At 38.2% G+C, this 144,179-nt stretch overlaps 1 protein-coding gene across 1 annotated transcript; it reads left to right on the forward strand.

Annotated features, from left to right (window-relative positions):
- The first annotated feature begins 1,916 nt into the window (after positions 1 to 1,916).
- Positions 1,917 to 96,462, forward strand: LOC131038528 (CBS domain-containing protein CBSCBSPB3). The gene is made up of 14 exons (XM_057970981.2): positions 1,917 to 2,638; positions 63,489 to 63,657; positions 63,764 to 63,896; positions 64,001 to 64,171; positions 64,281 to 64,359; positions 64,493 to 64,606; positions 64,759 to 64,825; positions 86,645 to 86,750; positions 86,826 to 86,884; positions 87,908 to 88,017; positions 88,127 to 88,257; positions 88,370 to 88,455; positions 88,610 to 88,699; positions 96,031 to 96,462. The coding sequence occupies exons 1-14, from the start codon at positions 2,466 to 2,468 to the stop codon at positions 96,223 to 96,225; spliced, it is 1,683 nt and encodes a 560-aa protein (XP_057826964.2). The 5' UTR covers positions 1,917 to 2,465; the 3' UTR covers positions 96,226 to 96,462.
- The last annotated feature ends 47,717 nt before the right edge of the window (positions 96,463 to 144,179 follow it).

Raw genomic sequence — 144,179 nt, forward strand, 5'->3', positions numbered from 1 at the left:
TCTCAAAACCACCAATCTTTGGATACACATGCTTTTATATAGATTTATAATAACTCAAACAATGTTGATTTTATTTTTAAAGTTGCATTTTGATTATTGGTTATAATCTAGTTTAGAATCTCAACCATTGACTTTCCATGAGTAACTAATAGAGCTAAGGTCAAGACCTTTCTTTATCATTTACATTTATTAATCTTCGTATTTATACAATTTAAGCTTGATTATATTTAGTGTTGGGCTTGCCCTTTATGTTATAAAAGTTTTCAAGCGGCATATTCTTGTGTGAAATTTGACTCGTGACATATCTCGACCTCTCATCGTCATCACTCATCCTTAGAATCTAGTTGTAATACTTAGATCCTCTTATTTGCCACCTTGGATTATACCTATGAATGTAGAATTGGCTACAACCATTTCCTCAATCACATACACAAAATTCACACTTTTAAATCTAGAATTCAAATTAAGCCTCATTGACTACCTCTTACAACATATTTGTGTTAAATCTATGTGCTATGTTGTTGATAAGATATTCCTCACTCATTTGAAATGATGTTGAAATGTGTGAGATCTAGGTTAAGAGCATTAAAGGAGTATCAATTATGCAGTGCTTGCTTGCATAATCATCCTAGGCATATTACATGCTTTCTTACTATCTTTGACGTTTGTTCATTGTTACTAAATTTTTCACTTAGGGACATGACCAAAGGATATTAAAGATTTCCCTAGCACGTTAGTCCACTTTAGGTGAAGGTAGAACACGTTGAGATACATTTGCTATCATTAATTCCCTACCAATACACTTCCCTAGGTCTAAGTTGAATTTTGCACCCCAGATTAATTTTTTAGGCACATATTTGAATTCAAGTGAAGTACAACCGATTCATAGATTCAAAGACATTCATCTAAACAAAGATCCTTTTTTTTAATATAGTGACAAATCATTTTTTAATGCCTTCTATAATATAATCTTTTATCCAAAATTAAATTGAATATCATATTTAATTTATTCAGATGCTACAAATTTAATTTCACATTTATTCTTCAAATCCAACTCTAGGGGAAGAGGCCAAGTTACAATCCATGTTTCAGTTAATGTTCATTGGATTTCACTAATTAAAAGCCCACTAAAAAATCATCTAGTGGGTCAATACTAGCCCATTGGTATTACTGAATAGCTAGAAAACAAGTTAGTAATTAGACCAATTGTGCAACTTTATTGGCACCAATAACACATGATTATTGGGACTTTGTGTATAAGTATTGGATCAATTGTGCAAATATTGTGGTGGTCAAAGTGAATGATTAATCGGGCAATATGGAATATGTATGGGATGTCAACTCAAAATGACCACTTTTGAACCTTGCATGCATGATGAATCCCACAACGTTCGTCATAACTATCCAAAAGCCAAAATAATAACTATAAGAACTTAAATCACATATAAAAGACAACAAAAAAAAATCAAGTCAAAATTCAATATTCCATTTAAAAACTTAAGATATACAAAATTAACTATACCTGATATACCCTTCCCCTACATCCTAAATTTTTATCATTACTTAACAAGTTACTTCCAAAAATGTACATATCCATTTATTAGTGGAGGGTTGATTTATTTCCTCACATTTTTGTTGGTTGTTGGATAGAGTTATCTTCATGACAAAGAAAGAGACAGCGAGTGGATCTCATTGCTGGAGAACAGCAATTATCACCTTTTATTCTTCGCCATACAATCAACTATTTCAAAATAAAACTCCACATTTTATAAGAGTACAAGGCAGGGTGGTGTCCATAAAAAAGGAACCTACATATTAAAAGAGAAAAATAAGTAAAATTGAAGGCATCGGAATTTCTCAGGGGAAAGCAGAAACATAAACGTGTCAAATTTGGCGGGCGGGAAAGGCTCAAAATGGACATTGCCAATTTTTGGCCCCACATCTTTTGTTTGACGGTTTCCCATTGTCCAGTGAATTAGCTTATATGAGGTAGTCGTCGTTAAATCGCGCATTTTCCACTTGTCTTTATAAAATTCTGTTTGCCAACAGGGCGTCTCTTCACGACGAAGAGATTCCTCCATTTTGACTTTCCAATTAATGCAAACTAGAAAAAATGGGAGGAAACATGCAGTTCGGCCTCCAAAAGATATGGATATTAAAATAATTATTTACTGATTGAGGATCAATAAATAGCTAGGGTTGAATTTCCCTTCGTCGGAGGATTTGGGCACAATTTCCTTCCCAGGAGGAGACAAATCTATCATAACTCTATCATAGATTTATAAGTATCTACAAAAGAATTAACTTTTGGAAGTTATACAGAATATTTGTTTTGAGTTTTTTCAATTGAGCGAGGGAATCGCTTCCTTGAAGCGTTATACGTACGAAATTGGAATCAAGATTGTTCGCAGTTTGAGGAGATTAAATCTGTAACTTATTATTGATTGTCAAATTGAATTGAGGAGATGAAGAATAATGAGGCAACAGGCATATCTCCGTCGCTGCCAAACAGGAGGCAGAGTTTGCATCAGAAACGGCCTCCTGGGGCTCCGGAGTCAAACAAGAAGAAGCCTTCATCATTATCTGACAACGGAAAACACGAGCCATCGCGAAAGTCTTTGGGGACGCCTCGTCAACCGTATGTAGTTATTCCTTTCACTTATTTTGAGACATGTATGTTATCAAATGCTTCACTCATAATCTTCTCTATAATTTGCCAGCAATTACAAAGAGGAATGCTTGAGCACAGCATATAACATTTAATCCATTTCAGGGCCTATAGCTATTATAAACATTCACTAAGCCTTAACAAGCTGAGAAAGTTTAGGACTTTTTCTATGTAGTTCTGGATTTCCCTGAAAGTCCAGGTACTTCATGCATGCGAGCATCATAGTAGTTTAATAGATAGGTTCTTCTGAGCCACCACTTAATAAATATAGGTCAATATGATTAATTTGAAAGTTGAATCTCAATAAATCATTACATAAACTTAGATTTGTTCTATGTCGTCGATTTAAATACATGAAAATTAATCTCAAAGCAAGTATCTTGTTTTGTATGTATTCTAATCCAAATCTTTTCAAGCAATTTCACAATATTTTTTATAATCATTTCTTTTCCAATGTGAGACAGACCGACAAAACAAGGGAATCCTCTAAGGCTAACTCAAGCTCACCATGAATTGCCTCAACCAAGGCTGAACCGAACTGCTAGAGATAGAAAAATACTAGCTTAAAATCTTTATCATCAATCCATATCCTTGACCCCCACCTTCAGACAATGAGGATTTTAGCTAAGGCCGGAAACCTGCTTTATTCCATGTCTCATTCTTAAATTTAATTTCGGCTCATGAGGATTTTAGCGAAGGCTGGAAACCCTTATCTTTTCCATGTCTCATTCTAAAATTTGAATCCAACTTTCTCATTATTTGGTCTCATTGTGAAGAGGCTTTTGGCATAGGCAAATGTTTACTCATCTGCACAGCTTAAAATTTGAAGCTCAGTTATTCAGATTTTAAAAACATTCTTAAAAGCAACCTATTCCTCACACAGAACCCAAAGAATTTCTTAATTTTTGCCATTTTCTTAAACTTCACCTGCATAAAGTAGAAAACGCACAGGTCAATTCATAAGACATTTTCCTTCAGCCATGCTTAAGCCATCCTATAATTACTTTCACTCCATTTCACTTTGCACTATGCACTCAGAGGTGCTTTCCTGACCCTTGCAAGGTCTCATGTTCTACCCACAAAGGCTAGAAACAGATATTCCAAGTTACGCACTACAACTATCTTTGAAAATATCTATTTGTCTCCTTTGTCCTCATCAAAAAATTTCACCTTATCTCTGACATCCTTGCGCTGAACATTGCATATTCTCACAAGTCCATGTTGTCATGATGGAGCATGTAAATGCCCGCTGCATTTGGGAGAATCCCACCATAAGATATGTTTTCTACCACACATTTGACTTCATGCTTATGTATGTCCAACATTAAATTGTTCACAGCTGACTGTAGATTACTACCCTTAAGATTTTCGACATCTCTGGCTCCACTAAACATATGGTGGATGCAAGTTTGAGTTCAGGGGTTTTGAATTTTGTCATTGACGAAAGGATGAGATATCGAGGTCCATATCTTCACCATAGACCCTGTCAGACCTTTCCTGCTTAGGATTTCACAACTTCATTAATGTTCTTCTTAATTTGGTAATAACTAAACAGAAAGAGCTGAAATCTTAAATTATCTTTTGAAAACTGACATTTAAAATTTCTGTGAAAAGGATGTAATGTATTTGTACAGTGAAGGAAATCAACACCGAAATCTGAAAAGAATTCAAACAGAAATTGTTTGTAATGGAGATGGCATTTCTACATAATTCATAGGGTTGAACAAACTTTCATGAGAAGTTATCGAGGGAAGTTTTAGTTCTAGGATACTCCTAGAGGATGCAAAGCACTACACTTGGAAAGACTAGTCTCCATAGATTCCTTGCGTTTGATCATATGTAAGGATTTTCTTAAATCATGTCCCACACAAAGGATTTTGGCCTTTTTATATTTATTTTACTCTATATTATTTAAATTCTAAGACTAACATATACCTTCTAATGCTTCCAAGTCCCCATGCTAATCCTTTTAATTTTTTTTTTGTGTTTTGCTCATCTTCTTTTTTTTCATTTGGTATTTCTTCCCCACTGGAAACAGACTGTAATCTTCAGAGGCAATTCAATTGTTGGATCCTATAATAAATCCAGACCTTCTAATGTAGCATCGTGTTAGAATGTAAAACTCGTTTTGGTGTTCTGGCTAACTTAAAAGGTCAAGTCAGTCAAATCAAGTCCATGGTTTTTGTGTCATAGATAATGAATTTACATGTCATGGTTGTGGTATTATGTATCACTATCTTGAGCTAATTTTTATAGAAAATAATCAATATTATTTTTGTTGTTTCTGTGTCTTGTTCATTATGTTGTGCTCTGGCTTTGTTATTGAGATGTTTATTGACTTCACCATGGTATTAGATTGATTAGTTTTTTGCCGTGTGGCATAAGGAGATTAGTGAGTGTTTTGAATTTACAGAATTAACAATTTCATCATTTTGTTCAGAAGATTAAAAGTCTAATCTAGAAGAGGAGTCTGAGAAATAGATTTCAGTCCACTTGATTAAAGCACTTTGTGTCAGAGTTTTTTTTGGAATCTGGTTGTCAATATTGTTAAGAAAAAAGAGAAGAGGAAAATATAATCGTGTGTGTGCAAGGATGGACACATTAAAGATTGTTTGCAAGTGATGCTTTTGCAATAAGTTACTGAGACAGCTACAATGTTTTGTCCCGGGAGGCCATGTTTTCCTCAGGAAACACCTAGGGTGTTGAAGATGCAGACCAAAATTTAGTTTGCAATATATATGTTGTCTTTTGGTGCTTCTTGCAGATGAGGCTAAGGATGTAGCAGGGTGTTGGGACTGTGCAGCTACAATTTGAAGCATACTTTGCTACATAAGTGTTGTGTGATATACAGTGGTACACACCAGTATCTTTGCTAAAAAGGTGCTATCTTGAGCACACATATTTTTCTGCATGTGTTCTGGTTGAGAATGTTTTCCCTTCTTGAATCTATTGCAAGTCAACTTCTGTGTGCAAGGATGGACATGTTGATGTGCGTTTTATGACTATGCCTAACACACAATAAAGTTGCCCAACGGTCACTTTACTCTCTCTTGATCAAAGTTCAATTGTATGCTAAGATTGCAATAAGTTCAGACAATTGACTCCAAGGCTCTGATTTGCAATGGACGTGACTCAGTTTGCTTGATGTGATTTGCCGGTAATCCAAGGGGACTTACGCACACTTAAAGAAGATTTTGCAATTTGAAACTTCAAGGATATTTTTTGAATGATTTAGCTATTAAAGGCTCTTTTTTGGGACTTTTTCGGATTAAAAATGCTGAAAGTAAATAGGAGAGGGTTTAGAAAAGCTATGCTAAAATCTAAGAACAAAGGAGACAATGATTGCTTGAGTGAAACCAACCACTCTTTGTTTCGCCAACTTCGTACAACTACGCAAAGGGGGTGCAATCTTCAAAGGTTGTGCAGGAGATTTTCAGAACACCAATGAACACCATCAAAAGAACAATGTCCACCCGATGATTGAAGTTAAATTTCCACATAAAAAGGCTCAGACTAACCTTGCACTGTTAATAACAATCAACTATTAACAAAAGGTATGAGTAGGGATTTCACTACAAACAATATCATCAATCCCGTTCATCTAAATGCTGAAAACAAATCTACTCTAAGTGAGGAAAGCAAGACCATGCAAGCTACAAAACAAGACAAGTATACACCTTCAAAAAGAACAATGTATTACAGTTTACTGCTTCAATAGCTTATCGCAACAATCTTAGATAATCTCTCCTCCCTTTACAATTGAGGGGATCACCTCTTTATATAGGCCTCAAGCCTTGATTACATGCAAAACCTTAATTAGGGTTTGACCCCAAAAGATTCCACGCACAAGATGCAACAAGGTGGGAATAAACAATAGATGCCCATCATGCCCATTAACAATAAATTCCTGCATGCCCAAAATGGCGTCCACTTGTGTATTAAATGCACCATTTTCATTAAATCTGCCCAATTCATCATAAATGGAATAAATATTATTCCATGCAAAATCGCCCATGATGCCATAACGACATGCAAAAAACGCTACACTACATTGGCATGCATTGACCCAGCCGCCAGTTGGTCAAATATTCCAGCCATGCATGCGCCATTATGTCAAAAGATTCTTGTCTAGGAATGGACGACCATTATCTTGCTCATTAATGGCATATGCAATGAGCTTGGCGATGACGACCTCCAATTTTCCTACAGAGACACTTGGCATGCTTTCCATCTTGAATTCCATCAAGGCAATTTCTTCCTCGCTCTTGGAGAAAAACTTCTCCCAATCCGCTGCCAACTCCTGTGTCTTTCGCATGGTATTGGAGAACAAAGAAACATTTTCCAAGTGTGTCGTGGAAAATGAATCCACAAAGAAAAATTCATGCAATCCATCCCTAAGAAAGTCCACTGTCATTTCCTCCTGAGTCAATCCTCTGGCAAATAGTGCCTCAACTGCATTGAAGATTTCTCTTTGTAATTTCCTGAGTGAGTCTTTCAAAGAAGCAGACTTCCTACTGAATCTCTCAAAAGATTCCTTTCCAGTGCAGACGGCATAAAACCACCGCGGGAAATCATAAACATCATTTTCTTGAACAACTTTCCCGTCAATCAACGTCTGCCTAGAAACTTTCATTAACTCTTCGAGTCGCGGAATAGTTAAGTCTTGGTAAATGTGCACGTTCTCCCATGAACTATCTGCGACTTCTAGCCTATCCAGGATTGTATGGCTTTTGGAGTGAAGACGGGCCAAGTTCTCAATGAATCCACCTGTTGAAGTGAAAACACCTTCCACCCACTCCTTAGAGCATTGAGCTCTCTTCCTTACTTCTTCAATGCCATCAATGGATTATTTAGGAAGAGAGGAAGGAAGAACAAAGAACGGGTCTTCCTCTTTGAGTGGTTGTTTGAAACTTTGCACATATTCGCATAATGCTCGGTTTTCACTCTTCAACCTCTTGCACTTCTCTTTCATTTTTTTCATTTTTTCCTTCATGGCCAAGGAAGATTCTTCAAAATCTTCCACTACCTATTTTGTGGATGCACGCCCCAAATTAACTTCTCTAATCACGTATTCATCAGGCGTGATTTCATTTCTATCTTTGTCTACCGTAGGCTCGACCAAGTGCAACGTTCTGGATCTAGATTCATCCCTTGTGATCTTGGAAAATTTCCTGGCTGCCTTTTTCTCTACTGGCTTGTCCATTCTTCTCAGAAGTCTTTCTAATTCTTGTGTTGGATCTATCTCTTCTTCCAAATCCCTTCTCATCATTTCTCTGAGTCAATCAAGAGCAACGATTGATTGATCATGAATTTCTGTGTGCCCTTGATCCTGCGAAACTTCCTCCATGTCTCCAAGAATTGTATCAATGAAAACATCTTGCTCTTGCTGTTCCGTGCTGGGAGGAATTTCTTGCCTTTGAATTTCCGGTGGAACAGGTCTGTGAGAAGTGCCAGCGTGTTGACGTGTGTTTTGTACACGATCATACACAGAATAAAATACCGACAGGCATCTTATCCTCTCTTGAGAAAATAGTCTCTAACTGCTGAAGATCTGCAAAAAGGATCAGTTAGATAGACTCCAAGGTTCTTTTGGTGGGGTCTCCACGTGTGGACAAGCTTTTAGTGGTATGATGTGATTTGCTGTTTCCTTCAAGGCTTCTTACGGATTCAATAGTTCGAAGATTTCACTAATCTAAAAAGAACTTTCAAAAAATGGAAAAAAGATAGGGCTTAAGAGGTCTAATCTAGCCTAACCCTATGAACGACTTAGCATGAATGAGATTTGGCAAGACTCAACCAACTTCAATTTTGCCATAAGATAACAACTTAATTGAAATTAGTGCGATCTTCTAAGGTAATAATGGTGTTCAATGCATCAAAGATCAAGGACACTACTACGAAGGTACATATCCTAGATGCGAAAATGCTTGAAGGTTAAGGACTCAAAATGTTTTCCAGTCGACCACGCAAGGCGTTCCTACAATCAGCAAGAAGCTAGTGGTTTGGATTGCGAATCCTACCAAATATCAAATCTCACACTTAGCCTTTCAAATTAACAAACTACTTTGATTGAGCGTGATTCAAGTACATCCAACAACCATGAAGATAACTTAAGAAATTTGCAACAAAACACCATAACTTCAATATTTTATTGATTTCCAAGTCATCATATACAACAATTGCTTGAACTTCTCTCTTCAAGACTCAATCTTGCTACAAAATAAAAATTGCTTACAACTCTATTCTCTATTTCTCTATTGACTATTCTGTTACAAATGAAATGAAAAATGGGGGTATAAATAGCATCCCCAGTTACAATGAAAGGTCCAGATTGAAAGTAAATCAATGGACAAGATCATGACACCTAAACCCTAATTAGGGTTTGTTACAAATGACCTCCCTTTTACTGAACAATATTAAATACATAGCCAAATATTAAATTTGGCACAAAAATCTAGGAGGTATCAGCCAATGAGAAATAAGATGTCATGTCATCTGTAACAACCTTTCATCTAGAATCTTATTCCCTTTCCAATTCTCTTTCTTAGCATATGCAATGAATTTTGTCACGATTCCTTCGATTTCTGTGCTTGGAATCTCGGGAAGATTCTTGATACTCTCTTCTAAGTGGATAACCTGATCAAATGCATCTAGAAGAGCTGTGTCCCAAGTAGGTTCAAGTTCCTTTGTTCTATCAATCAGGAGCATGGTGGCATACATTTGATCATACTGCTCATCTGTAACATCTGCGTCCTTGCGGAAGATGATCTTGATTCTATCTTCAAATTCTTGTAAATCCACATCTGTCTCGACCTCGATCCTTCTGCCAAGAATGGTACGAAGTACCTCAAATACTCTGTCCTGGATCGGATTGATCACCTCCTCAACTTGACCACATCTAATACTGATGTCCTCAAAGAGAACACTCTTTATATGGAGTAAGGTTGACCACTGAAACAAACTGTGAGAATCGCCTTCCAAGATCTTCTCTTGTGCTAAAATTCTTCTGGATGTATGTCTTATAACTTTCAAGACAGGAATGACAACGTCCTTGGTATGGGCAAATGCAGCTACTGTTGCCATCAATCTGTGGATTATCTCAAGAACTTGGATAGCCTGGTGGGTGATCTTCGACATCCTTGTAATAAACTCAATGGCCACCGTGTGAGATCTATCCATCCAATTACATGTACGCTGGACCATATTCCTGAATCTTTCTGCTTCATTGATTGATTGAAGGGGCAATGCCTGCAATGGTGATCTAACTGGATCCTGACGTCCCAAAGGTTCATTGATGTGACTGAAATATGTTCTCCATGCACCGACCTCTTTCTCAAGCTTTCTATTCTTCTCTACTTCTTCTCTAAATTTATCCTTCAATGCCTCAAATGTGTCGGTGGCATCATCTAAAGTCTGCTCTGCTGTGGATGGTCCTAACTCAATAGTCTGTATATGATAGTCTTCTGCTAGGATCTCACCCTCATATTTGTCTGCCGCCGGTGTAGCTATCTGCAGTTTTCTAGATCCAGTCTCATCTCGAATCATCTTGGACATCTTTGTAGCCTTCTTCTTCTCTGTTGTCATATGTGATCGTCCAACAAGGCTCTCTAGATCGATTGCACTGTCCTCGTCCTCAATTACGATCACCTTAGTCAATCTTTCCTTCAACCAATCTGGGATATTTGATCTTGTCTCTTGAACTTGAATTTCTTTGTGTACTACTTCTTCTTGTCTGGGAGGAGATGTTACTTCATTATCATTATCTAAATCATAGTCTTGGAGAGATCCATCGGATGAAACATGCTGTGCCTGTTCTTCCTCCTGTCTATCATTCTGTACCATCGATTCCATGGATTCTTCCACTCGAACTGTTCTATCTTCTGGCTTGGAAGAAGTACCTGGTGTTTGATCTTTGTTAGCACCTTGCTTTTTCTTGGAAGGCTCTTTCTTTTCTGATCTTTCCTTTCTCTTTGAACCTCTCGGATGGAGATTGCCCTCACTGGCACATCGAAGGTTACCTTCTCCTGAATTCCTAGGATTAGGATTGCCTTCACTAACACTGGCTCCACCTTCGGCTGGCTTTTCTTCCAAAGTAAAAGACATGGCTATGCCTTGTTCTCTCAACTTCTGATGTTGAATGTCTACCCATCTGCGAGTACAAGACAAGACTGGTGCCATCAAATCATCTAAATCCACGGCTTCGGGCTCATTCCAATTCAAACTTATTGTTTTGCTCTCCCTATCATATGAAGATTGGATGTGCCTGCCGTTGTCCTGAGCTTGGTCGGCTACTCTGTAAATCTTACATTTCCTGATGAAATCCAAAGGCAATCTAGAATGTATCTTACGTTTCACTTCAAGATCATCTAGGAGATTCATCATAAAATCTTCAATTTGGTACTCATGTCTAAATCTTCTACCGACTGTCTCCTCTAAATGTCCATGTGGATCAAAACTATTCCTCCAAGCAAAAGATGAAAAAGGATACAAGGCTAACTCCCTCTCTGCGTCATCCATGGCTGAGACATTGGGACATACCTCAACTGAATTACCCAAAATAATAGGTACCTGAACTCCATTCTGATGTCTGTGTCTGAATGCCTTCACATATGCTGCCAACTGCCTTGTTACTTCAAGTAACACAATCCTGTCTGTCGGGTATCTCGGCAACATATATGGAGGTAAAGGACATCCATACACTCTAATGTAAGTGAACTTAGGAAACTGAATGAACCAAGCACCGTACCTCTTGATTAACTCCTGAGCATCCTGAGATAATCTGTTGTGAATCCCTCCTTGCAACGTCCTTGTGATGTTCATCGTGAAAGTATCATTGATTAACTTGTAGTTCTTCCCTGGTGGATGATGCAAGTGGGTATAGGATTCACAAACTCTGACCTCGCCGGGTCCTCTTCCAATCACTCCTCTGTGAGGTAGTCCTGCGTACTCAACGCTCCTGATTAAGGCATAGATGACATATGAACTCATGTGGAAGGACTTAGTAGCCCTGAGTCTTCTCAACTGTACGTCTAAGCAATGGCTAATTATCCTAGCCCAATGTATTGTACCCTTTCCTTGAACAATCGCCTGGATGAAATAAAACATCCATTTCTCAAAATAGAAGGCATGAGGTACTCCTGTAACTCTGTTGAGCATGGTAATCAAATCTCTGTACTCCTCTTGGAAATCGATCCGGTGTGGTGTGTTCGGTACTTTGCTCAGACGGGGACGACTCTTGAGTAGCCAGTTCTTGTTGATTATGCTCAGACAAGCATCTGGATCATCATCGTACACTGATCTGGCTCCTTCAATGCTCTTGTATATCATGTCCCTGTGCTCTGGAAGATGGAAGGCTTCACTTATGGCTTCCTCTGAAAGGTACGCCAAAACGTTTCCCTCATTGGACACAATTGTCCTGGACTGTGGATTGTAATGACGGGCACACTCGATCATCAACTCGTGGCACTGAATAGCTGGAGGAAAACCGGCCGCCTTGATAATGCCACTCTCTATTATTCTCCGGGCGACAGGTGATGGCTTGCCGATGTAAGGGACCTCTCGGAACTTCTTCGTGCTAAAGTTCCCCAAGTTTGTATCTCCAATGTTGCTCCACTTGGACACGATCTTGGTCTCCACTTCTTCAGTCTTCTGATCTTCTTTCATGAGAGCCGAGCGACTGGTGGATGCTCCCGCCTTTGGGGTTGCCATACCTACACAACATTTCATTATAAGAAATAGATTTTGCAATAAATAACGTAGATAAGAGAGATAGATTTTAGGAAACCTCATGATAAGTCCCTAGAGTTATCATTTCCTAAAATACAACGATTGAGCTAAGAGATTTAAAATTCAAAATTTGAAATATGACGATGAATGAATAAAACAATAATAATTAAATCGCCATACCTCGATAGAGAGCTAACTCTAGAATGCAAAAACAAAATTTGCCTAAGCAAAATTGAGGTATAAAGATAATCTTCAATATGATCCCCTCAAATTTGATTTCGCCACCTCTGGAGAGAATGTGATCTTCAATTTCGCACAAATAAATCACCAAGTCCTTAGCAAATTCGCCTTAGGCGTGGTCTTGGATGGATCTTCAAATTCGCTCTACCTTTGATCTTCAATGCAATTCGCACCTCTTCCAACACACTTCGCACGCCTCACACCACCTTGGGAATGTCTACGCCACCTTTGGTTTGAAGTCGCACCACCTTTGGAATGTCTAAGCGCGCCACCCTTGGTCTTCAATGCAATTCGCACCACCTTTGGAGTGTCTTTGCCACCTTGGATAAATAAAACTCGCACTATATTCGCCTCTTGTCAACTCGCATAAAGGAAGGTAAAAATAATGATGTAGAAAATGATAATTCTACCCCCCTTATATAGCGCTTGCATCCTTTACCCCTTAGGCCGACTTAATAAAAACAAAACCATTTTTTAAATGATTTGCAATGAAATAACAAGGCCGACCTCCATATATGAGCGCTCAAATCGATTTTTTATTAATTAATTAATTAATTACTAATGCCTTGCGTTTTTTAATTGCAAATTTCGATTTTTAAATAAGGCAAAAATAATTAATAAATGTTAACGCCACATTAAATGCCAATAAAAATGGATTTTTTTATTTTTAAATTGATTTAGCATTTAAAGTAAATTCGAATTGTTTAATTTGGCGCCCAAAAATATGTAAATAGAGGGACGTACCTCATCGCTCTGGTCCCTTGATGAGGGACAGGAGCGATTCACCATCTTTGGCATGATTCTTGCGTTTTCGACGTTTAATTCCTTCATTTCCACGTCCCAAATCGATCATCTGGTGGTCTTTCGAACTTGAATTTCTTCCTTGTGCGAGCAAGTGCATCCTATGACCATTATCGCCCTGGTCCCTTGGAGAGGGACAGGAGCGATCTCCATGTTTTTATGTTCATCTTGTATCTTTGACCTTCGAAAAATCATTGCTTGTGTCCTTTGCGCTTATTCCTATTCGCTTCATTATGTGTTTGGACGTATTTAAAGGGACCATCGCCCTTGTCCCTTGGAGAGGGACAGGAGCGATCCATGTTTTCTCCTTGACCTTGGCAACTTTACACTTTGATCTCCTTTGCAATGTCCTCCAAATGTCGTCCCTCGCATTTCCTATCCTCATGTCGCCTTGATCTTTGAAGGAACGTGAGTGTTTTTAATGATATCGCCCTGGTCCTTGTCCAAAGGACAGGAGCGATGGGAGACTTTTACCTCGATTAGCAATGTTTGGACGTTAAAAACTCTTGCAAATTGTCTTCAAACGATGCCTTGGACCATATGCTATCTTAAGACGTCTTGACTTAGCTTGATCTTGAAGCAAAACAAGGAATCCAAAGCAAATCGCCCTGGTCCCTTGGAGAGGGACAGGAGCGATCTATTCTCCATGCTCAAAATGATGATCATTTCACGTTCAAAACTCTTGTTTATCATCTTTTTACCATACCATGGACCTTCCAAAACATTGCAATGTCTTGTCCTTACGTAAATTTTGCATGGATTAATCTAATATATCAATATCGCTCTAGTCCCTTCCTGAGGGACAGGAGCGAAGTTCATCATAACATGCTTGTTCTTGTTTGTACCGACTTGCAATCATCTTCATTGCGTGGAATGATGTCCTTTCGACCCTCTTGGTAGCTTGAAACTTGCTTGTCTTTTGAAATTGATGCTTTAATAGAAATATCGCTCTGGTCCCTTGGAGAGGGACAGGAGCGATCCAGGTCTTTATAGTGCAAATCCTTCCATGTGATGACCTTTGCAACGTTGCGCTTGATGGAAATGCCTTGAAATGTCCTCGCCACCCTTCGTCCTAACTTGGATCGACCTTGAACTCTGGAGGGACGCATCATCACCATTGTATCGCCCTGGTGAGCTTGGAGAGGGACAGGAGCGATCCTTCCTTTGTGGCCTTCATCTTACTTTGCCAGGTTCCAAGTTTATATTCAACGGAGTCGTCCTTCTTCACTCTATCCGCCCATGCCTTGACATTGTTTGTAATTTTGCAACAAAGGCAATTATATCAAAAATCGCTCTGGTCCCTTGGAGAGGGACAGGAGCGAACTAGGCATTTAATGCTGGTATGGACGTCCCAAAAATCTTCAATTTATATTCAATGCATTCATCTCATGTTCTCCTTCGTTTTTGAACGTAAACTTGCCTTGACCCTTGTCTGGATTTTGCAAAATGGAGGAAATCGCTCTGGTCCCTGGGAGAGGGACGAGAGCTACAAGGTACCTCGCCCTGGTCCCTTGGAGAGGGACAGGAGCGATTTAGTGAATATAGGTCATTTTCCTTCGTTTTTTGCATCTCAAATTATATTCATTTGGCAAAGTATCTTCCTTCGGACGTCCTCAAATCATTAAGTTTTCAAAATCTTGCAAGGACAAGGCGAAATTTGAATTGTAGCTCCGGTCCTTCACTGAGGGACAGGGGCGATTTTCCTCCTGGAGGCATTTCTGTGCTCATGAAAATCTTCAATTTATATTCAAATGAAAGATCTTGTCGTTCTCTATCATTTCAAACGTAAAATTTGTCTGGACTCTATAGGGACGATGAGATATTTGAAATTGAGCTCCCGTCCTTCACTGAGGGACAGGAGCGATTTTGCTCCTACAGGCCAAAATAACAAGATTTTTCACATTTTAACACTTCACGAGGCAAAAACAAATCAATTCCGATGCCCAGGATCAAACTTCAAAAAAGTCAAAATTTGGTCAAAATATTCAGTCAGACAAAAATTCATATTGACGGTCAACACTTAGACAAGTTTAAGCTCTGCATGAACATTCCAATTGAAAATTAGACCATTTTGGCGAAATCATTGCATTCAAAATTTGCATTCTAGAAAAGAAGCTCAAAAAAAACTCTTAAAAGTGACTGGATTTTGGCTTGAAAAGGCAATATTTAAAACCCTAAGGCTTAGCCCTAAATCCAGACAACTAACGGACTAACAAAACCCTAAAAACGAAAGCGAAAACAAGCGAAAAACAATCAAAAAGAGGGGGTCCCCATTTGCGATGGGGCGATGTGTGAAATGGTCACAACATCTGGCGACACCACTAAGAAATGTTGCAAAACATTTGGGAATCAATCTTTCTCAAGGAAGACTCAGAAAACCTCCCTCAACAAAACCAGGAGTTAAGAAACACTTACAAGAAGAGACCATTATATTGAGACAAAGTATCAAGTCCACAGTTACCCATGTGTGTGCAAATGTGTTAATTCCCCTCAACAAGACAATCATGATCTCCAGGTTCCCCTGTGATAAGCTACATAGTTCGTCTAAACTCCAAAAGCATCCTGGATAGAGCCTCGCTGCCAGTCAGACGTCCATAGTCCCGACGAGGTTATCGCCGCAAGCTCACGAACATTGCTCCATTGCCAGCCAGGCGTCTATAGCCCCGATGGAGTTACTCGCATATTCCCTTTAGCCAATTTGATATTTCCTCTTAGCTCATTTCTTTTCTTTTGATTTTTCTCATTTTTTCATCTTTTCATTTGATACTGCTTTTCAGTTCTGTCAATTCTTTGGCTCGTGAGTAGTGAAACCCACTAGGGTTTGAGGATTGCGGTGGCGCTGAAGCTAGACTTTAGATTTTTCACTGATCACAGCTTCGCCTGTAAACCATAATGACTCGGAGATTATAAGTGTGTGAAAATATAATAACTGAAGGACAAAAATACGTGAGTTCAATAAGCTAATCTACTTCAATGCAAATATGTCCTGACTCAAAGCTTCATTAAAAGAAACTCCCTTAGTAATTCCAAAAGACCTCATGATTTTCCAAATGCATCCAACAATCCGGCAGGAAGTCAGAGCGTTATATAACAGAATCACCCAATGTCAAATGGATACCCCTCAGGACAAAAACAACTAACCTAAAAAAACAAAAGCACCTAAACTAAGAAAAACAAAAGGCAAACCAACGCGAGAAAAACAAACAAACGAAAACGACGAAAGCAAACTAAACTAGCTATGTACAAGGGAAGGCCTTGGCATTTTAGGATTGGAAATAGTGTTTGAGATATCTCCCATTGACAGGCAACGGAATGTCCTCTCCAGTTAAAGTCTGCAACCTAAATGCATTTTCTCCCAATATCTCTGAAATTTGATAAGGACCTTTCCAAAGCTTATCAAACTTATCATGTTCTCCTCTTTTCTCATGCGCTTTGTCCCAATACAGGACGAGATCCGAAATTCGGAACGCCTTGACTCTTGCTTGTCGATCAAACCATCTCTTCACCACTCCTTGGTGTTTAGCAAAGGTCTCTAGTGCTTGATCTCGTTTCTCTTCTAAATTCATCAACTGTGTCAACCTGGCTTGCACTGCATCTGTGTCTTCCACGTACTCCTGAATGAATCTCAAGGTTGGAATCCTGAGTTGCATGGGGAAGACTGGGTCTTGGCCATAGACTAGAAAATAAGGCGAAATGCCTAATGCGTTCTTTGTTCTGATTCTGTCTGCCCATAAAGCAAATCTCAACTGGGTGTGCCATTCTCTTGGACTTCTCTCTAATAATTTCTTGATAACACTGAGCAAATTTTTGTTTGTGGATTCTGCTAATCCATTACCCTGAGGATAATAATTTGATGAAAACTTGAGAGTTATCCCGTACTCAAAAGCCCAATTTGAGAATCTCAATGATGTGAATGCCGATCCATTGTCGCAAACCAACGCATAAGGGCATCCGAACCTTGTGATTATGTTCTCCTCTAGAAACTTGATTACAACTTCAGTAGAACAAACCTTAAGTGCCTGTGCCTCTGACCATCTGGTACAATAATCTGTAGCTGTAATGATGTACTTGTGTTGTGCTGAGGATGCGGGGTTAATAACCCCAATAAAGTCCATTCCCCATTTAGCAAATGGTCTGGCTTCAATCACTGGATTTAGTGGCATGGCAGGATTTCTTTCTCTAATAGCTGCGACTTGACATGTGTGGCAAGTCTTAATGTGATTGAATGTATCTTTAAAAAGCGTAGGCCAGTAATATCCTGCTCTTAGGATCTGGTGAGCTGTGGCGAGGTTGGCTCCATGTCCGGTTCCAAACTTGGAATGGAAATGTTCAATTATCTGCTTTGCTTCGTCTTTGCCAACACATCTCAGGTACACTCCCTCATAATTTTTCCGGTATAGGACGGATCCTTGAAGCACGTAATGTTGACACTTTAGTCTTAATGCTCTCTTATGTGTGGGTGCCATATGAGCGGGACATCTGTGATTAAGCAAATATGTCACAATGTCTTTGTACCATTCATCAGGCGTGACATCTTCTAATTCATAAATTTGTTGGACTAATCCTGGCCCATCTATTGCTAATGTCTGTGCCAAAGCTTGTCCTCGAACAAGTTTCATGGGCTGAATCTCAATGTCAAATTCTTGGATAATGGCGACCCACTTTCCTCTTCTTTCACCTAATTCATTTTGCATGAGAAGAGTCTTGACTGCCGCATCAGGCACTATTGCATAAATCTTGGCTCTCAGGAGGTAATGTCTGAACTTCTTTACTGCCTTTACTAATGCGTATGCTTGCTTTTCAATGTTTGGATATCTCAATTCTGCATCCTTCAATGGGGTACTCATGAAAGCAATGGGATTTTCATCCCTCTCTTCACTTCTTTGGGTGAGAATGGCGGCACAAGTGTAATCAGAAGCGAAGGAATATAAATAAAATGGTTTGAGATAATCAGGACTAATCAAAACTGGCGCCTCCATGATTGCGGTCTTTATTTCTTCAAATGCCCTTTTGGCTTGTGGAGTCCACTCAACCTTTGCATCTTTCTTTAACATTTCATTCAATGGTCTGACAATCTCGGCAAATCCGGTAATGAATTTTCGGACAAAGTTGATTTTGCCGAAAAATGATTTGAGCTCTTTCTTGCTTGCTGGCAAATTGATAGTAGATATGGCCTTCACCCTTTCAGGATCAATAGATATTCCTTTCTCTGAGATGACATGTCCTAAAAGCTTTCCTTCTGTGACTCCAAATATGCATTTCTTCGGATTAAGGGAGACACCGTATCTTCTACATCTTTGGAAGACTCTTCTCAAATCGTCCACATGATCTTCTCTCTGCCTAGAGAAAACTGTGATATCATCCATATATATAATAATGCTTTTACCAATTAAATCTCTGAAAGCGATATCCATAGCTCTCTGGAATGTGGCCCCGGCGTTTATGAGTCCAAAAGGCATTCTCTTATAGGCAAATGTTCCCCATTTGGTGGTGAAAGCAGTCTTTATTCGATCTTCAGGTTCGACTAGGACTTGATTGTATCCTGAATATCCGTCTAGGAAGGACATCATCTGCGATCCATTGACGATCTGCAATACTTCATCTAATGATGGGAGCGGATAGTTATCTTTCTCTGACGCTCTATTAAGATTTCTGAAATCCACACACAATCTGATCTCTCCGTTTTTCTTTCTAACAGGCACCAGGTTGGCGACCCACGTCGAATGTCTTACTGGGAAGATGATTTTAGCAGTGAGTAACTTCTTCACTTCTTGGTATATCAGCGGTTCTAACAAAGGATTGACGGGTCTTTGTCTTTGCCTGAATGGCTTGCTTCCTGGTTTCAACGGGATTGTGTGAGTGATAATCGTAGTGTCGTAGGTCTTGAGATCTTCATAGCTCCATGCAATGACATCTGGGAAGTCCCTCATGTTTTTTAGGATTCCTTCTTTTTCAATTGCTGTGCAGGACTTTCCAATGAAAACATTTTTAACTTGTGTCTCATCACCTAGATTGATCGCGTCACACATATTGCCTTCTACACTGTGATTCTTCTTTTCTTTCAACTTGTCAGGATCAAAAATCCTTTCTAATTCAACCATTCCTTTTGGAATAGTGTTTGTCTTTAAGTTCAGAACTCCTTCGGCATCGAACTCAGCTTCACCTACTTCATCTTCGTCTATGATCTGTGTTAAGAAGACGTCCGTGCTGGATAGGAAGTCTAAAATGTGCTTGTCGTCTTCGAAAACTTGGAAATTGGTAATGTTATCTGGGACTGAAGGAACTGATATTAACTCGATTGTAAACTTCTTTAATCCTTCCATTGCTAATGGAATCAATGAGCTCGCGGCCTGTGCAAGTGAATTGGTCACTTGATTCTGATGTCTATAAATTGAATTGATATTGAAAGCATCAAAACTTTCAATTAGATCCCAGACTCGATTTCTATACTTGGTTAGCCTTTTGTCATGGCAAACATATTGCTTCCTGATTTGCCTTATTGCGATTTCTGAGTCTCCGTATACTTGCAGTATCTTTGCCCCTTTTTGGATGGCTAACAGTAATCCATGGACCAAAGATTCATATTCTGCTACGTTGTTGGTGCAAGGGAACTGTAATCTGTGAGCGGCAAGGTATGTTTCTCCTTTAGGACTAATTAATTCATATCCGGCTCCGGATCCTTGTTTGGACTTAGATCCGTCGAACCTTAGTGTCCATATCTGATTTTCTTGATTGTCTGTTTCTGGACTTTCATGACTTTCATCTGTTGTATCGGACGAAACTTCATCTTCTACAGAACTCTCGGTGTCTGTAGAGCTTTCATTCTCTGAATCTTGAGCTTCCTCTACAATTAGTGTCTGCGGGATTCTTTTGTTTACTTGCTCCAATGCGGTCTGGCATAAAGCACAAGATAATTCTGAGTGGACGGCATTGTGAATTCTACACCAATTCGGAAGGAGCAACTCTCGAACAGATGCTAGATTGCCAAGTTGCACACTTTGCTGGATGTTTCTTTGTACAAATCTTCTGAAGTTTTCAAACATCCCTTCGTCCTCTTGGTCGGATCCTTGATCGCTTTCAATGACGATCTCAGTTGACTCCATGACCTCTTGTTGGGTATTCTCATCTTGTATATCTTGTATCATCAAGATCTCCTCTACTTTTGGTTTATATGTTCCTAGGTCGGACTCTAAAAATAGGACTTCATTGTCCTCTCCATATTCAGTTATCATCAATCTCAACCTTGGGGTGCTATCAATTTTAATCTGGTTTGGAACTCCTCTCCATGGTAGCCACATGTGTGCGAAATCGGTCGATACATATCCATTCAACTTTCGGGACCAATCTCGACTCAGGAGCATTCCATATGAATCTGGAATATCCACTACTGATATATCTATAAAATTCTGGACTCTTGGGTCTGCGGCCAATTGCATGTGAATGTTGTTCAATTCCCCCATGACTGGAACTTCTGTCTTGTCAAGCTGAGTGACTTTTCTCTTGGTAGGTGCAGGAGTTATTCCAAGTCTTTGACAAACGGCTAGGGGCATGACATTGCTTGAGGCTCCGGAATCATAAAGGCAATTGTGCAATAATTTTCCAAATATTCTGACTGATAGCAGGAACGGGGCCGGTTCGTCCTTTCCTTGAGAAGGTACTGAATTCTCTTCACTTGGTTCTTGATGTTTAATTTGATTGATCTTTGAGTGATCTTCCTTCGCTGGGCTCTCCTCTTTTGATTGACTGGCTTGGCTTGCAGATTTTCCTTTTTTAACCACCTCTTTCTTGATTGTAACTTCCTTCTCGGGTAGAACCAAGTTAGTGGTGAGGTTCTCTTTGACTGTAGGCTGAGCTTTCTTGGTTTCGCCTCTTTTGAGTAATACTTTTCCTTCCAACATATCTTCCTTTTTAGCTGGGAAGGTTATAGTTTGAACCATGCACTCATTTTGCTCGGGTTGTTCTTGAGAATCGGCTTCCTCTTGAGTCACATTGATAGTGGCTTGAACATTTGACCTCGTTGCACTAGGTTCATTCAAACTATTGATCACTGCCTCTTTAATTTCAGACACTTTGAGCAACTCATAGAGTGGTAAACTTACCTTGACTTTCTTGAGTTCATCTAACACCAAGGCGGCCAATCTTTTCATTTCATTTCCCGCAGGAGGTGAAATATTTCTTTGTCTGTATTCTTGAGTGTTTTGTGGATATTCAGGGACGTTGCTGGCTTGGGGATCCGGCGGAGTTGAAAAATTGTTTGGAGGAATCGATGTTGTTAATGGTTCGGGATTTCTCTGATTCCTGTGATAAACTCTTTGGTTTGCACCTCCTGACGATTGGTGGAATACTTCCTTGATTCCTTCTACTAAAACACTGTCGTTCAATGGTGGGAAATAGTATTCTGAATCCTCTACAGGTCCATTTGCAGACGCTGGCGGAAACTGAGATCCTGGTGGCACCATTGGTCCATTGGCCGATTCTGGAGGAAATCTCCCATTTTGTTCTTGACTAGTTTCTTCTTGTGAATACCTGCAGGTTTCAACGATCATGGCTTGACCATACTGCGTGGTTGGAACAATTTCGTACCCTGTGGTGGGAGGGTTTTCAGGCGGATTGGTAGTACGCATCTCTTGTTGGAAAATGTCGGCCGCAATCTTGAACTCAGGACACTGCAACTCGGAATGTTGGTTCGTGTTGTGGAGTCTGCACCAACTGGACAAGGCCGCTTCGGCTAAAAACACTTTGCCCGAAGAGGGGTTCTCTTGGCTTTGCGCATTTGGTGGATTGTCCAAAGGCGTCACCACATTTCCATTGTTCGGAGCTGTATTCCATGGTCTTCTTTGGAAGCCTTGATTGTTATTTCCTTGATAATTGTTTCTGAATCCTTGATTATTATTGCCTTGGAAATTCTGGTTGTTCGCGTGTTGGCCGTGGTTGGCCCTCTGCATGCTCTGGAGTTGATTATTCTGGTTCCTCAGGTGGGTGACCTCAGTTGATAACTTCTTGACTTGCTCAATCAGCTCTTTCATTTCATCTTTCTCTTCTTGTGTCCTTGACGAATTTGTAGCATTTTGCAGGTACACAGGTTGAGCGGGTGGGGCTTGAGAAATTGGAGCTCCTGGGTGAAGGACCAACTGATTCGCTGGCTGTACGTTGGGATATGTCGCTTGCGGAATTGGATTCATGACTGGAGTTTGGTTGGCCAAAGCGGTGCCAACTGCCTGCATCTGGTTAGGTGCTGCGACGGGTCCCATATGTAGTAGTGGTCCAGTGATGTTTTGTCCCATGTGCTTACTCACTTCAATGGCTCTTGTATATGCCGCATTTAGATCATTCGGAGTTGGATGTGTCCTTACGAACATGGCTGTGAGATGATCTAAGGCTCCATAGTAAATTTCCCTTGGATCTGCAATAAGATAAGGAGGACGTAGCATTGTGTATGCTCGGTGAAATCTGTCGTTGAAGGAAGTAATAGGTTCATGTTCTCTCCTTCGAACCTCAACAAATTGTCTATATAACTCTGCTGGCGTAGTTGGGATGCCAAATTTAGCAATGAACGCGTCTTTCATCGCGTCCCAAGTCCTGATGGATCCTGTAGGCAAATGAATAAACCAAAAGTATGCCTCTTCTCCCAATGAGTAGGGAAAAAGCCTACATGCCACATCTCCATATTCAATTTGTCTGTTACGAAGAAGGTCCTCGAACATCTTGATGTGATCTTCTGCCGTGCGATGGAAATCACTAACATTGAACTTGGAACAAAAGTGTTCTGGATTCTTCGGCATATCATGATAAACTGCAAATTCCAACGGTGATGGATTGTTGACTAGCCACGTCGCACCATTAAGTACATGAGGAGGAGGAGGTGGTGGTGGAGCACGATGAGCCATTGTATTCCTTGAAACTGAACTTGATGAACTAGCTTGGCTCTTTGTTTGTGAAATTGCTTGGATACTAGATTGGATCGCTGCTTGGACTTGTTCTTGGAGAACTTGTGATGACTCAGGAGATCCTTCCAATCTTAGTTCGAACTCTTTGGGGGTGTCCTCTCTCTTAACTCGCTTTGCTTTGGAAGTGAACTGAAGTTCACTTAGATCTTTGATGCCTGGTGTAGACCTCAACAACCTCTGATGTTTCTCGGGCGAGAATGAACCAATGCGATCCAGCGTGAAGTCTCTGCAGGGATTATTGTGGATTCCTTTGATTGCGAAGATTCCTAGCTATGACCCTTTGATGTTCTTCGGCTATATCTTCCTCTTGCTCTAAGATGATTCTGACTCTGTTATATCCGACTTGACTTCTCCTTGCGTTCCAAGCTACTTGATTCAATTCGGAAATGATGTCTTCTTGGGTATTGCCTATTTGCAAATTGGGTTGCACCACTTGATTCCGTCCTTCATCTGGCAACACCATCGTACTTCATGATCATGTTCGCAATGTTTTTCTCTTTTCAAAATCTTCGGACTTCGAACTTTGAAACTAAAGAAAGCCCTCCTTCTAGCGCCAATTCTTCTGACGTGTGTTTTGTACACGATCATACACAGAATAAAATACCGACAGGCATCTTATCCTCTCTTGAGAAAATAGTCTCTAACTGCTGAAGATCTGCAAAAAGGATCAGTTAGATAGACTCCAAGGTTCTTTTGGTGGGGTCTCCACGTGTGGACAAGCTTTTAGTGGTATGATGTGATTTGCTGTTTCCTTCAAGGCTTCTTACGGATTCAATAGTTCGAAGATTTCACTAATCTAAAAAGAACTTTCAAAAAATGGAAAAAAGATAGGGCTTAAGAGGTCTAATCTAGCCTAACCCTATGAACGACTTAGCATGAATGAGATTTGGCAAGACTCAACCAACTTCAATTTTGCCATAAGATAACAACTTAATTGAAATTAGTGCGATCTTCTAAGGTAATAATGGTGTTCAATGCATCAAAGATCAAGGACACTACTACGAAGGTACATATCCTAGATGCGAAAATGCTTGAAGGTTAAGGACTCAAAATGTTTTCCAGTCGACCACGCAAGGCGTTCCTACAATCAGCAAGAAGCTAGTGGTTTGGATTGCGAATCCTACCAAATATCAAATCTCACACTTAGCCTTTCAAATTAACAAACTACTTTGATTGAGCGTGATTCAAGTACATCCAACAACCATGAAGATAACTTAAGAAATTTGCAACAAAACACCATAACTTCAATATTTTATTGATTTCCAAGTCATCATATACAACAATTGCTTGAACTTCTCTCTTCAAGACTCAATCTTGCTACAAAATAAAAATTGCTTACAACTCTATTCTCTATTTCTCTATTGACTATTCTGTTACAAATGAAATGAAAAATGGGGGTATAAATAGCATCCCCAGTTACAATGAAAGGTCCAGATTGAAAGTAAATCAATGGACAAGATCATGACACCTAAACCCTAATTAGGGTTTGTTACAAATGACCTCCCTTTTACTGAACAATATTAAATACATAGCCAAATATTAAATTTGGCACAAAAATCTAGGAGGTATCAGCCAATGAGAAATAAGATGTCATGTCATCTGTAACAACCTTTCATCTAGAATCTTATTCCCTTTCCAATTCTCTTTCTTAGCATATGCAATGAATTTTGTCACGATTCCTTCGATTTCTGTGCTTGGAATCTCGGGAAGATTCTTGATACTCTCTTCTAAGTGGATAACCTGATCAAATGCATCTAGAAGAGCTGTGTCCCAAGTAGGTTCAAGTTCCTTTGTTCTATCAATCAGGAGCATGGTGGCATACATTTGATCATACTGCTCATCTGTAACATCTGCGTCCTTGCGGAAGATGATCTTGATTCTATCTTCAAATTCTTGTAAATCCACATCTGTCTCGACCTCGATCCTTCTGCCAAGAATGGTACGAAGTACCTCAAATACTCTGTCCTGGATCGGATTGATCACCTCCTCAACTTGACCACATCTAATACTGATGTCCTCAAAGAGAACACTCTTTATATGGAGTAAGGTTGACCACTGAAACAAACTGTGAGAATCGCCTTCCAAGATCTTCTCTTGTGCTAAAATTCTTCTGGATGTATGTCTTATAACTTTCAAGACAGGAATGACAACGTCCTTGGTATGGGCAAATGCAGCTACTGTTGCCATCAATCTGTGGATTATCTCAAGAACTTGGATAGCCTGGTGGGTGATCTTCGACATCCTTGTAATAAACTCAATGGCCACCGTGTGAGATCTATCCATCCAATTACATGTACGCTGGACCATATTCCTGAATCTTTCTGCTTCATTGATTGATTGAAGGGGCAATGCCTGCAATGGTGATCTAACTGGATCCTGACGTCCCAAAGGTTCATTGATGTGACTGAAATATGTTCTCCATGCACCGACCTCTTTCTCAAGCTTTCTATTCTTCTCTACTTCTTCTCTAAATTTATCCTTCAATGCCTCAAATGTGTCGGTGGCATCATCTAAAGTCTGCTCTGCTGTGGATGGTCCTAACTCAATAGTCTGTATATGATAGTCTTCTGCTAGGATCTCACCCTCATATTTGTCTGCCGCCGGTGTAGCTATCTGCAGTTTTCTAGATCCAGTCTCATCTCGAATCATCTTGGACATCTTTGTAGCCTTCTTCTTCTCTGTTGTCATATGTGATCGTCCAACAAGGCTCTCTAGATCGATTGCACTGTCCTCGTCCTCAATTACGATCACCTTAGTCAATCTTTCCTTCAACCAATCTGGGATATTTGATCTTGTCTCTTGAACTTGAATTTCTTTGTGTACTACTTCTTCTTGTCTGGGAGGAGATGTTACTTCATTATCATTATCTAAATCATAGTCTTGGAGAGATCCATCGGATGAAACATGCTGTGCCTGTTCTTCCTCCTGTCTATCATTCTGTACCATCGATTCCATGGATTCTTCCACTCGAACTGTTCTATCTTCTGGCTTGGAAGAAGTACCTGGTGTTTGATCTTTGTTAGCACCTTGCTTTTTCTTGGAAGGCTCTTTCTTTTCTGATCTTTCCTTTCTCTTTGAACCTCTCGGATGGAGATTGCCCTCACTGGCACATCGAAGGTTACCTTCTCCTGAATTCCTAGGATTAGGATTGCCTTCACTAACACTGGCTCCACCTTCGGCTGGCTTTTCTTCCAAAGTAAAAGACATGGCTATGCCTTGTTCTCTCAACTTCTGATGTTGAATGTCTACCCATCTGCGAGTACAAGACAAGACTGGTGCCATCAAATCATCTAAATCCACGGCTTCGGGCTCATTCCAATTCAAACTTATTGTTTTGCTCTCCCTATCATATGAAGATTGGATGTGCCTGCCGTTGTCCTGAGCTTGGTCGGCTACTCTGTAAATCTTACATTTCCTGATGAAATCCAAAGGCAATCTAGAATGTATCTTACGTTTCACTTCAAGATCATCTAGGAGATTCATCTTAAAATCTTCAATTTGGTACTCATGTCTAAATCTTCTACCGACTGTCTCCTCTAAATGTCCATGTGGATCAAAACTATTCCTCCAAGCAAAAGATGAAAAAGGATACAAGGCTAACTCCCTCTCTGCGTCATCCATGGCTGAGACATTGGGACATACCTCAACTGAATTACCCAAAATAATAGGTACCTGAACTCCATTCTGATGTCTGTGTCTGAATGCCTTCACATATGCTGCCAACTGCCTTGTTACTTCAAGTAACACAATCCTGTCTGTCGGGTATCTCGGCAACATATATGGAGGTAAAGGACATCCATACACTCTAATGTAAGTGAACTTAGGAAACTGAATGAACCAAGCACCGTACCTCTTGATTAACTCCTGAGCATCCTGAGATAATCTGTTGTGAATCCCTCCTTGCAACGTCCTTGTGATGTTCATCGTGAAAGTATCATTGATTAACTTGTAGTTCTTCCCTGGTGGATGATGCAAGTGGGTATAGGATTCACAAACTCTGACCTCGCCGGGTCCTCTTCCAATCACTCCTCTGTGAGGTAGTCCTGCGTACTCAACGCTCCTGATTAAGGCATAGATGACATATGAACTCATGTGGAAGGACTTAGTAGCCCTGAGTCTTCTCAACTGTACGTCTAAGCAATGGCTAATTATCCTAGCCCAATGTATTGTACCCTTTCCTTGAACAATCGCCTGGATGAAATAAAACATCCATTTCTCAAAATAGAAGGCATGAGGTACTCCTGTAACTCTGTTGAGCATGGTAATCAAATCTCTGTACTCCTCTTGGAAATCGATCCGGTGTGGTGTGTTCGGTACTTTGCTCAGACGGGGACGACTCTTGAGTAGCCAGTTCTTGTTGATTATGCTCAGACAAGCATCTGGATCATCATCGTACACTGATCTGGCTCCTTCAATGCTCTTGTATATCATGTCCCTGTGCTCTGGAAGATGGAAGGCTTCACTTATGGCTTCCTCTGAAAGGTACGCCAAAACGTTTCCCTCATTGGACACAATTGTCCTGGACTGTGGATTGTAATGACGGGCACACTCGATCATCAACTCGTGGCACTGAATAGCTGGAGGAAAACCGGCCGCCTTGATAATGCCACTCTCTATTATTCTCCGGGCGACAGGTGATGGCTTGCCGATGTAAGGGACCTCTCGGAACTTCTTCGTGCTAAAGTTCCCCAAGTTTGTATCTCCAATGTTGCTCCACTTGGACACGATCTTGGTCTCCACTTCTTCAGTCTTCTGATCTTCTTTCATGAGAGCCGAGCGACTGGTGGATGCTCCCGCCTTTGGGGTTGCCATACCTACACAACATTTCATTATAAGAAATAGATTTTGCAATAAATAACGTAGATAAGAGAGATAGATTTTAGGAAACCTCATGATAAGTCCCTAGAGTTATCATTTCCTAAAATACAACGATTGAGCTAAGAGATTTAAAATTCAAAATTTGAAATATGACGATGAATGAATAAAACAATAATAATTAAATCGCCATACCTCGATAGAGAGCTAACTCTAGAATGCAAAAACAAAATTTGCCTAAGCAAAATTGAGGTATAAAGATAATCTTCAATATGATCCCCTCAAATTTGATTTCGCCACCTCTGGAGAGAATGTGATCTTCAATTTCGCACAAATAAATCACCAAGTCCTTAGCAAATTCGCCTTAGGCGTGGTCTTGGATGGATCTTCAAATTCGCTCTACCTTTGATCTTCAATGCAATTCGCACCTCTTCCAACACACTTCGCACGCCTCACACCACCTTGGGAATGTCTACGCCACCTTTGGTTTGAAGTCGCACCACCTTTGGAATGTCTAAGCGCGCCACCCTTGGTCTTCAATGCAATTCGCACCACCTTTGGAGTGTCTTTGCCACCTTGGATAAATAAAACTCGCACTATATTCGCCTCTTGTCAACTCGCATAAAGGAAGGTAAAAATAATGATGTAGAAAATGATAATTCTACCCCCCTTATATAGCGCTTGCATCCTTTACCCCTTAGGCCGACTTAATAAAAACAAAACCATTTTTTAAATGATTTGCAATGAAATAACAAGGCCGACCTCCATATATGAGCGCTCAAATCGATTTTTTATTAATTAATTAATTAATTACTAATGCCTTGCGTTTTTTAATTGCAAATTTCGATTTTTAAATAAGGCAAAAATAATTAATAAATGTTAACGCCACATTAAATGCCAATAAAAATGGATTTTTTTATTTTTAAATTGATTTAGCATTTAAAGTAAATTCGAATTGTTTAATTTGGCGCCCAAAAATATGTAAATAGAGGGACGTACCTCATCGCTCTGGTCCCTTGATGAGGGACAGGAGCGATTCACCATCTTTGGCATGATTCTTGCGTTTTCGACGTTTAATTCCTTCATTTCCACGTCCCAAATCGATCATCTGGTGGTCTTTCGAACTTGAATTTCTTCCTTGTGCGAGCAAGTGCATCCTATGACCATTATCGCCCTGGTCCCTTGGAGAGGGACAGGAGCGATCTCCATGTTTTTATGTTCATCTTGTATCTTTGACCTTCGAAAAATCATTGCTTGTGTCCTTTGCGCTTATTCCTATTCGCTTCATTATGTGTTTGGACGTATTTAAAGGGACCATCGCCCTTGTCCCTTGGAGAGGGACAGGAGCGATCCATGTTTTCTCCTTGACCTTGGCAACTTTACACTTTGATCTCCTTTGCAATGTCCTCCAAATGTCGTCCCTCGCATTTCCTATCCTCATGTCGCCTTGATCTTTGAAGGAACGTGAGTGTTTTTAATGATATCGCCCTGGTCCTTGTCCAAAGGACAGGAGCGATGGGAGACTTTTACCTCGATTAGCAATGTTTGGACGTTAAAAACTCTTGCAAATTGTCTTCAAACGATGCCTTGGACCATATGCTATCTTAAGACGTCTTGACTTAGCTTGATCTTGAAGCAAAACAAGGAATCCAAAGCAAATCGCCCTGGTCCCTTGGAGAGGGACAGGAGCGATCTATTCTCCATGCTCAAAATGATGATCATTTCACGTTCAAAACTCTTGTTTATCATCTTTTTACCATACCATGGACCTTCCAAAACATTGCAATGTCTTGTCCTTACGTAAATTTTGCATGGATTAATCTAATATATCAATATCGCTCTAGTCCCTTCCTGAGGGACAGGAGCGAAGTTCATCATAACATGCTTGTTCTTGTTTGTACCGACTTGCAATCATCTTCATTGCGTGGAATGATGTCCTTTCGACCCTCTTGGTAGCTTGAAACTTGCTTGTCTTTTGAAATTGATGCTTTAATAGAAATATCGCTCTGGTCCCTTGGAGAGGGACAGGAGCGATCCAGGTCTTTATAGTGCAAATCCTTCCATGTGATGACCTTTGCAACGTTGCGCTTGATGGAAATGCCTTGAAATGTCCTCGCCACCCTTCGTCCTAACTTGGATCGACCTTGAACTCTGGAGGGACGCATCATCACCATTGTATCGCCCTGGTGAGCTTGGAGAGGGACAGGAGCGATCCTTCCTTTGTGGCCTTCATCTTACTTTGCCAGGTTCCAAGTTTATATTCAACGGAGTCGTCCTTCTTCACTCTATCCGCCCATGCCTTGACATTGTTTGTAATTTTGCAACAAAGGCAATTATATCAAAAATCGCTCTGGTCCCTTGGAGAGGGACAGGAGCGAACTAGGCATTTAATGCTGGTATGGACGTCCCAAAAATCTTCAATTTATATTCAATGCATTCATCTCATGTTCTCCTTCGTTTTTGAACGTAAACTTGCCTTGACCCTTGTCTGGATTTTGCAAAATGGAGGAAATCGCTCTGGTCCCTGGGAGAGGGACGAGAGCTACAAGGTACCTCGCCCTGGTCCCTTGGAGAGGGACAGGAGCGATTTAGTGAATATAGGTCATTTTCCTTCGTTTTTTGCATCTCAAATTATATTCATTTGGCAAAGTATCTTCCTTCGGACGTCCTCAAATCATTAAGTTTTCAAAATCTTGCAAGGACAAGGCGAAATTTGAATTGTAGCTCCGGTCCTTCACTGAGGGACAGGGGCGATTTTCCTCCTGGAGGCATTTCTGTGCTCATGAAAATCTTCAATTTATATTCAAATGAAAGATCTTGTCGTTCTCTATCATTTCAAACGTAAAATTTGTCTGGACTCTATAGGGACGATGAGATATTTGAAATTGAGCTCCCGTCCTTCACTGAGGGACAGGAGCGATTTTGCTCCTACAGGCCAAAATAACAAGATTTTTCACATTTTAACACTTCACGAGGCAAAAACAAATCAATTCCGATGCCCAGGATCAAACTTCAAAAAAGTCAAAATTTGGTCAAAATATTCAGTCAGACAAAAATTCATATTGACGGTCAACACTTAGACAAGTTTAAGCTCTGCATGAACATTCCAATTGAAAATTAGACCATTTTGGCGAAATCATTGCATTCAAAATTTGCATTCTAGAAAAGAAGCTCAAAAAAAACTCTTAAAAAGTGACTGGATTTTGGCTTGAAAAGGCAATATTTAAAACCCTAAGGCTTAGCCCTAAATCCAGACAACTAACGGACTAACAAAACCCTAAAAACGAAAGCGAAAACAAGCGAAAAACAATCAAAAAGAGGGGGTCCCCATTTGCGATGGGGCGATGTGTGAAATGGTCACAACACAGCGCTAAGCAAATCCTGTGCTGGAACACTGCCAAGAACATTATCTCGAGGTTGTCTTCGTGGAATCTCCTATGCAAACATCTCCACTTCCTGCACACTAGAGGAACTGGCTGGCGATTGTGCCTCTTCCACCCTTGGCCTTTTCTGCTGAGGTTCTTTCGGCTGAGTTTCTGGCTAGATTTCCGGCTGGGCATCTTTCCTCTTCCTGGTTATGGACTTCTTAGGAACATTTGTTTCTTTACTATGTCCAACTCCTTCCTATTGAACTTCTCCTTCTTCAACTTGGTTTTGCGATGATCCTTTAGTAGTGTCACTATGGGAGTCCATATTCCCCATCAATTGGTAAGGCACACATTTCCTTCCTTCAATGCCTTGATGTGCAGATCCACCCAATGCCTGGTAAATTTCAGAACTGGTCTAGTCAAAACTTCCAAGTCATCAGTTTGAGGTTCTGACCAATCTGGAGCCTGGATATGTGTATACTTCACCTTTTCAAATTCTGGTTGTGTCACATTTTGAACTTCTTTCACTTGATCTGGCACTTGAATAATTTCACCAGTTTGGATCATGTCAAGGGGCAATCTGGAAAACATTATTTTCTTGATCTCAAGATCATCCTTGGCATTTGCCCAAAAATCTTCCAAGTGAAATTTATGCCCGAACTTCATTTTGGCAACCATCCGAATTCTGTTATATGGATTATAGAAGGATCTTGATGTATGTAATGTCAAGTGGTAGAATGCCAATTCCTCCAAGGACTTTTCAGCCGCTGCCAATGAAGGGCATAATTCTACATAGTCGCCTAGGACAATAGGAAATTCAATGGACAACTTTATTTTCTTTTTCTGAATCATATCATAAGCAATCAATTGCTTGGTGAGTTCTAGTAACACCATTTTGTCTGTAGGATACCTTGGAAGTTTGTGCAGCTGAAAGGAAATTCCTTGAGCCCGGATATAAGTAAATTTCGGAAACTGAATGTACAAGGCTATGAATTTCTGTACCCATGCTCTAGCCTCCGGTGAAACCCTCGTGTGAAGTTCCCCCTACAATAGTCTGGTTAAGTACATGGTGAAAGTATCATTCACCAACTTGGAAGAATGTGTGTCGTATAGATGCAACTGGGGATAACATTTATGGACCTTCAGCTGTCCTGGCTGACATCCCATGGGCCCTTTTCTTGGTAAGCCGTCGAAGCTGCCCATCCTTGCTAGAGAATAAATCACATACGAGCTCATGTAAAAGGATTGGGTATGCTTCTCCTTCAGATTCTTCAATTGTTCATGCACATAATGGCTTTTCAATCTCGCCCAATCCACTATCCCATTGGCATTCATAACTTCGCCAATAAAGAACATCCAGGTTTCAAAAGTGAAGGCATGCAAACATCCCATTATCCTGCTCAACATCATTACGAGGTCCGCGTACTCTTGCTTGAAGTCAAGACTAGTAATCTGTTTAGGCATTTTGGAAATATGTGGTCTTGACTTCTGCATCCAGGTCTTGTTGATCATCTCAACACACCTTTCCACACCAACCTCATACACTGTTGCTGCTCTTTCCTTAAGTCTGTAAGTCATGGAATGATACGCTGGAATTCCAAAAGTTTCTCCAGTAGCTTTGGCGGTCAAGTTAGCCATGAGCTTACCCTTTGATGTCAAAACCACTCTTCTTTAATCATCATAGTGCTTTGCACATTCCAAAATCAATTCTGGACATTGAATGGTTGAAGGGAAGCCTGCAGCTGAGACAATTCCGCTCTTGACAAATTTAACAACAGTAGGTGATGGATTGCATCCAGCTGTTCGAAAAATCCTGTGCCTGAAAGCTCCTAGTTGGAAAGTTCCCAAGTTGGTGTCACTGATTTCCTTCCACTTGGAAATAATCTTGGACTCTGGAAGGAATTCCTTTATCTTGTTCTTAATCTGTGCCTTCCTGGAAGTAATCGCAGCCTTGTTTGATTCTGCCATTCCTCCGCGATCAAGAACTTCTTGAAAAGAAATGAAATTCTTTGCCTCTGAATCTTTATCACTTCTCTCCAATCTCAACTTTCTCCAAAATCGCACGTGAGAAATGAATTGTGTTTCATTGTTTATATAGAATTCCTCACCAAGCTGCCCAATTGGCAAGAATTTAATCTTAGTAGTTGCATTAAGAATGCGTCATACTTTCCTTAATAATTCGCCATGCATATGGTTCCCGCAGTTATCATCTAGTTCAAAAATGGAAATTTCCATGATTTCTTAAGTTATGCATCATAGGCCCGGAATATTCTTCTTTGCATGTTGCCAACTTGCCTAAGGAGGATTTTTTATTTTCATTCTTGAGGGGATTTTTCTTTTCTGAACTTCTTCCTTGGGTGTGATTCTCATGTCATGGAGGAATTTTCACTTTTATCAACTTTTACTTGATGCCTTGGGTTTAGCGCTCTTCACCTTGTCTGGGCGCCAAAGTCACCTTGAGGAGGAATTTGGCTATGGAGAGGAATTCCTTGACACCCCCCTTCTAGCGCTCTCTCTCTAATTTGGACATTGAAACCATATGATGAAGGAAAATTGGTCAAGGAGGAAAATTCCTCTTGACTCTCAGTTTGGCGCTCAACTGCTTGACTTGGGCGCTGAATCCATATAGTGTAGGAAACAGTGGTGTGGAGGAATTTCCTCCACCACCTAGTTCTAGCGCTCCCCTTGATGCTTGGGTGCTAAAAGGACATGGAGAAGGAAATTTGGTCATGGAGGAAAATTCCTCCATGACCCCAATCTAGCACCCAATCCTTGACAGGAGCACCAAAACTACCTAGTCATGGAATTTTGGGGGTGGAGGAAAAATCCTCCATGACCCCAATCTGGCACCCACCTACTTTTGAAAGCCATTCATTGCCAAGGTAAGGATTCTCTTGGATTTTCCTAGACTTAGCCAATTTTGCCCTTTTCCAAACATGGGATGCCACAATTGGAATTGAAGTGATTTTCACGTCTTAGGAGGATTTTTCGATGCCTTTCCACTTCTAGAATGAATTCCACACTTAGTCATTTTTTTTTATCAATTGTTTGCTTTTCAAACTTTTCGGATATAGACAAATGTTCAGAAAAACTCATTCTTTAGTGTCGGGACCCCTGCCTATGTTGAACTTGCCAAAAATAGTAAGTATTTGAAAACATCAAAATTTGGGCAAATTGGGGTAGGATGACACTAAAAAATAGAAACTTACCAAAAATAGAAACTCCTAAAAATAGTTAGCTTGATTTTTGGCAAAATAAAGACAATCCAGGAGGCAGTGAAATCCCTAAAAAAATAGGAACTTTCTAAAAATAGAAAGTTGCTCAAAATTCGCTCAAATTTCACTGGTAGTTTCCTTGAAGGGTCCTAATTCCAATGCAATGCACAGTTTTTTCAAAACCCTAAAGAAAAGGCCTCAAATATAAGTTTGAAGGGCAAAACCCTAAAAATAGGCAAAACAAGTTCCAGACTTAGCCAAATTCGCTCAAATGACTTGCAGACCTGATCAAATTCATCCCAAAACACTTGCAAACCAAGGAGACCGAAGTGACTACTGCGAAAAGACCCAACAAACCAAAACCAAAAGGCCAAGAGAACCTAAAAAGTAGGGGGTCCCCATTTGGAATGGGGTGTTGTGTGATTAGGTCACAATAGGACAGATTGTTGGGACTGTGCAGCTACAATTTGAAGCATACATTGCGCCATAAGTGTTGTGTGATATACAATGGTACACATCAGTATCTTTGCTGAAAAGGTGCTATCTCGGGCACACATATTTTTTTGCATGTGTTCTGATTGAGAATGTTTTCCCTTCCTGAATCTATTGCAAGTCAACTTTTGTACCTTGCAAACTACTTCAAATGGACCATTGTGGAAATTAGACGAATAGTTAAAGTCAACTTTTACCAATTCGGGGGGATGCTTACATGGCATGGAGGTGCTTGTATGGTGTGGGGCCTTAGCCTTTGGTACACACAACCACTTCTTTTTAATTTATTTGTGGATCAAAGCAGTCAATTTAAAATTGTGGCATCTTTCTCCTAGTGAGGAAGCAAATGATGGATACTGCAAGAGGATTCTGTTAGGTGGGAAGAGGCTTGAGTTTGATTCCCATCCTCTTTGCCTTTGGTGATATCCTTTTCTTGAGGCTTGATGTATGGTAATTGGAGTATTAGAGCTTAAGACATAATGGGCTAGCCAATGCCATAAGGTAATAAACCAGTTGAAATCGGTTTGCACACTACACCCATAATCAAGTTTGAAACCCTTAAAGTTTAAAAAATTGATGTAGGAGTTGTATGTGTTATAAATTCTAATTGAGTTAATAGATTGAGCTATAGTGCAGGAAAGAGCATGAGATAAAGATTGTTTGGGTTGGAATGAGTTTTCGAGATAAGGTTATATTTAAGAACCAATAAATTGAAAAGGGATTTACCTAGGCATAATAATCCTTAAAAGTAGGGACCAATAGTTGAAGTCCACGGAAAATAGCTAGTAACTATACCCAAGACCTATAGGAAGACTATAAGTGGTGTCACTATTGCAGTTTAAAAAAGATATAGTTTTCTTAATAAATCACCCCGGTTTTCCAAAAGAATATATAATCTTCTTATAAGATAGCTTAACTGCCACTTAGGTAGATGATCTTTGGTAGTTAGTACCATAGTTGAAAAATTCGGACTCGGTGAAAACTCAACAACTTAAAAAAATGTTTAAATTTTATTAAAAAACACATTTTTTTTGCAAAATTCAATGAGGAGATGCATCCAATGAGTCAATAAATCAGTACATAAAAGAAACAAGATAAATCTAGTTATATTGATTGATTTAAATGCAAATTGGGTACAAAATGGCATTCTCATGTGGAATGTTGATGGCTGATAGTTTGAAACAAAACGAAAATAGCAAATGGTTTTTGTAAAACTAAAAGTAAATATTACATCAAAACATTTTACCTCTTCCTCTTCCTAGCTCTAGTGAAAACTAGGGGAGAGTTAGAACTAGATGGTCTAGTTCTAGGAGTCTACTGTGGCTCCACATCACCAAAACGAGGTTGTGAGAGAGAGAGGACTAGATATTGGGGGAGATAGAGGAGAGAGTGAGATAGAGAGTGATAGAGAGAGGGGATAGAGGAAGAGAGATACAAAGAGATATAGGTCTAAACTCTAAAGTTTAGGGGAGATAAAGTGAGTGAGATAGAGAGAAAGAGAATGCTGGTAGGAGCCTATTGATTACTGAAAATTGACTAAGTTTGGAAATTTAGAAGATCTTCTAAAACCTAGAATTTTTCATTATAACTTCAAGAGATCTGAAACCTCTCTCAAACATCCTGCCAATATATACATGAAATATAACTTAAAGTATAAGAAAGGAAAAAGACATTGAAATGTGATATTTCATGTATATATTCAGATGAAGAGAATGAGATTGACTTGAAGAAAAAAAAATTAGATAATTGTTTTACGAATCTAGGCCTCTTTTTTTATGCATTTGAGTTTTTGCTAGAGATTTGTCGAGTTCTAGTGAAAAACTAGCCAAAAAATCGGTGAGTTTTCTTTGCGAGTTTTTTGCTGAAAAACTCGTAGAGCCAAAAAACGTTTTTGAAAACTAACCGAGTTCTCTGCAAGTCTTGCATCTATGGTTAGTACATAAGTAAAATAGGCATTACAAACTTGGACATGATCAATACTAATGGTTTTCATGAGTAAACCTAGGACTTGCTGCCAATTATAGAGACTTTTTAGAAGACAATATTTTATTTTTTGGAGGTTTTGAATGTTTAATAACCATGCAAAAACTGCAGCCAGAGTAGAGCATTGTCAAAGGAACTAATTGTTGAATTGACAAGTTTAAGATTCAAGTAGATTCAATGATCATTACTTCATTCTTACAAAATACCAAACAAGTGCCTATGCATGGGCATCTGTAATATCCCTTGGTAATCTGACCCTGTTTTACTGATTTGAGCTCCAAGGAATATTGTCAAACACTTCTTATGCAACCTCTATGTACGCTGGTCTGTAGTTTTCAGTCTGATTTGTTTACTTAAATGGACATTGAAAATAATTTGAATGCTTGCAATTAGCACTACAATGACTAAGCAATGAACTAGATGCAAAAGCAACTTCTCATAAACTTTTCAAATGCATGTAAATGGATTTTACAAGTAAAATGGACACCTACAGCCAATGGACATTTTGTCAAACAATTGGCATGCATACTATCATTCTATTCAACATGAAAATTTCATCAAACATTGGGCATGTAGATTATAGATCCTAAAGAATGACAATATGAGTTGAACCACAAAGTGAAACTTCTTCTTTATGAATGACTAAAAAGCAATAACGATGGTGACTTAGGAACCTGATTAAACTGTCGCAGCATACAGATATCACTTTCAATCTTCTTCAACAATTTCCCAATGTCCAAATAAAGGGTGTGTTTCTCCTCTTTGAGTCCCTCCAAAACTTTGCACAATGTTTACTGATTTTTGAATGCCTCCTTAATAGAAATCGCACCAGCCCTAGCTGTGATCAGCATGTGTAGGTACGGCAGGTAATGGTAGCTGCTGTATGGCCTGATTAGATGAGATAATGATTGGAAAATTGTCACCAAAACTCTGCCATTTGATCCGCACCTTCAATCTGCTTGGGACCCTTATGAATTCATCCAAATGGCCAAAGTACTGTATGTAATTACTGTAGCGTTTTACTGTTCACGCCACTGTAGCAGCCAACATGAATTTAGATTTGCAAATGATTAACTCTTAATCTTCCACAATCTTCAAATCTGCAAACTTATTATCTTGAAACCCTTGAATAATCTTTGTATTTCTTTTTCCAATTTAGCTCAATTAGAACCTCTGTATGGAGCTCTCTTGGATGCCAAATTCAATGGATATTTCACCACCTCAAATGGCTGCAACACTGAAGAATTGAGGCTCTCCAATGGCCGACTGAATTCAGAAACCCTTGTCTTTTTTCCCAAATTCATAAAATGAAGAAATTGCTCAATAGAATAAAATCCATTTTGGCTTGAAGACTTATACACTCCTCATAAGTTCGATTTCCAAGGAAAAACATTTAAATAACATTTAAAATGTTATTTCATTTCATACCTAGGAAATCTTTTAACATTTAATTATATTGGACCCCCATACTTAATTGAATAAATGGCCCCCCTTTTAATGATGAACATGACCCTTTCTTTATGAAATAATAATAACCTATAATATAACATTAAATGGATTCATAATAAAATTTATTAATAAAGTTATCACTTCATTAATAATCAAATAAGCATAACTCCATGATTAATCAATATTTCTTCATTTTGTCTGCACCGGGGAGTTGACCATTTTATCCTTTGTCCAACCCTCTGGCTTACTAAAAATAGAAAGGGTCCCTCTTGATCGTCTCCTGACTTACTATTAATAGTAAGTATACGAAATTGAGCCCAAACAAAGTCCAATCTGAGCCATACGAAGACCAAAGTGGAACATACTGAATTTTGGAGAAGATAAGAACCTCCATTAACCAAGCCTCTGCCTCAGAAGACCCTCTATCCACAATTGTTAACTTACGAGGGTCAGAATGATAGGCTAATCACTCAAGAATAGGAACAAGCTAAAAAGGGGACATTATAGTCTGCCCCTCCTAAAATTGATTGTCCCCAAGCAATCTCGACTGCAAATAAACTCCTCCACCTAGATCCCAAGTGAAGACCTATGCAATGTCCCTATTGTCACCAAACAGCTCCTGTAACACCTGCACCCATGGCACTGATAATACCTGCCGAACCAAATTGAACCCAACGATGGGTGACATTGGAGCAAAAAACTCATGAGGAAGCAACTCAAAGTGCTGACAAAGTTTGCTTCCCAACTCTGTGCAAAGCAAGCTATTATCCACATTGTCAAGCACATGCGCCACTGTACTGTGCATCTGAAATAGGTCATGTACACCTCGGAAAACTCCTCCGCGAGCCCTGTCTATAATTCCGATGCACATAAAGGATCCCTCAACATACTGGCGCGTGTCCAACGTAATGAACCAGGATCCCAAATCCAGGAAAGAAGTCTGCCATGTAAACCTCCCTCAGACTTCTGCTGCTCAACACTGATTCCCACTTCACCATGACTAAAGTGGTGAAGCCAACCAACGAAACCCATCCAAACTATAGTGCCACCCTTGTCAACACCTGGGTCCCAATGCAACCGATACCCACACCCGTTTGCTCTACGAAGATAGGAATAACTGAAAGTATTTGCAATGCCACAACTATCTCCATACTCTACTATACTCCCATGGATGTGACATCCAACTAAACCATCATGCCCACTGACACCATAATCACTCTGAACCCACATATCCACACAAAATCCCTGTGAAATAGGAGTAGAAAATTCTGTCGGATACATGTCAACATGATGGGAAACTGAACACTGACCGCACAAGTACTCACCCACAAACAACTGAGTCAAGTACTTCCAGCTACTAATTCCATCTGTTGAAGATGGTAACTTTCCATCCCACAATGGAAGGTATAATCTTAGAACCAATCCATACCAATGCATCATCAAGCCCTCCACGTGTGGATAAAAAGAAAAACGATGAGCACTCCTCATTGTGTAGTTGTGATAAAACACTCCAACCTCGGACAGTGGCTCATCACATGCAACACTGGATTCAGGAGATGGCTCCAGTCTTTGATCCCGAAACACTGATTGTGTAGGGCCTCTGGCAACCTGCTCTGCAAACCCAACCACAAAATCTCTATGAGGAAACATTGTAGTCAGAGTATCTACAATGACTCCCACAAAACGTTTGATAGCGCATGAACCATGAATGAGAGTGTCCCTAGTGACCCCAAACGGACCCTCCTGAAACTCCGATTTCTCAAACAGGTACTCAGCAGATGTATCGACGCAGTAAAAATGAAATAAGGCTGTATCAACCTTATCCTCTGAAACCTGCAGCTGATCACTCTGACTCTGCAACACAACAAGTTGTCTATCACCATCAGTAGCATGAGATGAAGTAACATATTTGCTACCAGGAGAGGGAAACAAATCAATATGAGAGCCGTACCCCCAACTAGATGGCACTCTATAAACCTCCTGTGAAGATGATGGAGTAGCGTCGTGTACCAACACACAACTCTCTGGAGAATCCACCACAGCCACACAAGAGCTATCAACAATTTGACACGCATCATTTGTCATAGTACTCGCCTCAAGAGAACCTGATGCAACATGTGGTTCTCTACTGCTCTCAATCAAAGTACTCATCTCAATTGAGTCAACTGCCCTTGTATCCGGGATGGATGTAACTACATCGTCAACTTTCTCGCAACAATAATCTGTGGATATATGCTCCTCACCAACAGCTGCCATAGAACCCTGAACTGTATTTGTGGATGGTGAAGACTGTGCCAAACTTAACTCCATGTTCAACTCTTCAATCTGATTTTCTGCGATACGAAGAGCCACTTGAGTGTCTTCCAAAGATTTTCTAGTCTTCACTAGCTCCATATTGAGTCGATCAACCTCTTCCTCTTTCCTCCTCAATGCATCAGAATATATAACTCCCAATTCAAGTAGGTGATCTCTATCGGAATGAAGAGTTAAATAGTTAATTTTTCTAGTCTCCATGGCTGTCTTAAATGCTTGCAAATCAGAGATAGATAAAAGCCTCTTCAATGCCACTATGTCTCCCCTCAAGCTGGACCTTCCATAGATGAGTTTCCACCATCTTGTGGGAATGATCAAAATGGGACAGTGCTCTAACAATCTTATCTTCACCAACCTTTAGTTGGTTCTCCAAATCAGACTTAGGGACCAAGGAAAATTCATTAGTAGAAGTTGCGGGCTGCCAATGGAGAGCTTGACTCTCATCAAAATATTCCTCTAAAGTGTCCTCATGCTGGTTTGGAACTAGAGCAGCAGTAGTTCCCAACCCAAACTCCTCATCAACACTCCAAAAAGTAGACTCAATGGATGGTGAATTGCCAACCTCTTGCAGAGAGGTAAGATCACTCGTAGGACTATCAAAAGAGTCCCCAATCATAACCTCCATGTCACCAACTAGGACACTTGTGCAACCCTGTCCAGTAGGATCCACTGTTTCTTCCTTTCTACCTTCTGTAACATCAACTGGGTGAAGATCGAGTGAAATAGACCCGGTCCCAATACTGCTGGTCCACACTTCACTTGTTACTCTTCCCGCTGGATTTCCGTGAGTGCATTTAACATCAGCCCCAAAGGAATCATTAAGGGACTCATCATCACCCACTTCAAATTTTACCCTCTTTTCTTGTTCTTGCTCCTCTTCCAACAAATAGGGTCTTAACTTGTCTTCGCATTGTTCGAAGACACTATGCACCGAATCATATGCAGTTGGAGACAAAACCTCTTCTTGCTTGATATCTTCATGTCTACCAATTAGTGTAGGGCTGCCATCATTGGGTGATATCATATCATTGGCTTTCTCGTGATCACAAGCTCCTATCTCATGAGAATGATGGGACATAATGCTGCTGTCCTCAAACAAATCATGCCATTGTAAAATGTCCCCTTCATCATGTGTAGTCAAAACACTAGTAGCTGCTCCACTAAGTAAAGGGTCAACTTCCACATCCACCTTTATATCTTGGGCCTTTAATGGACTTTCATAAGTATGAATAACATTCATAGAACCACAATCTGATTCTTTGCTATGATAGGATGAAGCAATGCTAGACTCACCTAATGAAGTATCACAAAAAACCTTATCTTCATGTAGCTTCTTTAATGTAACTGGTTTGTCTTCACCCATTATTTGCTTTTCTTCACTCTTGGAGTCATCATGTGCCCAACATCTTTCTCTATGTAGGTCTGATTTTTGCTCGCCATAGATTCAGCTGTATGCTGGTCATTGGTTGCTAAAAAATCATTATAGAGGTTTCTAGATACTTCCCCTGTAGAGACCTCTTGTTTCTCCTTCCCCTTAAAAATTGATGTCATATACCGAGCAAATTTATCAATATTTGCAGGGTGTGAAATCAATTCATCCGGCTTCTTCTAGATTTGTTTTAACTTTTCCAATGAGGAATACACCTGCTTCATATTCTTGTCCCACTGATTCTGGGTACCCGAAGTAACCATGATTAACTAGCTGAATCAATCTACCCAATAGGTTGGCAGGAAACCGCTCTGATACCACTATAATATCCCTTGGTAATCTGACCCTGTTTTGCTGATTTGAGCTCCAAGGAATATTGTCAAACACTTCTTATGCAAACTCAGTGTACGCTGGTCTGTAGTTTTCAGTCTGATTTGTTTACTTAAATGGATATTGAAAATAATTTGAATGCTTGCAATTAGCACTACAATGACTAAGCAATGAACTAGATGCAAAAGCAACTTCTCTTAAACTTTTCAAATGCATGTAAATGGATTTTACAAGTAAAATGCACACCTACAGCCAATAGACATTTTGTCGAACAATTGGCATGCATACTATCATTCTATTCAACATGGAAATTTCATCAAACATTGGGCATGTAGATTATAGATTCTAAAAAATGACGATATGAGTTGAACCACAAACTGAAAATTCTTCTTAATGAATGACTAAAAAGCAATAACGATGGTGACTTATGAACCTGATTAGACTATCGCAGCATACAGATATCACTTTCAATCTTCTTCAACAATTTCCCAATGTCCAAATAAAGGGTGCGTTTCTCCTCTTTGAGTCCCTTCAAAACTTTGCACAATGTTTACTTATTTTTGAATGCCTCCTTAATAGAAATCGCACCAGCCCTAGCTGTGATCAGCATTTGTAGGTACGGCAGGCAATGGTAGCTGCTGTATGGCTTGATTAGATGAGCTAATGATTGAAAAATTGTCACCAAAACTCTGCCATTTGATCCGCACCTTCAATCTGCTTGGGGCCCTTATGAATTCATCCAAATGGCCAAAGTACTGTATGTAATTACTGTTCACGCCATTGTAGCAGCCAACATAAATTTAGATTTGCAAATGATTAACTCTTAATCTTCCACAATCTTCAGATCTGCAAACTTATTATCTTGAAACCCTTGAATAACCTTTGTATTTCTTTTCCAATTTAGCACAATTAGAACCTCTGTATGAAGCTCCCCTGGATGCCAAATTCAATTGATATTTCACCACCTCAAATGGCTGCAACACTGAAGAATTGACGCTCTCCAATGGCTGACTGAAATCAGAAACCCTTGGCTTCTTCTCCCAAATTCATAAAATGAAGAAATTGCTCAATAGAATAGAATCCATTTTGGCTTGAAGACTTATACACTCCTCATAAGTTCGATTTCCAAGGAAAAGCATTTAAATAACATTTAAAATGTTATTTCATTTCATACTTAATCTTTTAACATTTAATTAATATTGGATCCCCATACTTAATTGAGTAAATGGCTCCCTTTTAATGCTGAACATGACCCTTTCTTTATGAAATAATAATAACTTATAATATAACATTAAATGGCCTCATAATAAAATTTATTAATAAAGTTATCACTTTTTTAATAATCAAATAAGCATAACTCCATGATTAATCAATATTTCTTCATTCTATCTGCACCGGGGAGTTGACCATTTTATCCTTTGTCCAACCCATTGACTTACTAAAAATAGAAAGGGTCCCTCTTAATTGTCTCCTGACTCACTATTAATAGTAAGTATATGAAACTAAGCCCAAACGAAGTCCAATCTGAGCTAAACAAAGACCAAACTGGAACATACCGAATTCTGGAGAAGACAAGAACCTCCATTAACCAAGCCTCTGCCTCAGAAGACCCTCTATCCACAATTATTAGCCTATGAGGGTCAGAATGATAGGCTAATCACTCAAGAATAGGAATGAGCTAAAAAGGGGACATTACAACATCCTGCAAACATTCTATGTGATGTTCAAATATATTTAGCCAGTTTTAGACAATATATATTATACTTAATAAAAGAGAATGCTATTAAGTGGCATAGTTTAACCAAGTAGGCCTCCTTTCTACCAAACCACATTGTATAGTACAACTACAGACATAGAATGCGGTATAGAGCATTTAAAGATGAAATTCATTTTGAAGAGTTAGTTTTACACCATGGTGTCCAAGAAGATAAGAATGGATTGATTGCTTCAATATGATTGTTATTCTAATTGCTATTGTGTATACTCCCAATTTTCATGATTCATATGTACATTTGGTCAAAATTCGGGGCTAGGGTCACAAAGACGCAAATGGGTCATAATATGTCCACGACAATTGGAGACGAGGCATTTTTGACCGAAAACAAATGGTAAGTAATAGGTCATCATAATTACCAATACAACTTAAAAATATAAAACATTGATTTGTGGTTGGATCCTTTTAGATGAAAACTAGAATTGATGGTTAAAAGGAGATTTGTTAGCTTGGAAACCAGTAATGAAACTCTAACAAAGCATCAAGTCAAAAACCTCTTTCAAGGTGACTTCACAGTGACATTTTGTATTCAAAATGAAAAAATATACATGCATATCTTATGTTTATATTGTGAGGTTCTTGTCAAAAGTTCCATCTTTAAATCCTTTCCTATTTTTAGTCTATTTTCATCTGTGTGATTCAAGAGGATCTATGAATTTGAACAAATTGTCCTTAAATGTTCTAACTTCGTACCATATGCTGTCTTCACTATTAGTTTTGTTAGCTTCAGTAGAATACATGGGCACAACACCACATGCTAACTCATCTCCAATCGTGTCACACAGTTTTGACAATGTTAGCCATGTTCCGCACAACTATTTCGTAACATTTCTAGAAAACAATATAACCAAAAAAGGAGATGAAGGAAGATGAATGGTTGTGTTTCTCATAACTACTAAGACTTCACTTCGTCTTTCATAATTGTATATTAATGTACTATGATTATTCTATCATAGATTGATAAGGATTAAATTTTAATAGGTTGATAACAATATAGCATAAGATAGAAATCTTGTAGCACATCTGATCTTGAATATTTACGAATCTATTTGCATAATACAATCTCACAATTGATAGTTTTAACATGGCATCTTTTCCCTCTTGAATTTCTCTTTTTGTTTGAGCACATTGACTAATAACCAGCTCTCTATCATTTCTGTATTTCTATTGCATTCTTAACACAACTGAATCAGTTTAAGTGAGCTGTTCCTTGGCCACTCTTGGACTATAGATCAGTGGTTTCAGCGCACAAATATGTGAATCCTTATGCAGTTTCTATGAGAGTTGAGTACAAGAAGCTTGATCTTGAAACTGACAATCCTTCTTTGCACCTCTTACCACAATCTCAATGGATGGCTGTCAAATCTATGGTAGAGAAAGTAACTTCAAAAATGTTTCAGACAATCATAGAGTGCACTTGGCAGCAATGAAAATATGAGTTAGAGAAACATGATGTATGAGAAAGAGTGGGAATCATCGAGCATTTCACTCAATTTTTGTAGGATGTTCAAGTTTCCTATATACTCATCTACATTGGCACCAAATAGATTGTTTGGATGCCTAATGCCATGTAAGATACAAGTCAATCTAGACATCGCTATTGTTGGGCAAAATAGATGCAAATGCTCTATATAACTGGCTTAGGCTCACTTGCATATGATATGTGTAATCGATTTTCTGATCAATAAAAGGCTTTCTTTGCACTTGTGAAAGTTTCCTTGTCTGCCATAAAATGACGGAATAATTATTGTACTATCCACGAGGATGACATTACACTTGTAGATACCTAGAATGGTTTTGTGGAAGCATTGTAAGAAGCTTGTTATACCTTGTTGGAAACTATGAGGATCAATACTTCAAGTATCCCTGATTTTGCCTTGGTTGTGACCCATCCGTTCAAGAATATGGTGATATATTCCACATTGAGTAGCAAGTTGAAAGTTCAATAGTCCAAAAAAAATCTCATTTTGAAGTATAGGACGAGCTCGAGACATGATCTTCAGGTTAACATGACTTTGTTTCCTCAAGAGAAGCATACAAAAATGCATGCAAATTTGAACTGAAAGCCAATCATAAGACTTAAAGTGAAGATTCCAAGTCTGAAAATTAGTTGTAGAATAAGAATCTTAAGTCAAGATCTAGACATATTCAAACAAGGAAAAGTACCTTCATCTCAATCTTAGAAAAATAACACATCATTTGAAGAACAAAAGAAACAATTACAAAAAAAAACAAGCAAGTGGTGCACACTGCACAATACACGACAATGGATAACAACATAGGATAATAGTAAACTGATCATGGATTTTGAGCTAAGTTGTATGGTACTGATTGCCAACATTGACTCATCTTCTAGCTCAGAAATAAAAGTAGATCATTTGCTCCATTCTCAAATGTGGTTCATTAGACAACCTAGTCACTTCATTGTTAACAATTCTAGCTAGAAGAACTTAATTTCTGTATAGACAGTTTGAAGACTGAATCTGCAAATGATTCCTCACCCACAACCATATACCATTGGATGGTTCAGCTCAAATGTAATCATAGATGTTGGGTAGAATAGATGCAACATAGTGAAAGCAATCCATAAGTTCTCACACATCAGCACTAAGTAATGCAAAAAGTTGATTAGTTCTAATAAGAAATTTGAGCTTTTAATGGTATGACCTAAATGTGAGAAACATATCCTTGCAGGACAAGCTAATCCCACTGGTTTAGCAGAACGACAGTTGAACAACATTTTAGATAGATACAATGATATCTTTTAGTCACTTGTTCAAGTATCTAAGCAATATGTGATGAGTCAGACTATTTTTTATTCTAGTATTATCCCTTCTTAATGCTTCTCTCACCGTTCATTCCTAGAGAATGAAAAGGTCAAATAGCAGATCCATGAATACGAGGAGAAAGGACACACTAGATCTAAATCTTCCCCTTTGTATCAGTCAATTTTTCTTGTGTTTGAGAAATATGGTACATGGAAGTTTTGCATTGACTCTAGAGTTCTCCACAAAATCATTGTGAAGAATTGGTATCCTCCTCTCAATACTAGATCTCTTGGACAAGATCTATGGTATAAAACAATGCACTAAAATGGATCTTAAATTAGGATATTGTTGGATGACTATTGAACCCTTCGACACTTGGAAGATGGTTTTCAAAGCCAAGGAAGGTTTGATTGAACTGTTGGTTATGCCACTTGTTTTAACTAAAGCTCCCACGATATTCACAAGGATGATGAATGACTTTTTTCCCCTTCACTCCTTTTCGTTTTTGGTTATCTTGATGATTTCCTCATGTTCAGTAATTCATGGGAGGTACATTTCATCATATTCAACAAGCGCCTAAGATTCATGCCATATGAGAATGGGCAATACCAAAGACCCTTATAAATGTTTGCAATTTTTTAGGCTTGAAATATTTTTGTAGTTACTTGCAATAGTGATTGGTCATGATTGCAACTCTCTACCTAAAGTGAATCATGTAATTGACACCAAAGTCGAATGCACCACAAATCAATAAATAACTCTTTGTTAGATCCTTGGGTCAAATATGTTTTCAGGCTTAGATACCGGTTCTTGGGGAAAATGGCCAGGTCCGGGTCCTGGTTCTTGCCTGGTCCTGGTCTGAGCCTGGTTCGTCCTGCCCAGGTGGACCTGGGTGAACCCAAGCCCGTGGGTTCCCAAAAACGGGGCCCACAGGTCATAAAACAAAAAGAAAGCAAATAAAAAACAGTTTTTTTAATGGTTTTTTAACTTGAATCAGTTGAAACTTGAAACTTGAATATTATCTTTTTGGCAAATTATGAATATGATATTACATTTACGATATATGATTATTAGAATATTTATTGGCATTGGCAATTATGGATTTATGATTTATGATTTATCTGTTATCATTTATGTATCATTGTATGGGAAAGTTACATTGTATGTTTCATATTTGTATGTTTGAACTGTGAACATATATAACTTTGATGTTTGAACATATATATAATATATGACATATATATATATGTACGGACGAACCCATACCCGTACCCAAGAATGTTTTTTTGCCGAATCCGCGAATCCATACCCAAATCTGAACCTGAATCCGAACCCGAACCGGTAACTTAGTTTCAGGGAAGATGGTTTCAAATATGTTTCCACATCTTCTTTTGTAGCTTGACACAATGGAACCATTGCCTTCAAGTAATGGCAACTTACCTGGGAGGATATGTGAGTTTAATCAACCTATGGTGCAATGGTGTCCGTGTAACATTGTGGCATCATGTTATATGCTTTTTATAGAATCACTTTAATGATCTCCCCAAGAATGTGTGGGCATATTGCACATCCTAACTCATCTCCATTCATTCTGAACAACTCTGACAATGTCAGCCCTGTTTTCCACAGCTGTTCTACAGTGTTTTGAGAAAATAATAATACAAAAAGAATGAGCTAGGTAAAGACAGCATACTCCACCTATGGATTGGACGAAAGTGGGAATGGTTGTGTTTCTTGTAACTTCCAAGATATCCCTTTGTCTTTGAAACATTGGACATTAATGTACTGTGATTATTCTTTCATAGATTGATGAAATTTCATAGGTTGATAACAAGATAGTAGCAGATGGACATCTTGTAACAAATCTGACCTCTCAAGTCTTGTACAAGTTTTTTTGCATGATACAATTTTGCAGTTTTCAGTTCTAAACTTCCTCTTAAACTTCTCTTCTTGTTTAAGCTCTCTAAACAATATTTGCACTGTCATTTCAGAATTTTGATCTTGTTGATAGCACATTTGAATCAGTTTGAGTGCGTTGTTCCCAGGCACCCTTGGGCCCCAAATCAGTGTGTCAACTTGATGTCCTTCTTTGTGTCTAGTTTTTAGTCCAAAAAAAATAAAAAAGGCCTAGAGGCTTGAGCTTAAAAAGCTCTAAAACAAAACAACAGTGGCAGTTTGAAAACACAAGGGCAGTTTTTAAAGTGCCACTAGTGGGTTGAAAATGCTAGTGCAGTTTTGAATGTGCTGGGGTGTTTTCAAAATCTCCTCTTTGCTGAAAGTGGGGGTTCCGACCTGTTGTGACGTATTCACACATCGCCTTGTTGCAAATGGGGACCCCTACTTTTTTTTCTTTCTGGGGTTGCTTTCTAGGTGTTTAGGGTTTGTCTGTTAGCCTTTGCATTTTGAGTGTCGCCAGGGGATCAATAGGATGGTAGGCTTTGCTTGAGCCAGGGGAGTCAGCAAGTGCTCCAGGTTAGGGTTTCTTTGAGAGTCTTCCTTAGGGCCTGGTTTTGCTCTTGTTGCTAAGTGTGTCTTGCTTTGTGAGTGGGTATCATTCTTGAAGGTCCGAGCTAGGTCAAGTTGGTGAGTGATGAAGTCTGGAATGTCATCCTAATCTTCAAATGCCCTGAAATTTGGCTAAGTCTGGAATGCCCTGATCCTGAAATTTGGCTAAGTCTGGAATGCCCTGATCCTGAAATTTGACTAAGTCTGGAAAACTAAAGAATCCTCCAAAAACTAGATTTTGCAATATAACTCCTGGAGGTCCGAAACCACTCTCAAACATCCTGGAAGTATATATGGAATATAACTTAAAGTATAAGAAAGAAGAAATTATACTTAAATTTTATATTCCATAAAATGATCTTGACGGAGAGTCCAAAATGTCAAATTTCGCTCCTGACCCTTCCAAAGGGTCCAAAGCGAATTTCGCTCTTGACCCTTCCAAAGGGTCCAGAGCGAAATTCTCCATAAGACATTCTACTTTGACCAAAACCTAGAACTAACGCATTCCCAGGCTTGAATGAAGGCAAAAGCACTTGTTTGAATGAAGGAATGCGAAAAAATGAAGTCAGGATCATGGCCTGAGGTGAATTTCGCCCCTGACCCTTCCAAAGGGTCCAGAGCAAAATTCATATTTCCTCTATTTTTCTCCTTAGCTTGACCAAGTTTGTAGACTTTTGAGGCATAATTGAGAAGGTTTGATGCAACTTTGCCTTGGAGAGGAGATTTTAGACCTTGGGATGATGGATTCTAGCCAGGGAGAGGAATTTCGCTCCTGACCCTTCCAAAGGGTCCAGAGCGAAAATCCTTATAACCCTCATTTTCCTTCCTTGTTTTGGATGGGCGTTGGTTTATTAGGCATTGTGTGTGAGTCTTGATGTGTTCTTGCCTTGAGAAGTGTTTTGAAAAGTGAGGATCTTGTCCAAAAATAGGAATTTCGCTCCTGACCCTTCCGAAGGGTCCAAAGCGAAATTCTTCATAAGCCTCATTTGCTCCCTTGTTTTGGATACCAACCTTGTTCCATGGGCGAATTTGGGAAGGAAATAACATGTCTCTGCCTTTTGAGGTGATGGAACGTAGAAATGTGAAGGATTTTGGCCAAGATTAGGAATTTCGCTCTTGACCCTTCCAAAGGGTCCAGAGCGAAAATCCTTATGCACCTCAATTTATCACTTGTCAAGGTTTGGGGGATTTTTGACATGTTCTGACCTTAGGAGGTGAGTAAAGGTGGATGAGATGAAGATTTTAGCCAAGAATAGGAATTTCGCTCCAGACCCTTCCAAAGGGTCCAGAGCGACATTCACTATAATCCTCATTTGCTACCTTGAATGGGCTTAAAACCTGGTTCCTCAAGTGGAAAACAATCTATATTTGCCTCCAGGAGAAGATTGAAGTTTGAAAAATGAGCAATTAAAGCCTAAATCAAGATTTTTGCTCCTGACCCTTCCAAAGGGTCCAGAGCGAAAATCAACGTAAGACTCATTTCTTGCCTTATTTGACCAAATTTTGATTTGCAAGGCATTTCGAAGGGAAGAGTAGACATGTTTGGACGTTGGAAATGTTTGAAAGCTTTGAAAAAATGAAGGATTCTAGCCAAGAAGGTGAATTTCGCTCCTGACCCTTCCAAAGGGTCCAGAGCGAAATTCCTTGCAAGCCTATTTTTTTTGACCTTGCTTAGACCACAAACCTTGTCTCCTGGGTGAAGAATGATGTTTTGTTACCTTCCAAAGAAGATTGGAGTTGAAAAGATGAAGGATCAAGTCAAGAATGAGATTTTCGCTCCTGACCCTTCCAAAGGGTCCAGAGCGAAAATCCTCCTAGACCTCATTTCTTTCCTTATTTGGCCAAGTTTTGATGTCCAGGGCATGTTGAAAGAGAGAATGGGCATATTGAAACCCTTAAGGACGTTTGAAGGAGTTAAGGAATGAGTGTTCTGGCCAAGGAAGGAAATTTCGCTCCTGACCCTTCCAAAGGGTCCAGAGCAAAATTCCTTACAAGCATACCTTTTGACCTTTCTCAGGCTTAAAGCCTTGTTCCTAGGGCAAAGGGAGATGAGATTTTACCTTGCAATGAAGTTTCAAGTTGAAAGAATGATGATTTTAGCTCAAAACAAGATTTTCGCTCCTGACCCTTCCAAAGGGTCCAGAGCGAAATTCTTGGAAACTCATATTTTCTTCTTGGAGATGGTCAAATTCTTGAGTTTTATGCCATGGTTAGGTGGAATTTGATGTGTTCATGCCTTTGAATATTGGATTGAGGTAATGGAGTAGCCAAAACAAGCTCAAAATAGGAAATTCGCTCCTGACCCTTCCAAAGGGTCCAGAGCGAAAATCTTAAAATCACCTTTTCTCCTTGCAAAATCAAGTCAAACTTGGGTTGAACGTGAGAGGAGAAGTGTTTTCTAGCCTTTTGAGGTGAATGCAACTTGAAATGATAGAGGAATAAGCCTAAAAAGTGATTTTCGCTCTTGACCCTTCCAAAGGATCCAGAGCGAAAATCCTAAAAACCATCTTTTCTTCCAAAATTTGAGCAAAGTCAAACGTGTACAAGGGTGAGAGGAGTCATTTGGATTGCCTTAGAGTGGATTTTGGTCACCAAGAATGCAAATTTTGAAGCCAAAATGAGAATTTCGCTCCTGACCCTTCCAAAGGGTCCAGGACGAAATTGTGCAAAACCTATCTTTTCCCTCAAATTTATGCCAAGTCTAGTGTGGGTCAAGATTAGAGGTGTCCTTAGGCATGTCCTTGAATTGTCAAGAGTCATCAAATATGAAGAAATGAGCTCAACACAAGAAATTCGCTCCTGACCCTTCCAAAGGGTCCAGAGCGAATTTTCTCAAAATCACCTTTTTTCCCAATTTTGTGCCAAGCCTAGTGCTGACTAAGGTGAGTTTTGATGGGAGAGGTCCTCAGGAATGACTTTGACTTAGCAATGATTATCAAACTTGAAGGAATTGAGCCAAAAAGTGATTTTTGCTCCTGACCCTTCCAAAGGGTCCAGAGCGAAAATCTTGAAACCACCTATTTTCCTTGCAAGTCTAGTCAAACGTTAGGTTTTCATGGCATGGTTGAGGCTGGAGTGAGATATTCTTGCCTTGTAGGGTGAATTGAAGTAAAGAAAGTGTAAAATAAAGCATAAAGAAGGAATTTCGCTCTTGACCCTTCCAAAGGGTCCAGAGTGAAATTCTCATTATCACCTAATTTGCCCATGTGAGAAGCTAAAAGGATGGATCCCTAGACTTTGTTGGACTAAAACAAGCATATGCTCACCTTCCGGAGGATTTTGGAGTGAAAAAATGGGGTAATTGAGGCCTAATCAAGAAAATCGCTCCTGACCCTTCCAAAGGGTCCAGGGCGAAATCCTTTGAAACTGCTATTTTTCACCTTGTTGGGGCCAGGCGAGGAGCTAATTGTGAGGTAGCGTTGAAAGGAGGTCTAAATGAGCTAGGAATGCAAAATTCGCGCTTGACCCTTCCAGAGGGTCCATGGCAAAATTCTTATAGGGCCTGTTCCTGGAAAGAGTCTTGAACTAACTTCATTTTAATATCTTTTGTTGATGATTTAAGGTGTGAAATACTATGTTGAAATGAATTTATTATGTGTCCTTAATCATCTTTTGATTTGTTTTGCAGATGAAAGAAGATCAAGCCAAGACAAGGACGACCTTCTCCAGTCCAGCATCAACAAGGACGACCTTCTCCAATCCAGCATCAACAAGGACGACCTCTTCTAGTCCAGCATTCAAAGGAAAGGTACACCATCCATCCTGCACATCAAAGAAAAAGGAGGTTAGAGCAAGGGTCCGTTGGAGAAACAAACAGTTTCAGAAGAGTTAACTAAAGTTAGCTTCTCAGCATCACCAAATTGAGCATCAACCAAGCGTCAGACAAGGTGGCATCCTAGTCATCACTCCTCCAGTCGGGTTGGTCCACCTCAGCGTGTCCAGATTCAATGTACCTGACTCATCAAAGATGACACAAACTTCAATATACCTACCCCGGCTATCCATTGGTCGAATATTCTAGAGAAGGCACGTGTCCAAATAATGCAATTATTCATTGGCTAGAATTGAGTTTGTTGTAACAAACCCTAATTAGGGTTTTCATTGTAAAATCTCGGCCATTGATCTCAAGTTGATCTAAGCCATCGAATTGTATTGAGGGCACTATATAAGCCTTGGCTCCTCATTTGTAAAGGCTAATAGTGAGTCAATAGTTGATAGTAGGTGAATAGTTAGCTAATAGTGAATAGTCAGTTGATAGAATAGTAATTAGAGTAGAATAGAAAGAGAAGGCAAAGATTGTTGCCAAGATGTTGTTGTAAAAGACTTGTAAAACTTCATTGAAGAAATGGTGAAATCTATGGGTCGATTCAACAATTTGCATGGTCTCTATACTTCTCAGATTTGATTTCATGTTATTAGATGAGTGGAAGAAATGTGTTTGATTGATGGTGAAATTTGTATATCCATACTACTAGCAGTTTGTTGATTGCAGACTTGCCTTGTGTAGTCAACTAGAATCATTCAGCTTGAGCTTAACTTCAATTGTCACTTCTTCATTGACATGCATCAGCCTGATGGTGTCTATGCCTGTAGTGATGATTTGAACATCATAAAGCTTTCCTCCGAAGATCGCACTAACCTTGTGGAGATGGTCCTGGGATGTCAAGACAAGACTTAGTTAGAATTTTATCAAAGGTCATTCATTGCTCTTACATTCTTAGTGTCAGAATTAGATCCTTTCCTCGCCCTCATCCTTTTTTCTTTTTTCAAAATCTAGGCTAGTGAAATCCTGTGTTCCAATAATATTCAAAGCAAATCAGATGTTTAGGTCGTCAAGTGTAAGTCCCCTTGTGATTCCAGCAAAATCACATCATACCACTGAGAGCTTATCCACGAGTAGAGAACCTACATACAAGAACCTTGGAGTTGCCTCGACTGATCCTTCGGCGAGATCTTCAGCAGTCGGGAAACTTTGCTCAAGAGAGGATAAGGTACCTTTAGGTATTTTATTCTGTGTTCGCATGTGCATAAAAAACACATCAACACGACCAAGCTTAGAAAAACATTGAGATGTTTTATTTTCCAGTTTTCTCTTTTTCTGAGCCTTTTCAATTTCCAAGGATTTCTAACTCTATGAATATGCAATGAAATCTCCAATTGAGCGTTGACGAGAGAAGGAAGGGGATTTAGAGTGGGATTTTATGCATTTTTAGGAGTTCCTAGTGACTTTAGAAAGTTTATAAATTGCTATGGGTTTCTTGAGAGATTGTAAGGGCCCCAGAGGTAGCAAACTAGGGCTTGATGCCATTTATCAAGCCCAAGAGGGTTATACCAATTTGTAGTGTGTTTTCAAGTGATTGTAAGTGAGACTTAATTTTGTCAGAGTTTTTACTTGGAGTGGGTCTCTCTAGGGGAGATTGGTGTTACTTGTCTTTTAATGTTCATTCTCTCTCTGATTTCCTTGAAATTTGTTGATTCTTGCAAGTTAATTATACTCTATTGTTTTTTCTCATTCTGATAACCATTAGAATTTGTGGATCAAGTGGTATTGGATCGAGTTCATTCCTTTGGGAGGTGTGTTGTGACTTGTGAGTGTTTGGCAAGTTCATGCCCACAACTAGATTGAGTAGAAAAAGTGTTCTGCCTTTGCAAAGAGACATAATCTTGTAAGCGTAAGAGAGAGTTGAGAAGCATGGTAGGTGAAGGAGAATTATTAGACGCTGAAGCAAGGTTCTCCATGATGGAGAATGCCATTACAAGTTTATCTTAGTCTATGGAGACCATGGAGAGCCTTACGGAAGTCCTCTTGGAAAGATTTGACAAGGACAAGGATTCTACTTAGGAAGACAAAGCACCAAAGGTGAATAATAGTCTTCCAAGCAAGATTTTATTCAAACAGGAGGTCGAGATTGAGATACTACCATTCAAATAAGATGTAGACATGGAAAAACTGGCCAATTGGATTACATTGCTTGAGGTATTTTTCAGTAGGCATGGTCTCGCTATAGATCAAAATACCTCATTTGTAAGACTAAGGTTTGCAAAACATGCTTTAACTTGTTTTGAGAGCCTCTTTCATGAATTTGAAAAAATAAAATTCTTTGGAACATTTTAAACAATTAATTAAGTAGTTATATCCAAAATATATAAATAGGAAAAGAACATGGAATGACAATTTTATAAAATATGAAGGACAAACTGTAGAAGAATACACCAGTGAATTTCATCGAAGGGCTATTCAAATGAGTAAATATGTGCTAGATGATTAAGTAGTAATGAAATACATAGGGGGTCTTTTTTAATCATCTTTGAAGGCCTGTATTACTTTCATATGGCACTACAAACTGGTATAAGCCCCTTGGGATTGATATCAGTGTTAACCCACTTGTTTTATGTGTTTTCTCTTAAAAACTCTGCAACCATGCTAATAACTTTCTATAGTCGCTAGGAATTCAAAAAAATGCATAAAATCCCTCTCTAATTCTCCTTTGCTCTCTTTGATGCTTAGTTTGAGATTTGATTGCATGTTTATAGAGTTAGAAAGCGTTAAGAAGCCCCTGTAGGTCAGCAAGATTGAGAAACTAAAGAAAAATGGAAAATTGGAATGTCTTGGGACATTTTATTAAGTTTGGGCAAAAGTGCTGCTTTCATTAGAGAGACAGTTTTGAAACCATTTGATACTTTCAAAACCACCCATGCATTTTCAAAACTGCCAGTCACTTTTGAAGCTGCCCCCTTTGGCAGGTAATTGTTTCATTTAAGATATAAATAATGATTGAGGAGGGAACATGACATAAACAATGCTTCTCTATCCATTACACCAACCCTCTTGGTACTACAACTAAGCATAGAATCCACTTAAAGAGTACAATCAATTCAAATACCTTTCTCAATGTAGAGGTTAGAGATACTTTTATTTACCCTTCTTATTTTGCTTGTGATGGTTCTTTTCTAGATGTGACTTTTAACAAGAAGACTCCTTATGACTACCCTTACCTCAATGTACATGTGCAGATTTCTTCCTAGTGCTTGTGGAATTTACTTTTTAATCCTTTTTATATGGTATTCTTTATACCATGACCTTTTGTGATATTATAGATGTCTGTAAAACAAATGTTATGCACTACTAATGAACTCAAGTAGGCGAAGATCATGTTTTAGTTATCTTGGTTAGGATCAGGTAGAAAAGCTGAGGACATTTTTTTCTAACATTATGAGGTGAAGCTTATAACTGTTATCGATACTTATTTAGTTTTAGGCTTCATGTCTTTGAATATTGAGTAACTAGATATCTTTACAAGCTCTAATAGACATGTTTCTTTATGAAAAGAACTTTTATATGGATGAATGGACGACAATTGCAGTGAAGTTGGTGATAATGACATACTTTTGTTTATGCTAGTCAACATATCAAGTTTAAATTCTCAAGGAAATTTGTGCCACAAGAATAATCTTATTTCATTCTTATGATTCTCAATGATTCCTTTGTAAGGGATATGTGCCTCTTCTTGTTTTAGTGTGTGGGTGCTTTCATATGCTTTCTAGGGCTTCTCTATGAAGATTTAGGGTTTGAGCTCAAAGGGGAATTCTTTGATATGATCATGAAACCCATTGTCTTTTATCTATTTGATATTCAGGATCCAATGTTAGATGTTGTTGTTTGGGTGTATGTTGAAAGGGTTTTAGACTATATTTTTCCAATTTTATTATTTGATAAATTGATACAAACAACTAGTCATCTTAGAGTATTTCCCAAGATGGATTGCCAACCTCTTTGATTAAGGGAATAGTTTTCATCATGTGTGTAATGCTTTTGGATTTGATTGTGTAAGTTTTCTTTTTTTTGCATCAACGTTTCAGATCACACTCTATGATCCATCAACATTTTCTTCTCCTTGTGCTCTCCATCTTGATGATGGATCACAGAGTGTGATCTGAAATGTTGATGCAAAAAAAACAAAACTTACACAATCAAATCTAGAAGCATTACACACAGACTAATGGACTGTGGAAATCTACTGACATTGAGTTTTCATCATTTTCCATCTCCATGGATTCAAGTCTTCTTGTTTAGATTCCATCTCCATAAAATAAGGTCCTTGGGAGATCTTGCCTTGGGTTGAAAGATATCAACCTTTTTCTCTTTAGAGTGGATTGCTTCTATGGCTCCCCTAGGATGATGGCATTGTTAGTACTTAGATTAGTTTGGTTCTCCAATCTACACATATCCATGAATTTGCTCGTTTCTTATGATCATTGAACCACAGGGATGCATCCTCCACCCTTCAAAAAAAATAAAATTGTTGCGTTTATAAGTCACAGGGACTTGGGGGAAACATCCTATTGCTGCATCTGTATTGGAGTTGGGACGTGATGGGGATGACAGGACGTCCCCAAGACTTCCAAGAGTCTCCTGACAATCTCGGGGACTCCTTGGAGTCTCCCATCACCCCCAATTAGAAACTCCAATCCTAAACAAAAAATTGTGAAAAGGACATTCATAATGAAGGTTTGTGAGGTTTTGCAGGCTTGATTTGTGCTAGCTAGTGGGGGCTCTACCCTCTAACTCTTGCAAGGGGTGCTGTCCCTTAACCCCATTGGGGGCTCTACCCCAAACCTCCACACACCATTCTTATTGTTAATGCAATGATTGGCACGTTTTTTATGTTTATTAGTTAACAGTCACTTAGTATGCCAAAGTTTCATTTACAATTCTTATACTTAATCTTCATTTGCTCCCAAAGTTCCAAAACTTTGCCCAACATTTTTTAATGTTCAAATTTTAATGCAATCATTCTCATGTTTTTAATGTTTATTAGTGTAAACTTTACATAGTGTGGAAAGGTTCCATTTACAATTCTTATACTTATTCCTTACACACCCTTTTATAACTAAGTATTATATGTATATGTGCCACCTCCCCTGTCGTCCCCTTGCCATCCCCAAACTTAGGCCCTTGGTCCTCCTGTCCGCAAAACTTTGTGGAACATTTCTTATGATACTCTTTTGATGTCCTTCATCTCCGTTTGGAAAAAAAGGGGATCAATTATAAACTAGTCCAAGAGGATATATATTCATTGTCATTGGACTATTGCCCTCTTATTCAATTGAAAATTGATCCCAACAACTATGGAACTAACAACCTTGTTAAAAGATAGAACATTGTAGTCTTTGAGTTGATATGTTGTGTTGCCTCTATTTAGGTGGCAAAGAAGGATGAACACTTTATTCCAAGTCTGCTATCTACTATCATATTTGAGTAAGGTAGTATTGGTTGTAAAAATATTTAGGATGGTCACTTACTACTTTTTTTAATAGCTTTATTAGAGGTGATGTAATTTCGCCTTCTCAAGCATAATCAGTTTGAGAACAATTAGCCTATTTCATGAGTTTCCCTGTAGGCTATTTGGTGTGCAAGGGAGAACTGCAACTTTCTTGGAGAGCACAACATTAAATAAGCAATAGTTTAGTTCATGAGTTCGGGTGATCTTGGTAAGCCGTATGATGCTTTCAGAATGTGATTCTGTCCTTTTGGGAGCTCTCCAAATTTCTTGGAGTAGTAGGCTATTTTAGAATAACAAGTTGCTATAGTTCATCATCTTGAGTCCTCATAAACATTATGGTATGGTTAGAAATTCATATTTACCTCATTTTGTTGCTATTTGTAACTTGGGTATTAGATAGTTATAACATAAGTTTTTCTAAGGAGAATAAATCAGAAAGGCAACTAAGGTATAATTATTTAATAAAAAAGTGTTTTAAGTTGTGCCTTCAGGGGGACACCTAGGCACATGGGGGACTTTGCTCTAATAAAAAGGATTATTACTTAATTTGAAAAAAGAGCTTTTGGAAGGAAAGAGGAAATTATTATTTTTTCTCCAAAATGTTATATTAATAGGATGAGAGCTCATTGTTGAGGTTAAAGGTGTTATGATTTTTGTTTCTACTTTAGAGAGAATCTGTGTTTTATCTCCAATTTTCATGAGGACAAAAACCTTCTCAAAAATACTAGTTTCGGTGACAAAAACCCTCCCAGCTAGTTAGAGTGATTTCATCCAAGATTCACTAGTGCACTTGCAAGTGAAGCTTCCAGTTGTTTTCATAAATCGAGGTTTTTGATGTGTTCTGAATTGCAATGATTTAACATTGTTTTTCTTGAGTATTTCAGCTGCTTGGAGTGATTTTGATGGGCAATTTTGAAGTTTTTATGCTGGCTGTACTATTGTTGTACCCTCCTTGGCTATACCATCTGAAGAGTCTTCATGTTGGGTAATCAATTCATTTTCCTACTGTTGAGTTGTTATTAATGATCTCTGTGCAGTCTGTAAAACTTTAGAAGGTCAGGTTGAAGTGTTGTTTGGGCCGTACCATTTCCAGGGCCATGCCTGTGACGGAGGCGTGAGGATCACCACTTTGGTTGCTACCCATTTGTTGCTGAGTTTGATATGATTGGTAAATCTTGTGGCCTCTTGTGCTCTGGAGAAATCAGTTTATAAGGCATGAGTGGTATGCTTTTTGGGCTTACACAGCCGTTGGTCCAGCAAACAATTCCTAATCTCAAACCCACAACTCTTTGATAATGTCTTTCAATCTGATACAGAGTATTGCCCAGTGAGTTCTAGTATGCATTGAGTTTTCGGAGTGTTACCAGCAATGGTTCAGTTTTGATTACCAGTTTACTAGCAAGAACATAGTGTAATCTGACCTCACCAATCTCTTATATCATCTTCTAGAGGTATATTTCATATTGGGTAGTTTGAATACTTGTTTATCCATATTATTTGGTTCATTCTGGATTGTTACAGCAGTCACGTTTGTAATCAGACTTAATAACAGCATAAATCAGCAAGCTTATATATGATGATTTTGTAACACGTTTCATATTATCTTGTAATTCTGTAGATGATAGTACTGCTAGTGGCTTGTCATGCACTTTAATGTATTTGCATACTCCACTGAATAAGTGGAAGTAGCTATGTTGTGTAATTGCACTTTGCTGAACAATTGAGAAGTGATTGTATTGTGTAATTGCACTCCGTTGAATAAGGTAGAGGTGTCTGTGTCATGCAATGGCACTCCGTTGAATATGTGAGAAGTGTCTGGCTCATTGTAATCACACACTCCACTTAACAAGCCTTTGAAGTGTTTTCTTATCAGTTTTTGCATAACGCACTCCATTGAAGAAGTAAACTTTTGGCTGGCCTTGCTGCCTGCTGCGTTTTTTTCAATATTGTTGCATTTTAGATAGTTGGTGTGGTCATAAGCATCATATTCTCTTACCTTGCCCATTTTGGGAACTTGGTGATCAGAAGGTGATAAGGACATTGCATTGTAGCTTCATTTCTGTTGAAAAAGTTTTCAAAAGAAATCTACGGTGGTTATTATAGGTAATTGGCTCTTTACCTTATGAGTTATCACCTTTAGATGTCAGGTGCTTTAGGGGACTCAGAGGACCCATGATTATATATGCCCTACCCTTTTTGCCCCCTTTTGCCCCCTTTTGCCCCTTCCCAAGTTGTTCAACTGGACCCACTTATTTCGAGATTTTCTCTTATGTACATTATATTATCTTGTTTTGGTTGTTAAGCTTGAGAATCCACACCCTTAGACATTGGGCTGTTTAGGGGGCACAAAAGACTACCATAATTGTACTCCCTCCCCTCCTCAATCCCCTTTTGTCCCTCCACAAGATTATTCAGTTGGACCTACTTATATTTTGATACTTAGAGCAATCTCCTCCCTCACTCCAAGGTTTCCATTAGCTTCAATTTCTTTGGCAAGGGGTCCCCCTTCTTCATATGGTTATTATAAAGATGCAATACATGACATGTTTACTTGCATGGGTTTACTCATTTTTGTTTCGCCACTTAGATAGTCAGAATCTTTTCTTATTGTCCTTATGACTTGTAGCTTCTAGCATCCTATTTCTTTTGGATGTAAGCACTCATTTACAGCTCCCTTGCTATTGGAACTGACGTACTTTTGAGTCTCTTTCACCCATTTCAGTGATTTGTGGACATTAATATAAGTTCTTTCTTCCTCACATTTGTAGCTTACCATTATCCTTATTTTATTTTAGCTAATGATCCTTTTGGCAACTAGCAGTTACTGCTATGCTCCTAACCCTATAATGTGTTTTTGGTTATGAGTAGTTGGCTTGTGGCTACCTTAAATCTTAATTAAGTCATATTATCATTATTATATTCTTATTTAGTTAATCGGATCGGCCTAGGATTATATGTTGTTGTCTAAGTCAGCTTGGGTGATATCCTTGGCATAAGTATGGTATGTATATGAGGTAGAGGTAAGTTATTATCATCATGTTGAGTATTGTGTTCTTGTTGAAGAATACTGGAGCTGGAGGTATCCCCCTCGATGTGGATTAGGAGGTTGCCCCCTCAAAGTGGCATATTATTATCAAGTATTTGTAGAGTATTTACTATTATATTCTTCTATAGTGCAAGTTGTTTCATAACAAGCTTGTTATGAAGTAACTTGCACAATAGAAGATATAATATGAAATATGCTGCAAATACTTGATAATAATATATCACTTCGATGGGGCAACATCCTAATCCACTTCGAGGTGGATACCTCCAATAGTCTTCAATAAGATCTCAATACTCAACATGATGATAATAACCAACCTATACCTCCTATATATACTTTACTTATGCCTAGGATATCATCTAGGCCGACTTAGACAACATATAATCCCCAGGCCAACCTAATTATCTAAATAAGAATATATGATAATATGACTTAATTAAGAGTTAAAGTAGCCACAAGCTGATTACTCATAACCCAAGACACACTATAGAGTTAGGGGCATAGTTTTTACTCTTTACATACAATGTTGGCAACTACTATATTATTGACAATGATCATATTTTTAAAATTCTGACTTTGTTCACTATTGTGAAATGGTTTTGGGACAATTTTCTTTGACAAAAGGAAATTATCATGATCAAATTTGATATGGGGCCCTTGAGTGCCCAAAGAATAACACACCAAACATAGATTTGCATGAGAGAATTTTAAGAGTGTAAATATCAAACCAGAGTGCTTAGGCTAAGATAACACATGAGCAACGTGGCACAATGTTAGAACTGTAAATTGCATGTTTCTAATGTACAAATATCTTGTATAGTGATCTGTGAAGTTGAATAATGCTCATTCATTGATTCACATCTTTCTCTGAATAATGACCATTTTACATTAATATTCAAGTATAGAAGATGAAGGGATGACATGGAAGTTACAAGAGACATAACAACTTGTCCTCAGTTGATTCATTTCCTCTGATTTGCTTCTTTTTAGAAACTCTGCAATAGAAATGCACAGAACAGGTTCACTTTATCAGACTGATGCTGTTTTGATGAAGAGGGTTTAGATTTTTGTGGTTTGACATGTTCTTGGGAGGGTTCGACTTGTGATGAAGATGGCATATGATGCCCAGCACTGCCACTGTACCGTGAGATTATCAAAGTCCCAGTTTCTTCCAGATTAGAATTTTGACAACGATCAGTAATTAGGATTCATTTGGAATGATAAGTGGAATATTAGTTAAAATATTTTATTATTGCTGCTTGGTCTTGGTAATTGGAAATAATTTTTACAAGTTTCAATTTAAAATTAGCATTCTGTGTCATTATTCATTTTCAGGTCACTCACAGGGGAGAAAACTGTTAAAAAATTGAGATTGTCAAAAGCTCTCACAGTTCCAGAGGGTACATCAGTTGTAGATGTATGTCGTCGCATGGCTCTGCGTAGAGTGGATGCTGCCTTAATTACTGATTCCAATGCTCTGCTTTGTGGGATAATAACTGATAAGGTATGCTGGGACTCTCTTACGCAAAGCATTTTTATTTTATATAAGTAATATGATCTTTTGGAGTTTGCTTAAGATGAAAAGTAAAATTTTGCTTTGGCTGTTGTAGGATATAACAACAAGGGTTATAGCAGAAGGTTTAAAACCGGCAGAGATATTTGTGTCCAAAGTGATGACAAGGAACCCAATATTTGTAATGGCTGACACATTAGCAGTAGAAGCATTACAAAAAATGGTTCAAGGTTAGTAAAATAGTATCAGAGATATTGTATATTGTGTTTTATAATGGTGAATGGAATTTCTTTGTCAGTATCACGATAAAAGTTCAATGCCAATATTAATGCAGGAAAATTTCGACACTTGCCTGTTGTGGAAAATGGTGAGGTCATAGCTTTGCTTGATATCACAAAATGCCTCTATGATGCTATATCAAGAATGGAAAGAGCTGCAGAAAAGGGTAATGCCATTGCAGCTGCTGTTGAAGGGGTAGAACGGCAATGGGGAAGCACAATTTCTGGTAACGTTTTGTGTTTCTCACTTGTTGGAAATAGGTACTTGGTTTAATTATATCATGAAACCCTTGGCTTCTACTTCTTCTATATCTATGTTGAATTTGACAATATCAGGTACCAATACTTTCATTGAGATGCTACGTGAGCGAACATTTAGACCATCTCTGGCTACTATTTTGACGGAAAATACAAAGTAGGTATTTCCTTATCTAGAAGTAGCGGTAGTGTTCTAGTTTGGCAGTGTATTGCATTCATATATTTTAGGTTAAGCATACACTTTATGAAAATATAAAATTAATTCTATTTCATACATATACTTTTATCAGGGTACTGACAGTTGCACCTACTGAATCCGTATTCATGGCTACAAAGAAAATGCGTGAATTTCAATTGAATGCGGCTGTTGTAACAGTTGAGAATAAACCACGTGGAATCCTCACGTATGAAATTTTGGATATTTTCCACTGGATTTGGCTGTTGAGTTGTTTTTTTGTGCATTTTTTTCAAATTTATTCCTTTATTCTCATAGCAGAGAAAGTCTTGACATTTACAAAATATTTATGATTCTTTTAAAATGTTTTATGAGGTGCAGTTCAAAGGATGTTTTAATGCGAGTTGTGTCACAAAACCTATCTCCTGAATCTACGCTAGTTGAAAAGGTATGACAGCTTCTAAGTTCTGGGTTTTTCCTTGTATGCATATTTTAGCAGCAATGGATGGAAAAATTGGAGTTGGAAACTGTGATGCTTTTAGAAGCTAAGGATTTTGCTTTATGTTTTCCTTTTTCCCATTGGAATTTTGCCTTTTAAGTTTAAATGCAATTTTCAGGAAAGATAGCTGAAAATTGAAGTTCAATATGCTTAGAAGATTATGAACTAGATACATCTGTATTTTTGTTTTATGTATTTTGTTACAATTTATTTTATGTTAAGCAACTTTTAGAATTTTCCATATTGGTATACAAATTTAGAGAGAAAGAAAAGTGTTAGTTTAAAGTTCATGAATGACCTAGGTAAAGTACTAGAAGTTACTAGCAAGTCTTAGAAATCCAACAGCTGAAAAAACAGGTAGCATGCAAACTATTCAAGACCCATGGAGGAAGGATAAACCCTCGACAACTTAGAATAGATAAATACATATGAAACAATGCAAAAACCATATTAAAGGAATGTCTTCTAATAAAATCATGTGAATTGGAGCTGATGAATATTGAAGTTTGGTGGTGTTTTAAATTGTCTCCTGTGAGACAAATTAGTAAGGGAAGCAACCTAAGATCTAGTCACTACACCTAAACATTAAGCTATGAACAAGAATCAACAGTTATGTACACTATATAAGATTCTCAATGGGGTCGCATGAAAAAAATAACTGAAAGTAATCTTGACCTATCTTTTGGATCTTGGAGGTAGAGCACCAGACTTGAAAGTTTTTTATCTCACAAACAAGGTTTCTTCAAAAGTCAAGCTTGCAATTATACATAGTATACTGAAAGGCATGCTTACTAATTGGCTGAAAAAACTAAAAAGGGACCAATATATCCACATCAATGAATAGTGTAAGATTTTAGAAAAAAACACTTAGAAACATACAAAGTTACTAAGATGAAAGACAATGGCTAATACAAATTTTAACACAATTCTTTACTATTATCCTCATATTAAAATCTTACATAAGAACACAATAACTCAGATTGAACACATGAATGGCAATTGCTGCAGCATAAACTTAAATTCAGCTATTATTAAGAATAACTTGTGCCTAATGTGCTTATTTAAAGGTTACAAGGAATAACTTTTGGGGATTTAAGAAATCATAATAAAATATCTCAAAATTCATTGCTTTAAAGCTTATTCAAGAGTTGCAGGAAAAGCAGAAAGAAAACAAATCTATTTTAAAACAACAAATAGAACAAAGTGTGCTTAATTATATTTCATTATGCTTCAAGTCTTAACCAGAACTTACTGTTGCCATTTCCTTTCAAAACTTTAATATCTTAGTCATTTCCATACCCTTTCCTTTCTTGCAGCCATCATGACCCATGAATCTCATTATTTTTTCATTTTGAAATGCCTACAACCTTGAATACCCTGCAAGAAATGTTAGTTTAAACACACGAACAAGACATGACATCCTTACAATTAGGCAGGGGAACACTACAACTGACTTGGATTAACACATGAATGATGTCTAATTAATGACAAAATGGACAAAAAGTAGAATGAAAAACAAGTTTTGTAGGGTTACAACAAAGTGGGAGGCTAAGGATGTGTCATGTCCCCTCTTTAGCTCTGTCTAGCAGAGACATGTGAGTCAGCTTATTTTGGGGTCTTGTAGGCTGACAGTGGTGGATAGAGACTCAGAGAGGATATTTAGTGTTTGGGATTTGGTATTCTGGCAGTACTAGACCAGTTCGGAGCAGTTCCTTAATTTTAGGAGGCATTTCCTTCTTTTGTGGAGGCTATTCCTACTATTTAGGAGGATTTGACAATACCCAGGGTTGGGTTACCATGAGACTATTCCTTGGGTTCAATTTCAAGAGATTTGGGTATGTTTCCTAGCTTCTAGGAGCATCCCTAGATTTTAGGGACAAGATTGCTCGAGGATCCATGATTTCCGACAACAGTCACAGACAGGTGGCAGGCTCCGTTTCAGACTTGTGGAGTCAGATGAGCATTATACGGCTATTTGGGATATATCTTTAATATTTCCTAAGTTAGCACCTTATTAATTAAATAATGCTATTTATATAGCTAATTGGAGTAATAAGGGGATTTTGGCTTCTTCTGGTCAGGCAGGCATGTGTGTTATAGCTCGTTGGAAAGGTCTTGAATTATTATAACTTATTTTCATCATCCAGAGACCTTCTGGCACCTTGAGTTTTGTTATTCGACGAAAGGGGTGTTTTTCCTATACATAAAGGCCTTTTAATTAAGAATATGCCATTATTTAATAAAGGTAAAAGCATATTCTCCATTTAGGGTTCGAGTAGCTTTGAGAGGGAGATAAAAGGAGATGTTGGCTCATTATTTTATTATCTTTTTACATCTTCAAACTTGGCATTTGTGATTTTGCTCTGAGGAGCGATTTCTGGAGAACTGGGACGCAAACCCCAGGGCTTGGATATTGGGACGCAAACCCCAATAGAAGGTTTCAGCAGCTTCATTTGGTTTCAGACTTTGATTGGAGTGCAAGTTCAGCATTGGAAGAGCTTTGGCTTTGGACGTTGGGTATATTGCTTGGCAGGTGGGAGTTCCTTGGCTGTCTGGACGTGACTGCAGCAGCCGTACGGCCTCCTTCCAGTTGGCATGTGGGTTGCTGATTGGTATTCATCAGCCATCTCCTTTCATTGTGCGTGGATGGTCTTTCATGCAGCCGGCAACATTGTTTTGGTTGGTAGATACTTTGCTGGCATATCATTTATGCATTTTGCCTAGTACGATTTGTAGCTATTCTGGATTGGCTGAATATTATATTATTGCACATTATTTTCCAGCCTATTTCATATTTGCTGCTGTTGTTATTCATTGTTTACCTATATCTGGAAAAATACAAACAAAAACAAAAGACACAACCTTTCTGCAACTTTTGTCTCTCTCTGAAAGATCATTTAATAAACAGGAAGAATATATTTTAAAACAAATAATTAAAAATTGCAGCCTGTCAGCTTAAAAGATCCATCAGGGATCTTTGAGTGGTATCAAAGCCTTGATCTTGCCAGCCTGTTGGGTGAAGATCAGTAGTTTAATTTTATATTGAAGCTTTGTTGCAGACCAAATTGGTCATCATGACAGGGTTGTCTAAGAATAAACAAACAGGGAAAAAATTCGAGCAAACACCTTCAGGGAGTTCCACACAACAGTTATGAACAACTATGAGGAGTATTGTTCCCTTCTGAAAAAGATACGTGACTGTTTTTCCTTCACACAATTCATGGGAATACCTGATGAAGAGGACTTGATGCATTCGAGTCCACATCATCAACCAAGGAGGCAACATGAATCATTTGAGAACCAAGGAAGCAGTGGAGGAGCAAAGGAAATGATGTCTGCAAATGAGATTGGCAGAAAATTAGTTGATTTCTTTGATAGCCAGGCAGATTTGATTGGTGAAAATAAAATCTCAGCATTAGGGAATAATTAATATGAGACTTCTACATCCTTGCAAGGTGTCTTATAGGTGGATTCCGTTGGAGAGCATGACAGTAGAAACAGCTCTCAAGGAATGAATGTTGAGTTACATGAAACAGATGCATTCTCTAGTGAATTAGTTGACTCTATTGTTGAGACCAATTCCATACATGAAGAAAAATCAGAGGTTAGCATGAATGAAACAACCCATCATAAATCAGATTTTGTGTACTTTGGGGCAGCAGATATAGAGCATTGCCAAAGGTTGAATGGAGCTTGGTTAGATAGAGCTATGCAAGCAAAGATGCTTGCTACCCAAGCAAGACAACACTTGCAAGAGTTCAAGGAAAGATGCAATCAGCTTGATAATGCAAGAAGACAAAGAGAGTCATACATTAGATCGTTATTTCTTCCAAGGGAAGAATGTGTAGATGAAGAGCTTACAAGGGAAAAGTTTCTTGAGGTAAGCCCACAAGAAGAGCATGTTACATTGTGTGAAGAAGAAAGGAGGTATGATTCAAGAAATTCAGTTTGGTCTAGTTTGCCTTATGAAGTGTATGACTTCCTTCTTTTAGAGAGCCCCTTGAAGACTCAAAACATTAATGCTGATATTTACACACTTGATGGACTAGCCACAAGTGACATATCCATTTGTGTGGAATGGAACATATTTCATTTCAAATTGGCTAATCATGCATCATCTACAATGAAAGGACAGTTATTAAGGTCACATGAGGCATTCTATCTTAAAGAGCTTATTATGGAGTCCAAGAGATTGTCTACCAAGAAAATCTTGTATTTTGATAATGTTTGGTTTGTTTTGCATACTACACCTTGGAGACAATTGGTAAGGAAAAGCATAGCAATCATGGAGGTGAAGGTATGGATTAGATTAAAGGCAGCTATGGAAGCTATAAATCCATGCTACTTGCAGCAGGGTACACTTCATAGGTCAACATTCATGAAAGGAGACCCTACCCTCAAGAACAATACAAGGAATGGCAATGAAGACACCTTGGGAAGGTTTGAACATAATTCTGATTTCCTAAATTGGGACATAAATATTTTGACTTCATATGGGTACAAATCCAAGAAGGATAGTGTAGACAACTATAGCATGGTTGACATTTATGAAAGGATAAATAGGCATGAGGTTGTGCTGGGAACTTCTATTTGCCCACAATCTGATTTTATAATAGCAGTTAGAGAAAAACACAAATCAGTTTGTATGTTGATGTCTCACCTTTATGATGTTGACACTTTGCTTGAGTGTAAGGATGTCCTAGTCTCAAGTCTTGATATGTTACTTGATTGGGCTGCCAAGTGTATGCAAGTGTACTCTTGCATTGAAGTTTTCCAAGGTAATGGAAGAAAGGCTACAATCATTCCTAAGTCTATGATTAAGGACAGCAACGTCATCCTCTTTCACTTACATGAATTTGCAGATCCTATTCATGGAGCAAGTAGTGAAATTGAATTTGCAAATGTTGGTATACATGATACATTGGTTAAGCATGGTTATTTTGATGATGTCTCTTCCAAGAGGATTGGATTTGTTTATATCAAAACAACAGTATTAAATCAGTCTGAAGAAGTTTGTGACGTACACTACTCCATACATAATGAGGAGCAAGACTTATCTTATGCTGAGTTTGTAGTTGATGTTGACAGCAGTACTTCAGTTGAGACAAGAAAAATCAATAACACACCGACAATAGGCATATCAGCAGTGAACAAAGAGCCAAGGAAGCTAATGATTATTGTTGAAGATGTGGCAGCCAAGAGTGTGCAGGTACAATTCAGTGTTGAAGACTTCAAAGGAAACACAAGGAAAGGTAATAACAGTGAGCTAGCAGCCCATACTCATGTAGAAGACAATGTTATCGAGTCATCTAATGTTGGCATTCAATTTTGGGAAGATAGACATGGGACAAGTCAAGAGTTGGTGATGTTTGATGATTCGAAAGAAAGTATAAAGGAGGAGCCCTAAATTCTGATTAGAGACAACAGTTGTGTACATTCTCATTCTCGAGAGTTTGCCACCATGATACATGGAATAACAAATGAAGGATATTCTATAAGTGATAGCACTCAAAATGCTTGTGTTATTTTCAATAAAGAGGTACTTGTAAGAGTTGATGACATGACACAAATGCATGACAGTCATTTTGATGTTTATAACAGCAGTAAAATACCTTTTCTTTTTCAAGTTAATGCAAATTCTAAGCATGAAGAGATGAGTGCTAGAGATTCTACCATGGGTATTACACAAGGTGCATTCATGTTGTGCGATAAGCTTGATGATGCATCTCACCATGGGACTGATTTTATGCGCTTTGGAGCAGCTCAGATAGAACAGTCTGGAAGGTTGAATGGAGGGGGTCTAGAAAGAGCATGGCAGGTTAAGTTGTTTTTTGTCCAGACAAGGCAGCACTCACAACAAATCAAGGATCGCCACAAACGTTTAAATCAGGCAAGACAACAAAGAGTTGCATATCTTCGATCACACTTTCTTCCAAGAAAAGAAGACTTAGAGATTGAGCATAAGCAAAGTAAGTATGTTGATTGCAAACCAGTTTTAGAGGAGTCACATATTGCATCATTGGATTTTCATGATGATCACAAATTTGAAAGATATGCAATCATGGATGAGCACAGTGACTTTATGGATATCATTCGTAGTGGAACAACCACCGAAGAAACAATTTTGTTTGGTGATAAGGGCATCTACAATTCTTCTTTGGATGTGTCACAAATTTCATGAGATATGGCAGCGATGTGTTTGTTGGTTGGTGATTCAATCTTCCTTGACTCTCCGGTAGTTAGTGGCTGTAGTACTGCGATTTCCCATGCACTTGCAGATTTATCATGGTCTACATCAGCTCTTGAGTTGCATGGGAGTGTGAAGAGATATGACTACTTGATGGACATTGAGATCGGGATCGATATCCTTCCTTGGCATTGGTATAATAACATTTACAACCTCATTCATGATGCTGGTCTAAGTTATAACAATAGCTTATGGGGAGTTGAGAAGCTCAAACCTCGTTTTTACAGACCATATAGAGTATTCAGGCGAGTTGGGGAGGTTGCTTACGAGATTGAGTTACCACCTGGCAGTAAAATTCATAATGTGTTTCACCTGTCATGCCTGAAGAAGGCCCTGGGCCAACATATTACAGCATCACCCGATTTGCCTCCCATGGGTGAGGAAGGTAAATTGACTCTGGTTCATGAGGAGATTCTTGAGGTGAGCGAACGATGGCTGAGAAACCGGGTGATTCGAGAGTATTTGGTATGCTGGAGAGGTCTTCTCATAGAGGATGCCACTTGGGAGGGTGAGTCTATTTTGCAGCATCCAGCTTTGCAGTTGCTTGTGGGTAAGCATATCCGAGAGGGGAGGATTGTCATGTCCCCTCTTTAGCTTTGTCTAGCAGAGACATGTGAGTCAACTTATTTTGGGGTCTTGTAGGCTGATAGTGGTGGATAGAGACTCAGAGAGGATATTTAGTGTTTTGGATTTGGTATTCTCGCAGTAGTGGACAAGTTTGGAGCAGTTCCTTAATTTTAAGAGGCATTTCCTTTTTTTGTGGAGGCTATTCCTACTATTTAGGAGGATTTGACAGTACCCAGGGTTGGGTTACCATGAGACTATTCCTTGGGTTCAATTTCAGGAGATTGGGGTATGTTTCCTAGCTTCTAGGAGCATCCCTAGATTTTAGGGACAAGATTGCTCGAGGATCCATGATTTCCGACAACAGTCACAGACAGGTGGCAGACTCCGTTTTAGACTTGTGGAGTTAGATGAGCATTATACGGCTATTTGGGATATATTTTTAATATTTCCTAAGTTAGCGTCTTATTAATTAAATAAAGCTATTTATATAGCTAATTGGAGTAATAAGGGGATTTTGGCTTCTTCTGCTCAGGCAGGCATATGTGTTATAGCTCGTTGGAAAGGTCTTGAATTATTATAACTTATTTTCATCATCCAGAGACCTTCTGGCACCTTGAGTTTTGTTATTTGACGAAAGGGGTGTTTTTCCTATATATAAAGGCCTTTTAATTAAGAATATGCCATTATTTAATAAAGGTAAAAGCATATTCTCCCTTTAGGGTTCGAGTAGCTCTGAGAGGGAGATAAAAGGAGATGTTGGCTCATTATTTTATTATTTTTTTACATCTTCAAACGAATTTACTCTGAGGAGCGATTTGTGGAGAACTGTGACGCAAACCCCAGGGCTTGGATATTGGGATGCAAACCCCAATAGAAGGTTTCAGCAGCTTCATTTGGTTTCAGACTTTGATTGGACTGCAAGTTCAGCATTGGAAGTGCTTTGGCTTTGGACGTTGGGTATATTGCTTGGCACGTGGGAGTTCCTTGGCTGCCTGGTCGTGACTGCAGCAGTCGTACGGCCTCCTTCCAGTTGGCATGTGGGTTGCTGATTGGTATTCATCAGCCATCTCTTTTCATTGTGCGTGGATGGTCTTTCTTGCAGCCGGCAACATTGTTTTGGTTGGTAGATACTTTGCTGGCATATCATTTATGCATTTTGCCTGGTACGATTTGTAGCTATTCTGGATTGGCTGAATATTATATTATTGCACATTATTTTCCAGCCTATTTCATATTTGCTGCTGTTGTTATTCATTGTTTACCTATATCTGGAAAAATACAAACAAAAACAAACGACACAACCTTTCTTCAACTTCTGTCTCTCTCTGAAAGATCATTTAATAAACAGGAAGAATATATTTTAAAACAAATAATTAAAAATTACAGCCTGTCAGCTTAAAAGATCCATCAGGAATCTTTGAGTGGTATCAGAGCCTTGATCTTGCCAGCCTGTTGGGTGAAGATCAGTAGTTTGATTTTATATTGAAGCTTTGTTGCAGACCAAATTGGTCATCATGACAGGGTTTTCTAGAATAAACAAACAGGGAAAAAATTTGAACAAACACCTTCAGGGAGTTCCAGACATTCTAAGGGTACGACTTCATCAACTAGTACAAAGAGGAGGTCTCCTGCAAAGACAAGAGGCCATCATTGCTCGGAGATACCATGCTAAGATCTACACAGTCAAGACTCAAGACCACAAAAGCCCTGATTATGGCTGACTCAAGTCAAGAGGCCATCATTGCATGTTTTGGCTTAAATAGAGAAGCCTTGAGAAAAGTAGAATTGGATAGACTGGAGGAAGAGTATAAGGTCAAAAGAAGAGCCTTAAGAAGCGATGAAGTCCCCATATACAGGAAGAAGATGTTTAAAGGGGGGAAGAATGAAATTTTATCTCTGGAGCAAGAGCCTTTTAAACTATTGGCTTTTGAACACTACTTTGTAAAAACCTATTACGTGCTGTGCCAAATCCTAGGGAGGGATGCACACCAAGAAAAGATGCCTGTCAACCTGATGATGATGGTTATGAAAATACAACGTCCAAATGTCAATGATGACTATGATTTTGCTACATATATTCACAATCAGCTGCATGAAGGGATGCTGAGGGTACAAAGCAATCAACTGGTTGTGAATTTCAGACATTACTCCCTATTGTGTCACCTCATCATCTTTCAAAATAGGACAGTTTGGAGTCCAAGCATGAGGATTACTATGTTTGACTGTCAAGGAGATCCATGGCCCATGCAGAGATGGACACAGATTTGGGATAGAATGTCCAAATATTTAGATTATGTAGTTTTCCATGATCATTTTGTAATGAAGATTCTTGGATGGTGTGATTTGTCATATCAGAGATTGCCACCAACCATCATGCAACTATTGAGGGCTAAGGATTTGAAGCCCACTAACAAACTAGTACCAAAGGATGCATTCACCCACAATTTTGGTGACCGGTTTTACTATGCAGAATACACAATGATTAGCATATATGGCTTCCCTCGAGCACCACATAGGCTACCTAGGGTTGTTCCCCCTAGACTCGCATTCTTAGAATTTATGTGACAACTCATGTGGATGGAGCAGCAGTGGATGAAGCCTGAGAAAAAGGGAACACACTTGCCACGATACACCAAGTTTTATGATTTTGTAGTTGGCTGTGACACTTTGGAGAGAGTACAAGAGTTCCTGAAAAATATGTATCATCTGTAAAGTGGAAAGGTGAGAAATTATGACCCAAAAGGGTACATAAATCATATGAGAACAATAAGGATGAAAAGAAAACCTTATTATCATGAAATGTTCTATGAGGAAGATGTTAGAAATTGCTCAGATATTGGTGCAGCCTTGAACAAGAGGAAGAAATGGAATATCTTGTTAAGGCTAGAGAATGAGAGGAAATGGGACCTAAGTTTCACAGGTTTCTATGCAAACATAGGAAATGAGGTGCAAAGAATGACCCTCATGATTGACAATTTTGAAATGATATGTGGTCAATTAGTGGCAAATGCTTCACCCTTGGAGGAGAGGCTTGAACCAGCACAAGCTAGGGAAAGAGAAGCCGTTGACAAGGGGAAACAGATTACAAAGGAAAGTGATCAAGCATCACAGCCCCTGTAGAAAAGACCAAGGATTGAGCAGCCACATAATCTAGTAATACAAGAGGTAAGTGAAGAAACAATAGGAGCAGAGAAAATAGCTAGTGATGTGCTTAGATCAAGATTTGAGCAGGAAGTTGAACAACCGCTGCCTTTTCCCCAAAGGGACAATGTAGAAGAGCAAGGAGAACAACAGGAAGTGGATAGAGAAAATTTGCTAATGTTATTCTTGTAGATTAGGTGGAAGATGAAAGGATGATTGTTGCCATGCAATTCATTGAAGATGATGAATTCATCAAGTGCTTTGAATTCAAGAGTTTTTGGTTACAAATGAGATTGAAGGAGTCCTCAGAAGAGGAATTTTTCACAGATGAATATTAATGATATTGATATCACTCCTGAAGAAGCAAGAAAAATGATAAAAGAGAGTGGAATGCTTTTAGTCCCAAACTGGGATCTTGAGGAAGTTTTCTTGTTGGATCAAATCAGAAAACAGGATGCTACCATGTTTGTTGCTGAATTTGATAGTGTAAGAGGAGTAAGAGGGACTGGATACAATCCTATCCTCAAGTCATTAGCACAATGAACTAAGACACCAAGAACTAATAAGCCAAAATTTCTTCATTGTGTTGAGGAAACAGTAGGAAATGCAGTGTTTAGAACCCTAAAGGACACATCTGCATTAGAAGCAACATCAATTAGATTGCATGCTGCAATGTTTGTCCAAGCTGCAGTAGAAGATCAACAAAAGATGGACGACCTGATGAAGAAACATGTTGCTTTGAATGAGGCGTTCAACAATACCTACATGGAAAATATGAGATTAAAGAAGGCTCTAGGGATTGTGGAAAAGCCCCTTGCTCCAGAAGGTACTTTGGCCATTTATCATCCTCCAACAATGACTTAGGGAGAGTCCTCTACGGATGAATTAACTAGGTTGAAGGAAAAGCTTAATCAATATGCAGGAAAATTGGATGCTACGGAAGAGGCATTGCATCTCACAAGGAAGATTGCAAAGGAGAAAGCCTCGGATGTGATGGAAAGCATTCTGAAACATATGTTTCATAAAATATTGGGCAAAATTGAGGAAGTACACAGAGAATACCAGGCAATGTTGCAGGCTGAACAACAATGTAAAGAAATGTTGCCAATATTAAAGCCCCTGTTTGAGAGATGGCAACCAAAGGTTCATACATTTACAACTTTGGTTTTGGCCACACATTACACACCAACAACCCCTCCTCAGATATAGTCAATTGACAAAATGATTACCATGTTGGTTGAGGAGTTGCCATTCATTGAAGCAAAGGAACAATAAATAAAAGGTAAGCTAGAATTCTTCCAATCCTTGATACACTGGTCGATACCAGATGTGCATGACAAAGATGGAAAGGTGAAGAGTTTTGAGGATAGGAAACATGAATTTGAGATGTGTGTGCCTGTCATTCTCTCCATGGTAGATGATGGAAGAAAATTGCAGATGGTAGTTTTCCATAATGCCTTGAACAAGATTATTAAAATCAATGCAGGATATGGCAAATTTATAAATGACTCCAAGGCCATTCTTGAGAGCCAAAGTGCAATAATCACAAGAATTTCAATGGCCAGATGAACTAATAGTGATGGAATGGTACCAATACCAACAATACTGTACTCGTAGGGTATAAATGAAAGGCACCTTGAAAGGAGGGAAAGACTGCATCGTCAATCACAATTCAACTATGTATATAAGGACCTTGCTAGATCAACAAATCATGGGTGCCTTATGCAGATTCGGAGGAGCTAATTGTTCATTGAGTTGCAAATCCATTGGTCAACAATCTTCAGTTGTCTTCAGTAGACTCTTCATTTTTATTTCGGTTTATTTCCTCTCAATTTCTGATTCAGCGTAGTCCAAGTCAGCAGCAAATTTTGTTATCAATATAATCATCAAGTATGCAACACCCCAGCATGCCTCGTCGAGCCAAATCATCCACCTTTTGAATATGAAGAGGTGATATTTGCATTTCCCTCTTAAGAATGCAAATATTTTTTTTCTTATGTGCAATATAAAGATACCTTGGGTATATTTATTTGTAATAAAATCAAATTTTGACATGTGTACAAGTGATCCGAAGCTTGTTTTCTCCCTTCATTTTCTATAAAAGGGAATTCAAGATCACTTGTAAGGGGTTGTGAAATATTGCAACTAAGCGGGTAGAATAGAAAGTCGGTTTTGCAAAAAAAATTTCACCTATGGATTGTATTCACCATTTTGCAAGAAATTAATGAAAAATCCATTTCAAATTGTCTCCCATTTGTGTTCTCTGGATTTATATGAGTTATTTCTATCAAGGGTAGAATAATTTGTCTTTGCAATTTTATTGTGAATGTGAAATGTGATTGTAGGTTCTTTTCAAGGAAGAGATTAAATTCTGTAAATGTGTTTTGGTGAATTAGGGAATGCAATGGTGGTATTTAAGTAGAATTTGAAGTGAGATGCAAGCATCATTTATGTAATGCATGAATTTCCAGGTCTAGTGTTTGAATCTTTAAACATTCATGAAATGTTTAAAGGTTTTGCATTTTGACTCTCTTATTCAGTATTAGGCACCAATCTTTAAAGTTTGATTTAATTTCAGATACCAATTATTTCACATCAAGTCTATTTTCCCTTTTCAGTTCGTAGGAGTAGGATTAGAGTGGAATTCACTCTCAATCTTGCATAATAGTATTAAATAACCATGGATAGAGCCAATTCAAGGTTAAATATATGCATTCTGGTTATAATTCATTGAGAGTCATCTACATTACAGCAATATTGTCAATATTTGTGTGAATTCTTTAAATATTGCAAGGTACACCCACCTAGGTCTTGCAGGGCCTAAAGAGCATGAGATCTTTCAACCTTTTGGTTGAAATCTCATTTGTTGGCCACTGATCTAAGGATCCGTTGATTGGATTGGCTATTTCATAGGAACTCCTTAGGCAATCAATTGGAAACACCAACAGGGTCTGACTGGCCATTGACTTTTAGACAATAAGGATTTGAGAGGGATTTGGATATATTTAATTCTTCGGTTAGGTACTTCATTATATGATTTACAAAATATCTTTTGTGGTTGCTTGTTAGATAAGAGTTATTCCACGCCTTGTCATTATTTTTTTTCTTGTATAGGAATTTATCTATGCTTGTTGCATAGTTTACTTGATAGGGTTCTTGGTCGTGGCCACTTGATTAATACTCTTATCTCGACAGCAAAGCTTGGCATTTTTACTGGCTCTTCATTTTTAGAAGTCAAATGAATTCCTTGCCTCATCTTTCCAGCAATCTCTTTGGCTCCATGGAATATAAGGACATGAAGTTTCTCTTCAATGGTCTATTAATGTTTTGTTAAGTATTTTATTTGACTAGGCCACCAATTGCCGGCAAGAAAGATTTTCAGCACTCAGTCAGTCGAGACTCTTCTTGTACATAGTTTGTGTATTGATTGAAGTAATTTCAATTTAGCTAAGATTTTCTTCTCATGAGTCTTTACCCATAACTTCCAGTTGTTGAAAGTTTCTCATCTTTTTCCTGCAACGAAGACAATATTACAATGTGGAGTAGTTTTGAAGCTCAAAACTGATTTGGTACCTCATTAGGTGACTCACCTATCCATATTGTCAACAACTGCTCTTCCATGACATGGTTCCTCCTTGGTCTTATAGTTTTCTTGAAGGTTAAATCCTAAAGTAAAAAGAGCCATCTACTCATCCACCCTTTAATTATTGAGTTGTTCATCAAGGATGTCAGTTCTTGGTGATTAATGTGTTAGGGATTTGCTAGGAGGTAATCCTAAACTTTTGGGCTGCATGTGCAAGTTTCTCACCTTTATCTTCATCTTTTGGTCTTCATTAGGTTCATTTTCCTTTAGGTTCCTTTTGACACTTGGCTATTTATATTTTTCACTGTACTTTAGGGCTAGGGTCTACCAACCTTGGGATCATCTCCTCTTGTTGTGCTCTTGATTGTTTTAGTGGTTTAACTATACTGTTATTAACGTTTTCAACATCTAGGTTTTTTTCTATCCTAATATTGTTTTGTCACAACTAGATATAATTTTGATTCCCATCAATCTATTCTGGTCACTTGTGGACATTGACAGCATAAGTGCATTATTTATTGTCTCCTCTTGGAGGTATGTAAGATCTTCATTTAGATAGCACATTTTGGAAAAGAAAAACAACTTCTTTTTAGATTTTTAATATACAATGTTAAACCTTGTAGGCTTCTGAACCTCACTAAGTTAAACCATAGTTGAAGTTTGAGATCAATATTTGTAAAATGTAAGTAGTTGGAGTGTAAATATCCTGATAAACAAAAGGCCAGCTAAAAGAGGATCTTCATTTCATTCTCATTTTGTTTTTCTTCTAATCTTGTTCATTCTTTGTCGAGTTTCATCTTGGCCACTCTAGAACACAATGATGGTGGATCATAGTTGTTTTTCTTTTTCCATGTACCCTTAGTGTCAGACCATGAATTTTAGGAATGGGAAAGCATTAAGAAGAGTACATGGGAGACCACAATTCATTTTTTAACATTTTATTTTCATCCAAAATAGAAAAATTAATAAATTAATGTCTGTAGGCGATCAAAAGAGGTCAATGGGACTTGAGGTACAACATATTATATCTTTAAAAGGTTTTGTTAGAAATTATTATTATATTTTGTGTGAGCCAATAAATAATAAATCTACATGTTAATGTTAATTTATTAAATGGGTGTTAGCAATTAATTAAATAAAACAAGATATTGAGTTAGAGCCAAAGGCTGAAATACATTAAGCATTCAATCATCTTCAACATATAGATTATTACATTTCAATGGATTTATAATGCTTTTCAATTTTCCAACTACCTAAATCCCCTGACAACTAACACATAATTAATTATTAACACCTATTTAATAATTTAACATTAACATGTTAGTTTATATTTATTACTTCACACACAATTAATCTTCTCTGGGCTGCACGAATTTTCTCTAGCCTTCTTGACTCTAATACGATGAAGATTTTCCAACCCTAGGTGATTGTTGTCCTAATGTTTTTCTTAATTAAATAACTCAAATCAGATAATAATAACAACAAAAAATTAAATTTCTGAACATTGCAACAATCACACTTCAAATGGCATACACAAATAATTACATCTTCAAATCAGTTTTCTATTCTTTTGAAAGACTTACAAGTAATCCTCCAGAATTGATATTACTCACAGCTGCATGAAAATTAACTGTATCTGCGATGCCCCCTCCTTAAAATTAAAGCTGGATACCCATTATGACATTCCCATGGGTCTTGGGAGTCTGGCATGTGCTTCAATTATAACTGGTGAGTGCTGGGCGGTAATAGATGTTAATGAATCCCTATAAAATTATTATGCCAGTCTAATATAGAATTTACTTAGCACTGGCAGTTGGAGATAAAATGCTGCAATTCCCTTAATTAAGGCTGCAGGATTAATATAAAATAAAATATGATCAAAGTTTATTTCCTATCAAGGGACATTTGAAGAGGTGCATCTATTGGGGGAAAATTCTATCTGAGCTAAAAACTTAAAATTAAGAACTCACAAGTTTCCCCTTCCTACTTATCATAGGTTTCACCCATTTCAGTGTGAAGGGGAACAACTGGAGAAATTCCTGGGAGGAGAAAGAGGAGAATAATTGGAAACTAGAATAGACATTACAATCTTACGTTTGTACTTAGTTGATGATGAGATGTTGTACTCTTCCTAGCAACGAACTTTAACTTTGGGATCCTTGAATTGTGTTCAAAGAACTAACAGTTTGAGGACATTTACTCACTTTTTCCACACAACCTTTACTAAAACCTTTTAATGCTGATTTGGACCTCATGTGTGAAGAAGAGGATACAACTTTGTAATCGTTTATAATCTCTTTTTCTCACATCATACTCATCTTTGTAGTTTGCCCAAAAGTTCTCTATATTTGGTACATACTGAAAACAGGGCCCCAATCTCTCATATAGGATGCCTCTTGGATTGCACGTGCACTTTTCATAGAAAAGCTTCTGGTTGAATTTAGCTAGCTCCATACCTTCATCTTTTGAGTCAAGGGCATTCTTGTATATAACCAAGTTGAATGGGGAAACTTACTGCTTCCTTATTCCTATCCCTTAAGATAAAATGCACTTCGGCCACGTATCTACAGAACTCTTGGAGAACTGAGCAATCACTAGGATACCAAGGAAGTATGTGCAGAAAGGATAAAAAACCAAACACTTTGATATAGCCAAAAGTTGGGATCTGGATAAAACGATCAGCCCACTCTAAAATAGTTGTCTTGGCCTGCTCTGGAAAACCAACATGCAACTCTTCATCAATCTTCCTGACTGAATGAATCAAAAAGCATCATTCACCCTTTATTTGTGTTTCAATGATTCACTATACCCTTGTTGAGTTAAATGCTTGTAAATGTGAGTGATGGTGAAAGAACCCTCTCTTGAAAATCTTATATAAGATCCTGTCTTTGCAATTGCAATAGACCAAATAAGAGGACATATGCAACTCATGGGTGCTCTCAAAATCAATTAACTCTCTATGAAGACACTCATTGTCTAAGATGCTAAATTCAAGTGGATCTCATCTCATGAAAAACATCCATGGCTTGACTACTCTTGCCTCAGTTTGTTTTTTTAGTTGATTGAGAATGATCATCACGGTGAGTTTTTCTTTCAGTTCATTCCTTCTAGATGTTCTCAGGTTTTAATTAATGCTCCCCTTTAGCCAGTTTGTTCTCACATGTTTTTGGCATTCAACGGTCTTTGTGTTCTACTCTTCTTCACATTTTGCCAAGTCAATCTCTTGAGTTTTCTCATACAAAGACAAAATGAAAATGCTCTTGAATCCTTGATAGAATCAGGATCAAGTTTGCAATGAACCTGCCCATCCAATCTTGAAAATTTTGTATAAGATCCTGTCTTTGCAAATGCAATAGACCGAATAAGAGGACATATGAAACTCATGAGTGCTCTCAAAATAAATCAACATTCTCTATTAATACTCTCATTGATCAAGATGCTAAATTCAAGTAGATCTCATCTCATGAAAAACATCCATGGCTTGACTACTCTTGCCTCAGTTTGTTTTGTTAGTTGATTGAGAAGAGTGATCATCAAGTTGAGTTTTTCCTTCAGTTCATTTCTTCTAGATGTTCTCAGGTTTTACTTAATGACATGTGTTCACATGTTTTTGGCATTCAAGGGTCTTTGTGTTCTACTCTTCTTCACACTTTACCAAGTCAATCTCTTGAGCTTTCTCATACAAACTACAAAGACAAAAAGAAAATGCTCTTGAATCCTTGATAGAATCAGGATCAAGTTTGCAAACAACCTGCCCATTAAATGAGCCTATTTCCTTTGACACTGAGCTGTAGTGACTAACACCTGCAACAATGAACTCTTGACTTTGCACTGAAATTGGAAAAGAGGCTGTCTCTTCAAGACAGCTGTCCCACCTTCTTTTTGCTACTTCATCACGGTTTCAAATGAGTTTTCCCAATTTAACCGTTGGATATTCACATGTCCTAAGTCAGCATCCCTGACCTATGGGCATCCAAACACAAGTTTGGAAGTAGATTGCATGAGTTGAAGATGATATTGATCTTTAGCCTTTGCTGTCCCTAATTAAAATTTGTTCTTTTTAGGACCAAAACAGCATTCCCTTATGACTTAAATATGTGGTTTTTTTCTACAAAATCCTAAGTGTTCTGTCCCTCCATGTTGCTGTCTTGAACGTTTGAGGATAAGTTGACTATCACATGATTGAGAAGAATGTGCAAAAGGTGGCTTGAAAATGCAAATGAGGAACATGAAGACCTCTTGTTTACTGCTGTTTTGACTGATGAACTGCAATAACCCTACCACGAAATATTGTTCCAAGTTTGCAACAATTCTGAGTTTTAACTTGCAGGTATTGCGTCAAATGGTTTGCATTCAGTCGGTTATGAGAAGATATTTCAATATTGCTTTAGTAGGAGGTTATAAATAATTACTAGAGAAATGATTTTTGTTCCAATTTCAATTTTTTTCAGTAAATTTTTGAATAATTTTATACATCAAATTTACATATGATAAATGTCCAAATGCTGATGTAAACTGAAATTTTCATGAATACCATATAGCACTGATAATACAAATCAGAACATAAATACTATAAAATAATGCTCACCTCAAAACAAGATTGTAGGGAGACACGTCTCCGGTACTGGAGATGCAGTTGGTGATGTACCTGCTTGCAGGAGATGTCCTGCTACCCTCTCCTTCAGTCTTCTCTAGCTAACATGAAAACCCTAAAAAATAAACATTAAAAAACGTGGTCAGGAAAAGGGATATTCACTGTTCGAGGTCAGTCTAAGCCAACACATTTGGATTTAATGCGATTTACAGTGATGCGAGGTATTATATTAGTCATTATTCATATTCATTACTCATTATAGCCACACGATTTACAATTTGTTCTTTGTGATTGGCGATTGCATATTCATTTAACATACAAATAGAGAACAATCCACCATTTTTTTTTCATATTATTAGCAGTAAAAATTTTCAATGAAGAGATACCCACAAGAAAGCATCAAATTTGTGTCAAGCTCTTATTTCCCAAAGTTAATTCCACAATTTTTCACTCATGCTAGCAACTGCTGCAACCTTGTAACAAATTTATAAATTATTAAAGTAATTAAAAAAAATGGCGTCTCTGAGTACCCCATTTCCTATTTTTCAAAACTAGATGTACTCGTACTGGTACCTGTCTCCTGTACCAATACTAGTACTGGTCTTCTGGCAACCTTGCCTCAAAATGAACAGCTGGTAACCATCCAGAAATCAGATAATTTTCAGATTTAGTAATCCTTAATTTCTGACTTTATTTAGCTGATTGAAACTCTGCAACAAATATATATAAAATTTGATAAAAATCAGATTACTATTACATGATAGCTCCAATGATAATTGCTACTCTTGTAATCTGTACAGCACCTCACAAAGCCTTCCCAAAGGCTGCGACCCGTAAAAGGGAGCGGAATTTAACTCCCAAACAATGCAGCAAAGGGAATCAATACATTCTTAATTTCTCACACATAACACCTTAGAAAGCCTTTCAAGCCTTTAAATATTATCACTGCCTTTTTCCTTTGGGTTTTGGTACAAATATTTAAAAAAAAATTCACACTTATTTTTATAATTATTTTCTGATAATTTTATAACCATTTCACATCCAAAATCATAAACGAATATTTTCTAAAAAGTTCAGAGTAAGTGTTGTTTTATGAAATCTTCTGATAATTTCACTCCTTTGAAGCTTTTACAATTTTCTTATCTGTAACCCCTGTATCTTTTGGAAAAAATATTTCATTATGAACAATCCCCTGTTTTTTATGAACCTTCAACACAATCGTGAACGTTTGCCTGGAACCACCTCTGAATCTTTTTTACAAAAATTGTGACCTTGAATGAATCATACAATATTGGCTAGGGAGGAATCTTTGACCACCAAAACCTATCTTTGTCCGAAGGTTTTCATCCTACGGTGGTAGAAATCTGCTGAACTCCACAATTGGAGTTTTAATAAATTATCAAATTTTCAGACTGATCAAATGAGTCTTTTCAACCTCTTTTATAACCATTTGGGAATTTTTCAAAATTATATTTTAAATTCATTTTTCAAATAATAATTCTTTTTGCTCATTAAAAGTGACTTTATTTTATTTACGTTTTTCAGCACTTTAGTCACTTAAAATTCACCTCAATAAATAATTATTATAAGTTGTCTTTCAATTCACCTTTTGACAACTTAAATATTAATTATTTGATATCATAATTAATTTCCGCACATCTGCCCAAAATTGCAGAAAATACAAAAATAGCTTGAAGGTGAATTCAAAACGCACCAGCATATTCAAAAGCTCCTTAGAGATTCAACTTAATAAAAAATTGTTAATTTCCAAAAACAGTATATTCTTCCAAGAATTTTGGAATGCACCCAAAATGACAAAAATACCCTCGGAAAGCATCAGCGGACTCATCTTGATCCTCAACACCATGCCATTATCAGAATTCTTGTTTGAAAAGGCTGGCGCTCTTCAAGAAAGTTGGAGCTTCCAAAGATGATGGAAAGGCTAACTGGGTTCTTTTGTTTTAGCCCAGGTCTTGGTACGGGTATTGTTCGGTTATGGGTATGGTTCGGGTACAGCTTGGGTACGGCTTGGGATCTTCTTGGGTGCCTAGGTTCTTTGTCCATAGAGAACCTAGGCACCCAGGAAGAACCTAAGGCCGTGCCCAAGCATAGTTTCATAAATTAAAACCTCGGTTTCACTCTCATAACTTTGTGACATCATTTTTTATCAGAATATTCCAGCAAGCAAGCAATTAAATATCATTTCAGTTTGCATTTGTGAGCCATACATATGAACATGGGGTTAGTAAACTTTATATCAGCATTATTGAGATTGATTTCAGTTGATTTACATTATGTATAAGTAGCAGCTGTTTGCTTATGTTTTGTGAAATCACTTTCCTTGTGTTGTTAATGATTTTGGCATTTTGTCAAATGTTTGAAAAATGAAATTGAACTAGCTTGTGCGCTTGACACAGCTAAAAGAATGCAGTAATTTGGGTATGGGTACGGGTACCCGCACTCAAGTAATTTATAAGGATACGGTGCAAAAAGGATTTCATATGGCACTTTGGAATGAGGTGTTGCATTTTATAGAGGAAGAATCGAGATCTTGCAGGTATCTCAGCTTGGTTCTTCAAAATAGCCATTATGCTAGGCTCTAGGAAAAGAAAACAGAGACTTGGCGCATTGGTATTCTAGTGTTAATAAAAGTGGTGCAACGAAAGCATGGTGTGGTATTCCTAAGATTCGCAGGTACCCGTACCCGTACCCAAGGAATTTATAGTTTTGATGTTTGCTATCTTTCTTGTTAGGACTTGGTTTCTAATCTATGCATGTCCACTTTTTTTAAAGAAGCAACCTTTGTTAGATTAAAAAAAATTGCTAGATTTTTTATTTTCTTTTCATTTTTCATATTTTGAACAAATAATACAAATAATTAAGTGGAATGATCATCATTATTACATAGAGGGTTCTCAAAACAAAAATCCTCAAAGCATGTGTATTTACTTTTACTTTCTTGTTTGTGTTGAATACATACCCATTGCAATTATTGTCATGACAGAATCCTTTCTACATATAATGAATGTTGTCAATTGCATTTGTAATATAATTTATTATTTTATAATGTTCTAGAAGGCAATTTCCCTTAATTTTTTATGCAACCAGCAGCTTAACTGAACGAAGCTTTTGTGAGAGGTGCATTTTACCACCTAATGTAGCTTGCAAACAAACTTTAGAGGTTTCTATAGTTGGACAATTTGATGGTCATGTAACATTTGCATATCTACTTATCAAAAGAATGTGGAGCAGACTGTTTCTCTGACTAACTAATGAATCTTGTAGGATCGAGGGGTTTCTGGTCCCCTTGATGTCTCATGGGCTACATGATCCGTAGAATCTAAGGGGTGCAACAGGTTGAAAAGGAAAAATATCATTCCAAAGGTTTTCTGCAGCTTGATATGGTGGACCCAAAAGATCTAATAGTCAAAGGCCCACTAGGGGCTGAAATAAAGGGCTCATTTGGACTAAAATAAGGGTATTATGGGACTTGAAAAGAGCTAGCGTGCGTAGATTGTTGCTTGCATACAGATATTCTGTGCCTTCCGGGTCACAAGAAAATGGATTTTAAAACTTTAATTAATTGTTTAAAGAATGTTCATATTAATTCACAACTAGGTTCCTTGTTGAATGCAGGTAATGACACCAAACCCAGAATGTGTAACTGATGATATAACAATAGTTGATGCTTTACATGTAATGCATGATGGAAAGTTCTTACACCTACCAGTAGTTGGCAAAGGTAATTACTTACATGCTTCGTTGAGAGTTTAGATTTAATGAGAATAATGTTTCTAACTGTTGTTGATTTATGCAGATGGATTTGTTGTGGCCTGCATAGATGTGCTGCAAATTACAAATGCAGCAATAGCCATGGTAAGATATGTTATAGAAGCTTTGATTTCGTAGTTTGAATAATTCCAGAAACTCATTTCAGCTTTACTCTAGGATACTACCTTACCTTTCGAATGCTATTTAAATTTATGATATAATGCTTAAAATCCTATTAACATGAAAACATGAAGAGTTTCAGTTTAGGAGTCATGGCATGTTTTAGATTTCTATTTTTTAACATTTCATAGTGGTAAGGATAATATTCTAGTAATGACCTGAGAGAATCAGAAGGTATGCCTATTGAGCCATGGATGCTTGGCTGTGTGGCCACACCCGAGTAATTGATAATGATTTATCCAGATCAGATATTCCTGTGCTTCTATTGTTCTAATCATAATGCCGGTTGAATATGCCTGTTTGTATGTAATGCCTACTGTTGACTAGAAATGATTTATATCTTTGCAACATGCAACAGAAGTATTTAAAAACATTGTGATCAACTCTTTGTATGGGACCTTATTTCAATAATAGAATATATTTGGAAATCTTCAGATAACTGTGAACAAAATCTGATTGACTCGTCTATTATTCTTTTTAATCATGAATTGTTCACATCAAAACACAGTTCTCATTTTGAATTCTGTTGAATTTTGATTAAATATGTAGTATGTTGGATGACAGTTTAGTTGTGTGCTATTATCTATTTTCCTCAAGTATGTTCCATGGCTTTGTAACATGTGGATATAAAATATTGTGCCAAGTGAATTAATTGTCGAAGTTGCTTCTACTGCTTTGTCTCATTTTATAATGAGAGTAGTGATGAACTGGTCTCTTTGCTATGAGGAGATGTAGGTGATAACCAGTTCTTTCATTGATGTCATTTGTGTGGATATCATGTAGGATATGCTTTGTAGTAGCTGGAATGTCTTGATCTGATGTATTCAGATCACTACATATTTTAGTAAACTGTCTGGAGTAGTTAATGCTGCATGACTTTTTTACCAAGTGCATTTTTAAATTTACTTTTGTAGATAAGTATATTACTGATTGTAAACAAATGATTAGGTGGGAAGCTCTGGAGCAGTGGGGAATGATATGCCAAACACAATGATGCAAAAATTCTGGGATTCAGCTCTAGCGTTAGAGCCAGTGGATTATGATGATGACTCTCACAGGTATTAGTGGTTCAGTAAGAATGCATGTGTTTCTTCTGCTGTAGTGCTTCATGAGCTAAATTGATCAGACTAATTTCCTTTCTCCTTAATGGGTTATTTTGGCATGCAGTGATGCATCTGTAAGGATGACATCTGAAACAGCAGAAACAGGAAAAATTGGGTACCCATCTACGGGTCTGGGGAATTCTTTTCCTTTTAAACTAGAGGATCGGAAAGGTCGTGTTCATAGGTTTATCTGTGGTATGTGCAATAATCGTTGAATTATGCTAGGAAAAATCATTTTCCTGATTTTATGCACTGAGTTGATTGAGCATATTCAATGGATTGAGATTGCTCTTCACTATTGTAATAGGTATGGATAGTTTGACAGAGCTCATATCTGCAATCATGCAGCGAGCAGGAGATGACATTGATCAGGCTCATTTACCCCAGATTTTGGTATGTCATGGTTTTAACTGTTAATAGACATTTAGCCTATTCTTATGCCGTTGGTGCTCAGTTTAAACAAATCACAGATGAAACTATTGTGGCTTTTGTCTGTTTGATTTTGGTTTATAAGATATATTTTCACTCTTCGGAATTTATGTTGCAGTATGGAGATGATGAAGGTGATAAAGTCCTACTTGCAACAGACAGTGATCTTGTTGCAGCTGTAAATTATGCTCGGTCAGTTGGATTGAAGGTATATAGAAAGATACATTTATGCTTTCTGGTGCTACAGTGAATCTTTATCATTTTGCTACTTGTTTAAAGCTGTTTCTTCATTTGTTAATCAAGAATACTTGAGATTTGAATCATGACTTGGGATGCTAGCATGACAGTTTGGTTCAAAATAGATCAGGTTCTAGGAGATTTTATGCTAGCTTTTTGTTTATGTATCTTTTATGATATTTTTCATTATTAGCTTGTAAAATTTCTGCATGCAATTGCATTTGCTGTTTTTGTGGCCTTTATTGTTTAATAGTTTTTCAACTATAGGACAGCCTTCTCACAGAAAAAGGAAAATTTTAATTTTAATGATACTGGTTTCAAGCATGGTTCATGGCAGATAATACACATTTAGACTTGGGTCCAGCTAGGTTTGGGGTTTGGAGATGATTTTCTAGGAAGCCCATAGAATACTTACTATATTCTAGGGAATACAACACATGATAACTGTACATAAAGGACGAAATATACAATTGACAAATATGTATCACTTAATAGTTATGTTTTAATAATAAATATTTATTTTTAATCAAATAAATCACAAAACTTGTACATATGAAACTAGAAAATTGTTTTTGATTAAAGGATAAAACAGGTTTTGAAAGGACCCAAAACCCTATTACAAAATGTTGCCAAAAGAAAAGACTTCCGACCAGCAGCCAAACTAGAACGGTAGAACCAATAAAAAGAGACTAAACAGCCCCAACAACATAAACAAAAAGAAGCCCTGTTGCATCTTTTTCAAGGTCTTTGCTGCTTCTAATTCTTTCTTGTAGAAGTTCTTATGCAGATTTGCCAGGCTCAACAGCTCATTTTTCTCCTCTTCAAATGTTTTCTTGTTGTTGCCTTTAGCTCGAGAACTCGGCCCTTTTTTTTCGGTCTGCAATACCTGTTTACCCTTATCCTTATGCCCTGATCCTCATTCCTTTCCCCATTAGGGATAGATTCAACAAAGTGCTCTTCTTTCAGCTCCTTAAGCTTTTCAATCAAGATTCGAGTGCCCTCTGCACTATTTTGAATGGTGTAATGCCTGATTTTCTCACACGTTCCAAATTCTGATTTATTTCAAGGAACTTCTTGAATCCCTTAATCCTTTTTACAAAATCCTTTTTCATATCCAGAATACCTTTTGCCATATCTTCCATCCTGGAATCAATCTCCCTATCCCCCAATGTATGCCTGACGCTTTCCTCATTCAACGGTTTACTACAATCCACCTTTTCTTGGAAAACTCTTAGCTTAGCATTGATCTTGTTCATTTCTAGGAAGAACCACTTGGTCAGTTTGAATTGATCCGTAACCCCTTCTCTAGCCAAACTCAGAACATCATAAATTTCCTCCTTGTTTGCATAGAGATAGGTAATATCTTTGAATAAACAAAGCATAGAATTAAAACCGTAATCGTCTAAGCTGCTGTCGAAATAAAGCATAAGATTCTTACTAGTTTGTTTTTCCACAACCCTCTCCTTCCCTTTATCTTTATCTGTCTTTTTTCAACTCACCACCACTAGCCTTTTGATTCTACTCGATTGTAGATTTCATTTTATCTCCCTCCTTTTCATCGCCAGTCTAAGAATCCTCAGAGCAAGAGATCTGTTTTTTGTCCTTATTCTTGGTGGTTTTCTTTTGACCGATACTCTTTTGCTTCTTTGGATTGTTCTCTTCCTCCAAAGGGGGTTGAGAATACATCTCCACAGACACCTCTGCCTCATCCTCTTCCACCCACTCCTTGTCTTCCTCCTCCTCCGGATCGGAGCTCATATCTAAATAATGGACAACAAAAGGTTTTTGTTTCTTTCTAGCTTTGAGCTTTCCCTTGGTGTTAATTTTAGGGGAAAGAGCTTCCATAAACTCCATAATTAGTAAAATCAACCCTTCATGCAACACAGGGAGCTTGGGGTTTTTACAGTGCTCCTCAATGACAAAGTCCATAGAAGCCAAAAGAAAATAAGTGAAAGAAACCAACTATTTATTTGATTTAACAAAATGAAATGCACACCATAAATTGTAGTGAATCTACCATCAAGAGTAATGTACCTCATGATTACCTCCACGACTTCTACCCAGATAGGCTTGATGGAGAGTCGATCATAGCCACCAGATGATAGTTTAGCCAACTTACTCCTCTCCTTCCCCTTAAAAAACAGATTAATAGCTTCATCAGCAGCCTTTCTATTCTTGAAATTTTTTCTCCCCTAAACTAGGAGGCTAGTAATCTGAGCAATAATATCTTCATTAATAACCATCTCCCGACCATACGCAGACAAAGTCCTATTCTTCTATCGTCTGAGAAACAACTTAGTTATTTTAGGGTAATGGCCATGAACATTTCCATATATGGCACTAAAACACCTTCCTCAACTATCTTCCAAACTTGACTGTTTCTGCAGACCCTATTGCAGGACAAGGGCTCCACCCAACTACTTTCCTCACCCATAGCAAAATCTACTCTATTAGTATGATAATGCATGTAGAGACAAACAGCCAAATAGTTGCCACTAAACAAATACCACTAGTATGAAAGCAGGAAGAAGACGCTGGAAACCCCTAGAAAGTGTGCAAATTGTCCTATAGTCATCATGGTAATAACATCTCAATCCTTAATACCCTTGCTGGCACTCATGGTCCATAATGGTTTGAGCCTCGATGGGAGAAGTATTGTACTTGTCTCATTGTTAAAGTGATTGGCTCGAGACACCCATGTTTGCAAATACATCCACAACCTTATTTCCCTCACGATATATATGGGTTATGAGGATTTCCTCAAATGTATTGATTAGGCTAAGGGAGTCCCTAATAAGAGTGTCTATAATCCAACTAGGACTATGCTTCTATTTAAGGCACTGAATTATGTTAAAGGAATCCCCTTCTAACCACACTTTTGTATAGCCCTGAGAATGAGCCAATCCAAGTCCATTATAGGCTGCTGCAGCTTCAGCACAGTGGTTTGTCTGAGTACCCAAGGGGAGTGCCACTACTGAAATAAACCTACCTATATCATTTCTTAACACTCTCTCACTACTAACTGGCCTAGGAAACTAGGAAATTGTTAAGATTGGCAAATCAATGATTTAATTGTTATTGTTGCATCTTGATCCCATTGTAAGATTATAAATTTATAAATGATATGAGAACAAATTTTATTATGCTGTTATAACCAGTCTCAAATTCATGTTCAATTCTTTTTTTGTAGTCAATTCAACATATTTTTTGGCCTCAACATTTCAATTATCGCTGTCGTCTGGCTCATCAAAGACTCTTCCAGTGGCATTTTAACCAAACTTGTTATGCCCATGCACCCTTATCTCCATTGACTTGCATGGCATCCTCCCAAACAGTAGTTTATTATAGATTTCAGTTGTCATCTCAATCAAAATTCTCATGCCACATCCCTACCTCTGTTGACTTGTATGTCATCTTTCTATTAAGGTCTTCCTATTGGTGCTAGGTTAACTCAGTTGGGTGTTCTCAATCCTTGCTATCCATTTTGTAGTAGTAGGTGAATTCTAATCACCTATTTTGACTTTTTCCTAGGGCCTAAGCTGCTTGGAATTGGATTCATGATTTCTTTTAGGCCTAAACATTTTTCATGGTAATGATTCTTTTGGGATATTTGCTAGAATTTCCTCTAAGTTCACCTAGATTTGTCACGCTTTCATGGTGGGAACTCTTCGTAGCATTTGGGAAAACAATTTTTTTTTCCTATTTTCTCTAGCCATTTTATTGATATTCAGCTCACTATATGCTTAGTCTTATGCTTTGTTCAAGCTAAGTTGCTGAATTGTGACCTTTGCCCGTCGATTCCGGGTACGAAACATCTTGGAATCAGATCCGGGCACAAATCGTTGACGGAGTCGAGCAGGAATCGTTTTTTGGCCCTCGAAATGAACCCATGACTATCTCAGCATTTCCAGTTGTTTCCGGCGCCGCCGTGGAGATTCTAGGCCATTTCTAGGTTGAATTGGCTAAAAAATTAGCAAAAAACAAACTTACTTCCGACTTGCTTGTTTTAAATGTCAAAAATTAGTAACAAATCTATGGGAAAAATTAGCAACGAATCCTTGAAAGTCAAAGCGTTTCATTATAAATTCCTGCGCTAGAGACAATGTAAGATAGCCAAAGACGACAACACGAGCGAAGGACAACACGAGCTGGGGACGCAACCAGAGGCATGACGACGCGAGATAGAGAGACATCCAGAGACGTGAGCCAAAGAGGCATTGATGCATCCATAGACATGAGCAAGAGATATCCACAGATGCAAGATAGAGACAAGACGACGCCAAATATTCAGGTATCAACTGAAATAATTTTTGATCCACTATTCAAATAATAATAATGTAGGAGGTAAATTTTTTTAAATATTAGGAATAGGTTGTATTGTGTTTAATATCGAAATAAATTATATAATAATAATAATAATAATATTAATAATATAGATGATTTTTAAAATACTTATATTATAATTTTATTAGTATATATTCCATAATATTTGTTTAATATTGAAATCGATAATTATTAAATACTTTTATTATCATTATATCAATACATTTTTAATTAATATACTAGTTTATTAAGGAGCAAGAGGAAGTAGATGCAAGGGTTGAAAGTATAGTGGGGTATCCATTGAACATAGGAAAGGGCTCACAGAGGCCACATACTTCATCATCTCATGGAGATAATCATCTCATATAGATAGTGTTGCTCTTGATATTGTATAGAAATATGAGGCTAGTATTCCAAAGAGAGAAAAGGGACCATTGGAGAGGGCATTTAATAATGGTGCTAGAGATATTGCTGACCAATCCCATGCTAGATGCTTCTATGCAAACGGTTTATCAGTCAATGTGGTTCGATCCCTCTATTGGCAAGACATGGTAAGAAGAATAAATGAAGCTCCAAAGGGGTACAAGAGCCTAGGTTATGAGAAGGTGCATAACACTTTATTGTCAAAGGAGGACAAACATATAGAAACTGCATTAGCTCCCATTAAGGCCTCATGGAAAGAAACTGGCGTGTCTATTATCTTTGATGGATGGAAGGATGCGAAAAATAGACCATTAATTAATGTGATTGCAGTGTGCCCTAAAGGGGCAATGTTTCTAAAAGTGGTTGATTGTGAGGGGCAAGTAAAGGATGCACAATCTATTGCTGACATCCTTATATAGTGCATTAACGAACTAGGTCCTCAAAATATTGTCCAAGTTATAAGGCTCTCACAGTCTTTATTAATCAAGGCAGTACATATATATAGATAAAAATAACTCAATAGCATCCTTTCACATTCATTTTCCATCTCTCCCTTATAACTCGCTAAATAAATTCTTCCTTCTTTTTTCCTTACTATTTTGTGCAATGAGTTTTATAGGGATAGTGAATTTTTACGTGGTGTAAGTTATATATGCATGCTAAGTCACAAGGTTCGAATTCGAATTCGAATTCGAATTCGACAGCCATGAAATTCGGATGAAATTCGACAAGGGAAAAATTCGAAAAAAAATTCGGATAAAATTCGCCTTCTATAATTTTGTTTATTTTTAAATATATGTATACTTCTAATAAATTATCAGAATAGCGACCCTTGTTGGAAAAAATCCGAGGGCGACCGAGCAGTTGCAAACACCCATGACCCAATAGATACAAAGCATATACAAAGAATACCCACGACCAGCTGAGTTGTGTGTAGAGGCGGATAGCAATGCTTTATAGAGGAAATTCAATTAAATTCGATTTTTTTTTATAGAAGTTCGAAATTTGATTAAACTTGAACCTCATTCATGAAAATTGCCGTATCCTGTGACTTAGTATGTATGTATGTATAGAGAGATATCTGAAGCTCCCTCAGACCAAAATGTGCCAAACTTTGGCACAACTATTCTCTTAGACTATGGTACCTATGAATGTGTCATCTGATCCTATAGGTGGAAATCAAGTCACCTACAAATATCTATCTTAATTTTTGCTAACTTGAGTTCATTTTCTTGTGGTGGTGACGAACACCATGTTCCAAAACACTTTATTATTTTGTTTAGTGAAAGGGTGATAGGAGTGACATTTGCATTCTACACATTGTGGAACTGAACGGACAACTCCAACACCTCTAGATGTTGGGTTACTACTATTGGAGGTGTCCTTTTGGTTCTCAAGAATATCAATCCTTCTCAGCTTCTCTAGACAAAGAAGTCTGTTAAGATCCCATGAGAGCTATTTTCAATTGTCTTGTCTTTTCCTGTACCAAACCCAGCAGAAGAAAATTATTGTATCGTTGTACTTAAACTTTGAGCCTGTACCGAATCCTTACGTAAACTGGCAACTTAGCTAGGTGTGGGCCTTGAGCCTGGCCATTCGGCTTAGGTACGTCAGAGATGTACCAGGTCAAAATGGCCAAGTCTGAGGCGGGACCTTGTCTGGAACCAAGCTGGGTCCCAATCGAGATTAGAACCCTTCCCAAACTGATCTGGGTTCAGGAGGGGTTCCATTAGAACCCAGTATCTTAGCTTTATAAAGTTATACCTCATTTGATCCTACAAATGTTTCTCTCTTTTTTTATTATGAATAAAATGTCTTTTATAGGCAATTATGTATTTTATTCAAAAGTTATCCCTAGAGGAATGATATTTTGAACAAATAGTACTTTGCAAAGATGTGAATATGAGCTAACCTAATGCATTTTTTTTCTCTAGGTTTAAATACTTTGAGTGCACTAAGACTGATGTTGGGCGTTTCAGTAGGATTTTGAAAAACTACTATTACGAAAGCTGTATTGGCCAAAGATACTGTCTATAGCATTTTTTTTCTCTAGGTTTAAATACTTTGAGTGCACTAAGACTGATGTTGGGCGTTTCAGTAGGATTTTGAAAAACTACTATTACGAAAGCTGTATTGGCCAAAGTTACTGTCTTGTTTTCTTCACTATACTGTCTTTTTTATTCTAATTTGTTTTTGTGATGCCATACGTTGCCATGGAACGTTTTCAATGTTGAAAGGGTAAATTTTGGTTTTCCAAAAGATACTCCCAGTTTTAGTGTAAGAGATTATTTTCAGACATTTAAAGCTTGTGAAGAAACAGATTCTTGTTTTACCATTCATTACCCATAGGCACCACAAGAGTAAACAACATATGATGTTGCAAGATAAATTCCATTATATGTTTACACCAAACAAAACCCAGAAATAATGTAAATACGTGAAATATTTATTTATATGTTTAACTCTGTTTGCTGAAGGAAAAAAAAAGTTTTCAATTTGCTTGTAACGAAAAAATGTAGGGAAAAATCATGATTGTAATCTGCCTGATACCTGCAGGGATTAAGGATTCATTTGGATTACTCAAACATAGATAATGTGAAGGAAGTAAAGAAAACTCAATCAGGAGTCTCTTCCGATCTAGAACTTAATCAAAAAGATCAGCGGAGTTCAGCATATGCTACGGTTGCAGCAGGAGCTGCTGTGCTAGCAGGACTTGGTGTTATGGCATATTTGAAAAGGTCAAGCTCCTGAGGGTATAAATAGCTTGTGGCTAACACTTGCAACCCATTAGGAGCAGAGTACTGAAATCAGGGCGGATCATCTTAGCATCTAAGTGTTGCAGGACAAATGGTTTTGTAATATATTGACAAGTCAGAGCAAATATGATATTTAAAGGCAAAATTATTTATGCATGTATCTTCTCTACCAAAATATTTATTCTGCACATAAAGTCTAAATGATGGAAATGACCACAATTCACATTTTTCAGCCAGTCAAATAGTGTGATCTTAATTTTATAACACTTTTTTTCAATTTAAGCAAAGCTTTATTAATAATAAAATAACAAAAATAATATACACGAGAATTCAGGTCATAGTTTTATAATACTTGGCATCTTGGCTTATTAGACAACGATGATAAGATACCTATATTGTCTTAGGGAGGAGGCAACTGTCGGTTGAGCTTGTCTAATTTTTTGTTTAGAAACAACAATATTATCAAAACGGTACATATTACAAATCCCTTGCTATGGAGAAAAGCACATTATAAAAGGGTGACTAAAAGAAGAGGATTACATTCTTTTGAATTAAGTAAAATTGGTTGTATCTATTGGCTCACGCTTTTGGAATTAGAAAAATTATAATATTCATAAAACAAAAAATATTTAGTATAACTATTATTGCAAAGCTTATATTAATAATAAAATAACAAAAGTAATATACACGAGAATTCAGGTCTTAATTTTATAACACTTGGCATCTTGGCTTATTAGAACTGCTGGTTGAGCTTGTCTAATTTTTTGTTTAGAAACAACAATATTATCAAAACGATACATATTACAAATCCCTTGCTATGGAGAAAAGCACATAATAAAAGGGTGACTAAAAGAAGAGGATTACATTCTTTTGAATTAAGTAAAATTGGTTGCATCTATTGGCTCACGCTTTTGGAATTAGAAAAATTATGATATTCATAAAACAAAAAATATTTAGTATAACTATTATTGCAGATGGTAGAAATTAATTAACTGTAAAAAAAAAGATTATACACCATTCATTGTTTGAAAGCGAGCTAATGCCAAAGAACACAATTTACTATGTGTATTCCACCCATAAAGATATTAGAACTACCATCATTAACAAACATCCTAGCCACCTATTTTTGAATTCTTCGTAACATCTTTGTTAGTAGGAAATTTGAGGTATGCAGATTGGAGTTTTGTACCCTAAGGATTTTTGGTGTTGTAGTCTTCTACTATGGATTAAGTCTTACTGAGATAACAAGGAAATATATCCGAACCTAATTAGATGTAAATTAGAATAAGAACATCATATACAATAGATCAAAATTAAGAAATATTTGTATTCATTATATTCAATTGGTACTTATTACATATCCATATTCATTACATATCCTTATATCTCCATATATTTATCAATCCTATCACATACTATTCCTTCCATATTCCTTCATATTCACCATTATTTTGGTGAATGGATCTTTCAACATACTTATATCTACAATAGGGGAGACAACCCTTAGATGGTATCACTAAATGACATCCTATACTTCAAAGTTCATATTTTGGAATCTTCTTGGGGTAAGATGCAGAAGGTTTTTTCGGATTTGTGTCTACACTCTGTTTTCTAGCCAACATCATCCTCTTCAAAATTTTGGTTTGTTCTCAAGTCAAATTGTCTTTGGTGGAAGTATGTCTTTGTAGATGTCCTAAAGAGAATTGAAATTATTGCCTTGTTGGTTTTTCACCACTTGAAGTTGATTGATGTGAATTTGCAACTATACACTTTGTTTTTCTACCTCTAGGAGTATAGTTGGTATCTAAATTGTCTTTCGAAAATTTTGAGCCTCCTGAAGAATTTTGTAAATGTGTGCTAACCATAGGGTGACAAACTCTATCTTTTTAGGATTTATCTCTTTGCTCCTGGACTTGCTAGTGCTGATCATGAAGATCCTTAATTGCCACTTGCTCTTGTCCATTCATATCCTTTAGGGCATCATAATTGTGTGATGTGTGGAGGATCTAGAGTTCCAAATTGCCTATTTGAGCCTTGATAGTGTCCATAATGGTGGGCCATTGCAAACAATATTGGTATAACTAATTGATTTCTACCTCTTTATTTTGGCTATATTGATGCGAGCTTCCAGGGTAGAATGGGTTGTAGCATATTGTTTCCTCTCCTCATCCATCTTCGCTTGCTGGAACACGGTTTGCACCTCTTGTTTGAGTTTGTCCTTTTGTAGGGTTGGATCTTAATGTAACTCATCTATCAAAGTTCTTAATTGTACCAAAGCTAACTGTGAAGGGTCTCCTTTTAGGTGAGAGTACTAGTATCTCCTAACTGTGTCCTCTATCTGCTTTGTAGTCTGCACATGTTGCATTAGGAACTCATCTTGGGTCATTTGTTGAAAAATCTCTCCCAGCTGAAACTTTTGTAAGGGAGATATGCTCCCTATATCCACTTGGTTTCATTGGTGGTTGAAGCAACTGTGATGATGACATTGATTGTATCTGTTGTTGCTTCACCAAGAAGTCTTTGATGTGCTTTATTGTGGATGTTGTTATAGTAGTAGTATCGGTCTAGAGAGGTGGAGTTTCTGTTGCAATTTATTCATATTTTTCTTCTACTTCGCACATTTGATTGTATGCTTTTGTAGTTGCCTCCATTATCTCCATTTACACCTGTTGTGTAACTTCCAATTTCTCCAACGTTATCTTATCCACCCTTTGTTTTGTCTAGAGATCTTTAGTATATAATTATACTACCTTATGCTTTTGTGGGGGTGTAAGGGTTGGTGCCACTATTTAGATTGCTAGGTCTTTTAGGTTTTCCTCTTCTTGGGTTGCCTTTACTCTTTGGAGCATGAGGGTTGTAGCTAAGGAGTTTGGTAATATGTTAATGAAGTCCTCTGATGTAATCTTGTTAGCTATCATGTATCAGATATATGCTCTTTTCATGATTTGCTTGTTAGATTGAGGCATCATTGGGCAATTTTCTAGTGTCTTTACAAAAAGCCTTTGCTCATATAAGGCATTGTGTTGTCTTCATTTAATGGGGGGCTTTCTTTTGATGTACTCTTTAGTCTGGTATCCTCATGTTGTGTGATCTCAATTTCTTCCTTAGTGTCTATCGCGAGTTCCACCTTTCTTTGTGCTTGATGCTTCTTCCTTGGTCTCTTCTTTTCTACACTCATTCGGAGTAGGGCTAAAATCGCCTCTTGTTATGATGGCTCCTCTCTCTAATATTGTAGGTAATTTTCATTTTACTTGCCAGTTGCTTTTGATTTTTCTAGGTATTGTAGGGGGGTTTCTATTTGGAACCTTTCGGATCTCTTTCTAGGGGTAGGTCCAGTTTATTCTTTTTGCTCTGTTTGCTCCTCTTCCTCCTTATAGCTAGTTGTTCTTCTTGTTCATGCATCTTTCCTTTCTTCTTCTCCACGTGCTCTATTGCTTTTTCTTTTTCTACTGATTCCATGAATTTTCTTGGGATACTTTTGGATCTTTCAATAACCTTAGTAATCCTTGCACATAGGAGTTCACTTCTACATTTGATACCTCATATGGTAGTGGAGGTATCCACGAGGTCTAGGGCTCAAGTGCATCCATTACTATAAAATCTTATTAACTTGAAACAATATGGTGTCCAAGTATTTATGAACAATGGCATTTGATATCCTCCATTGGTCTTGCATTCTCTTTTGAAAAGCCTTGAAGTACACAACATAAACTTGTATATAGGTGTTAGGGGTTGGGAAATGTCTAGCATATTCTTGAATTTGGTTGGCTACTTGTCTAGTTGTGTCCCATGCTTTTTCAACACACTGGGGAAACTCATGCATGAAATAAAAAGCAAGGCAAATTAATAGGGTGTCATATTGGAATTGATATCTTGTTTGTTTCGTTTGGAATTCATTCTCCGACAATTGCTTTCTTAGAATTTCACACAAGTCAAAATATTTTCCTTCCACTACTATTGGATGTGTTGTATGAATGGCAACTGCAATGAAAAAATCCTCTTAGTTTATGAAATATATCTTATAGGCTATAACCTTTATTGCATATAGTGCTGCTTTGTTTGCAATGTTGCTAATATTCAAGCTTCTTCTATCGAAAGTTAGCTTTTGGACTTCAACATTCTTGATTCCTTTCTTTGGTGGAATTGCTCCTTCTGCCAGTTTTCTAGTTATGACCTAGATGGCCTCCTTTGTAATGCAATAGGTTTTGTCAAGGTAGAGGTACTCATCATGTAGACGACTCAACCAAACCCACTCCATCTCCTTTGTGAAATCTGAGAAGTCCTCCCATACATCAAGCTTCTTCTCTGCAATCTGGGCGCACTTTGGTGAATATAGGTTAGTACGTTTTTGTAGTGAATCTTAACGCAAATCCTCAAATATAGTGTGGATAGTCTCCTACAAGGGTGAGTCACTAGTACATTTGGGGCTCCATTTTGATGGCCACTCGTTGGAATTCTGACTATTTTTCATCGGACTACTGACAAATGCAGTCGTCGAAAACTTGTTGTCGGATACTCTGACAATGCTCGCCAACGTCGGAATTCCGATGGAAACCATCAGGTCTCCATCGATATATGTCTTACCAATAGCCTCATCGGCTATCGACAATACCAAATGTTCCCTTCGCCGCTAATGTAAGTCCTGTCGATGGATTTCATCGGCATGTACTACCCCAACGACACCCAAGACATCAGGTCTCCATCGGTGTATGTCTTGCCGATAGCCGCTAGTGTAAGTCCTGCGGATGGATTTCATCGGCATGTACTACGCCGACGACACCCGATGGATGGAGACCTGTTGCCTCGAGTGTCGTCGGGGTAGTACATGCCGATGAAATCCATCGACAGGACTTACACTAGCGGCGAAGGGAACATTTGGTCTTGCTGATACCCGATGAGGCTATCGGTAAGACATACACCGATGGAACTCCATCGGTGTATGTCTTACCGATAGCCTCATCGGGTATCAGCAAGACCAAATGTTCCCTTCGCCGCTAGTGTAAGTCCTGCCGATGGATTTCATCGGCATGTACTACCCCGACCGCTCATCCGCCGAGAGAATGTCGTCGGGCATACAACATCCTCGTCAGATGTTTTTCATTGATTTCCATCAGAATGCCGACGCCGTCCATGACAACCAGGAACTATGTACCGATGAGGATGTTGTATTCCCGACGGTATAGTCGTTGGTGCAAATATAGGGGACGTCGGAATTTCGATGATTATTTAATTTTTTAAAAAATAATACAACAAATCATATAATTATTGAAAGCCGACAGTTTCACGTCAACCCGTTAATTGTTTTACGGTGTGAGACAGGTTTCAGGTGAAAACCCACACAAAATGTAGCCTATGGACTAATAATGCAACAATATTTTGATCAATTCAAGCAAATCTTTAGAACTTGTTAGGGCACTATCTTTCATAACTATGCCCGATACAGGGATTTGTCTCTAGGTTTCTATCATGGCTTGTGCTCTATCAAATCTCCTCTATTTGAGCTACCTTGAATGCATGCCTACCACTATTTGAAACTTTGATAGTCTATATCCTCTATGTTGCTAACGTTGAAAGGCTCCTTTATCACTATGAATATTGGCTCAGGTGTATGACTTCTGCAATAAGCATAGGATAGTATTTATATTGATTTGATACAAAAATTCTTACTCACAACTGTCTTTGCAATAGTGAATGTCCTTATTGTCACATACAATGAGTATGATGGCATCCTTGTCATCTTTTAAAAATGATCTCTTATCTAAGTGTTTTCTCATATTGTTTTGATTATCTCACCACTAAAAAACCTTCATCACTATGATTTGCTAACTATCTACACTTGTGGAGAGTTATTTGACCGCTCTTTGTATCATCTATGGAACTAGGGCTTTTGGGTTGACTGGGAACTCTTGGTCTCTAACTTTGTATGACTTCTATTGTCACTACTCATTCTCTTCAAGTTGACATCTACATTATTGTTGCTATATCTTTCCTGTGATTGAAAGCTTTGATATCTCAACTATAGTGAGGTTTGACTGTGAATGAGGACAGTTCACGACCCCTTTTGTGATAAGTTTCTTTTAGATCAAAAGTTGACCTAGATGATCATCAAATGAGAACTATTGGCTAACATAATCACTATGCATAACGAGTTTTTGTTAGAGAGATCAAGTATTATATTAACAAAGTAATGAATTTACAAGGCTAGTTTGATGCATTTTATTCCTACCTCTAGGAGGTAGCAACTATTTGATGTGCACTCATTTAATTATATGTTAATTCAGGCTTCTAATAGATTGAGGTTGTCTAACATGCACATAGATGACTCAAGCATATTAATTATGTCTCTTGGAGGTTGAGACCTACAAATGGGTCATTGTGCATTTCACTATATCCTCTTTAGCATTAGAAAGAGTTGTTCCCTATTAACAAATGTTGAAAGGTGCCTATGTGCTCAATGGGTCTCTTAACTTGTAAAAATTGCCAACATTCATGAAGAAAAATGAAAAAATGACATTAGTGAAATGATTACTCATTGAGATCATCTTAAGATGACTTAAAACACAACCATCATATCCCACAAAAATAAATACTGGCCAAATATGCCTCAGAAGCCTCTAATTACTGAAAAGTTAATACTATCCTCTAGATGTCAAAGGAAATTTGGTCATGTGCATTGACCGCTACAATTTGGAGTGCAAAAGAGGGAATGTATCTGATAGTCCGCTACAATTTTAAGAACAAAGAGACTCTATGGCATCGAGAGGTTGCAATCGTAGCCTATGTTGGCCATAATCCCTGTTGCAACAATAACGAGATGTGAGGTAACCGTTATAAAATTTGGATGAACTCAAAGGGATATTTACAAATACAACCTACCCTTTATAATACCTAATTGAAAAAATGGATGCAATGCAAGTCCTTGTATCAATAATGTCTAGCAGATAGTAAAAAATTAGAACAATAAATTCCATATAAAAGTGGTTAGACTTAAAATGATAAGGAAAATTAAAAAATGCTAAAGAAAATGTCAACTAATAAAAAAACTTACAAGGATGAGGCATATTCACAACTTTTGTAGTCGCACCATGCATATCAGCACTAGAAGCAACTCATAGTGTTAGTGTACATACAAGACAATATGGGAGTTCATTATACCCAACAACTAGTGGTCTTGTTGTTCGTGTTGGCTCCATTGGACCTTCCAATTAAGATTCAATATACATTATTCAATAAGATTGTGCAACATAATGAAATATTGAAAAGTGTGTTATCTTATTGAGCTTCACTTTGTTTCGAGAATAGTTTAATATTCTCTACTTAACAAGGCCAACCACATGAAGGTGGAAGCTCATCTAGCCCCTCCCCCCTCTCCCCCCTAACATCACTCTAAATTCCCCGTTAATATCTAACATTCATTCATTTTTTCATCCATTATTAAAATATAGCATTCATTCATTATCACATAATGTTCATTAACACATAACATTCATTAACACACAAAATTCATCAATATTCATTAACACGTATCATTCATGAACATTCATTAGCACTTAATTACATTCATTAACACATAAAAATCAGTCATTATTAAATAAGGTAGATTACAATCTTTTTTTTTTTGAAGCTATGTAAAAACTAAGTGGAAAATCGTTTTCTTCATCATTTCCCCCATCTTCAGTTGTTCTGCCCTCTGTTCGTGATCTCGATGTATGCCTAGTCCTATATAGAGGAACGAGGACACTGAACCAAAGGGGGGTCCTCTGCAATAACAAAGAAATGGGTTAAATTCAAAACATTTTTTATTATTGTTACAAGTATTTCATTAATTTAAAGAGCATAACCGTGGCACTCTTTACCCGATGGGGTGACACCATCTTCCACATTAGTTTGTCTAGCCTTAACCTCAACATGTTGAATACCCTCTAGATCCTCTGGAGTTGAAATACGGAAGGTTACATTTATCAATACACCAATTGCAATTAAATTTGTTTAAAGGAATAACAGTGGTCCTCTTTACCTGATTGGGGAACATCACGTTCCTGATGTTGTCTACTTGGATCATGCTCCACTTGGTCACCACCGACTACATGCTCTAAAATATTAACAAAAAAGGTTACATTAATTACTACACTAATTACAATTTAATTAAGATGTTTAATTGTATTAATAATTACATAAAAAAATTTGAATAGCAAATGAATACCTCCACTACTGGAATGCACATCTGGACCTTCATGTCCAGGTTGTGTTCCACGATTAACAAGTTGCATTCCAATGTCATGCACATTGTTATCATTGCTTGCTTATTTAAAAAGAATATAGTCATTTTATGTTGGAACTTAACATCAAATAGATTATTGGTAAAGTATTCAATTTGAAATAATTTTCATTTAGCTTATTTACCTTTGTGACAGATGCTTCAAAATCTTGTGTTTGCCCACTCAATTCTCGTAGCCATTCAACCACAACTGTATAGCCTTGTTGGTAGGCAATTCTCTTGTCATCTTTTGTGGGCGCTTTGTTGAATTCAGAGCCTTGCATTTTTGCTTAGTATCGTGAATTTTGCTTGTATTGTTTGATTAAAAAAAATTGTTTGCAATTTATAAATATTCTGATGTGATATTTCATTTATTGATTCTTACAATTGGTGCAACAAGTTTCATATAACCACCAGAGCCAAGTTTGTTTTGCCCATTCTTTTCTTGTCTTGCCTTGGTTGCCTTTGACATGTCACTCAATCTATGAAAAGATTGAATTATGTTAGCTTATACAAATATAAAGAGTAACTAGTACATAATTACATTCTTAATAGTATCGCATACCTTCTCCTGACGTCTGGTGGTGTATTTCCTTTTTTCCTTTCAATTCTCTCCTTCGCATCCAAAATCAGGTCCTTCCACTCCCTCTCTGGAATCATGGGGGACACTCATACTTTACGTTCTTCTCTAAATGTGTCATGTTTTGGTCCCTCACATACTTTAGATATGTACCATCTTTTTCAAGGACCTTGGTTTTGTCGAATGTGTCATTTCCGAACAACCCAACCATACCGTTTGTTAGTTCATCTTTTAACTTTTTTTCTTGGTCATTCCACCTTTAAAGAAAAAAAAAACCTGTTAGATTTAGAAATAAACTGAAGATACCTTTGATATAGTTCAAGAAAAGGATCAAAGGAAAACTATTATAGCAATGATATGAAATCAAAATAGTGGATTAGGGTTAGGTCACATATGATGTTCTACCTTTTATGTATGGTGGGCCCAAATATCTGCAATGCAATGTCATTAAGATTTTTATAAAAAATATCATTTCCTGCAAAAAATCATGGGATCATTAGTCCAAAACGAGTGATCAGTAAGTAAATTACAATTAGACTATATATAATAATAATTTTAAAGTACCCAGAACCTTCTGTATCTTTAAGGGAATCAATTCTTCATCACTCACCACCAATGTGGCTTGCAACGTTCTTGTACTAGCAATACGGGAAGATCAAGGAAATGATGGTATGTTATCAACAGTATTTGCCTCTGCCACATCTTCATGTGCATCTCCTACTGCAGAAAATGAATCCACTATGAAATGCCCCCAAGAAAGAATGCTTCAAGGGAAATAAACACATAACGAAAGAGAGAGCAAAAGAGGGATCTACCAATAGTGGGCATGTTGCATGTTGCCGACATTGCAGTCGGCAATATAGGTGGGACTAACCTCGGATGAGGTAGCATTTGCACAAGAACATTGAAAACACCTGAAGAATAATACATTAAATATATGAAAACTGCAAGAATTGTAAACACGGATGAACCTTTATTAAGAATTGTAAAGAAAGATGAATCTTTATTAAGTGTTTGGTGCTAATCTTAATGATAGAACAGTATGAAGGAGGACAAAGGTAGGTAAATTTATGAGAAGAGGGAAGTGTAAAGGAAGAAGGAAGGAGACACCTTGAAGAAAACTGTAATGTATTATGGTTTGATAAAATCAATAAATTTTTGTGTTTTGGAACTTGTTAATTACAAATTTCCATGACAGTCACATTTCATGCACTGTTTCAAGTTTCTTCTCATCAAGCAAATAGATTTAAAATGTATAATCAAGGATTAGGATTGGAGGGTGAAGTGTAATGAATTTACTTTGTTTTGTGCCAAGTTAGAGCAATGGTCGTGAAGAATGAGGAGAGTTTGAATTGTTTTTCTCTAAACTGTCCAAAACCCTCAATTCTGGATCAGTCACAAGGGTTTGTTAATATCCATTGATGTAGTCATTAAAAACTTCTCAAATTATCGATTCCTATTGTCAACTCAAGTATCTTTCATATTTAATTGTTCTTATGTTGAATGGTTGTACAAATGTCAAGAAAACTAGTGCCCTAGCAGACCAAGATAGAGTTTTCCCTGTGTTGGGACAAAAAACCATATTGTTTTGTTGAGTCATGTCCAATGTGTTGAAATAGGATTGTGTTGATTAAATAAGGTAGGAACAACTCTAAATAACCTTCCCCAGTATGATGGATATTGATAAGCCAAGAAATTTTCAATCTACTTGCTTGATCATGACAGTCACAATGAATGGTAGTTGGGGTTCCTTATTTTGCAGTTTTGGAATTTGTAAGGATTTTGTAAGTGTAGATTATGAGTTCTTGGGTAGTTGGAGCAGACATTAATGAGATGAGGACAGTGAAAGAACACTCTTGGAGGACAGGGGTAAGTATATGTTAAGGTATGATGGTTGAAATACTTGGTATTTTCACAATGTTAAGGCTAACATGGAGTTGCTTGAACATGTAACTTGTCTTGTTGGAGGTTGAGTTCAAGTAGAATGTGAGCTCAATTAGAATGTGACGAGCTTTAAAAGGAGAGAGTATCATATAGTGAGAGGTGAGTTGACAGTGAAGAACAAATCATAGTATGAAGCTCTCACAAACTATAAGTGATGAAGTGAGAGGTTGATCCAAGTCAAGGATCTAGAAAAATGATGTGTTGGGGGTTTGTTGAGAACAAGTGAAGGGATGTGTAAGGGGGTTTGTTTCCCTAAGGTATGAATAATCAGTCATGAAGAGCATCAACTAGATCCCTCTTCATCAACTACATAATAAATATATGATCAATAACACTAGCATTAAAAAAGCAAGTTCACAAGTCCAAAGAAGGAGCAGTTTTAATGTATAGAACATGGTCATCACCTAAACTACCTGCAATACCCTGATCATAGCCACTAGGTTGAAGAGGACGCATAAAATCTTGTAAAAACAACGCGTACACATTTTAGTTAATGACATTAAAGAGAATAAAATATAAACCATTATTAAACTTTTGTTATAATTAAAGCTTTCATTACTGCTTACTTGCAAGTTTTGTGTTGTCTGAATCAATTGTTGCACCCTCTCTTTTATTTCATCGGTTTGAGGGCTCATGGATGCCAAAGCAAGAATCTCTATTAATTTTTCTAACAAACTTTTTCATCATTTCTATAGGGTTTGTGGTAAATGCTGTTAGAGTAATTGGGTCTTTACTTGATTAATTAAACATTATTTGTTTAATTCTTTAAGTTCCCAATTATCTTTGTACACTTAAGCTAACATTAGGTGCATATTAATTAATTATTATGTGCAAGCCTAGGGTTTTCCCCTTTTAGGGTTTCTTGACCTATTAGACATTAATTTTTCTTTTCATTGTATTATCTTTTACAATACTTTTTGGTGAATTGGAGCTCTCATCTTTTGAGAATAGTTTTCCTGTGTTTTGTGTGTTCTTTAGATTATTGCTTCATTGCTTCTCCTTGTAACAGGTTATTCATTTTGCAGAAGATCTTCAGGCTACTGTGGGGTTGTATTTATCAACTCCTATATGGTATCAGAGCTCAGATCTGCAGCTACCTGTTCCTGTTTTTTGATAATTTTGCATTTGAAGCAAATCTGGGGTTTCAAGCATTTTTTGTGTGCTTAGGGTTAAGTTTTTTTTTTGTTTTTTTTGTTTTTTTTCTGAGCACTTTGGGCCTAAACAGACCTCACCATGGTGCTCAGAAGGCCCAAAAACCCCTATAGTCATAAAAAATTTGTCTATTTTTGGCTCCTGAGCATCTGGGTGATTTTTTTTCTCCCAACCAAGCCGTACGGCCCTGGCACGCAAATCGAGAAAAAAATTGAAATTTTTTTCTTTCCCTTTTTACGGCATGCAGGCCAGATTTTTTTGATTTAAAAAAAAAAAATCACAGCAAAAGGGAAGGCAAAAAAAAAAAAATTGTTTTAAATTTTTGGGCACCGGACCTGACTGTCTGGTGCCTGCAGGCCAGTCAAGCCGCCTCCACCGGCCCTCCTGGCTGTAGACTCCGGCGACCCCAGCCCTCGCCGGCTCTAGCCTCCGGCCCAGCACCGCCATCTCCTCCGCTCCCCGGCCAGCCGCTCCGCTCCGTCGGTTGCTCCACCCACCCACCACTCCGTCGGTTGCTCTGCCCGCCCACCACTCCGCCCGGCTGCTCTGCACGATTGCTCCGCTCCACCGGTTGCTCCGCCAGGGTGCACAACTAGAGCTTGGCTTCTTCACCGGAGCCCCACACTTTCCCCTTTTTGAGAAGGGATTGGTTTTTTGGACCTAGATTGCGCATCCAGAGTCGGATTTTGGCGAACGAATAGGCGTCGGAAAGGTGATTCCGAGCCAGACCTCGTGGTGGTAGATTTTTTTCCTAAATCTACCATTTGACTGTATTTTTTACTAGTCAAAGTTGGGCTTCCTTTTTTGCACTTTCGGGGCCGTAGAATGGGCAAACGGACTTCATTTTTCGAAAACGATTAGGCGTTGGAAAGCTCTCAGCATGCTCTATTCAAATTTTTGATCTTTTTTTCAGAATTTTCTCCAAGTACATGAGATATTAGTTTGAATTTTTTTTGCTTATGTACTACTTCCTTCTCATTACTATGTACTAGGGTTTGGGTTTCTCTATTGTGGGGGGGGGTGTTTTTTTCTCGCTTTCTATCATTTATATCAGAAATCAAGAACACCTAAACTCTCAAAACAAACAAACCCTTATGTATCTTCTATCTATTCTGAAAGATCACATAATAAAACAAAACCACCAAGCAGGTGTAGGTGCCGAGTGTTTTTTTGTTCTCATGGCAGATCCTTCAGTTGAGTTGTTGACTTCACACAACTATCACACCTGGAAGCCCCACATCACGAGGCTTCTTAGGGCACGAGGGTTGTGGGCTTATTTGGATGAGGTTCAACCAGTACTGCAGCGTCCTTATGAGATTCTTATGCATAGGAACAAGCTGGATGAGGCAATGGGTTTTCTCTCTTTGCATGTCTCTGACAATCTTCTATTTCACCTTAATGAGTTGCTTACTCCTCGGGATATGTGGTTGAAGTTTGATTCTCTCTTTGGGAGGGTCAATGAGATTCGGGCATTACAGATTGAGGCACAGTTGGTTTCTTTGTCACCTGATTCCTTTCCCACTATTAAGGATTTTTTGAACAAATTCAAGACTACTAGATCTATTCTTCAGGGATTTGGAAAGAACAAGACTGATACCGAGTGCATTCATTTGATTCTTTCGAAGCTTCGGGGTCACTTTCAGTTTTTTGCCTCTGCTTTCTACTCCACCATGGATGGCTTGGGTGCTCGTTTCAACATGCCTACCTTTGATGTCTTTTGTGAGCGATTGTCTCGTGAGCAATCTCATCTTTCTTAGTTAGATACGCTCTCAGGCTCCAAGAACAAAGCATTGGTTGCTCAGTCCTCTAAGGAGAAGGAGAAACAGAAGCAGAAACTGACACCAAAGAAGCCTTCTGTAGGTAGTGAGAATTCCTCCAAGCCTGTTCCTAAGTCTGATTCAAAACCATTTCCTTCCAAACAAGGGAAATCTTCATAGTCTGGTGAGTCTTCCTCCAAGACTAAGAAGAAATCAAGAGACACTTGCAGTTTTTGTGGCAAGGAAGGACATCCAGTTTCCAGGTGTTGGAAACGATTAGAGGCTTTAGAGGAAGCCATGCGGCAACATCATATTTCCTCACCTCAGACGTCTTCTCCTTCCACGGGGAAAGGTCATGCTCTCACTGCTAGAGCTTCGACCTATGGGTCCACATGGATTCTAGATTCTGGTGCTTCTCACCATATGACACACACTTAGCAGTTGGTTATTTCTCTTGCCTCTTGTGGTATTTCACAGATTGCAGTGGGTGACTCAGTTCAACTTTCTATCTTGGGTTCAGGTTTTGTCTCTTTGGATGGGGGTACTCTACAGGATGTTCTAGTTGTCCCTGACATCTCGACGAACCTCCTATCCATTTATCAGATTTGCCACTCTGGCTCTGGTAAGACAATTGAGTTCTCACCACATGATGTGGTTATTCAGGACCTCCATGACCCTGATTTGGTTGTGGCTACTGGTAGTGTGGATTCTGCATCTCGTCTCTATAGATTTGATGAATTTGAGCCCTCTTCAGGTACAGGTTCATCTCTCATAGCACATGTAGATTCAGTGAGTAAGCTTTGGCATGAGCGATTGGGCCACGTCAATTACAGATATCTTCAGTAGATGAGTACATAAGCACTTGTTCTTGGGCTCCCACAAATTTCCTGCACTGATGGTGTTTGTCATGGTTGTGTTCTTGGCAAGCATCATAGAGATCCCTTTCCAAAGGGAAGAGCCTTTCGTGCTTTGGCACCCTTGGAGTTGATTCAAAGTGACCTCATGTCATTTCCCACTCCTTTTTCAAGGGCTAAGTATGTACTCACATTTATTGATGACTTCTCCAAACGCATATGGGTGTACTTTCTTAAGTACAAGTCTGATGTCTTTGATTCATTTCGAATCTTCAATACATATGTAGAGAAGCAGTCTGGTTGTTCTATTCGGTGGATACGTACAGATAATGGGGGGGAGTATGTGAATCAGGATTTCAGAGATTTTTGCACTGAGCATGGTTTGCAGCATCAGTTTATTGTTCCCTACACCCCTCAGCAGAATGGTGTCGCTGAACACAAGAACAGAACTTTACGGGAGATGGCGAATTGTATGATTCAGTCCAGGTCCATGGATTCGTCTTTTGGGGCTGAGGCAGTCAATTGTGCCAACTATATTCAGAATCAGATGCCTCACAAGGCTATTCGACATATGACTCCTGAGAAGGCTTGGTCTCATGACAAGCCCGATGTTTCCTTTTTTCAAGTGTTTGGAAGTGAGGCATGGGCCTTTATTCCTGATGCTCAGAGGAAAGCCATGGAGCAAAAGAGCCAACCACTCATTTTTGTTGGCTACTGTGAGGATGTTAAGGCGTACAGGTTGTTTGATCCTAATTCCAGAGAGGTCTTGTTTCGACGGGATGTTCAGTTTGATGAGCGCCTTCCCACAGTGGATACCCCGACTCCAGTGTCTACTCCTCTGCCTACTCTGCCCACTGCACCCCTTCGGGATATTTTTGAGGATGATTCTGATGATGGTGCCAATGATCCACCATTCCCACCTCCACCTGCTCCACCTCAGATGCTCAAGTGGGCTCGCCTTACTGTTGAGGCAGTAGGTCCTATGGCTGGTGATCCTTCAGATACTCGTCGCACTCGTTCTCATACTGTGGGTTCTAGTCTTTTGAGTTATGCTATTTCAGATGATCCTCAGTAGATTTCAGAGGCGACAGGTCACCTTGAGTGGGATTGTGCTATGGAGGAAGAGTATTCTTCTTTGATGAGGAATCATACTTGGGATCTCTGTCCTCTTCCTAAGGGTAGAAAGATGGTTAGGTGTCGCTGGTTGTATTGCACTAAGTATGTTGTTGATGGTTCCATTGATAAGTACAAAGCACGTCTTGTTGCGAAGTGGTTTTCACAGGTTGAGGGTATTGATTACTCCAAGACATTTGCCCCTGTTGCCAAGATGAATTCCATTCGCTTTGTACTATCTCTTGCAGCTTCTCGGTGTTGGCCTATTTTTTAGATGGATGTGAAGAGTGCCTTCTTGCATGGAGATCTATAGGAGGAAATCTACATGGAGCAGCCTCAGGGATTTGTGTAGGACAGTTCTTTGGTTTGCAGACTTTGACGTTCATTGTATGGTCTCAAACAGGCCCCTCGGGCTTGGTATGAGAAGATGGATTCTTTCTTGCTCTCCACTGGGTTCTCTCGCAGTCACTCTGATCACACAGTATACATTCAGCTTCTTGAGGGTGACATACTGATTCTTGTGCTATATGTTGATGATCTCCTCATCACGGGTAGCTCATCCTCTATGATTCAACATATTCAGCGTGCCTTGATGGACCAGTTTGAGATGACAGATCTTGGTCTTTTGCACTATTTCCTTGGTATTCAGGTGATTTAGTCTTCTGATGGGATCCCTCTCTACCAGCAAAGGTATGCTCTTGACATGCTTTAGTGCTTCGACATGCTTGATTGCAAGCCTGCTCCCACTCCATTTCAGTCAAGGGTTGTTTTGACTACTGCTTGTCCCACTCCTTCAGTCGATTCTACGCTTTACAGGCAGTTGGTTGGCAGTTTGTTGTACCTGACTCACACCCGTCCTGATATTTCCTTTGCGGTTGGTCTTGTCTCTCGATTCTCCCATGATCCTCATGAGAGTCATTGGCAAGTTGCCAAACGTATTTTGAGGTAGATTCAGGGCACTAGTTCTCATGGCATTCACTACACATCAAGGGAACCTCATATTGTTGGCTTCACTGACTCAGATTGGGCTGGTGATGTCACGGATCAGAAGTCTACTTCTGGCTTTGTTTTCTGTCTTGGCTCTGGCCCTATCACATGGTCTTGCAAGAAGTAGATTGCTCATGCATTATCATCTACAGAGGCTGAGTACCAAGTTGTTGTGCTCGTTAGTCAGGAGATCTTATGGCTTCGACAGTTGATGACTGAGTTTGGTTTTCCTCCTGATAGTCCCACTATTCTTTGGTGTGACAATCAGAGTTCTATTCATATTTCCCGCAATCCGGTAGAGCATCGACGAACGAAGCATATTGAGCTTCACATGCATTTCATCCGTCAATTGATTCAGGATGGTGTTCTCATTCTGGAGTACATTCCCACTTCCGAGCAAGTTGCAGACATCTTCATGAAACCTTTTGCATCGCCATGCTATCTTCAGTTGCGCTCTATGCTTGGGGTGAAGGAAGTTGTCCTTGGGGGGTCTTTATGAGGCCTTCCTTCCTTCTTCTTCTTTCAACATGTTCTTTTATCTCTTTTTGGAGAGGAGTTTTTTCCCATTGGGTTTTCTCCTTTGTCTCTATTTCATAGAGATTTCATTGTATTTGGGTACCTGATCAGGCCTTGTTGTTAGGACCCATCTTTCATGCTTTCAGTAGTTGTTCTAGGTTTTAGCTTCTCCCTAAGTCTAGCTTAAGGGGGGGTGTTAGAGTAATTGGGTCTTTACTTGATTAATTAAACATTATTTGTTTAATTCTTTAAGTTCCCAATTATCTTTTTACACTTAAGCTAACATTAGGTACATATTAATTAATTATTTTATTAATTCTTATGTGCAAGCCTAGGGTTTTCCCTTTTAAGGTTTCTTGACCTATTAGAGGTTAATTTTTCTTTTCATTGTATTATCTTTTACAATAATTTTTGGTGAATTGGAGCTCTCATCTTTTGAGAGTAGTTTTCCTATTTTTTTGTGTGTTCTTCGGATTATTGCTTCATTGCTTCTCCTTGTAATAGGTTATTCAGCTTGCAGAAGATCTTCAGGCTATTGTGGGGTTGTATTTCTCAACTCCTATAAATGTGATGTCATCATCGCATAATACTGTTGAGTCCACATCCCTATAGAGTTGTTGAGGTACTGCAGGTCCCTTTCCCTTTCCTCGAACATCCATCTGCTTCAAGAATATTATTAACACTATCAAAATTACTCCAAAACACGCAAGAAAAGAACATAATAATGCAATAGTTTGCTTCTATCTAATTTGTACAATTACAATGAGGTTTACCTACTCGGTAGAAGTGTCAGCACCCACATCCCTGTCTGTGCTATGTGACGGATCCATGTCGCCCTGTGACAAAGAAAAATAATAAAAAATGTTAGTGAAATGAAACCAATTGACTTAGCAAAAACACTTCATAATAAAATGGTATATTGGAGTCATTAATTAGAGGTTGGTTTAAATGGTATATAGTACATACCACCCCCATGATAGTAACTTTTTTTGTATCTATACAATTCAAATTGTAGTCGATTAGCAACTCTTCCCCTACACTTATTGATTTTATCGTACATACTGTAGTGTCATAAAATTGTGACCCTAGCAATTTAGGATTGCATTAGGGTCCTCACGCATGCGAACTCGATTCCTCTAACTTGATTGGAGACCGAAGAGTGCTCGGTTTGTGAAAATTGCTTCTTCCTTGGCCTCCACATCACTCTGTCCACACTCTCCCTTGGAGACAGGGGTAGGATAGGGGCGTGGCGCCCCAGTCCCTGCCCTATTTTGGGGCAGGACCTTTCTAGTGCAAACATTGTGGGTTGTATAGTGAGCGGGAAATTTCCCCGATGTCGGCCTATGACAAAATTTGAATCCTTCAAACATGTATTGAAGGGGGCATGCACTCTCTCATTTGCATGAAGTTGGAGAGGTCGAAGTTGGATATGTTCAAGCATTCAAGCATTCAGGCATTCTTTTCCAGCATTGAGGATTCTCAAGTCTCCCTTCAAGGTTAGGTGTTGCATTCAAGTCAAGGATTCAACCATTGAAGAGGAGATTGATTTCAACATTCAATTCCACATAACATTTCTATCAACATTGCTACTACAAACTCCCTTGAGGTGATTTACAATTCAGTCTTTCATTTACATCTACTTGCAATTACTTTCTTTCATTACTTGGTTAATTCCAAAACTGGGGTTTGACCTAAAGGAAAATCCCCAATGCCAACACATTTCCCTCTCTTTTATGTGTGTAGGTTGCAGGTGCGCAACGGTACTTTCGGATTCAGGCTTCATTTGTAGAGGTGAAAAAACCCTTTTTGTTTCGCAGATTTCTCGGAGGACCGTGTACATTCCTGCCACGGTCCGAGCAACTTTTCGTCAAATTTGCAGGGCGACTTCCTCTCAACATTTTACTGCCAAATCCAGGTGCACAACTTCATCCCATTTTCAGATCTCAAGTTATCATCGATTCTTTGTCACTTTTGCACTACTTAATTCTATCAACTTCCATTTCAAATCAAACAAAGGAAATAAGGGGATCATCATAAACATCCTTTAATTCAGTTTATCATCTTGGTGTGGAGATTGGATCTAGTGAATTACCCCTTATCTCCCTAATGTAATGGTGAAAAGTGTTTGAAAGGTAATCAATAGTGAAACTCACATCTCTCTTTGAGGGAAAGGGTTAGTTTTATCTTGATCTATCACTCATTATTTTCCCACCATTACATTTTGGTGAACCCGACGTCTTGCATGCTATCCTTTGAACAACAATGCATATTTTTCATTTACAAGTTTAAATTTTCTGTAAACTTAGTGGTTAATTCATTTAAAACCCTAGTTTTTAAATTTAAAATTGAACTTGTGATTTGTAAAAATTGCTTGTGTCTGTCTTCGATCTAAAAATTATTGTGTTTGTCAAATTCAATTTCCTCATTGTCTTGTTCAATTTGCAATTAAAATTTACAAAATCAAGAGGTTACTTGTTAAAACCCTAATTTTCAAAAATCATATTGAACTTGTGCAAAAATTGGATTTCAACTTAATTTTCAGATTTTCGAGTATTCTCAAATTTGTCTTCAATCCCACAATTCAAATTTTCAATTTCTCCTCCCCAATATTTAAATTTCAAATTTAAGTGGTTAGGTCATCAAACCCTAATTTTTAAAATTAATTGGATTTTGTGTGAATTTCAAATCAATTTCAATTACATTCAGATTCTTAAACATTTTCCAAGGTGTCCCTATCCATTAGGTTTGACCCTTTTCAAAATTGCACTTTGATTCCTCCTTTTCTTCAAAACCCTAATAGGGTCCTATTTTCACCTTTGTGCCTTCATTTCGCCCATCTAGAGATTGTAAAATTCGCCAATTTTTGGGGGTTAACTTTAAAATTATCATAATATCCATCCTTGAAAATTTCGAAAAAAGTTGGTCGGACCATGTGCGTTCCCGCCACGGTCCTCGATTTTTTGCTGAAATTTTGGGAGACTGTTATGACTGTATTTATTAACCTAAATCCAAGAGATTGGCTAAATTTATCAATTTTTGAACCCTCTAGAATCATAAATACCTTCAAAATTCAACATTTCAACTTTCAAGAATTTTTTAAAAATTAAGAGGTTAATAATTGTTTGCCTTGATTTTAAAAGTTCTAAATTTAAAATTAAGTGGTGTTCCCTTGGCCCTAATTTTAAAATTCCTTTCATCTTTGGAAATTGTGTCATTCACGTCCTCCAACAAAGTTCAAATTGTGTAATCATTATTTCCTTACATTTTGCAAGCTTTGCCCTACAATTCAAAATCCCAATTTTCCCTCTAGTGCATGAGTTTTACCACTATTAGTCCTACCTATTCTATCCCCGTTAGACAAAGCATTAGAATTAAAGATTCCCAAGGTTTAATTACCGAGGAGATGGAGCCTAATTTGGGTGATTTTTTTAATGAGGATCATGCTAATTCTTCCCATCCTAATCATGTGCCTATTTACCCCATTGATGGATCTCATGATGAAGAAGAAGCTTTAACTAGGGTTTCTTTAGATCAACTTTCTACATTGGACAATCAATTTGATAGCTTTCAACAATGGATGTCCCAAGAATACCTTAATTGTAAAGCTCTTCCATTAATTGAAGGTCTTAAGCGCATGCTTCAAAGTGATAAGAATGGAATTGATATATTATGTGGCATTGCACATATTGTTGATTCTAATGTCATGCCTATCAAGTGTTGTGTCGAAACCCTAGGTTATTCACAACCTTCAGCACAAGTCAATTCCTCTATTCCTTTGACCAATCCTATGACTAGCATTCCTACTTTCACATCTAACATCATGGATACTTCAACTCAAAATGTCATTCCTACAACCATAGGTCATGGGGGAAATCCCTCTTCTTCATTTAATCCTCTATTGTTACCTATGTCTTCCATGATTATTCCTACTATTCCTCAACCAATCAATGTGACACAAGGGGGCAATTCTTTCAACAACTTTATTCCTCCTTCAAGTGTCCCTTTTCCTAACCAATCATCACCAATGCCTACTTATCATAGTGTCTCACCACCTTATTCTCAGTCCATGTCTTCTTTCCACAATATCACACCACCTTCTCAATCACCTATGTCTAACATGAATTCTTGTACCGAAATGACAATCAACAATCTTGCCCAAACCGTGTCTTCCTTACAACAACAAATTGCTTCCACGAGTCAATCCAAGTTTAGTGTGCCCACCTTTGATGTCGCGAGCCCACTTTCTCTTGATATTGTTAAAGTTGTGCCACCTAAACATGTTGAGATCCCTCAATTGGAGCTCTATAATAGAAAAGGTGATCCTCTTACGCATGTCAAAACATTTCAAACTTTGTGTATTGATTTCGCTTAAGATGAACGATTGCTTGCAAAATTGTTTACAATAACATTAAGAGATAAGGCCTTACAATGGTATTGCTCTCTTCCTTCTTATTCTATCACTTCCTTTCAACAACTAGCAAATGCTTTCATCCAACAATTTCAAAACAACATTGGTCCTAAAATCACTTTGACTGATTTAATGCATTGTAAACAAGGTGTTAAAGAGAAAGTGACTAATTTCATTGGTAGATATAAGCATTTGTGTGCTCAAATTTCTTTTTATGTTCCTAATAATTATATTCAAAGAATTTTCATTTCTAATTTACAAAAAGATATCAGGGAAGAGCTTCTTTTGTATGAGTTTACTTCCTTTCTGCAGTTGTGCACAACACTCCACAATTATCAACTGTATGTGAGTCAAATGGAGCAATCCACTCCTATGGCTCTGAGTGATAAGGGGGAGAGTGTTCAACAACTGTTTGTGAAGTTCAAACCAACAAAAATCTTCATCAAGTTTAATGATCCAATCAACAACAACCATGTGAATGCTACAACAGGTGTGCCTCCTATGTCTAATTTTTTTCAAAGAGAAAGACAGTTTACTCCTTTGAATGAATCTTTGCATAGTATTATGTCTCAATTATTGCATACAAATGTTATCAAACTTCCTCCTATAAAACAAGTTGATCCTTCCAAACTTGCATCTCCTCATTTTGATAACAATTCCTTTTGCCAATTTCATCGTCAACTTAGTCATGATATTGAGAAATGTTTTGCATTGAAACATAAGGTTCAAGACTTGATTTATAATAATACTATATCTATGGTAGGTGTGAATGATAAAGGGAATAAAGCAGTTGCTCCTCCTAATAAAAATCTTAAGATTTTTACTGATCCCTTGTTATCTCATACCTCTAATGTTATTGAGATTGCACCTAGTTCTCTCTCTTCTGAAACACTTATCTGTATGGCTCCAAACTTGGTTAGCATGCATGGTAGAAACACAAGGTTCGCCTAAGGATCCCTGTATTACATTTGACCCTAGTGAGACCATTAGAGAACCCGATGTCCCTTTATACATAGTTTCAAAGGTTAAGGATATCCCTTGTCGTGGTGCCCTGATTGATCCCTCTTGCATGGTTAATGTCATAACTGAAGAGTATTTTTCACTTTACGATTGCATAAACCATTATATGATTCTTCTAATGTAGTTGTGAAGTTATTTGATGGCTTCTCTTGTCCTACCATTGGTTATGTCACCCTTCCTAATGAAGTCTATATACTAAATCCATAGATGCTGACTTTGTTATCATACCTTCTTCTAAGCAATTCCGTGTGAAGTTGGGATATCCTTGGATATCTTCCATGAAGGCTATTGCTTCTCCAATCCACAAGTGTCTTAAATTTCCTCACAATAGGGAAATCATCATCGTGAACCATAACTTATTTCATCCATCTGAAAGAAGACCTGGTGTTCCTATTGATCTCTTTTGGCCTAAACAATTTCAATCTCTTCCATCAATGAGCGATGCTCTTTTTCAATCCTATATAAAATGGAAGAATGATATGATCTTATCCTTAAGTCAACCTAGATCTCTAACACTTGATATTCCTATTATTCTTTAGGATGAGGTTCTTCCCCTCTCAGATAGAACTAATCTCCCTCCTAAGGAAAATTGTCCACCTACTCCTATGGAGGTGACTTTACCTTCTCTTAAGGAGAACCACAATATTCTTCCTAAGGTTAGACCCTCCTCCTCATGATAGACTTGGTTTTCTTCCTACACCTAATATCCCTCCTTTCTATGGCACATTTCCACCTCCTTCCTCTTATCAAGAGAAAAGGCCTGCTTCTCCTATTGTTTAACCAAAAAGACCTCAACCTAAACTTTCCACAATAAAGGAGAAAGTTATTCCTCCTTCTTCAAATTTTCCTCCTTCTCAGTCTTCCACTAAGACTCGATGGAATCGTTGTGCGAGAGAACGCCAACGAAGATGTCATGTTCGAGCTCATGAAGCCATCCCTCAAAATACTCAATCTCCTTAGACTCCAATAGTTGATATGATTCCCTTTTCTCCTAAGAAAGATATTCAACCAACATCTCCAGTCATAAGCTCCATAAAACATGTGATGGTTTTACTCCTATTCGTGTTCTTGCTCCTCTTTCTTTGAACTTTGATGCAAAAATGAGTAAAAATATTATTCATAATGAAAATACAAAATTCTAATACTTCTGATAGTGAGCATGAATATATTGATGTGGACAAACATTTATTGGATGAGTTTTCACAAACCCTATTCCTAGCTCCTAAAATTAAACAAAGTGACTTACAACATGAGCATAGTCCTTGTTTGGATCTTTTGATAGCTCCATCTGTTGTGCTCGATATCGCTCTTTTGGCGTGTTGCTCGCCTTCCTAAAATAGTTATAAGCAAGATCGAGAGGCAGATGTCATGCTAGATTAGCGACACTAGCACTGTAGATCTTTCCATCTCTTTTCTTTCTCTTTTGTGACCATTCTTCTATATGTATCCCTGCTCTTCTATTATTCCCTTATTGTCTACTTGGGGACGATGCAAAGCATTGAGATCTTTTCCTGGTCTCTTTCATGTTGACTCAAAAGACATCCTCTCTTCCCTTTCTTCTAAGGTAGTGTCCTTCCTTGGGGAATGAAGATTATTATATGCATATACATACATAATATACATGAGTTATCATATAGCATACTGACCCTGAGGAAAGCGACACTACCTCGTGTTTTGTGTTCATTATCCTTGGGTTTATTCCTCGATTGGGGGTTAAATCCTTGCAATAACGTTCTCCCTCTCTTCTCTTTCTCTTGGGTGTATCCTACCTTAAATCAATCGCTCTCGATAAGGCTCATGCGATCGCTTTAATGTGGGGGCATACACTCCACTCATTCTTTCCTTCTTGTGATACTTAGAATTACTTAGTGAACTTTGCTTTGCTTTGTAATATTTTTATCCTTATTTTCATGACTCATAGTGAAGGGAACTTTGCTAATTGAAATCATTGTTCTCCCCTTCTCGATCTTCCCTTTTACTTTGTCAATCAAAGTCGTAAGCTCCTAAGTCCACTGGGGGCTTGGCGCATCTTGCCTCCTTGACATGGTGAAAGTCTTTCAAACTTGTTTCCTTGTACTTTACCGACAATATCGGCATACGCTCATACTCCCGCTAAAGTGGGGGCTAAATGTAGTGTCATAAAATTTTGACCCTAGCAATTTACAAATGCATTAGGGTCCTCATGCATGCGAACTCGAATCCTCTAACCTGATCGAAGACCAGAGAGTGCACGACTTGTGAAAATTGCTTCTTCCTTAGCCTCCACATCACTCTATCCACACTTTGTCTTAGAGACAGGGGTAGGATAGGGGCATGGCACCCTTTTCCCCCCTTGGATAGGGGTGTGGTACCCTTGTCCACCCAGGATAGGGGCGTGGCGCTCCTGTCCCTACCCTTTTTTGGGGCAGGACCTTTCTAGTGCAAACATTATGGGTTGTACACTGAGCAAAAAATTTCCTCGATGTCGGCCCATGATGAAATTCAAATATTTCAAACATGTATTTAATGGGGAATGCACTCTCTCATTTGCATGAAGTTGGAGAGGTCAAAGTTGGATATGTTCAAGCATTCAAGCATTCTTTTCTAGGATTGAGCATTCTCAAGTCTCCCTTCAAGGCTAGGTGTTGCATTCAAGTCAAGGATTCAACCATTGAAGAGGAGATTGATTTCAACATTCAATTCCACATAAAATTTCTATCAACATTGCTACTGCAAGCTCCCTTCAGGTGATTTACAATTTAGTATTTCATTTAGATCTACTTGCAAGTACTTTCTTTCATTACTTGGTTAATTCCAAAGCTAGGGTTTGACCTAAAGGAAAACCCCCAATCCCAAGACATTTCTCTCTCTTTTATGTGTGTAGGTTGCAGGTGTGCGGTTGTACTTTCAGATTCGGGCTTCATTTGCAGAGGCAGAAAAACCCTTTCATTTCATAGATTTCTCGGAGGACTGTGTACATTCCCGCCACGGTCCAAGCAACTTTTCGTCAAATTTGCAGGGCGACTTCATCTCAACATTTTACTGCCAAATCCAAGTACACAACTTCATCCCATATTCAAATCTCAAGTTATCATCGATTCTTTGTCACTTTTTCACTACATAATTCAATCAATTTCCATTTCAAATCAAACAAAGGAAATAAGGGGATCATCATAAACATCCCTTAATTCATTCAGAATTCAATCTATCATCTTGGTGTGGAGATTGGATCTAGTGAATTACCCATTATCTCCCTAATGTAATGGTGAAAAGTGTTTGAAGGGTAATCAATAGTGAAACTCTCATCTCTCTTTGAGGGAAAGGGTCAGTTTTCTCTTGATCTATCACTCATCATTTTCCCACCATTACACGTACGAATACACAATTTCCCTCATGTGCCTCAAATATACAATTGGGCTGCTTATTAGTTGACCTAGGTCACGTACTATTTATAAAACTTGCAATATTCCTTGTTTCTTTTGGCCTACCATCAATTTATACAACCACTCATTTACTTTGATCATTATACCTACGCATACTTTTTTTATATCAAACAATTTGCATCCGATTTTTGTAATTGTAACAAGGTCCAACAAATTCCATCAATTCAACAACTTTGTTGTAACAGATCTTTATGTCATCCATGAAAAATAGGCCCAAACCATGTAACGACGAAGGTGCTATGGGATATATCCTCTCGTTAACACAAAAATCGGTGTTTATTGGAGGAAGTTCTTTGGGTACCCATTGTTTCTGTAGATGTTTGTAAATCAAGCACACCTCAATGTCGCCTTTGGTCTCATCATCGTAAGAACATGACCCCCCTTGAGCAAGGAAAAATTCCATGCGTTTATTGAATTTTCTTCTAATCTTTTGACTTCTAGTTGATATCCCTATTTTAAATCTACTACATGTCTCACTTTCGTCTTCTATTCCTTCATTTCCCTCACTCGAGGAAGACACATCTGACAAATACCTATTTGGTGATACCCGCACCACATCAAATGAGAGATTTAGTTGGTAATGAGAGATATATTTTGAAAATGAGGATAATGTTGATGAAGAAGTCGACCCTAAAGTTGATGTTGAGATTAAAATTTGAATAAGTCCAACTGGGGCCTCAATTGTTGATAACTATATTAGATTTGCTGCTAATGTCGAGCTTTGAAAAATTGAGGAAGTTTGTTTTCCTAGTAATTTTTTAAAAATAAACTGTTTCTATAGGGTGTATTGACTTATACCCATCGACCCATGAGATTGTGCAGGATCCTCATCAAAGGGATTCAGGTTCCTACATATGTAATTCAATTATCTTATGTTAGCTAAAAATTACATGATACATATACTAAAAATTACATAGTACACAACATGAACAATATGCAGTCATCATAATCATTGTATATTTTTTTATTCGGACCTTTACTTTATGTAGACTATGCAGATCCGCAAGTAGAGGGTTGACGATGTCTGTAGTCAATTACCTATTTCCACCAAGGGTGGCAACATCACACAAAATATATACATGAAATCAGCACCAACAATTGAGCATCATAAGCATTACATTTGTAATTTGATAAACAATAAATACATATGTATCATAAGCATCACATCTGTGTCCTCATATATGTAATTGAGCATCATAAACATTGCATATGTATCATCATAAACATGTAATCCATCAAATATATATCATAAATCACCATACATCACATAGCTAATAAATAATCCACATAATGAGTTAATTATATAACCATATAAGTCTAATAAATTTCTATCAAGAAATCAGTATTAAATAGATAATATTCGTCATCCTCACCATCATCATCACCATCATCATCATCACCATCATCACCATCATCACCATCATCACCATCACCATCACCATCACCATCACCATCACCACCACCATCATCATCATCAACAACATCATCATCATCATCATCATCAGCTTCTTCTTCTTCGTGAACATTTTCGTCAGGAACATCATCGACTAACTATCGATCGTGATCATCATCTACATCATCTTCTACTTCTTTGGTATCTTCTTCTTCCATCACATTATACTTTATCATCCTTCCTCTTGGATCATGTCTAACAACAAATGACCAACCTGGTTTATGTGGAACCTCTGAGTAAAATACCTACTCACATTGGCTTGGAAGAACATAGGTCTCATCCCCAACTGGCTCAACAACCTTGTATTAACCATTGTAAATGCATTATCATTTTCAATAATAATTTTATTAGGATCATTTTTATTTAGTCGTAGCCTGTACCATTTGAAGACGAACATAATTAATTTGAAGGAATTAAAGTCACATTCAAGTATATCATCCAAAATGCCATAGTATCGATTTTGAGACTCTTGAGGATGTATGTCGTTTCTAGATGAAATATTGGTCACCTCAAAGACTATAGTTATCCCAGAATCACAAGTTTTCTTCGTGTCATCCAACTTTTTGATGTGAAATTTATGACCATTGAAGCACATAGCATTGTGGTGTTTGACCTGCAATATGTCAAACATGTAAAAATTATTGCATCGTGAGTTGATAAACATATGGGTGATTAATAAATTTATACGTACCTATTTGTCTCTTAAACCATATGCTAAATCAATTTCCCTTTGCATAACATTGGAATCTCCATTACGATGAGCTTCTTTAACCAATGAAGACACACCTTCCCATGTTAATGTATGACCAAAATGTTGACATCATTCAATCCATATCGTCATCCAATCAAGATTGTTTGTAATATACTAATGTAGTGCATCCCACTCTCGACCAAATGTACAAAAAATAAATAGACGACTTACAATCGATTTATTTTGAAGATTAAGAATTATTTAACTACAATAACATCTTATAATTACCTCTCACTTTCCTCAATCTACCTTTCCCCATCAAGTACTCCCCTTCAAATTTGTTATTGGGGTTGGGATCCCAAATGCGATCTACATGGATCTTTGCTGCAAACTTAGGAAGATATTGAGTAATGTACACCATAGTCTGGTATACCATATATCCCTCCACCATAGAACCCTCAGGATGTGCTCTTTGTCAAACCAAAGCCTTCAAAAATTTCAAGTGTCTCTCAACCATCCACATTGACCTAGTGTGTACAGGTCCACACAATTCAATCTCCTCAACTTGGTGTATGAGGTAGTGTTCTTGTACATTGAAAAAAGTTGAAGGTAGACACTTTTTTATTTCACACATTAGATGAGGAATTTTTCTCTTCCAATATTTTATATCTTCTTTATGGATTTATTTAGATGACAACCACCTACAAGAGATTCAAGACGCAAAAATATATAAATGAGACTTTACAAAATAAAATACAATATATTACATAACAAGTAAAAGAAATCGCTAATATAATATCTATATAACAAATTGAACAAACACCACTACTTACCTCATGTATTTTCCAAGATCATATATGACTTGCTTGACATTATTGTTGAAGTGGTCTGGCAGAGATAGAGGTAGAACGTACTGCAACAATTATAAAATGATATTTTCAAATGTTGTTTTCTAACATAATACAATGAAAAGTACATGCGCAGTATACAAATATATAGTAAATACACAAGAACATGAATTGCCTTAATGAAGGTATGTCAATCATGCATTTTCATCCCTGGCCCAAATTCACTTTTCTTTGATATGAGATTGTTTATGTTCGTAACAAATCCTGTGGGAAATCAAATTTTCCATATGACTTCTTTTATAGCATTGTTTTGACACTTCGTTAATAACCAAGGAAGGGCACTTATATTAATCTGGTCTCCATTGCTATTTGATTGAATGACATTTTCATTGCATGATTGGATTCCTAAATCTCACTACAAATTTTGACAATTTTTTATTTGTCACACCTTCCATCCAATATTTTCCATAATGTCTTTGTTATATTCTTTCCACTATGCATAGTATCAAACAAATGCACAATTTGTAGTTGCTTGTGGTAGGGCAACCTAATAAATTATCTGGGATAACTTTTTTAGTCCCTTTGGAAGGTGCTCATCCATGCCTCGACGACCTTCATGATCATCAATTACATCATCAGTAAACAAAACACAATAGAAAAATACAGATTCCAAACATAAACCATTAGATGAAATGACATTACCTTGGCGATTAATTCTATTATATTCCAACTTCCATAGGTGATGTGTCATTCTTCGTGGCTTTGATGTAGTCTCTTCTTTCCCATTGAAAAGATGTTTTTCAGTATTCTAATACTTATGATTTTTGTGGAGGAAGTGCCTATACTCATCAAACACCTGCTTTCCTAAACTTTTTGAATGATGAGATTTCATATTTGGACCACAAACTGGACATGCAAAATTTCCCTTTGTTTGAAGACCTAGAAGATAATGTATAATTCAATTAAATATGTAAATTTTTATAATTATAATTATCATGGACAACTTGAACACAATAACATACCACAAAAATGTGTTAGCCCTGGGGCATCATGTATTGTTCATACAAGCATTGCATGGAATTGAAATTGTCTTTGTCCTATTGGTCTAGAGACATCATACATGGTGACACCATTCCATAACTCCAGCAAGTTGTTGATAAGAGGCTCAATATATACATTCATTTCTTTAACTTGGTACTTACTTAGTTGAATGAACAAAAACATTACATAATTATTATGACCATTTTACTATAATATTTATAATTAAATGTAGATGACTATTAAATGAGAAAATACCTAGAACAATCATTGCCAACATTATGTGCTCCCTCTTTATTGACATCCATGGAGGAATGTTATTGTTGACAACAAAAACAGGTCACACCAAGTAAACAGATCTCAACTCTCCAAATGGATTGACATCGTCCGCTGCCAATGAAAGCCTGAGATTATGAGGTTCTTCTTTAAAGTGTGGCCACTTTTCCTCTATGTCCATAAATACTAAACAATCCACAAGCATTTGAATAATGTCATCTCGACTTCTATTGCATGCATGATAATCTATAAATTATGCCAAGCTAGTGCACCCGAATAATCGCTACATATGTAGAATAATGGGAATATAACGAAGAACCTTGCGAGACACCTTTTTTTTATTTGATCTGTTTGATATCTACTGATATGACATTCAAGGCATTCGGTTCCAAATTCATGTTGTTTATGATATATAATATGATCATTGGGACAAGCATCTATTGCTTGATACTCCATTCCAATATCCTTCATAATGACAGATAATTCTCAGTATGAGTGAGGTAGAATATTTGATGGTGGTAACAAAAACTCACCTATCAATCTAAAGCAAAAAATATAAATTGTTAATATAAAGAATATTAATGGTACATGATTCACTATTTATTAACTATAATGACATATATGACATACCTTAACATATGTGAGATTGTTATGTTGGATAAACCATTCATAACCTTCAAGTTCACCAACAACAATACAACAAAGAGAAGAGTTGTTTGGGAGCCTTTGTAAAGGGCCTCATATGCCTTCTCAAGTAGAAGTAAATCATGAACAACATAAAGGTCATCTTGATCATCATGATCAACCGTGCCAGTACTAAATGTGTCATGGATCAGTGTATTTGTACCATCATCTTCAATTGTGTTTTCTAGCACATGATTGTCATCTTCCATGGGATCATTATCTTCAGCTTCGATATTCACACCTCCATGTTCCTCCACTTCGAAAACTATATTCTTCGGGTTGTGTTGGTCCATATCATGTGCCCTGGGGTGCTCGACCTTTATAAAAATGATCAACATAAATAAACCATGACCATGATTTCATCATCAAGTGATTTCTTATGTATATAAATTATTAAAACGATATAATGAACAACTTACCAATGGATGATAATCATGTCCCCCTTCAATGTGACCATGTTGCCTACAATGTTTCTTAGCTTTTTTAATTAGAAGTCTTCTAGTCTTTAAGCCCTTACAAATTTTGCAGGGACAATAACATTTTCCATCACCTTTTCTTTTCAAGTTAGACCACAATCTAGCAATTGTCTCCTTATTTTTTTCTTTGCTGATATTATTTGGCATGGTCTTTCTTCATAGGCAAAAAAATCAAGCGATGAAAAAATTGCAAATCGAACCAAAACCATTTCACTCTTCTTTTTCATCTTAAAACATTGAACTTAATAGAGAACATATTTAATGTAGCTAGTGGTCAAAAACTCTTTTGAGATATATGTTCAATCATTAGATGTTCAACATAAATTATTTTTCGTCTCCCACCAACTCTTCCTCCCTCCCTGCAGAAGATGTTGAGTGCAGATGCTAAATGGCATAAACATAATTGCCCTCATCAAAAAAATACTTAAGGAGGCAAAAAATTGGAGTGAGATGATTATAAGCACCATCAACTGTGCATTCAAATTATTCTGAGTGCAATCAACTTGAGTGAATCAGGCAGATTCATTGAGGACATCTCATTCAAAAGTCAAATTTGCATCTGTTGGATTAGGCAGTGAACGCAGGGCTTCACATTAGACTTCAGTTAGTGACTGTGATTAGTCATTGTAGACACCCAAAATTGTCCAGTCTAATTAAATAAATATTTTATTTATTTAATTATCTAAGTTTAATTCTTCTATTAATTAAATAAATATTTATTTATTTAATTAATTCATTTATCCTCTTCTAGCCTTATTTCTCATTTAAATAAATACATTTATTTATTTAAATTATCCTTTTCCTAAATTAAATAAATATCTTATTTATTTAATTATCCCACTTCTTCTATTAATTAAATAAATCTTTATTTATTTAATTAATTCATTAACCTTTTCTATCCATGACACATGTCATTCATCTCTTAATTCCTACACTACCTACCCCTTTCATTATTTTATTATTTCTTTTACCTACCCTCTAATCTTAGCCGACCTCCTTTTACACCTCTTAATCTTATCCCTCCATTTCTTATTGTGTCTTCTATATAAGGAGATGCTTCCCTCATTATCAAACCCTAATTGTTCTATGCATCCTAATCATCTTAGGCAAGTGACTACACTACGATCCTACTTACAACCACATTCCGTTCTTTGTTGAGCTCTTGTGCACATAAAATCTAAGAGCAAATATATCAAGCAAGATCAATGGAGATAGGAAGAATGAAGATCAAAACCCTATTGGACATGTGATGGTATAATCTCTGTGATTTCATTTGATTTGCATTGTCTTAGGTAATCTTCATATGTTATGGTGGATCTTTGTTGTTGTTAGGCTAGGGTTTTGTGGTTGAATTCATTTAGCCTTTCAATATCGTTATTATTGTTATCCATTTTCACCATATACATTTTGGCACGCCCGGTGGGACCCTTGTCCCTTTTGCATTTAACATCTTTGTTGCAGATTTTGTATTTTGAAGTTGCAGATCTGACATTTTCGACAACATTTTGATATTTTCGCCTCTGCGCACTTTCGGATCGTGTTTTTGATTTTCTGGCGCGTTTGCGACATCTGGAATCGCGTCTATGTTACTAGTAGTATTTTGTTTTGCAGGTTCCGAGGAAGCGCGTTTGTGTTATTAAGTCGTGTCTACGGTGTTTTTAGCCGTGTCTGTGCCAAGAAGTCGCGTCTGCGTTCTGTAATTGCGTCTGTGTCTCATAGAACCGCGTTTGTGTCATGAAGGCGCGTCTGTGTTGAGGGTAATCACGTCTATGTTCACCAGTTTCAAATTTTGGGTTTATTGATTCAGTTTTGGGATTTTACATTTAGGGTTTTAGATCTGGTTTATTTTGAGCTAACATTTTCAGATCTAGCTAACGAAATTGGTGCAGCTTGTCTTGAAAGCAAAATCGTTTGGTTGAAGGCCCCTATTTTCACAAAGTCTTTTGGGTTTAAAATCTACTTAACTTGTGTGCTTGCAGGAAGGGGTGATTATTTGAAACAAATCCAAACTACTAACAACTTTTTGTTGCAGGTCCTTGGCAAGGGTTTTTGGATTTTTATTGTGTGCTTTGTTTTCATAGACTGGCAAACACTTCAATTGGTGCACTAAAATTGAATCATTGTCTTTTGTGTCTTGAGCAATAGGCTCTTTTTGTTTAATCTTTAGAGGGCCTGTCTTCCTGTGTGATCATTAGGACTACTAGTGAGAAGAGAATGATCCAAGTGGTAGCGAGGAAAACCCACCTCTTCTGAACCACTATAAACAACTATATTCATGGTGAAAACTATGGATAACGTGTGTTGATTAGTCCATACTGACACTATGTCTCCCCATAAACCCGTTTGATCAAATTTATTTGATCAGTTGTAGGGCATAACCCCTACCGGCTGGGAGTCTTCTGTATTTACAGAGCTGAAAGTGCCGCATGTATGGCCACACGAGCGGATGCCCTTACTAGCACCTTTTTGTTTTAGAAGCCCAAATCCTTCTAGTTTTTGGGGCAGGAGGTCGGACCTTTGGTAGCGGCCCACACACATACGGTTCTTAGTAGAGATACAAAGTTCGCCACGGGGAGTTTTCGTGGGGACTGATGCTTGGCTGACCCGAGAAGTGAGTGCCAAGGGTGGAGCCAGTGAGGTCAAACATCTAAGTATCCGCTCTGAATAGCGTAGCCTCGGGGGTAAAACCCCATGTGGGATCAAGAAATATTGTCTTGGCCAGCCATAAGAATTGTGCTTGACTTATTTTAAACATTCAAAACATTCAAGACCAAACAGCAAAAACATTGTGTCTTTTGTGTCTTCAAGTGTATGCAAAACATTTTTATTTTTTTACATCAAACAACACACTTTTCTTGGAGTCATTTTGAGTCTAGACACTTGCAAACATTGAGTCCTCATCAACACTATGTCCTCTTGTCACGAAAAATAGTCAAACAGTCAGATTTGGTCATAATAAAATGACTTCACAGATTGGAAAAAATTGCACAAATTTTGCAGAAACGTGTCTGTGTCGGACATAATAGCGTCTGTGTTGTATAACCGCGTCTGTGAAGGGCAGAATCGCGTCTGTGTTCCCAGAATCAACATCGCAATTTCCACAAAAATCTCAGAAGCGCGTCTGTGTTAAACAGAGCCACGTTTGTGTCAAGAAACCATGTCTGTGAAGTATACAGGCGCATCTGTGTCCAGAATTGAAAAACTGTTACAGTCCAGCAAACAAACACAGTCAGTTTCAGAATTCTTGAGCTTCCTAGGTCATTTCTCCAGGGTTTCATTTAGCATTCAACCTGTCTTTGGGTCTCTCAAAGTCCATCATTGCTTCACATCTCACTTTACATTCACAATTGTCTAAACTTGAGTCAAAAGGTCACTTGCTTGTCCTCATCATACTTTGTCAACACACTACATACAACAATACTTTGCTAAGTGGTCCCTCATCAAGGTTTCTTACCTTTGGGTCTCATTTGGTCTTACCTAGAGTCAAGGTCAACTTACCTCATCAAGAGAAACTATCCTCTCTTTGGAAGTCACACCTACTCTACTACATACATACTTGGTCTTACACTTTGGACATTGCAAGTACACCTCAGATTCATTTACATTCCATCCAACTCTTGGTCTTCCATACTTTTTCCATTTTTCATCTAGTCTCACACATCTCGGTCAATACCTAGTTCATGGTTGAAACCCGTCTTCAAAAATCTAGGAGAGAAACTAAAGAGGCTCAAGAGTCCGCAAACATGAGTTCTTATGAGTATGACAATGATATCTTTTTCAATTTTGATCATACTACATTACCTGACATGGATGCCTATAGAAACATTCCAAATGTTGAGAACATGGACACTACAAACAACAAAGATACACACAATGACAATATGGACAACTTTTCCATACATTAGGCAGATGTGGAAGAATCCATTATGGATCCCCATTTCAATCGATTGGTTGAGGAAATAATGAGGAGGGATAGACAATACTTCTTACAAATGATGGCACAAAGTGGAGCCAAGATACCTCGTGATTTTGACATGTCTCAAATAATGGAAAATCGACCTTTGCAACAACCTCACTCCAACATGGATCAAAGAAGGCCTAATAGGGGAGGCAATAGAGGACCACATATGGTACCTGAATCACCATCATCTTTGTTTCAAAAACCAGAGGTCCCACATACACATGGTCAAGCATATGATACTCACCTTCGTAGACCATTATGGAAGTCTTATGCAGACAAATATGCTCAATCACATACCAATGCTAAGGATCAACCACCAAAGCAATTGGATATTCAAAGGCATGCTCAAAATTTGGACACAAGGAAACCCCATGTCAAATTTGGGGGCAACACATTAGAACATGACATGCCTGTAGAGTATGGTATACATGCACAAAATAGATATGGTGCTCCTCAACATGAATCTATACCAAGTGGTTCATATACGCAGCATCGCTATAGACTTCCTCCATATGAACATGTGTATGATCAATATCATCCATATATGCAACATGCTTCTCCTCCAATTGGTGCCTCAAGCATGGGGTATGGTCCAAGAAGTCGATCTCCACCTAAGAACAATTTGGAGGAACAAATCAGAGACTTACAAAAGAAAATGGAGGACATAAATACACCGAAGCCAACATACACAATGAGAGACATATGTCCTTATCCATTTGACAAGAGCATTCCAATGCCTCCTTTTCCTACACACTTTGTGACGCCTAAATTTGATATGTATAGAGGAAAAGGGGATCCTAAGGCACACATAAGACAGTTTTTCATAGCCTGCATTGAGGTAGCAGCAGAAGAGACATATTTGATGAGATTATTCCCACAAAGCTTAGGTGATCAAGCTATGGAATGGTTCTCCCAACTCCCACCTGGTATTAAGTCATGGGGTGATCTAGCAAAGGCATTTATCCAACATTTCTCCTACAACATAGAGACAGACATATCAGTCACTACTTTGTGCAATACTATGCAAAAAGAGGGAGAGTCTTTTGCATCATTTTTACAAAGATGGAGGAATCTAGCTAGTAGATGCTCTTGTGAAATCCCACAAAAACAAATGGTAGAGATGTTCACCCAGAATGTTAACAAAGACATTGGCTATGATCTAAGAAAAGCTTGTCTGTCCACCTTCAGGGATGTCATTGAAAAAGTCTTAGCGACATAAAAGGTCCTAATTGAACAAGGCATCATTAAGATATTCAAAGAAAACAAAGATGACTTTAAAGGAAAAGACAAGCCAAGATTTTGGAATAAAAACAAGAACACAGTCAATGATGGTGTTGTTGACGCCAATACAATGCGACCCAAATTCATCTTTTCGGGATCAAGTTCTACAAACAATCAAGTGAATACTCAAACAACTTCTAGATCACGAAGGAAGTACACTCCATTGGGAGAACCACTTGAGTCATTTTTCAAGAAGCTAGTTGCAAACAAAGTAATCACAGTTCCAGATTTTCCTTCATATGAACCAAAGGTCAAGCCAAATTGGTGGAATGATGATGAGTATTGTGAATTTCATAAGAGCAAGGGTCATAAGACAGGAAATTGTCATCGACTAAAGAACATCATACAAGATCTCATTGATAGAGGTGACATTGAGATTGAGGGACACTCATCTAATCAACAACATGAGATGTTTAAGGAACCATTCCCAAAACATGACAAGGGAAAAGCTAAAGCCACAGATGACCAGACCAACTATACCAGAACATCCTACAATTATGATTCAACCATCAATCACATCTCGATGGACAATTATGTCTCTACCATTATCATCAAGGACAAAACGTCTGAGAATTCTACCCAAAGACCCAAGATTGTCCTAAAAGGTGTTGGATCTTCTTCCGAACCTACCTCTGAATGTCATGTTACAACCCGCCGAGGTAAAATCACTTTGCAAGGTGCTCCAACTAAAAACACTGCTTTTTCATCAATCAAACCTGAGTATGACCTTGTAGAACAGTTAGCGAAGACACCCGCACTCATCTCCATCCTTGAGCCATCACGCATATCCCCCGCTCATAAAGCCATTCTTGACAAAATCTTGAGAGAAACTGTCGTTCCTACTGATCTGAACGTGGACCAGTTTCAAGACATGGTGGGATACCTTTCCATTCCACACTCCCTTACATTCACAGAAGCCAACGACGCCTCTGTAAATCAGCCACATAATGCACCGCTACACATTGAAGCCTTCATACACAAACATAGAATAAAACGAGTCCTGATAGATGGAGGAGCAGGTCTAAACATTTGCACATTGAGCACTATTATACAATTAGGATATTTTGATAAAGCTGTGAATTCTACAAATCAAATCACCATTAAGGCATATGATGACGAAGAGCGTTCATCCAAGGGCACAGTCACCTTACCTCTCAAAGTTGGGCCAGTTACAAAGGATGTGGTTTGCCAAGTCTTGGATCTAGATCTCACTTATAACATATTACTAGGGCATCCTTGGATTCATGAAATGAGAGCAGTCCCATCCATATATCACCAATGCATTAAGTTTCCTCATAATGGAGTGGAAGTAACAGTTAACGGCGATCCTAATCCGTTCATATACTGCAATAACCTGAGATCAAAGACTGAAACCATCATTCCCAGTAATCATGAAGCTGTTCCTTCTTCGGCATACATTGATCCTGAGTCCTTAAAACCTTCGACATCAAAACAGGGTGAGCTTAAGGGCAAGTTTCAAGACAAAGGCATGGGGGAATACACTTTAAATCAGACCATGTACTTACGACAAGTCATGAGTTCCCCAAAAGAATATGGAAGACCACATCCTAACAAGGAAGTATCCCTCATGATACTCAAATGGGACCCTACTACCTTTCAAAGATGGGGTGAACTAGAAGAGGAAGATTTATACAAAATGCTTTACAAAGACAATGAAGATGACACACAAGATCACATTAGTCTACCATGTGAGAAATATGGCAAAGGCTTCAAAATTCTACAAAAATTCGGGTATGATGGAAAAAGCCCTCTTGGGTTACGAAAGGAAGGCATCATTGAACCTTTACAACTTGAATTGACTTTCAAAAAGGAATGCTCGAAAGGACTTGGTTTCTTAACTTCCAAGGTCCACACCCAAAGGACAGAAGAAGCCTTACAAATCAAAGCTGCCAAAATTCAACAAGAGGATCACTATTCCATAGATTCCAATGAATGGGAATGGGGTTCAGACAAGTCTTCAAGTGACTACAAGCTCACTGAGATATTCAGAAAGCCAGATGAACCAACAGAAGAAGAGAAATTTTATAACAAGTTCAGAGTTGGTCAAGAAACAACCCATGAGGATTCCACACAGTCCTTGTCTCAAGGTTCTAGGTTGAAATCACCTAGGATGAGAACACCTGTCCCAGAATGCGCTACTAGTGATGATAATTTGGATTCGTTCACGATCGAGACTGATGAGGAGAGTGCCATCGATGACCTTGATAATTACCTTGACATACCCGAATATAACTGCATCTTCACTCTTAGCCCCGCTAACTTCGAAGACATTAACGGCCTTCCCCTTGTTCACCACCAACTCATTGACTGGGATCATGAAGGACCTGCACAGTTTGACACATTTCAAAATGATGAAGCTTTTATTGACTATCTTGGCATATGAGATGATCTTCCTCCTGGGGACCATAAAGCAGGATACACTATAGAACTCAACAGCATGGCATATTTTGGTGAGGGTGTCAGACCTTCTAGTCGCAAAAATGTGAAAATAAGAACAAACCAAGGGTCTTATGGCGAAAACCACACTGTGGCGCTGTCTGACCCCAAAAAAGTAAAAAGAAAGGACGTATCTGAGGGTGAAAACCTCTCTGAGGCACCCGAAGATGGAAGGCTCGACATTCTCCCAGCATCATATGAGGAAAAGTCATCCATGTTGGTAGAGGAGACTATCAAAACAAACATTGGTACAGAAGAGGTTCCACACAACATATTCCTAGCTCAATCGTTGACGGAGTCAGAAAGGTCAAAATTCATAAGTTTCTTCAAAGAACGACAAATCAACTTTGCATGGTCATACGTTGATATGCTTGGATTAGATCCGGATTTAGTAATGCATCATTTGACAGTTAAACCGGGGGCCAAACCAGTGAAACAGAAATTAAGAAAGATGCATCCACAAGTCGCATTATTGGTCAAAGCAGAGCTTGAGAAATTATTGGACGTCGGATTCATACGCCCAATTGATTATCCTGAATGGATCTCCAACTTAGTGCCTGTCAGTAAACCAGATCGCAGCATTAGAATATGTACAGATTTCAGAGACATCAACAAAGCTTGTCCAAAGGATGACTTGCCATTACCAAATATTGACTTGATTGTTGATCTCATGGCAGGTCATGAAATGTTATCATTGATGGATGGATTCTCTAGTTATAATCAAATAAGGATCGCGCCCAAGGATCAACACAAAACATCATTCACTTATCCGTGGGGAACTTTCTGTTGGAATGTCATGCCCTTCAGGCTAAAAAATGCAGGTGCTACATATCAAAGAGCCATGACTACTATCTTTCATGATCTCATGCACGTAACCATGGAAGATTATGTCGATGACCTCTTGGGCAAATCAATAGACAGAAATACACATTTGGACATACTATCAGTCATCTTTGATCGGTTGCAAAAATACAAAGTAAGATTAAACCCCAAGAAATGTGTCTTTGGAGTAACCTCCGGGAAGCTCCTAGGATTCATTGTATCCAAAAGAGGAATCAAAGCTAATCCAGCAAAATTCAAAGCCATCTTGGAGACGCAACCACCAAGAAATATCAGTCAACTTCGATCCTGACAAGGCAGACTCCAGTCCATCCGAAGATTCATAGCACAACTTGCAGATAAGTGTAATCCTTTTCAGCACCTGCTACATAAAAACATCAAATTCAAATGGGATGATAACTGTCAACAAGCTTTCCAGACACTCAAAGATTATCTTCTAAATCCGTCAGGTCTGATGCCACCAGTTCCAAATCAACCTCTGTTACTATACATCTCAGCTACTCCAACAACACTGGGGGCACTCTTAGCACAACAAATTGCTGAGGGCAAAGAAAAAGCCGTATACTATATCAGTCGCACATTGGTAGGATATGAGCTAAATTACACACCAATTGAGCATGCATGTCTTGCCGTGGTCTTTGCTTCACAGAAATTACAACATTACATGCTCACTCATAAGACTAAGTTAGTTGCAAGGATAGACCCATTGAAATACCTTCTCAATAAAGCAACACTTACTGGGCGACTAGCCAAATGGGTAATGATCCTGAGTGAATTCGACATCGAGTATGTGGATAGAAAAGCAATAAAAGGACATGCCATCGCAGATCAATTAGTAGATGCTCCCATGATAGATGATGTTCCTCTAAGTTCCGAATTTCCAGATGAATCTATTTTGACAATGTCACATGCAAAGCCATGGCAATTGTACTTCGACGGCTCATACACATAGCATGGGGCAGGAGCTGGCATCCTCTTTATAACTCCTCAAGGGGATTCTATACCAAAATCATACCGCTTATCATTTCCTTGCACTAACAATATTGCGGAATATGAGGCATTAACAACAGGATTACGAATTGCAGTTCAATGGAAGATCTAGGAACTTCGTGTTTTTGGGGACTCCCAACTGGTCATCCGTCAAGCAACTAATGATTACCAAACAAAAGATGAAAAATTAATGCCTTATAAACAAATGGTGGATGACCTGAAACAACACTTCACAAAGATAGACTTTGAGCAGATACCAAGAGAGCATAATCGCGTCGCAGATGCCATGGCTACAATTGCTTCATTGATTGATTTACCTCCAAACGAGACCCGCTATGAGTTCTTGGTGGATAACCTTTTGGTTCCTTCATATGAGATCATGCCTATTGAGATGCTATGTGTTGTCGGTCCCGAGTCCCAATTATATGGTTCCATTTTCACATACCTTCGTGACAATACTCTACCTCCTGTTCTATCAAATAACCAACGTCGCACTTTTATTCGCCAATCCTCTAGATATGTCATTTTAGCTGATATCCTATACCGGTGAGGTCTAGATGGCACTCTTCTTAGATGTTTAGAAAGCGATGAAGCTCAGATTGCGTTACGTGAAGTACATGAAGGGATATGTGGTCCGCATGCTAGTGGTCCTACCTTGGCTAAGAAACTCATTAGGACTGGATATTATTGGCCAAATATGGAAAAAGACTCATATCAGTTTGTCAAGAAATGTAAGCAATACCAAATTCATGGTGACCTCATACATGCACCAGCACAGGAACTTCAACCAATTGCGTCTCCTTGGCCCTTTTGTCAGTGGGGACTCGATCTCATAGGCAAGATTCACCCTCCTTCGTCCAATGGTCATAAATTCATTATCACTACCACAGAGTATTTCACAAAATGGATTGAATTCGTGCCTCTCACACAAGTCACTGGAAAACAGATTGCTACATTCATCCTTAACTATATCATTTGCCAATACGGTATTCCTGTTTCCATTATCACTGATAATGGGCGTCCCTTCAAAAATCAGGATGTTTGTGAACTCTGTGACCGCTTCCATATTTCCCATCATTTCTCCACACCATATTACCTCCAAGGTAATGGCCAAGCTGAGGCGTCTAACAAAACAATCCTTAAAATCCTAAAGAAGACAGTCGACAATGTTGGCCGTAATTGGCATATCCAACTTAATCCTGCACTTTGGGCCTACCGCACAAGTGTTCGCACACCTACAGGAGCTACACCCTATTCACTTGTCTATGGCGCTGAAGCCATCTTTCCTATTAAGGTCGAGCTACCCTCTTTACGGGTCTCATTGCAAAACATCATCAGTGATGAAGACTATAGGGTTTCTCGCTTACAAGAATTGGAACTACTGGATGAACGAAGACAAATTGCTTTTAATCATCTCAAGGCTTACCAACAACGAATGAGTCACAGCTACAATCATAAAGTCAAGCCTCGCACATTTGAGGTAGGTGATTTGGTTCTCAGAGAAAACCCCAAAAATCAGCAAGACAGAGAGAAGAAGGGCAAGTTTGAACCAAATTGGCTTGGTCCTTACATCATTACAGCAGCATATGGATCTGGGGCATATCAGCTCTCAACTACAGAAGGTGAACCTTTGGAGGATCCTATCAACAACATGCACCTTCGTAGGTTTTACACATAGCTCTTAAGAGTATCCCAATTCAAAAATACAAAAAAATCAAAAAATTCAAAAATACAAAAAAATTATAAAACAAAAAAATCGTTACTTGGTGAAAACCTGGCAAACAGACGCCTTGTGACACAAAAAAACATTGAAAAATCGAAAAAAGTAAAGAGAAAAACATTTCGCCCAACGGTGAAAACCACTTCGGTGGCGCCCTGGGCAAGTACCATGGTGAAAACTGGGTCACCAGCGCCATGTGTAGAGACATTGCTCCTCCCTCCTTCAGGATTCACTTTCATCCTTCACATTGCACACACTCACAACCTATTCATTCATAATAAACTTACCCATTTCCATCATGGCTTGTTATTGATCTACATAAGATTGGTTAGCCATTCATAATAAACCTCCCTTTCCATCCATAATAAATCAGATCCTATATGTGGCTAAGGCAAATCCTACGTCTAGTGGTGGGTGTGGAACTGAGAACATCACATGTTTCGAGGAGTACAGTTTCTTCCAGCTTTCTTCAGTCTATTCGCGCACAATCCGCAATAAAGCAGCATCTGCATCGCCGGTCCACAATAAAGTTTTGTCTTCTTCACAATAAAATATCAGTTTCATGGATTCAGTCAGTTTCAGATGAGACACAACAGTAACAATGGGCTTCAACAAAATCAAATCTTTCAACAGACTCAGACAACATATGGTTCGGTGCTATCTATCCTTTCTGTGAAAGTAAACATTGTGACCACAATCAAATAAGACTTATACAAGTGACAAGAGACACTAAACTTGAGGACTACATTGGATGTTGGTGTCGAGTCTTGGTTTTCTTTTGATTTTATCTTTTTGGTGACATGTCTTTTAGTTTTTTCAGGATGTCTCTGACTAGAGATTCTATCTCCAGGATGTCTTTGACTAGAAAGGCGAGGATGGGGTATCGTCACCTATTCGTATTTGCTGTCTGTGGATTGTCTCTTAGTAATGCTATGACATGTCCAAGGATATGAGGACACTGTGAGTCTAGTGTGAACTGGGGCATTCCTTGTTTGTGACTATCTTATCTCCATGCAAACAGGTACAATGACTTTCTGGGTCGAACATATGCCTTGATTGTCATAACCTACTTGCCATAATAAAGCTCAATGATGATAACGCACAAGAAGCTCTTTCACTTTCATATCTTCTGTCTTCCATCCCCCTTTCTTGATTGACTTCCATCATCCTTCTTGAGTTCATGTAGCTTGCTATCACATGACTGAGTATAATGACACACCAAAAACATTTGCATTTCATGTAGTTGCACCTGCATTACCACATATAAGCATTTCATACATACATATAGATATCACAATTGCATCACATCCTGCACACAACACATATTAACACAATTTACATTTGCATTATCATATTCATCTACATTACATACATTCACATTTGCATCATGCATACATATATAAAACATAAAAGAACAAAAATATTGCATTGCATCATATACATATTTGCATCCACATCATAAACATCACATAAGAACATCTCATCATATAGGTACACATGCATATAGCTGTCGCAAAGATGAATCATCTCATATATATAATCATAAGTGTCATGATACAATGATGTCAAAATCATATGGCTACAAAAGCACCCACAGGTGTCTACATCATCATACAAAAATGGTATAATACTGATACATAGGGAGCCCTCTACGGCTATGATGAACTCCCTCCCTCGGAGCCACCTGGCCTCGACAGAATCTAAGCCCCTGAAGGACTCACCCCAGGATCATCCCTCTTGTCCCCTCTATCTGGTGGTGGTGGAGAACCCATAACCCCACCACTAGATGCCTGTCTCCTTCGGCTCCCTCCTGTAGCTATCGCTATATGCGACGGTCTATGGAAGCTCCTTGCCTGCTGATCCGCTGGCACTGCACCATAATAGAGATCCCGCCAGTAGGCAATCTCCTCCCCTGCCTGCAGGACATAAGCATATCTGGCCCCTGTGTCCTCCGCTGCCTGTCTCCTAGCCCTCAGTGCTGTCTCAGCCTCTGTATAACACTGAATAGCCTGATCCCGCTCCCACTCAGTATCTCTGAGCCTCCTCCTGAGCCGATCCCTCTCCCTCTCCAACTCTTGGATCTCATATGCCTGTCCCTGGCAGATCTCCCTCAGCTCTATCAGCTCATCCTCCTTTGCATCAGCCCCCTCCGCCTCTGCCTATGGCTCCCCCTGTACGGGTGCCTGCCCCTATGCCTGTGCCTGTACCTGTACTGGTGCCTGTACTGGCACCTGTCCCTATATCTGTCCTTGTCCCTGTACCTATACCTGTCTGTGACCCTGTGCTACTGGCACCTGTAGTGGCAATCCACCGCGACCCCTCACCACTCGAGCCTGCCTCTCCTCTCCACCCTCCCTCCGAGGTGCAACCCTCCTCTCTCCAACTACTCCCCTCCTCCTCCATCGGCCTCTACCCCCATCAGCTCCATCATCATCATCATCCCCACCACCATCCCCATCTAATGGCTCTCCCGGATCTGTCAGGCGTGGGAATGGATGCTCCACCCAGTATGCTGTGTACTCGGCATCCATGCCGACATCCTCAATCTCTGGCCACATGTCCCAAGGTAGGGGCATCATCTCTACCAGCTGCATAACTGCCTGATCATATGACAATAGGGGCCCAAACTGTGCCTGATCTCTGATAGTCCGTGCATACATGCCTGAGCCCCGTGGCATCCTCTGGATCCTGCCAAACTACCTACCAACCCTGTCCACTAGCTGTCTCTCCAGCACATAAGGCGTCCGCCCAATTAGGTACCTACTCTGGAAGGTGTAGGGAAGCTCAACTGTATCATCCTCCCACTGCTCGCATCCCAGGTATGGTCTCCACAAGACCATGTCAATATCATCTATCAGTCACCGCCAGTGCTCTAACCTGCCAATCTGTGGCTGTGACGTGATCATGTCATATAAATGCACAAAAATGCGTCCATGACCCCTACCTCTGAAGTGTATCAACCTCATCACTGGCAGATGCTCATAAGCCCACACCTGCAACAATGTCACCCCACAACCCAATCCCACTGATCTGTGGTACACAAACTGATGCAGCTCATAGCACAGGTGTGCTAGCACACACGGTCCCCAGGCATATCCGGTGTGTTGTGTCACCAGTGTCTCCAATGCACCTCCCTAGCCCACAGCCAACCCTTGTGTCGCCCTATCCAGACACAGGAACCCACTGATCGCTCCTCCTACCACTGCTGGTAGCGCTAGCCCTATGGCTGTCATCGTATCCCACGCCACATGTCCAGCCCTCATCTCTAGTCCTGGGTCCTGGAACACTCATCTCAGGGCCTCCCTATCTCCATCTCGATCGTATGGGATCAACTCCCCATCAATCGGTATCCGCAGGATCCTATATACATCCTCAAGGGTGACTGTCATCTCACCCATCGGCAAATGAAAAGTACATGTCTCGGAGTGTCATCTCTCCGCCAGCGCAGTCAATAGTCCCATGTTCGCCCGAAACTCAGGCACATATAGAACATGTCTCAATCCCATAGCCTCGATAGTAGCTCGCTCCTCGGCTGTCAGCTCAGGTCGCAATCTCTGAGTAGACGGGAATCTCTCCCGTGACTCCAGCATCGGCAAATACTCCTGCAGTCAAGCAAATCACTCATGTTAGTCATAGTGGCATTCCTTGTTTATCACAAAATGCTACTTTTTATCTAAATGCATATGGCTATCTATCCTAGTGACACTCAGTGTTCATCACAAAGTGTTGCTTCTATCACTAGTAGTACTCCTTGTTCATCACAAAGTACTATGTGTGTGACACTCACTGTTCATCACAAAGTACTACGTGTGTGACACTCACTGTTCATCACAAAGTATTGCTCACATTTGCACTCACTGTTCATCACAAAGTGCTGCTCATATTTTAGTACTCCCTGCTCATCACAAAGTACTATATCTTGGTACTCACTGTTCATCACAAAGTGCCTTGATCTATCCTAGTCTTCCCTAGAGGACCTGCTTGAGTGTATCCTCTCAGTAGCTTATCCAATCGACAGTGTATGTTCATCACAGAATTGCCGATTTGACCTAGAAGACACAAATTCACATTTTTTGGACACAAAAGCGCTTATCTGACATAAACGCACTTAAAGACTGCACAGACGTGCCTGAAAAACACAGACGCGCCTGGGCAACATAGACGTGCCTTCTTGGCACAGACGCACCTAAACATCACAAACGCGGTTGCATTTGGCACAGACGTGCCTCGCGAGCATAGACGCGCCTAGCACCAACGCAGACACGCCTGGATGTTTTTGGACATTTTTGGACCCTATTCTAAGCGCATTTATTGCCCTATCTACCATGCATTAATGACAACAATAAATGCAACAAAGCACAAGGAGGTTTTACGGTACTTATCGGCTCTCCTGCCTCTGCTGGCCTCTGGAATTGGCGAACACGGTCGAATCTGTGAACGAAGGCCATCACTACTGACTGTTGCTGCTCTTTTCTCTCTCTGCACTCTGCTCTCGTGGATGTGTAGATGACAATGAGGATGTATTTCCCCCGTGGTCTATCTTATAGCCTACCCTAGCCCCTAGCCCTCGTTTCCCGAGTCAGTCTTCATTATCCCATGACTCTATCACTTTATCCGGTTAGTCCATTAGCCTCTCTTTCTTATCGAGAGATTTTCTGCAATCTTTTCAGACATTTTCATCCAATCTCTCGAGGGGGCATATCATTCCCATCCTAGGGCAACTCTGTATTAGTTCATCTTATCTTCTTTGAAACAACGCGACAAGCCACATTGTCTCAAAGAGGGGCAAAATGTAGACACCCAAAATTGTCTAGTCTAATTAAATAAATATTTTATTTATTTAATTATCTAAGCTTAATTCTTCTATTAATTAAATAAATCTTTATTTATTTAATTAATTCATTTATCCTCTTCTAGCCTTATTTCTCATTTAAATAAATACATTTATTTATTTAAATTATCCTTTTCCTAAATTAAATAAATATTTTATTTATTTAATTATCCCACTTCTTCTATTAATTAAATAATTCTTTATTTATTTAATTAATTCATTAACCTTTTCTATCCATGACACATGTCATTCATCTCTTAATTCCTACACTACCTACCCCTTTCATTATTTTATTATTTCTTTTACCTACCCTCTAATCTTAGCTGACCTCCTTTTACACCTCTTAATCTTATCCCTCCATTTCTTATTGTGTCTTCTATATAAGGAGATGCT

The sequence above is a fragment of the Cryptomeria japonica genome, chromosome 10, assembly GCF_030272615.1.
Source record: "Cryptomeria japonica chromosome 10, Sugi_1.0, whole genome shotgun sequence".
Classification (NCBI taxonomy): Eukaryota; Viridiplantae; Streptophyta; class Pinopsida; order Cupressales; family Cupressaceae; genus Cryptomeria; species Cryptomeria japonica.

Excerpts from the sequence above, each read along its gene's own strand:
- LOC131038528 (XM_057970981.2), top strand. The coding sequence starts at position 2,466 with ATGAAGAATAATGAGGCAACAGGCATATCTCCGTCGCTGCCAAACAGG. Across the intron at positions 64,826-86,644 it reads AATCTACGCTAGTTGAAAAG|GTAATGACACCAAACCCAGA; the intron begins GTATGACAGCTT and ends TGTTGAATGCAG. Across the intron at positions 86,885-87,907 it reads CAAATGCAGCAATAGCCATG|GTGGGAAGCTCTGGAGCAGT; the intron begins GTAAGATATGTT and ends ACAAATGATTAG.